Source organism: Strongylocentrotus purpuratus, unplaced genomic scaffold, assembly GCF_000002235.5.
Source record: "Strongylocentrotus purpuratus isolate Spur 01 unplaced genomic scaffold, Spur_5.0 spur5_contig_855, whole genome shotgun sequence".
NCBI classification, from domain to species: domain Eukaryota; kingdom Metazoa; phylum Echinodermata; class Echinoidea; order Camarodonta; family Strongylocentrotidae; genus Strongylocentrotus; species Strongylocentrotus purpuratus.
Window position 1 is genome coordinate 47,917 of NW_022145563.1, and position 144,179 is coordinate 192,095.

The 144,179-nt window shown below is 37.4% G+C and overlaps 7 protein-coding genes, 1 long non-coding RNA gene and 1 other non-coding gene across 13 annotated transcripts; 4 read left to right on the top strand and 5 right to left on the bottom strand.

Annotated features, from left to right (window-relative positions):
• Positions 1–4,258: 4,258 nt before the first annotated feature.
• Positions 4,259–34,062, bottom strand: LOC583323 (nardilysin). Its single transcript, XM_030996221.1, has 27 exons — positions 33,943–34,062; positions 33,189–33,513; positions 32,409–32,490; positions 31,628–31,728; positions 31,190–31,316; positions 28,200–28,295; positions 25,630–25,752; positions 24,928–24,985; positions 24,434–24,507; positions 22,710–22,779; positions 21,669–21,746; positions 21,027–21,147; positions 20,126–20,184; positions 19,548–19,602; positions 18,942–19,046; positions 17,674–17,830; positions 16,631–16,681; positions 15,913–16,032; positions 15,261–15,463; positions 13,888–14,015; positions 13,343–13,502; positions 11,680–11,898; positions 10,939–10,991; positions 10,465–10,548; positions 9,040–9,247; positions 7,734–7,829; positions 4,259–7,295 (listed from the first exon to the last, which is right to left on the bottom strand). Exons 1-27 carry the CDS (start codon positions 34,014–34,016, stop codon positions 7,026–7,028), a joined length of 3,297 nt encoding a protein of 1,098 aa, XP_030852081.1. The 5' UTR covers positions 34,017–34,062; the 3' UTR covers positions 4,259–7,025.
• Positions 34,063–39,519: 5,457 nt separating this feature from the next.
• On the top strand, positions 39,520–44,088 carry LOC115928644 (recQ-mediated genome instability protein 2-like). 2 transcript variants are annotated; one of them, XM_030996232.1, is made up of 4 exons: positions 39,520–39,642; positions 40,180–40,341; positions 41,649–41,789; positions 43,720–44,088. In XM_030996232.1, the coding sequence occupies exons 2-4, from the start codon at positions 40,242–40,244 to the stop codon at positions 43,935–43,937; spliced, it is 459 nt and encodes a 152-aa protein (XP_030852092.1). In that variant the 5' UTR covers positions 39,520–39,642; positions 40,180–40,241; the 3' UTR covers positions 43,938–44,088. The 2 variants fall into 2 exon arrangements, with proteins under 2 accessions (XP_030852092.1, XP_030852101.1); XM_030996241.1 differs by having other exon boundaries at positions 39,542–39,642; positions 40,184–40,341.
• Positions 44,089–49,146: 5,058 nt separating this feature from the next.
• On the top strand, positions 49,147–64,133 carry LOC583271 (L-threonine ammonia-lyase). 3 transcript variants are annotated; one of them, XM_030996260.1, is made up of 14 exons: positions 49,147–49,551; positions 50,408–50,707; positions 54,706–54,776; positions 55,294–55,339; positions 55,711–55,896; positions 56,653–56,708; positions 58,050–58,212; positions 59,188–59,278; positions 59,915–59,990; positions 61,169–61,208; positions 61,333–61,418; positions 62,003–62,170; positions 63,242–63,299; positions 64,000–64,133. In XM_030996260.1, exons 2-14 carry the CDS (start codon positions 50,435–50,437, stop codon positions 64,102–64,104), a joined length of 1,419 nt encoding a protein of 472 aa, XP_030852120.1. In that variant the 5' UTR covers positions 49,147–49,551; positions 50,408–50,434; the 3' UTR covers positions 64,105–64,133. The 3 variants fall into 3 exon arrangements, with proteins under 3 accessions (XP_030852120.1, XP_030852127.1, XP_030852111.1); XM_030996267.1 differs by lacking the exon at positions 61,169–61,208 and having other exon boundaries at positions 50,422–50,707; positions 61,293–61,418; XM_030996251.1 differs by lacking the exon at positions 61,169–61,208 and having other exon boundaries at positions 49,148–49,551; positions 61,293–61,418.
• A 5,568-nt stretch (positions 64,134–69,701) lies between these two features.
• LOC105437346 (ATP synthase mitochondrial F1 complex assembly factor 1-like) lies at positions 69,702–83,574 on the bottom strand. Its single transcript, XM_030996282.1, has 10 exons — positions 83,348–83,574; positions 75,593–75,683; positions 75,086–75,139; positions 74,497–74,559; positions 74,048–74,098; positions 73,752–73,799; positions 72,584–72,679; positions 72,244–72,310; positions 72,036–72,076; positions 69,702–71,366 (listed from the first exon to the last, which is right to left on the bottom strand). Exons 1-10 carry the CDS (start codon positions 83,548–83,550, stop codon positions 71,202–71,204), a joined length of 879 nt encoding a protein of 292 aa, XP_030852142.1. The 5' UTR covers positions 83,551–83,574; the 3' UTR covers positions 69,702–71,201.
• Positions 83,575–83,815: 241 nt separating this feature from the next.
• Positions 83,816–100,634, top strand: LOC585592 (UDP-N-acetylglucosamine transporter). Of its 2 annotated transcripts, none has more exons than XM_030996277.1 (8): positions 83,816–83,924; positions 93,139–93,334; positions 94,960–95,117; positions 96,720–96,842; positions 97,306–97,477; positions 98,274–98,392; positions 99,156–99,289; positions 99,870–100,634. In XM_030996277.1, the coding sequence occupies exons 2-8, from the start codon at positions 93,139–93,141 to the stop codon at positions 99,967–99,969; spliced, it is 1,002 nt and encodes a 333-aa protein (XP_030852137.1). In that variant the 5' UTR covers positions 83,816–83,924; the 3' UTR covers positions 99,970–100,634. The 2 variants fall into 2 exon arrangements, with proteins under 2 accessions (XP_030852137.1, XP_030852132.1); XM_030996272.1 differs by lacking the exon at positions 83,816–83,924 and adding an exon at positions 89,205–89,237.
• A 19,770-nt stretch (positions 100,635–120,404) lies between these two features.
• LOC115928652 lies at positions 120,405–121,591 on the bottom strand. Its single transcript, XR_004066143.1, has 2 exons — positions 121,156–121,591; positions 120,405–120,513 (listed from the first exon to the last, which is right to left on the bottom strand). It is a non-coding gene; the product is annotated as an uncharacterized LOC115928652 (long non-coding RNA).
• Positions 121,592–122,061: 470 nt separating this feature from the next.
• On the bottom strand, positions 122,062–127,731 carry LOC115928730. Its single transcript, XM_030996575.1, has one exon. The coding sequence runs from the start codon at positions 127,729–127,731 to the stop codon at positions 122,062–122,064; it is 5,670 nt and encodes a 1,889-aa protein (XP_030852435.1).
• Positions 127,732–129,989: 2,258 nt separating this feature from the next.
• Positions 129,990–131,114, top strand: LOC115928625 (beta-1,3-galactosyltransferase 5-like). Its single transcript, XM_030996126.1, has one exon. It carries the CDS (start codon positions 129,990–129,992, stop codon positions 131,112–131,114), a length of 1,125 nt encoding a protein of 374 aa, XP_030851986.1.
• Positions 131,115–142,096: 10,982 nt separating this feature from the next.
• TRNAI-AAU lies at positions 142,097–142,169 on the bottom strand. Its single transcript has one exon. It is a non-coding gene; the product is annotated as a tRNA-Ile (tRNA).
• Positions 142,170–144,179: the final 2,010 nt, after the last annotated feature.

A 144,179-nucleotide genomic window follows, 5' to 3' on the forward strand; every position in this document is an offset into this window, starting at 1 on the left:
ACCAATCATTATTTTTAGACAACCCTTTTGGGGGTCAGAAATAAAACTGGCAGGGCCTACATTTTTGGTTGAGTTTATTCCCCTTTAGGAATAGCTGTTTATGTGATCATTCGGAAGGAAATGGTTGAATTAAAAAGACAGCAGGTTTGCCCCATTTTAAAAAAGATAAACTCCGCCGCTGTATATCCGGAGTGCCCGAAATTTGTTAAAGGTTTGCTGGGTTAATTCCCCGTGAATATTTTCAAACAATATGATTTGGGGGAAGTGGTTGAGAAACTGAGTCATTATAGGGCCAACCTCTTTTCCATAAGTAATCAAAACCACAGCTTCTAGCTGTCATAACATAAAACAATCTGCACATGATTGTTCGGAGCTGAGCATCATAATATTGTTCAACGGAAACTAGTTTTATGGTGGGAGACCTTGATCTCGAGATATACTATAGATCGACCGGTCACGTGTAATTGAACCATGCTGTTAATGTTTGAATGCACAAACTACATTGTCAGTCGTAGCATGACAGTCTTGACAGAGGGCCTGAGCAAGGACACAATATCGAGACCGCATTCCTCAGGGGGCGGCGAGTTCTTTTCATGACAGGAGGAGCTAGGGGGGGGGGGGGGAAACAAAAATGAGAGGGAAAACATGCACTCCGTTGGTATCACGGTGATACCAACGGAGTGCAGATTTTCTACAATATTTACTTGTATATTTTGAAGGGTATTATGCAAGGGAGAGTAGCGACCGAGCAAGAAGATTTTGCATTTTTATTAGTCCAAACGCTGCACTCTTGGGCCCTCCAGAGCCTAAAAGACAATGTGTTGCAGTCTTTAGTCAGTGTTTGCTATACATTTTTGTTGTCGCACTTTTTCAAATTATCCGGGGGTGAGGGGCGATTCCGCTCTAAAAAATGAGGGGGAGGGGGACGTGTCCCCCTGTCCCCTCGCGGGTACGCCTCCCCTGCATATATAGGCCCCGTCCCGTACTTTCGTGACACAGATAACTTAATCCAACTGACCCCTAACCTTTTAATATCAGCCCACATCTTACAAGACATGTAATAAGGCGATGACTTGGTGATGCACAGCTAGTGAGCCTCCACGGGCTCCAATTGACCAGTCACGTAGGCTACATGATCTGACCTACTATGTCCATGCACGATGTGATGGTGATGCTCTTGGAGTTCCCTCGACCTTTCTAATAATAGTCCCTGACATCATGTGTGGCCAATGATTCAATAGAGATATAATAATATTACAGTCACTCGGCCTGTGCATGCATGAATGTTATGCTCTCAATTTTCTCATTGCTATTTACTTTTACTTTATGAATACTGTTGCCCATAAATTTAGGATATTTTTTCTTCATATTTACCTCTTTTCATGAAGTGATTGATATCTTCTCAGAACTTCTATATTCTAAGAAGATGTATTACATTATGATCTAACAAGAATAAACATATTCTCACAATGGCTTCATGAAAATAGAGGTAAGAAAACAAATATTATTCCAACTTTATGGGCAAATGGATGCATGCAAATCATTAAAAAGTAAGATATCAATATACATTAATGTACACTGACACTCAACTTGGTCTGTCACGTGTTATGTTCTTGATGCTTCCCGACTTGACCTAGTTTTGTTGTTGTTGTTGATATCATTCAGCAGAGATAACTTGACCCAAACTGACCCCAAACTTGGCTTCTCACTTGTTATATCATCCTATATGTATATGGATGACGATGGATGACGACAATGTAAGCATTCAATGTTTGGATGATACGGTACTCCAATGAAACTAATAAACATGTACCGCCAAAATAAGGTGAACTTCATCCCATGCACCCCCCCCCCATCTGTCAGATCAGACTTATTAATTACGTGTATATCTATTGAATTGAATTGAATTGGTTTGGTTTATCGCAAAAACACATCACAAGCAGCTCGCAGGCTGAAAATGTTCAATTTACAAACAAATTTAAAATATAGAGAGATATAAACATATACAAAAAACTAAAATACATATTGTAAGTCGATAGCTTTTGCAGAAATTATTTAGCATTGGTAAGATGAAATCGAAATTGCAAAAAAAGTTATAAGTAATCCACTTTTATGTTAAAAGACCAAGACGGTGAAAAGGAGAGAATGTAGAATAAAAATGTATACCGTACTCAAATAGAACACAAAGAAAACTTACAAAAGTGATTATTTCAAGAATATTTATTACTTTACACAGATCATATTGCAATATAATATGCTCCCAAAATTCATGGTTTGGAGATTATCAGTTAATCCTTGTTTGAGCTCAGACAGCAACAGTTCAGTTCAAGGAATTACGTTATATCCTGCTAAGTACCTGATATAACACCCGGGTGAGGTGAGAGAGAAAGAGAGAGAGAGAGAGAGAGAGAGAGAGAGAGAAAGAGAGAGAGAAAGAGAGAGAGAGAGAGGAAGAGAGAGAGAGAGAGAGAGAGAGAGAGGGGAGGGAGAGAGAGAGAGAGAGAGAGAGAGATAAAGAGAGAGAGAGAGAGAGAGAGAGAGGGAGAGAGAGAGAGAGAGAGAAGAGAGAGAGAGAGAGAGAGAGAGGGAGAGAGAGAGAGAGAGGCCTTGTTTGAGGACATAACTAGTTTGGATAGAGGTTCGAACCTTTTACTCTTGATGGAGAATCAAGTGAAGTACGAACGACTATTTCACAGTGTATTTCTCTCTCTATAAATACCAAGGAGATAAGACATAATACAATACCATCTGACCATCATCCCACTTGTGACAACCCAAATCTAGACCCCTAAATAGGACAGATCATGCCTGATGAACTTTAAATTACAGCGGTAGTTACCATGGTTACCAAGCAGTTCTTTCCAGTTGTGACAATGACCTTTATCCTAATCACACTTCTCCAAACACACCCACATGTCAGATCATGCTTCATCAAGTTCATGGTGACATTCCTGAATGTTTAGTTCACTCATAAATCAAATATAATTAGTAATTTTCAATCCCCCAAATGAGATCTTGACCAATTTCTAGTCCCTTCATGTGCTACACAATGCTCTTGATACCTCTGATGTACTTTGATCAATGCGGCATTCAAAGACAAAACACTCCGATTTCTCTTCAGATGTTTATATGGGAGAAGGGAGGGGGAGGAATGAAAGAGCTTGAGCTTACATGTACATGTACCTAAATACAGGCCTCAATCAGATTAACTATAATATTCGCTTTCCTTATCTTTTGTTGTTGATTTTGTTATCAAACATTCAGAATTCTTATCATTGGTCTGATTGATCTATTTTGAACTTTCTGTTTTCTGTTTCTTCAATTTTTCTTCATTAATACAAGTGAACTTTTTACAGGGGTTAATGTGAAAAGCAGTTCTCTCCAGTTGCATGTGAATGAACTTTATCATATTCATACCCCCATCCCCCCCCCCCCCCCTCCCGAACAAGCCCACATGTCAGATCATGCGTCATGGTAACATTCCTGAATGTTTGATTTACTCATCGATCAAATAGAATTTGTTATCTTTAATCCCCCAAATAAGACCCTTGACCCTACTTGACGTGTAACAATCCTCTCACATGTCATGCAATGCTCTCTATAATCTCTGATGTTAGATCAATGCAGCTCTCAGAGAAAAAAAAGTTGATTCTCTTCAGATATGACTATTGGGGGGGGGGGGGGGTGGAGAGAAGGGTAATGAAACAGCTTGAGCTTACATGCACATGTATCTATAGGTATGCCTCAACTTTGTACAATTTTCTTTTGTTTTTCTTTACCAGGCCTCTCACATGATGTATAAATCCTGTTCTTAATGTTTCCCAATATATTTATGTTTATTTTATTGATGAAAAGAAACGAGTTAATTCTTTTGGTAGGCCTCATTTTCCCATTTGCTAGGTCTCTCACACCCCTATTTCACGTTTCCAAATGTTTGATCAATGGTCAGATGCAACAGACTATTTTTTAATAGGGGGGGGGGGGGGTCGAGGGGACGGGGCATGTGAACAACATATCATTTTATTGCAATGCCACTGTGAAATGTCTTTCAACAAATCGTGTGTGTGTGTGGGGGGGGGGGGGGGGCTTCAGTTCTATGATGCCTGTATGCTGCACTCAGACACAAAAGGTTGATATGCAGATATGATTAAGATTTCTCTCTTAAAATAATACGACAATGAGACAATGCTCAAAAAGTAGGAGTGAACGGTACATGGACATAACTATCATCTACAATCATGATAAAAGACACCCAATATTTGCGTAAAATTTGTGACAAAATATGCCTTTAATTAATTAAATAACGAATCTTTAACAATGTCTTTCCGCACACATGATGTTGTCAAAGTGTCATTTATATCTACCATTACATGAACAAAAAATCTTGACCAATTCAGGACACAAAGCATTTGATCTATCGGTTAATAAAAATATTATCAACAAATCTAACCCCAACAAAAAAGCAAAGAAACGTAAAAACTTGAATTCAATCATTTTAACCCTGTTCCAACAAATCATAATGTAAACAAAAAATCTGTAGGATCGGATAATTACTTAAACCTCATCCGACAAATATTTTTTAAAAAAATTAAAAATGTTCCTTAATAATGATTTTAAAAATGTATTGCAGTTGTGATTCATAGGAATAACAATATCTTTAAAATATAATGATTGAATTCATCTTTTGACAGAAAGAACATATAATTAGAGTGAGTCCTTTGTGGGGTACATAACATTAGGGATAATGATATTCAAAACATGAATTTATTTCCATTAATATCCTGATTTCAATTTTTTTTTAAAGAAGAAAAAAGAAAATGAATTAAATAAATAAAATTTAAGTTGAAAAGATTGCCCTTTAATTTAAAACAAAATATTGACATGATTTAAAATACAAGATAATATGACATTTACATATGGACACAGCAAAATCAAAGTGTTTCGAAGGAGTTTCCACTATGATCATCTTTTTTTGTATAAATTGTACATTATCCTTTTTATTGAAGATCAACGCATTACAGAGTGGTGGCCATGCAGTCAGTATGGCACAAACCGACTTCATGTGCAGATTATATCATTTGCAATATATTATAAACGGTACATAAAATGATGAATGACCATTAAGTGGTCTCAAAATGTAGCATATGTTCCTACTCCAACAAGTTATTGTCTACTCTGAATTTCATCACAGCGAAATAATTGAAGTCAACATAAGCTAATAGTATTGTATCTTTTCATTTGTGTTTTTGCTGACGTTTTCCATGTTAAGCAGTGAATATGCCTCCATCTACGCAGTTATTAACCAATAATGCATCATAACTTTGATCTGTTGTTAAGAATTAAAACATGCCTAAAGACATTGTACATGATATACATGAGTTTCACAGAAATAATTTACTCATAATTTTATCTGTTTTTAGGATAGAACATGTGTATAATAATTCTGAATGTCAAGGAAAATTAGAATGGAAAAAAAAAGCTGACATTAAGGGAAAAACCCTACAAATTTTTCTCTTTACAATCATAGATACATTGGTAGAGATTTTCCAATTTGGACAATTTATCTTGGGTAATAATTTGAGAAAAAAAACTTCTAGAAATGGGTTTGAGGCAAGCATATAGAGCTAAACCCAACCATCATTATAGAACAACACTATACAATTCAATACTTTATAATAGACAAGACCTTATTTAAACATATCTGTGGTTTACACCCAGTAAATAAGATCGATTGATCGATCTGTATTGAAAAACAAGTCAGAAAAAAATCTTGGAACCAGGGGGGCTTGAACCTTGTATGTAAAGACAAGACCTGTTTAATAACATATTCAAATTGTATGCATCCTTTTAAACAAAAGGTCATTCAACCTGAAAGGTTGCCTGAGGCTTTCCCGACATAGGAACAAGTAACATAAGCAGACTGGATTCTGAGTATTGAAGTTCATTCATTAATGACAGGTTAGTGGAACAACTTGTCACTAGGTGCCCAGGAAAGAAACATCCATAAATTTAAATATGTTAGTAAACAGGTCTATTGCTACATGCAAATCAGAAAGGTATGCTATAGATCGAGGGTACTATATTATTTCATTCCTTCCAGTGTTACACTAGAAATATGAAAGGAAGTGGAAGACAGAGAAAGCTATCACTGGAATATTGAACAGAGGAAAGTGAGACAGAGACGAACAGAGACAGACAGATAGACAAAGAGACAGAGAGAAGAGACTTACAAGGGGTTTCAAAGACACATAGTAGTGTGCTTTCATGGGGAATTAGACACCATTCTGGTGTTTACCCAATAACAGGTGTTGTCAGTCACCTAGACTTCACTTTTACCATCGACAAGTCTTGTTTAGCACACGGTGCCTAGTAGTCTATCGCCATATAGAATTCTCATAATATCAAATTTTCTTCACCCTTGAGATATGAAGGCAAGTTGGAGTAGTTTCCGGTGGGACCACAAGTTCAATGCTTCAGAGATCTTTGCACACACAGACGCATTAATTGGTAATTCAACCCAATCTGGTGTCAGCGAATTACGAACCAATACACATGGACACAGAATACTATGTAGCTTTAACATGTAACGGCAGGGGGTTTGAAATTTTACAATAACTGGTTTGGAAATCAAATACAGACTAAAATTTTAATGGAAACATGATTTTTTTTTTTTTTAATCAAAAAGTCAAAGCCATTCTCAACAATTACTAGGAAGAAATATGAGTTATTTGGTTGAAAATAATTCAAAATAATGTCCAGATTGTACTGGAGAGCATCTAAAAACTTCAAAGTTGCACCTGGGCCGCAAGGGAATCTGCACTTCATGCATTAGTTCATACCGGTACTCCTCTAAATTGTAATTATGTTTGTTTGTTGACCACCCTGGATTGATAAAAAGAGGAAGGATTTCTGCATTCCCATCATAAATATGTTGCAAAAATTCTCCAATTTGACCAAATATATATCCACATATCTCCTCATCTAAATAAGTAAACTACCTTACTAGTCTAAATCATAGGCCTTCATCAACGATCTATCTTACTGATTGGAAGAACCGATAAATCTTGTTTAAATGTCCTAATGTCTGCTATACACGCCCCTGACACGCCCTCATCCTGTGGTAGAACTCTCGACTCTGATTGGTCCAATTTTGAATGGACTGATCCCTGATTGGCTGCATCTATCTCATCTGCAATCTGATTGGCTGATGTGATTGCGATGTCATCTACTTCTGTATCTCCATTGGTGGAAGCGTTTATGGGGTTGCTTTTCTCGTGCTCACCATAACCAATGACCTAAAACAAAATTGAAAAGGAGAGAAACAGTGCAAGTGCTGTATATTTGGTAGTGTTTGAAATTCAACAATGAAGCAAAAATACCAAAGTTGTGAATTTCAAGAGAAAAGCTGATGCTTGCAGACCTTTGATAGATACTTTTGCTTTATCAGCTTTAAATATGTTTCTCATTATAATCACTATTACAGCCGAGCTAAATCCCTAAATGGTTTTTAGGGGGGGGGGGGGGCGAAGTCAAATCACAAGAGGCATATCTTTAGTACTAAAGTCCAAAAAAAGCGCCCCCTTTTTTCTCTGCTAAACAGAAATTTTTATTTAGTAAATGGGTATTGAAAAATCGTCATGATATTCATTTTGGTGTGTCAGCGAATTTTAGTAATATTGTGCCCCCTCCTTTGATAAAACCCCGGATCTACCCCTATAAAGGTGTGTGTATACCTGAACACTCAGTTTGCGGAAGTTAGTCCCGCCCTGGATGTGCTCCCTGAAGCATGTCTTAATATCAGCTAATGTCAAACATCGCAGAACCTCAACCTAAAAAAGAAAAACAAACAAAAAGTATATCACAATTTTCAACCAGTTGGGAAAGTTAACAAATTAAATGCAAACCATGTAACATCCTACTTACCTGCAAGAATATTAAGGTCATTATACCGGTACTTACTTTGAGGTTAGATTCAAATAAGTTTACATAGGAAATTAATATGTTTTGTGCTCATAAGTAGAAATCTTTCCAATGTAAATTAGTTTTCCACTTAACCAGAGCCGCAGCCAGTGTTTGGGGGGGGGGGGGGGGGGGGGGGGGGCACATACATGTAATCGATCGACGTCCTGGAGAGGGGTCTAAAAAAGTTCAACCGATCTTGGATCAACCCCACCCCCCCCCCCTTCCCCCCATGGCTACATGCCTGCACTTAACTGAAAACAGTCTCAGGAAAATTTTCAAATGAAAGATATGCCTAATCATTATCATCATCATTATCAAAAAAAAAAATCACAATCATCACCATCCTCCTTCTCCTCCTCCTCCTCCTCCTCCTCACCTTCGTCATCATCATCATCCTTATTAACATCAACATAGTTATCATCCTCATCTCCATCATCATCATCATCATCCTCATCTCCATCATCATCATCACCATCATCATCATCATCATCATCACCATCATCACTATCATCATCATCATCATCATCATCATCACTATCATCATCATCATCATCATCATCATCATCATCATCATCATCACTACCACCACCATCATCATCACCCACCATCATCATCATCATCATCATTATCATCACTATCATCATCATCATCATCACCATCATCATCATCATCATCATCATCATCACTATCATCATCATCATCATCATCATCATCATCACCACCACAACCACCACCACCACCACCACCACCACCACCACCACCACCACCACCACCACCACCACCATCATCATCAGTCTCATCATCATCATCATCATCATCATCATCATCATCATCATCATCATCACTATCATCATCATCATCATCATCATCATCATCACTATCATCACTATCATCATCACCATCATCATTATCATCATCATTATCATCATCATCATCATCATCATCATCATCATCACCATCATCATCATCATCATCATCATCACCATCATCATCATCTCCATCATCATCATCATCATCATCATCATCATCACCATCATTACCACCCTCCTCCTCCTCCTCATCACAATCAATACTCACCTTCTTGTGTATCCTGTCAAAGGTATACTCCTGGTTGAGAACGTAGCTCCAGTTCCTGTCCGATTCTTCCAGGAGGGACGAGTCCTCGCACTGAAGGATGTTGATCAAACCTTCCACCTGGGTCCTGAAGTCCTCTTTGCTCATCTGATCCAGCTGATCACTGAACGTCGCTAGGAAGGCATCCATGCAACCGTCAACATAGCTGGCACTGTATAGAATACAGTAACATGACATGCCATCAAATAACGAGTTTTTTTTTCCTTCTTGTTTGGGTTAATTTTACTACAATCTTCTCAGGCACGCCAGCTATTCTCCACTCCTGATGACGAAAAGTCATCCTGTTTGAAACGTCGAGCTACTCATCCTCTCCAAGCGCTATAGTTCTCCTTAAAACTATAAGCTAAGAAAGATAACAAACAGTCCTTTTCAGGACTACACACCCCCAAAAAAGATTACCGAGTCAGAATCCTTTTCAGGACTTCTCAACCCTCTCTCTCCCTCTCACATGGTGCACCCGCAAGCCTACTGTATATCTACATCACCATGAAAGCCGACACTTACAAGCAGCATCTAATCTTCTGTAACCATTACAAAACTTTGAACTATACTGCTGTATCAAACATGCCTCAATGAATGCATCAATGATGGTGGTGATGGTGTTAAACATTCAGTACCTAAATTTTACATGATCAATGACAATTTTCGAAAATTATTTATTTACCTGAATTTATTTGCCTGTGGTGCTAAATAGAATGGTAGACCACAAAATTGGAGAAAACAAAATTATTATCTTAATGACAGATCAAACACCTGAAAATAACATTCAAGAATAGTTTGTTGATCATTTTGAATCTGGCAATTGTTTTAATATCTTGTTTAACCTAAATCTGTTTGCCTGTGTGCTTAAAGGTAAAGACCAGTATTGGAAACGCCCCAATTTCAAAAAATGAAATGGAAGCTCTTATTACCAATCATGTGAAAGAATATGTTTTGACTAATACATGATGATACAAATTTTGCCGGGAAACCGCCTACTAATTGATATATTTGGTAAATTAGTTATCTATTGGTGTGTGAGAGATAAACGCATGTGTCGCGCACGTGTGCGTAGTCCCATATACATCTTTCTGTGTACGTGCTTGTAACTTTACCAAGACTGGGCTAAATTTCTTATCATTTTGATGATTCCAGAACCTTACAGTACACACCAATACTCATATGCTAGATGATCAACCTTTTCTGATCGATTTCACAATGTTTCTTTCACAATGCAATCGCACGACCATAACTGGTCTTTATCTTTAAGCTAAAAGGACACAGCAAAAATGCAGTGGGAACAAATTATTGACAGAATCAATACCATACATTAAAGCACAGTTTGATGATCACCTTGAAATTGGCAACTTCAGGGTGCTAAATACTTACCTGAATTTGTTTGCTTGTGTGTTGACTGAAATGGCAAAGCCCAGAATTCCAAAGGTGTTCCTCATTGATGCATTAACTGTGTACCTATAGAGACAATAACATACAAAATATAGCAATGTAAACAGTGTAACACACATTTTCTTATTTAAATAGAAAGCATTGAATAACTCATAAAATGATTAATTAATCATACTTTCCTAATTTTTTTACCGAATTGAAATAAAGGGCCTCAGGATTTCAAATTTGCCAAAAAGGGTACAAAAAGGTTATCAGATTTTAGAATTTGCTAAAACATGTAAAATAAGATACAAAACAAAAACAGAGAGAGAGAGATAGATTATAATTATCATAAGTGGCTAACAGGCTATCATACAATCCTTCAATGGCCAAGGGGGGGGGGGGGGGGGGGGGGTGATACCCTGGGGATGCCCCTATACAAACCCTTAACATATAGCATACATCAACCTTGCTTACCCTAATTGTTCCTGTGTTCTCAGAATGTTGAAGCAGGGCTCTTCCATGACAGTCTATACCAAAAAAGAAGAAAAATGAAAAGAAGTGAAGTGACATTGAAGAATCGAAACATAAAAATAGAAAGAGACAAAAAAAGAAAGATGAGCAAAGGGAAAAGCAAATTTGGAGGATAGCAGAAAGAATATTGAGCAGAGAAAAGTGTAAGACAGAAGATCAGAGAACAATATCACTTCTAGTAATTTCATTTTGATTTAAATGATGATTGAAAACGGAGAGAAGACTTTCTGATTGCAAATGAAAGAACTATGAAGATGACACAAAGGAGTCTGTTCAACACATGCTTGGGCAACAATTGTTCTGCAGCCACATTCCTATGCCAGCCAAATTTTAACTCCAATCCAGGACCAAACAGTAACGCTTAACCTACCGTAACTGCAACCAAACAAATGTGTTTGAAGTGGAATATTGATGAAAGAATACAAAATTTAGGTTTTCTGCGTACAACAATATTGGTCTTAAAACACTTTATTTGTGGAAAAACATTTACAGAAGTGTCTTAAATCACATTATGATAAAAATTTAAGTGAAATTTTGCCATAAAATTTTTGGCAAATTTGGGACTCCAAACGGCTTTAACTGAATTAATATATTTTTGACAAAATAGAGCCCAGAGCAAATAATTGGTTAACCCACAAAAATGGATTTTTAGAATATATTTCATCCATTTTTTTTCTTGCTCACCATGAGCGCATCAAGAACACTGAGACTCCTGACGGTCCCAGGACCAGCCTGGAAGTAGTTTGTGATGACGGTGTTAGCATCGGACTGGTTGTATGCTTTCCATCTCAGGGTGTGGCACCCCCCTGGCACGCCCATCACTCTGGTGACAGGTCTCTCCGATTCAGGGATGGGTGCAAAGCTGAGCTTCTCCCGTAGGTACTGCTCTAGGCTGATGAACTCCTACAAAGGACAATAAAAACATTAATTGGAAGTTTTACCATTTGTAATCAAGGGCGGTACCCCCCCCCTCTTGGTATACCCAATACTATGGTAGCATTACAAAATCTCTCCAGAAATTGTTTTAAATTTTCATCATTTTACTTTGAATTTGTATCTTTTTGAATGCAGAAATAAAACCAAACAAAAAACAACAAAGAAAGTATAGTTACAGGGTTAATAGTCGGCAGTTATTGCGGAAATTTCAATGATTTAAAGGTAATACAAAGTTTTGGTATGGGGTCATGAATTTGGTTGAAATGAACATATTGGAAGCATATGCGATCTTACAATATTCAGTGATCGTTGTCGCGGTTGAAATCGAATCCAAAGTTATGAAATTGTAAATAATACACTCTTTTTGTTGTATAGCTCCCTCTTAAGGTCAAGATATCAATTAAGCTATAAAACAATGTTTCTTGACTAAAACCGACCAATTTGCTATTCTAGTTTGGAAGTTATATATCACATCTACATATTCTGAGATTGTCATGGTCATGTGCAGCTACCATTGTACGGCCGTAGGCGCTATTTGAAATTTATCAAAATTTACCGGGAGCACCAGTAAATTTTTATATTAAATTTTTCTCGAAAGCAGAAGTGTTTTAGAGGCTAAATATTCTAGTGCTTAAAATACATCCACAGAGGCGTCCAAATATATCCAAATTGTAAAGAATAACTATCCACCCAATTTTCAAAATTTCCCAAAACTTTGTATTACCTTTAAGAGAGAGTGCATCTTAGACATCATAATGGTACATGTACTATGTCTATGTTTTGGTTGTACACCAGTCACAATGAAAAGATAGACCCCTAGGTCCTGTGACACAAAGCATAGCTCAATTTATTTACCTTGTCATCAATTGTGATTATTTGAAAAATTAGCAATCAATCACTAATTTACAGGCCAAGACGAAAGACACTAAACAGTCTGGACAAAAAAAAACACATGACCTTGTATGGCCAAGAATTGGGCAAAGTACAGACATTTTGACGAGATGAGGGTTAAAGATAAAGACCGGTTCTGGGATTGCATTGTTGTGTAATTGATCAGAAAAGGTTGATCACCTAGCATATAAGTATTGTTGTGTACTTCAAGGTTCTGGAATCATTAAAATGAAAAGAAATTTTGCCCAGTCTTGTTAAAGTTACAAGCACTGTACACAGAAAGATGTATATGGGACTATGCGACACATGCGTGACACATGCGCGATATCTATCTGGTCCAAATATATATAATATATATATATATCAATTAGTAGGCGGTTTCTCTGCAAAATTTGTGTCATCACATATTAGTCAAAAGATATTCTTTCACATGATTGGTAATAAGAGCTTCCATTTCATTTTTTGAGAGGGGGGGGGGGAGCGTTTCCAAAACTGGTCTTTACCTTTAAGAATAAATTACCTTTGAGGAGAAATTGCCCTGCACCATTGCCTCAAAGAAAAACCTGGAACGGAAGTCTTTGGCCGTGTTCATAACGTCCGTCGAGCTGACCGCTTGGACAACCCTGTCCTTGTCCATCGCTGTCCACTTGACCTTCTGAAGGATGGACAGTCTCAAGTCCCTGGAAGGCAACAAACAAATAAACTATTAAAATGGAACAGTTTTAAGAGTTCGGTTAGTGTAGGAAATTGAGATGTAGCAAATGTCACAGGAGGAAATATTGTACAACCCTTGCAACTCTCGTTAAAGGTCACAACAAACAAATAAACTACAAAGAACCAGACAGAACGCATATGGGGCGTTGCAAGAAAGTTGCAATCAATTGAAAATCCCCCAAATCAAGCACAAGTCTTGCGATTAACGCAACTCAAATTTCTTGCAAAGCCCCCATCAGCTCAAAGAGGGAGAATTAAAAAAAAAAAAAAAGATTTCCGACCGACCGACCCATGTTTTAGCACCTAAAGGGCAATACAACATCTTTTTGTTAAGGCCTAATGTAGATTTACCTGCAGACTTTGGCTGGCTTGAGGATGTAGTTATGGTAAGAATTCTTCAGGTTTTCCTTCACAGCCACAAACATTTCTTGAGAGAAGGTAAAATTTGCGATAACATCCACGATAGTCTCAAACAGAAGCTACAAGAAGAGAGAAGAATGAGTGAATATTTTGGTTTTACAAGACAAAATATATATATGTAATACAATTTTGAGGCAAAAATGTTCAATGGATATAATTGGAATGAATGGGAGAAGGTTCTGTTCACTTGATGGGAGAAACTAAATGCTCCTAATATATAATTTGCTAGCTTAGTATGGGTATCTCGTTCTTCTATCGAGCTAAAGATGGTGGTCTCCTGCATTTTTCAATTTTGAAATGATTTGTCAACCATGTGTTTATTGAAAGATATAAATAATTAACTGATATATTTTATGATATGATTATATATATATATATATATTTATATATATATATTGACTTTTGTTAATAATACATATGTTCCTAGTTTATATATTCCTTTTTATTATGTTGAAAAAATACAGAAAAGAAAAGAAATCGGGAAAGATAACTCTTTTTCAAAGAGACACGTTATTACACATGACTGGAGGTCAAGCACAACTTTGACCTCTAACTTTGACCTCTAAACCTAATAAATGACGGATGTGCAGTTTATGGATTTCTTTGTTGTTATTAGGGAAAGGCAAAACTCAACAGAAATGCAGGCAGCACAGAGAATATGTGGCAAAGTGGATTTCCTTACATTCATAACACACAAAATGAATGTATATTTTTTTCTTTTTTTCTTGAGCAACTACAATTGGACTTTTGTTATCTAAATTAAAAATAAAGTTGAGTTCTGGTTATGCGATTGCATTCTGAAAGAAAAGGTGTGAAATGGATCAGAAAAAGTTGATCATGTAGCATGTAAGCATTGGTGTGTACTACAAGGTTCTGGGGTCATCAAAATCATAATAAATTTGGCCCAGTCTCGGTAAAGTAACAAGCACTGTACACAGAAAGATGTATATATGGGACTACACAAATGGTGTCGGGGCCCGACACCATGATTTCCTTATCTTTCTATGCTCATTACTCAGCCATTATACATTTCTACCAAAAATGTTTGTGAAATGACATATATATTGTAATTTTGAACATACAGTGTAAGTTTTGTTTGATTCTGTGAGAATTTATTTTCTTTTTTTACCAGAACTTAAGTTCATCTTTAACATTTATTTAAAAAAATTATCAACCAAATATGTTCATGTTTAATTTTGCCAAACAAATTTTTTGTTGTTCTTCTCATCTGCTTAATAATGATAGCACAAGTGCAGAGACATAATTATATTCAGAATTCTTTCTTAGAGTACAATGTCGCTTACTGGAAGCTTGTGATTAAAACCGTAGAGTTTGATTTCAAGCCCACTCTCCAAGGCCTTCAGTGTGTAGCTCAGCTCGGCCGCCTCAGCCTCGTACGCCGTCTCCGTCAACTGATGCTCCAACAGGCACACAAACAGGTCAAAGGTCACGGCGTGTTTGGGAGAGAGGTTGACCAGAGGGGTCATGAAGTGAAAGTACATGGATGCTGTCAAAGGAATGAATAAACAGGTGTTTTTAAACAACGTTCATCCCTGCAAATTTCACATCAGTAAATTATATATGGAAGTACATGAATGCTGGCACACATAGAAAAAAGGGTAAAAAATAAAGCAGTACTCACTACATTTATCTCTTCAAATTTTCATTCCAATTGATTACAAGTGAATGGATCAAAGAAAAAAAAGTACATTTAGTGAAGAGACACAGTTCGACCGATTAAAAAAAATCAATAACAATGAAAGAGAGATAAAGAGAGAGAGAGAGGGAGAGAGAGAGAGAGAGGAAAACAGAAACTGAAAAAGAGGGAAAGAAAAAGAAAGAGAGAGAGTTGTAAAAGATAAAGGAGAGCTAAGGGGTTAATACCTCCAATTTTATTGCAGAAAATGTATTCGTTTGGAGAGATAATATTTTTTTTAATATAAAAATTGTACATACCTCTGGGCATGCTGAACTTGGTATCTCGTCTATACCATAGCTTGCTGTGCTCTGTATCCAAGATGCATGTTGGGTAATCTGTGTCTGGTACATCAGGCTTGTTCAGGTCAAATTCAGTTGCTGCAGAGATTTAAAAATTGAAGAAAAATTGCTACTTTTCTGTTAAAACATTTCTAATGAGCCATTTATGTGCTTTTCATGATCCTCCCACGAGCTATCTTATATCTTTGTTTGTATTTTGAATATATCTTAAATATATCTTCAATAGATTCTGAATATACCTTGTTTTTATTTTGATGCAGAAATAACTAAATGAAAATGAAATATGTAGGACTAGTGGATATTAAGCCGTAAGATGATCTAAGTCCAATCAATTTATTTTTTGACAACAAGATTTAAAAAAATCTAAGTCATTTCAATCAATTCAATTCAATTCAAATTTATTTCTTCTCAAACAGTAAAAATATAACAAAGGTCAACATATAGATCAATATTTTCAAGCACTAAAAGAGTTTTGTGTCTAAAAAAAACAGTTGACAATACACAACGTAAATATGGTCTAAAACACTATACAATATGTGAACTTTCACAGAATTTCATGAAGAGCAATTCTAGATGGTTTCCAAAATTATGACCAACAATTGCAAGTACAGCATAAGCCCTAAGCATGCATTACTACTGATAAAATGAACAGGTTATATAAAAGACAAAAACTCACCAATGAATTTATTGGGTGTCGGCAGGTACAGATCAGGGTTCAAACCAGCATCTTAAAGAAAAATCAAAGAACAACCATTATTCTGCGACTTACTTTAGGTGTTATGTGTTTTAATATCTACTTCAGCCATGCCCCTTATGGCTATTGTATACAGTGTCTTGGCTTTTGTACCCTTTCAAGGTTCCCCAAAAGATAAGCTGCAGCTGTAGGAAAACAGAATAATAATAATAATAATAACCTTTTAAGGTCCACTCCAAATTTTATTAAGTTAAACCGAAAATGGAAATTCTTTTTGCCCAATTGATTGTGAGCCCGGCAGCCACTGAGTAGCGTCAGATCGACGTTGCTCTATCCCTTATTGTTGAACGCCAAACAAGGTAGCAGCAACTCCCGTCTTTTAACGTCTTTTGGTATGACCCGGCCGGGGTGCAAACCCACGACCTCCCGGTTGTGAGGCGGACGCTCTGCTGACTGAGCCAACTTTACTATGGTGCACTTCTGCATTTTTATAACACTTAAATACAAGAGTATGCTTAAGGGACATTGTTACATGCAAATACTGTTTTCTCATCCTCTCTTGTCCTTCCCTTACGCATACAAAAGTTGTTATTCTGCCACATCAGTTTACCACCGTGTCATGTCACATATGGACAATAAGCCAGTTCATAGTTGCAGTCTGAGCATGAGCAGATAAAGGTCATTGCAGACCAAATTGTGAAATACACGGAGACAAAATACTGAATATGCGCTCATGAAAGTTATTTGATCATTATTCATGTATGCACAAGCAGTGCACTCCATGATACACAGATTGTAGTATTTTTGAAAAGGGGGAAGAAAGGCTATTTATAATTTATGTAGCACCTCCATCGCTGTAGGAATGATTATTTAAAAATCTACAAAGTGGGACCTCTTCATGTTTTGAAGATCTGTGGATATACAGGGTCATTTGGGACTTGTGCTAACCATGAACTGGTCTGTTCTAAAAAGGAAAAAAAGTTGCCTGCCTCTACGTCTGAAGAAATTAAAAGCCTGCTACTTACTCTTCATCTTTGCCTTCCACTCTGTTGGGACGTCTTGGACGATGAACTCGGTTCCGAACCACTCCTCCTTCTGATCCGTCTTACCAACAAACTCTTTGGACGAGATGATGATGTTGGCTGTCTCTGGAGACAGGTGATTGGTGCATTCCCTGATCAGCTGATCACGTATGGTGGTGTATGAGAGGAAAGTAAAAAAGAAATTGAGGAAAAAACATTTAGTATGACTCACATCAGGGGGGTGCTTCACAAAACTTGTCATCAGTGACAAATGTCAGTTTTTGTTATAAGCTACTGAAATCCTTCCTTCTGATTGGTTATCGGCAGATTTGTCACTGATTTTTGTAATTTGTCATTGAAAAAAAGGCTTTGTGAAACGGGGCCCAGAAGTGCACAAAGAAGGGAACACTATCAATACCTAGATCGTCGCTGTTTTCACGAAGTGACGGTAGTGAAAAAAAATTGCATTCACTTTGCGTTACGATTTACTTCACTACCGTCACTTCGTGAAAACAAGGACGAGATGTATATTTTTGAGCCCCTCATTCAAAATAAAAAGAGCAATTATATTTCAAAGTACCAGAATGATTCAAGTGCAGAATGTGAGTGAAAATGGACAAGGGAAAAGTGATTGCCTGATCGCTACATATCCATCACATAACAACAAAAGTCCTAAACCACCGGTCAGCCTTGTGCAATGATTATTAAATAAGACATCGCTATCCTCATGCAAAGAGGAACATTTCGTGATAAAGTCAAGAGGCTTTAAACAAGCCTGCAAGACTTTTTGAACCCAATCTTACCTTAGTTTGTTGACTGGTGCAGTCAGGTTTTTAAGATACTATAAATATATTAGACAAAAATAGATTTCTACATATATACAGGGAACTTGTATCTAGACTTGTCAGTTTTCAGGCATATGTCTGAATATAGATGTGTCATTATAACTCTGGAGTAGAGACATTTTGCATTACTTAAAGGTAAAGACTGATAGTGGTAAAATTGCGGTTCAAGGGTTTGGGGTGCAAAATATCCATTCAATATTGTTTAAATATTGCCTTCAGAGGTTTAAATGGCAATACTCAATGTTCAATGTTGAAATGCATTTGCGATATCTATCCAGGCCGGACCGATATGATAATTTACCAAATATATCAATTAGTAGGCGATTTCCCGGCAAAATTTGTATCCTCACCTATTAGTAAAAACATATTCTTTCACATGATTGGTAATAAGAGCTTCCATTTCATTTTTAGTAGCAAAGGAGATACCTGTTCATTGTATTCTGTCTGTATTAGAGGGCCTGTAATGTATTCCTCTGTGGGGTACAGGTGCATCCTCTCTGACATGTCCTCTACGTTGTCTATAGGGTCCATCTAGGAGAGATAAGAAAATATACTCTTCAGCTACATTCTACACAGGGCATTTAAATTAGTTGCTTCTGAACCCCACAAGTAAGTGCCAGATCTTCACTTAAAGATACCCTATAGATCATTACTCACCATAAGAAATTACTAAAGAAATATGCCCAAGCTGTCATGAACTTACCACTTTGACACCAGGATAGTACAAACCTGTACAAAAAAGTGCTTGATTTGTACAAGTACAGTTTTATGTGTAAAGCCCCCCCCCCCCCCTCCCAACAACAAAAACAAATCAAATACATGAATCAAATCAAAAAAAAATATTTGTATGTTTTATTGATTACCAGTAATAGCAAATAGGGTCATTGCAAAGTAAGTTCCCTCTTTGGTATGGTCACATTAAACCTTTATTTCTTTCTTCACAAATGACTGTCACTTGAATCAGCATGTTTTCTTTATGTAGGTATATAAACTACTGTCAAAACTAAAATCATTTTAGTTTCATGGACTAACCTCTGAGAAGAACCTGAAGACATTGTCATCCACTATCTTGATTTCATCAAATATTCTGGGGCAAAAAAATGAAAAAATAGAAAGAAAAAGAAAATTTCACTAAATATTGCATATCGTAAATTAATATTTGTTCCATTGTGCAAACATGATCTTTTAAATCTTCAGATCATGAAAGTAATGTGCTAATCATGTGAAATTTAGAATGTGCTAATCATGTCTAAATTGTTCTAGCAGTGTGGCCCTCTGTAATTTTTTTCTCCATGAGATTACATCTGACTACATTATGAATGTAGTTTCAATCAATAGCTTTGATGGTTGTCAATATAGAAGAGCACCACTTTAATGTTATATTCATTACATGAACTACATCACGCCTCAAATCTCAACTTCAAAGTTTCTTCTTCCAATATTTCAGATTTGTTATAAAGATAAATGATATTACAAGAATACACAAAACTTAAGTCACCCAAATAAAAAGAGAGGAGATTCCAAACACATACATCAAAGAATGACAAGTGACAAAGGAGGCAAAATTGATTTTGACGAAAATATGCAAAGTTAAAAATGCTGGAAAGTACCTCTTCTGTGGGCCTTCCTTGAGCAGCATGTTGATATATTGAAAGATAATCACCAACACCTACGACAAGAATAATAAGAAATGAGAGTGAGAACAGATGAAAAAATCATAACGTGTTGATTTGTTCCACGTCTCAACAGAAGAAAAATGAGGAAGGAAAGGGAGAAGAATAAGATGATGGTAGACAGAGTGAATAAGAAAACAGAAAAGGAGAAGAAGAAGCGAGAGAAGAGGTAGAAACAAGGAGAAAGGGAAGGAGGAGGAGAAGGAGAAAGAGGAGGAGGAGGAGGAGGAGGAGGAGGAGGAGAAAGAGGAGGAGGAGGAGAAGAAGGAGGAGGAGAAGGAGAAGAAGGAGGAGAAGGAGGAGGAGAAGGAGGAGAAGGAGGAGAAGGAGGAGGAGAAGGAGGAGGAGGAGGAGGAGGGGAAGGAGGAGAAGGAGGAGGAGGAGGAGAAGGAGAAAGAGGAGGAGGAGGAGAAGGAGGAGAAGGAGGAGAAGGAGAAGGAGGAGGAGGAGGAGGAGGAGGAGGGGGAGGAGAAAGAGGAGGAGGAGGAGAAGGAGAAAGAGGAGGAGGAGGAGGAGGAGGAGAAGGAGAAGAAGAAGAAGAAGAAGAAGAAGAAGAAGAAGAAGAAAGATAAGCAAGTGGACAAAGGAGGAATATAGATTCAAAGAGGCAATGACAATGAAAAGAAGAAACAAGAATATACCAGAACTTCAAGAGGATTAAGACAATTTAACAACTTCATGTGCTTGACCAAATCTTCTCTGAACTAGCACCAACAACTGCAAAATTCTATTTAACTGGGTCATCAACAAATCAAACATCCACTCACTTAGACACATCATGAAATTTGTACTACTTGAAAGAAGAAAAGAGAAACTAAATAAAGTCCCAATTATTTACCTCGTCCACTCTCTTCAGGCCTTCGTCGGAGAGTACGATGTTGAAGCTGAACGCAGCGTACGTCTCGTTGTGTTCGGTACTGCTCTCTGAGTTACCACAGTACAACCTCAATGCCAGAGCTCTACAACATAATGAAAATACACATATTTTGGATGTTTAATAAAACCAAGGAGTATTGTACTTTCATGCCTAACTCTCTTCTTCTAAGATCTGTCAAATATTTTATCAAATATGTTTTGTTTACAGTTACTTGTAACTTACAGGTAGGAAAAAGAAGTCTTACCAATTGTATTGCTACATTATCAGTAATAGCACAATATAAATGCCCCTCTATGCTATGTCATTCACCATCATTTGTACTGATTATTTCAGTTTCTAGTTAAGGACAAATGTACATATTATATCAGGAAGATAAGGGTAATAGCAGAACGGTCCAGAGTTTGAATGAAATCCGTAGTAAATAGAATTGGATATTAGAAATGAAAGCAGCTATTGTCCTTATAGCGCCCTTCTCCTTATCCCATCATAAGGCAGGAGGGGGGGGGGGGGTAAATTCATTCTTTTTGTTTCCTGAGGATTGGTTGAGGGGGGGGGGGGGGTTAGGCGGTAGGATGATCATCCTGAATGATTAAACATTCCTACCGTTTCTTGAGAAGAGCCATAATGCTTCCTTTTCCTTCATGGCCAAGCAACCAGCCAAGATAGTGAAGAGGTTTGCATCTGCGGAGTAAGATAATGATAGTGAAAGCCATTTCAAAGGAAGCAGTCTTTCTCCAATATAAGTATACATTTCCTTACTATCACCTTGCGCGTTCCACAAATTTATCACATTACATGTATTATAAAAGTTTATTCACATTATTAATAGATGGGTGATATATGACATCATCTGAGCAGCAGCAACCCAATTAGATTGGCCTATTTCAGTGGGACTCTCTTTTATACAGGGACTGCTGGAATGACCAGCTGTCTGTTGCTACCTGAACTGGCTATTGTTCCTAATTGCATAATATATTGATAGCAATTAAAGTGAAGCAATTACACACACAAGAACAAGAATCATCAATAATATCTTCAGCATTGAAACCATATTAGACAATCAAATTGAAAGTGTATAAAAAGCTCAGTGGGAACATACATTCTGCATCAAGAGAGAATCATGTTTCATAATTTAGAAAAAAATATTATAAACATGCTGCAACAGAAATTGATTCAAATATCTTATTCATTTATGATCTTTCTCCTTTATCATTCATTAATTATTCATTATTGGCATTTCAGATCAAAAGATAATGTAATAATGTCAAGAATATGACACTTAAAGATAAAGTCGAGTTCTGGTCGTGCGATTGCAATATGAAAGAAACATTGTGGAATCGATCAGAAAAAGATGATCATGTGGCATCTAAGTTTTGGTGCGTACTGCAAGGTTCTGGAATCATCAAAATGAAAAGAAATTTGGCCCAGTAACAAGCACTGCACACAGAAAGATGTATATGGGACTACACAAACATGTGGCATACAAATGTGATCTTCGTTTTTAAGCTGTTACATGTCATATTTAGAATATGAAGGCATTTGAAGAGCCATGCTTTTCAAGGAACATTTGTTCTCTCATGTTTTTCAAATGTTTTGTCACCTCTCCACAGAACTCAACCTTTATAAACCACGTTGGGTAACTACCTGTAGTGTTTCTGTTGAGAGGGCATGGACCATGTCAGGTCCAGGGTATGCTGATCTTGGACTGGTACAACTGTAGGATGAAATAGAAGAAGATATAAACTGAACAATTTACAAGAACCAGCGGTAAAGCATGAGACCAGTCATGGGGGGGGGGGGGGGGGATGCACTGGTCTTACAAGGTTGTCAAATTAATCAATATGTAAATGAATTATAGGCTTATATGTAAGTTTATTTATTGTGTCATCTTCTTCTCAAAGTCCTGTTTCCAATATCTTCTCTTTCTTTTCTCATTCACTTGCCAATCAATCATGGCCAGGAATAGTGAATCCCCTCTCATATAGCTAATACATGTATGTCATTGAATTAGGGGACAAAACTTTTCTAGAACATCTCCAGATACTTTAAAAAAAATATGGTAATCCAGTATATCTTATTAAAAACTAGATGGAATTTTGACTGCGCGCAGTCGAAAATGATGCCTCCGCCATAGAGCAATTTAAACAAGTTTGGATTTTAAATCTCCAGTGGTTCTTGAGATATCATGATAACAATCTCAATGTATGGAATTTCATAAGTTGACCTCTGTGACCCTTGACCTTTGACCTACGTGCTCCAAAATCTAATAACATTGTCTTCCTATGGTGATACACACTATCATTAAGTTTGAAGTTTAAATCTCCAGTGGTTCTTGAGATATTATGATATGGTGATACATACTATCATTAAGTTTGAAGTGAAAATTCTCCAGTGGTTCTTGAGATATCGCGATAACGATCTCAATGTATGGAATTTCATAAGTTGACCTCTGTGACCCTTGACCTTTGACCTACGTGCTCCAAAATCTAATCAGATTGTCTTCCTATGGTGATACACACTATCATTAAGTTTGAAGTTTAAATCTCCAGTGGTTCTTGAGATATTATGATAACAATCTCAATGTATGGAATTTCATAAGTTGACCTCTGTGACCCTTGACCTTTGACCTACGTGCTCCAAAATCTAATCAGATCATCTTCCTATGGTGATACATACTATCCTTAAGTTTGAAGTTTTTACATCTCCAGTGGTTCTTGAGATATCATGATAACAATCTTAATGTATGGAATTTCATAAGTTGACCTCTATGACCCTTGACCTTTGACCTACGTGCTCCAAAATGTAATCAGATTGTTTTCCTATAGTGATACACACTATCACTAAGTTTGAAGTTTAAATCTCCAGTGGTTCTTGAGATATCATGATAACAATCTCAATGTATGGAATTTCATAAGTTGACCTCTGTGACCCTTGACCTTTGACATACGTGCTCCAAAATCTAATCAGATCATCTTCCTATGGTGATACATACTATCCTTAAGTTTGAAATTTAAATCTCAAATGGTTCTTGAGATATCGCGCTAACAAACTCAATACAAGGAATTTCATAAGTTGACCTCTGTGACCTGTGACCTTTGACCTACGTACTCCAAAATCTAATCAGATCGTCTTCCTATGGTGATAAATACTATTCCCGAGTCTTAAGTTTAAATCTTAAATGGTTCTTGAGATATTGTGATAACGGTCAAACGGGACGGACGTATGGACGTACGGACGGACAACCCGAAAACATGATGCCTCCGGCACCACCTTCGGTGGCGGAGGCATAAAAATATTAGTTAAATACGATTCATTTAGAAATAACAGAGGAAAGGGAAAGCAAGACAAAGAAAAGAAATCAAGCTCACCTTTGTAAAGCTTGTGGAATTTCTCATGTTGGAACGGCTGACCACAGGATGTGAAGGAGGGCCTCTCCAAAGAACTAAGTTGGAAAGAAATAAAAACCATGAATAATATTCTCCAAACTATTTAGTTCATACAGTATGGCTAGATTTGAAGAATTGATCAAACAATGGAATTTATATTCCTTCCATTTTTTGTATTACTCTAAGGTTTCAAAGAACTGAGTTTCTATGGCAAATAGAGAAAGGTGAAGATGTTTGAAGCAGAAACAAACAAAATCCAGGTTCTGAATTTTCTTACACTTTTTATTTGAGGAAATTTAACAGTTATCAATAACAAAAATGTTTATCTTTTATAGATATGTATGGGAGTGTTGTTTGTTTCTCTTAATCCTTTGAATACTATCTATTATCTTTAGTAAGAGATATCATGAGAAAAACAAATTGGACTGATTGGATTAATCAAATAAGTTAAGTAACCTATTTAATTTTCTACTTACTTGTTCTGGACATTGCTAAATGCCTCCCTCACCCAAAGCTCCAAATCATCCAGAGAATCTACCAAATACAATCATTCAATCAATTCAGGGTACGAAAAAATTTGTTGCAACCATTTACCTAAGCAGTGATGTAAATCCTAAAATTACAGGCCTGTATACACAATCCACTTGCTTCACCTTTTTATCAGAAGTATTTTCTTTTTATTCAAACTAATGATTTCACCAAGAAATAAGATAGGTGATCAGTACCGATTAACCAACACTATTTTGGTTGAAGGGTTATCTTTAAGTGTAATTATAGTTGCTTTGTAATATCCGTACAACTAGCCAATCAGGCAAAGTTATATCTTAAATTTAGTTGCCCATCAGTACAGATTGACAAACACTGTTTTTTATCTAGCAATTGAATCCAATGACCGGAGTAAAAATTATTACAATATTAAGATCATAGTACAGTTAAACCTGTTATAGTGACCACCTGTAAAGAAAGACCACCTGTCTATAAAGACCACATTTTTGTTTCCAAGGAATATGGTTTTTCATTCAAACCTGTACTGAAGGAGCCTGTACATTAAGACCACCTACCTGTACAGACCACTTTTCATCTTTCCCTTGAGCAGTCTTTATATACAGGTTTCACTCTATTCAGTGCTATTTAAATGTGACTATCATTATAATTATTATAATACTTATCATACATACCTCTTGACTGGACCACCAGTGTCATGTAATGAGCCGAGTACATCCGTTTCCTGAACTCCTTAAGTCTCTCATGAACATTGATGCTCTTAGAAGCAGGGTCGAGCTTCAGGGATTTAGAGTTACCTATCAAGTACATAATAATCATAACATTGATACAGGTAGTGTATGCTTTTGGCAAAGTTTGACAAACATCATGTAATTTTATCTAAACATATTTGTGGCTTACACCCAGTAAATCAGATCGATTGATCAATCTGTATTGAAAAACAAGTTGATCAATCGATTAAGCTACAAATATGTTTAAATAATTGAAATTTCTTCCAGGAAGCATTACATTAATAAAAGTTATTGTCCTATGGCGGACTAATGAATATTAATAAGTCAGAATGAATCAGGAGAGCTTGGGTATTTGTTTCTAGTCCATCGTGACTGTGCCATGGACCAGTGATGGCCTAGTGGTACAGTCGCTGCCCGGCAAGCAGTAGATGCAGGTTCAAGTCCCGCTGGTTCCAAGATTTTTTCGGACTTGTTTTTTAATACAGATCGATCAATCGATCTTATTTACTGGGTGTAAGCCACAAATATGTTTAAATAATTGAGATTTCTCCCAGGAAGCATTACATTTATTTTAAAAAAATCATGTAATTTGGCATGAATTGGCATTTATACCATAATAATTTTGCTCATGAAATCCTAGAAATGGGTTATAAAGATTTCTTTATATTATTAAAACATGAAACACTCTTGATAACAATTATAGGGCCCTATGTGTAACACTTGTGATTCTATACAGTAGGCTTGCGGGTGCACCATGTGAGAGAGAGAGAGAGAGAGAGAGAGAGAGAGGATTGAGGAGTCCTGAAAAAAACTCTCGGTAATCTTCTTGAGGGTGTGTATACAAGCAGCATCTAACTTGTGATTCTGTGTCAAAATCAATAGTTTTGTTACAAAATCAATCTGTCCTATTACTTTTGAGAATAAATTAGTCCTAAGATTAATTTTCATGAAAAATTGAATCAGGAAGATCGATTCTGTTACCGGTATCTGCTTTAGCACAATGATTGAATTATCCTGCACGTGGCTGCCTATAGCAAATAATATCTGGCAACCTGCCTAAAACTCAATTTGATATCATGATTATTCATAATACCTCTTTGCCCATGGCACCAAACAGCCACCCCACAATTCTTGCCTATGACAAAAACAGAATATACATGTATGTTCATCAGACTGTAAAGTGTGTGTTGGTGTGTATAGGAGAGAGTGTACCGGTATGTGTGAATGCAAATTATTTTCTTTTTTCTTCCTTTTATAACAAATAAAAAATTTAAATAATGTACTTAGTTTTTTCAAAGCAGATATTCATTGATTTTAAAAACTAGCTTTATTTTCATTATTGCAAAGTTGAAATTTTGATTCGACAAGGTTATCAAAATTCAATGCTTGGAAACATTCAAAGTAATGATTATTATAAATTAAAAAACGCTTAAATACAGCCGCGGCATAGCACCTGAAGAGCTCTCCGAACGCTGCTGAGATGTGTGAGATCACAGTATGGACATGACTTGCACAAGCAGACGATGTCCCATGACATCTCATACAGTTTCAGTGCCTGTGTTTTCATCTTCTCTTGAGTTCTTTCTCTTACTTCACTACCGTCAGGCTAATATATAATTTATTGCCTTACTCTAAACCCTGCGCATGGTTTTATTTTGATGACAAATGCAGCGATACAAAAATAATGGAATCTGTAGCTTGTAAACAAATAAGACGCCATTGTATATTCAGCTGCACACACCGGGGTGTGTTCGGCGTTTCAAGAGGGAACAAATGCCGTCCTTAATATCATTACGGGGCTTTTCAATTTGAAAGTCTGGTTTCTTTGATCGTTAATTAACCCCTATCCTGTGCATTTACAAGCAAAAGATTTTAGTTATCAGAATCGGTCATATCCCCTTTTGAATGGTTTGACATGCCATTACATTTATATACACCAAACTCATTATAATTTGACAAATAATAGCTTTGCAATTATGTTCATTTATTATGGGATGTCGTCTGCTTGGGCAGTGTTGGTCCATATAGTGACGTCATTAAAACATCGTTACTTTTCCGGTGAATCTCTCGTATATCCCAGCTGCTATGGAGGTGGTTGTATTTGTATTTTTATAAATCATCCGATATGTAGTTGACCTAAAACTTGTCCGATGGCCATCTGTTAGCTTACCAGTTACTAGTGATACATTAGTTGACATATTTGTGAATTTCTTTGAATTTCACCTTTAATACATTTACTGGAGACAGACTTTTACATAAGGCCTGGCCTTCCTGTCTAGTCTCCAAATACTTTCATTAATGTACCTGTACATGTTTAGAATGTTTCCCCCTTGTTCATCATGTCTTCTCCACTTGTGTTATCCTCATGTTGTATATTGATACATGAATTATATTTCAGCTTTTATATGTTTGTTTTCCTTTGTATATTTTTAATGAAAGTATTGAATAAAGTGAACTTGAACTTGAACTTGCATCAATAAAACATAGTTTCTCCATGTTACATAAGAGCTTACCCCAAGTGAACTTTCCCATAGGATGCCCCTCCCTGCAGAACACACTCATCATCTGCTGCTTACGATGGAAGTCGTTCTGTACACTCATCTGAAACTCTGCAAAACAAAATATAAGTCCAAGAAGAAAAATCTCTTTAAAGGGATCCGGTAACTTTGTCTTAGATCCTTTAGAAAAAATCCTTGATTTAGCTCATGCTGCAATGATAATTATAAACATTTAGGTCAGTCAGGAACTCCATGACTTTTACAAGCCGATCGATCGCCTGTCTGATTATCAAGATATTAATGATTGGAATTACAAATTTTGAAAACCGTTCGCTGAACGGTTTTCATAACACTACAGTCTATTGGGGAAAACAAGTATGGTAAAACCGGTCACTCAAAGATTTTTACTTTGTTGAGGCACTTCTTGATCATTTTGAAGCGCGAATTTTTTAGGGCTTCAATATTACACCATATCACAGACACTGGTAACATGTAGGACCGTGTATCTCAGATTTATCATTGTTAAACGATCCCTTTAATACATCATTGACCAGGTACTTCATTTCTTATCGTTTTTTGTGTTCCTTTTTGATGTGTTTTTATGTTACATATTATATCTTACTTTCTTAACGGGTTGGCCTCTTACAAGGTTTATTTCTCTCTTTTTGGCCACTGCCTTCCTCAATTTTTATAATTCATCTTATGTATTGTATTGTCATACATTTGTCTGTTTGTATATGTATTTTTATCTGTTGATCTCTTGAGGAGAAATAAATGAAACTTGAAACTTGAAACTAATGATTATTTTTGAAGTCACTACTATTATGGAATGAGGGGTTTAAATGATCTAACGGATCATGCACATAATTATATTGACCACTCACACACAAAACTTAGGTAATTCTAAATTACCAAAAAAAAATACCTGCAGTGCTGCACTTATAAAAAATTCCCCTTCACCAAATCTGACTCTACCTCAACACACATTTAGATGTTCATGAATATGCATATATGTATTCCCAACAATACCATTAGTCAACATTAATCATATCAAGAGATTACTGTTCTCAAATTTTGAGGAATTGAATGTATAAAAGACTAATGGGATATGAGACTCATTTTATAAAATCACCCTCCAGCAGGTTTATCTTCATATGGCATGCTACACTTTATTGCCTATTACATCTACTATAGAATGCCTTGAGAGACTCTTATCAAATCTATACGGTGACTCAACGTGACTCAAAATTTGACCTCCACAGGCAAAAAGGGGGAACATAGGGTGCGTTCAATCAACAATTTTTCACCCTAGAATCATGATTTTTAAAGACGTTTACTGGTAGTTTAAAACAGGTTTTGTTCAAGCGATTTTTTCGTCGGTCGTAAAAATAAACGTGTTTAAAAACACAAACATGAAATGCTGAAATAGATGCGTTTTGTATCATGATTCTGCAGAATCGCGGTCGCTAAAATTCGATCGAACGAATGGAGATCTCAATCATGATTCTATAGCGTCATTATCGTGGCCTGTTCCGGTTCGGGCAAAAACCGCGCGCCTGCTTTTCATGCAATTTGCGTTCACTAACCATGCTCTTTATCGTGGCCTGTTCCCTTATGTTATTCCTTGTTTTCCTTCTATAATTTTCTCTTTCTGTCTTTCCTTATGTTATCCTTTGTTTCTTCCTTCAATTCTTATGTTATTCTTTGTTTTTTCCTTCTATCACCTTCTCTTATGTTATTCTTTATTTTTATAATTCTATCACTTTCTCTTTTGTTATTCTTTGTTTCTTCCTTCTATTCTTATGTTATTCTTTGTTTTTTCCTTCTATCACCTTCTCTTATGTTATTCTTTATTTTTATAATTCTATCACTTTCTCTTTTGTTATTCTTTGTTTCTTCCTTCTATTCTTATGTTATTCTTTGTTTTTTCCTTCTATCACCTTTTCTTATGCAATTCTTTGTTTTAAGCATTCTATCACTTTCCCTTTCTGTCTTTCCTTATGTTATTCTTTGTTTCTTCCTTCTATCACCTTCTCTTATGTTATTCTTTGTTTTTATAATTCTATCACTTTCTCTTATGTTAGTCTTTGTTTTATTCATTCTATCACTTTTTCTTATGTTATTCTTTGTTTTAATCATTCCATCAATTTCTCTTTCTGTCTTTCCTTATGTGATTCTTTGATTCTTCCTTCTATCACCTTTTCTTATGTTATTCTTTGTTTTAATAATTCTATCACTTTCTCTTGTTGTCTTTCCTTATGTTATTCTTTGTTTCTTCCTTTTAGCACCTTCTATTATGTTACTCTTTGTTTTCATCATTCTATCGACTTTCTCTTTCTGTTTTTCCTTATGTTATTCTTTGTTTCTTCCTTCTATCACCTTTTCATTCTTTGTTTTATTATTGCGATCTATGCTCAAAACAGCAGTCGACAGTCGGCCGTAAACAATTTCAGAAAGTGCGCGCCAAAGTTGACCTATACTTCATGGGTCAAACTGTGCAGTGTGATGCGCAGTGGCTGGGCTTGAAATGAGCTAGAATCAGCGTTAACACAAAATCGCTTGAACGCTTTCCCGCAGTGACCTTGTTTTGTAACAGCGTTTTGATTTGTGATTCTAGCTTCAAAAAATCGCTTGAACGCACCCATAGTTAAAACTAGTGATGTCAAAGCTATAAGAAATAGTAAATGGGATGCTCTATTCTAAATACTTAATAATAATCTTAACAGTATTTGATGTACATGTATATTACCGTATAGTAACAGACATTAATTTTAGTTACACATTCATTTATAAATTATGTTGACCTTATCTTTATATTTTGTTTTATGTATGCACCAGCCAATGTGGAGAGCCTCTAGACAGAATTTTTAAATTCTTTTAGGTGATCCTCAGGCATTGGCTGGTGCTAAATATCATTATGTTTTAATACGTTATATCATTTTGTCAACCTTGTGATGTTTTGTATGTTATCATCTTGCCTGGAAATAAAATTTAAAAATATTTACCGCTATCCACTGCTTCTAGCTCTCTGTCTGTCGAATCTTCCTTGAGAAGAGGCTCGGTGAAGAACTGAGCGAACCTGTCTAGACCTTCTTGAAAGTGCTTCCTCTGAACCTCAAACTGAAATACGGTCTGGAAAGGGGGGGGGGGGGGAGGGGCAAAGCATGATTTTATATAACTAAGTACAGATTTGAAGATTGTGAATGGAATTACTAGAATTGCTGGATAAGATAATTTCCAATATCTTTCAAAAAAGTTAGCACTCAATCGCACATGAGTTACCATTTATTTTGCTGACGTAAAACTAAATCAGCCGTCTGCTTGGTCTCATGTACCAGATTAGAGTGGTATACACAACTTGGGAATATGCTCAAGCCATACAGGTTAAAAAAGTGAAATATTCTCTATCCTTCTGCAACAAAGAACTTCCTGATAATACATACTTTGTCAAATCCTGTTGAGGCATTGTCGCTACCGCCATGTTTTGTGATGAAGGCATCAAAAGCATTCTCATCGGGATATTTAGCACTCCCCATAAACACCACTGAAAAATAACGTAAAGATGGATTTAAATTTGAGATTGTTGATAAAGGTACTATATTATTTTGTAAAAACAATAAGCAAACTCTAAAAAATACATAACACATATCAGACAAAAAGATTCAGAGTACATGATTTTCCTCATTCACCTGTAAATGAAATTTACACATAAATTAGGCATATATATATATATATATATCGTCCTTGTTTTCACGAAGTGACGGTAGTGAGGAATATCGTAACGCAAAGTGAATGCAATTTTTTTTCGCTACCGTCACTTCGTGAAAACAGCGACGATATATATATATAAAATATGCAACATGTCAACAAAATAAACAAAACAAAACAACAACAACAAAGAAGTAAGGCATTGACTTTTGCTTGACAATTAAACTGACCTTCCATCACTTTGGAATACATTAATGTAATGTTCAACTAAAGTATAACATTTCAAAAATGCTACATAGCATAAGTAATATCACATTAACTGTAACATTTTATTTATGCCTCAACATTCTATAGTGACCAAATACAAAAATCCGAAAAAAGCGTGCAAAAGAAATCAAGAAACACCGTTAACAAAAGTTACATGTGACGGTGTGACACAGTTAGATTGGTTAGGATTTAGGACACTCAAAGGGATATTGTTAATTGATATTTCTAAGGAGGAAAGTATTGACTTACTGTGTTCTAGAAAGTGAGCAAACCCCGGGATATCGTCTGGATCACTAAAGCTACCAATACCAACACAGAGAGCTGCTGCTGCCTGTATATTGAATAGAATCATGGAATGAAAAAAAACATTCAATAACAATATATATCTTCCTTTATTTAAGGTTTTACAATTAAAAATGGGTGCTGATTAAATCAATTCCTGTGATGGAAAGCAAGATATCAACTTTTAGGAGCCAGAAAGGTATTATCTCTATGGAAAACTCTCTGCTAGCTCTGAACAGACAACACATTTATATATATATATATATATATATATATATATATATATATATATATATATACAACCTCATGGAATTCCTTAGGATCTACTCCTTTAGGGATGATAATATCTCACGACTCTACAGGTATTTAATATTTATACCATGGAAAGTATTATCAAAATTACACACAAGACCAAATAACAACAATAATGTGTTTCTCGTCCAGACTTTGTTTTTCAAAGAGGAGGCAGGGCATTACAATTTACTATTTTTTGCTATTTTTTCCCAAGATGGCTGCCATGCTAATTATAGCTGACCAAGCCTATTTATTCACAGATATTGTGCTATGTGAGTATACTGATGCAATGTATGACAAAACAAATGATTTGTGTCACTTCAAAAGCTATTTAAACAAAATGAATATCACTAGTTTTTTTGTTTTCTTCTTCTTCTGAATAGTAAATAGTTTTTAAAAAAAGAGGCGGTGGTCAAAATGAGACTTTGATAAGTGGTTTTTCAAACTCCTCACCATCTTTGATTGTTTCTTGGGTTTCTTTCGTTGGGATGACTCTTCTCCCTCCTCCTCTTCCTCATCTCCTCCTTCTAGTTCCTCCTCCTCTTCCTCTTCCTGCTCTTCTTCCATCTCTCCATCATCGGTACCGCTGGATTCCTGCTTCCTCCTCTTCACAGATAAGTTCCCATCTCCTCCTTCGAGCCCAGCTCCATCACCTCCTTCCGTCTCCTCCTCCTCCATCTCTTGTTCTTCATCATCATGCTCATCATCTTCCTTGCTGTTAGTGTTGTCAACATCCTTTATCAGCAGTGCAGTTATGCCGTTGTCTAGCTTCACAACCCTATACATAAAAGATGCAAATGTTAATCATATGGAACAGAATAAAGTGTATTTTATTCTTTTTTTGTGGTAATTTATCTGAGATAGAAATTCTGATTTATTCGTCTGATGATCATTTTAAACAGAGAAATAATAACAATCAGTACTGACTAAGCTTAGTTCTGACCAGACAACATTAAATGATAACAATGGACAAAATAAATAATCATGACTTAGGTCATAAAAATTAAAATGTAATTGTAAATGGAGCTGGAGGGCAGCCAGGAGCTACTCAATTTAAGCAGTAAATTTACACACGCGAAATACATCAGGTGGGGCATACTCGATGACTTGTAAAAAATGAATTAGATCTAGGTGTAATGAATAAAAACAAGACTAAAATGTTAAAACTACGAAACTCCTAAGAAACAGTTCATCGAAAAAATATTACCTGTAATCTTTCTTATCATTTGGGCTTTTATTAACAGAAGGCTGACCACTTTCAACGCCGGAATGTTTGTCCATATTTTTTCCTGATGCAGCATGCAATGTATATGGAACGCTCTTTGTGTCACACCAAATTGCGCAAGAATCATGGACCTCGATAGTCGAAAGAAGTAGCAATCCATCCGATGTGGGAGTGGGGAAGGGGAAGGGGGAAGGGGGAGGGGTACGTGCTCTTCTTCAAGGCATGTGATTACCATTTAACCAACCATTTCACCCAGTGTTTTAATTTTCTTCTTCTTATTTATTATATTTTATTTTTTATCATCAGGGCCCACTGGCGTACTGATTGGAGGGGGGGGGGGGGGGGGAATCAGTTGTCCCCAAAATAAAATTTCAAACGTGGTTTATTTATTTACAAACATTGCTGAAATGGTATAAAACTCGAGATGGGTTACGGTACATGTATTTCGTCAGAGCCCTAAAACTAAAGTTAAATTCGGAGTATATATTTTAACACTGGCGTATACGGCTGAAGGTAGATAGATCATATCAGTGGCGGATCCAGCCCCCCCCCCCCCCGGGCCAAAAAAAAAGAAGTTAAAATCAGCCCTAAATTCGCCCAAAATGAACTGAAAAACAGGGGCGAGCCCCCCCCCCCCCCCCCCCCCCCCGGCCCAACAAAAAAAAATTATTAAAAAATTGTATTTAAAAAAAAAAGTGTCCTCTTAACCCCCCCCCCCCGCTTATGTTCTCTTTCCCACCGTGTGCCCCCCCCCCCGTATGCCCCCCCCCCCCCGGCAAGAAATTCCTGGATCCGCCCCTGCATATATAAAGCGAGAGCTTGGTCCGTGAAGAGAGAGAGAGTGAGAGAGAGAGAGAGAGAGATAGAGAGAGAGAGAGAGAAAGAGAGAGAGAGAGAGAGAGAGAGATAGAGAGAGAGAGAGAGAAAGAAAGAGAGAGAGAGAGAGAGAAAGAGAGAGAGAGAGAGAGAGAGAGAGAGAGAGAGAGAGAGAGTGTGTGTGTCTGGAGAAAGGAGGGAGATGAGAGGGGATGAGAGAGACGGAGAGCGGGACGGAGAGGGAGTGAAATAGCTAGAAAGGGGGAAGAAGGAGAAAGATTAAAAAATGAAGAGGATGGGAGATTATTTCGGTGGTGATGGGGGATGAAGAAAAGAGACTCTCTATTCTTCACCCCCTACAAAATAATGAACTGATTTCAACCCATAGAGATATATACTACTAAACACTATATCTCTATGTTTCAACCATATCACATTTTAGTTTTGAAACTTGCTATATAGGGTCAATTTAAAGAGGACGATCCTAATTTAGTGCTTGTTGTATTCTTATTCCTACCTGTTTTAGTTTTTAGGCCTAGTCATTTTTCATTAAAAAAATCAAGTTGAACTATACGGTCTGCCCACGGGAATAGACTGGAGCTATAATTAATGCCGGTGGTTGATTTAATCGTTTATCATGTGCAAGAAAATAACGCCTCCCGGCTGGGTCAATAATTAGGGAGCCTTAAGTATAGTCTATTCTTCATCCCTACAATTATAATTGAACCTAGGGTAAATATAATAAAAGAAAAACTCAAAATTTCAATTTTGTATAATAATATGTTGAGAAATATAACTCATTATTTGTTTAAATATTTTTCTTATAAGTATTCAGTCTTTTTCTGAAAAAAACATTGTTTTGTTCTAGCTTTTGGTTGAAATAACTATTTCTATTATGTAAGTGCGATATATTTTCGTCATGAATATACATTGTGTAATATTGAACAATGAATTATGTTGTATAATTATGTTTGTTTATCAAATGATAAAAAAGCCGTGTTATAATTGCAGTTTTGTATAAACTATGTTATATACGAAAAAGAATTGGAGCTTTGAGAAATAAAATCAATGAATACACAAAAACATAAATATATATATATATATATATCTATAATATATACAACTGTATATATTATTAGTTTGAAACTTGCTTTAGCATTTAGGGTCCGACGGGTGGGATCCTAATTTTGTGCTTAATTGTTGTATTCTTTCCTAGGTTAAAGGTAATACAACGTTTTGGTATGGGGTCATGAAAATGGTTCAAATGAACATATTGGAAGCATATACGATCCTACAATATTCAGTGTTCGTTGTCGCGGTCGAAATCGACTCTAAAGTTATGAAATTGTAAAAAATAAAAAATTTATGTTGAATAGCTCCCTCTCAAGGTCAAGATATTAATTAAGCTATATACTAGGCGTTGTGGCGTGCGCCTGTAATCCAGCTAAAAAGTGGAAGTTACAAACTGATTCAGCCGAGGACGCAGGTTCGAAACTGAGTCACGTCTTTCGGATGGTGACGTTTAAAGGTCGGTCCCAGACGTAAATAATCATATCTGATTGATACACGTCTGTAAAAACCCAATACACACACACACACACAATATATAGTGAGATTGGAGACGGACATACATATATCCTTGAAAAGTAAAAAATATACCGTAGCGATCTTTCTTGATTTAGAAAAAGCATATGATTCGCTATGGAAAACAGGTCTACTAAGAAAATTATCTATCTTAGGCATTGGTGGAAAAATGTTACTTTTTATAAAAGCATTTCTATTGAGTAGGATTTCTAATGTGAGGATAAATAACTAAATGTCTCGCCACTACACGTTAGAAAATGGAATCCCGCAAGAAAGTTCATTAAGTCCTTTATTATTTACTTTAACGTTAAATGATCTCAAGATAAATGTAAGTTATGCTATGCTGATGACATTGCAATCTGGTGTTCAAATAAGGATTTAGAGCTGGCCCGCAGGAAATTACAAGAGGCCCTGCATGAGCTTGAGATATGGTGTTGGACGTGGAAGTTAAACGTTTCCCCTACCAAATCTGCAGTATATAGTCTTTACCAACAAACAAAAGAAAGATATTCTTCTACAAATAAAAGGACATAATCTGCCTATATGCGAGCAGTATAAGTTCCTTGGTGTGAGGTTTGACTCCAATTTAACTTGGTCTGTCCATATAGATTCTATCATTGATAAATGTAAGAAAAGAATAAACTTGCTACGTTGTGTCTCCGGCACCCCCTGGGGAAGTAAGTATGAGATTTTGATGATGATTTATAAAGGACTTATCCTATCCATTTTGGACTATGGGAGTGAAATGTATGATTCTGCTTGTATATCTTTAACAAAAAAAACTTGACTCTATCCAATACAGAGCCTTAAAAATTATTACAGGCACAATACACAATGTGTCCTTGGAGGCTTTACAAGTTTTGACCGGGGAGCTGCCTCTGAGATATCGTAGAAGGTTGTTAAATGATAACTTTCGAGTTTATTTACTGTCTAGTACTTTAAACCACCCAACAAAAGAAGTATTGGGTGATGACTATGATTTAAATAACTTAGAATGGAAGATAGGAGAAGGACCTTTTAAACTGCGATCCTTTAGAGACGAAGTAGTGGTGGAAGGGCAAACCAACTTATTGCCGAAAATCCCAGAATGGCGGTTAGCACGACCACAAGTGTCTTTCGAACACCATGGCAAAGTGCAAAAAAAGGAAATGCCTCCATTTGAAATAAAATCGATTGTTCTAGATAGCATTGGAAATTCATGGAATGGGTTTTTACATATATATACAGATGGTTCTAAACTCGAGGATGGGAAGACAGGAGCCGCATTTTATGTGTCTCATTATAATGTGGTGAAATTTTTTAGATTATCCCATGTCTGTATTATGAGAGCAGAACTAGTGGCCATACTAATGGCACTAGAGTGGATTAATACATTTATTGAATCCTCTTCGGTGGCAATTTTTAGCGACGCTTTGTCAGCTTTACAAATGATCGATTCATACTTTATTAGATGTGCTATTGTAAATGAAATTTTATCCATAATTAATATTTTGCAGTTTAAGGATGTTTGTGTTGCTTTTGAATGGATTCCGTCACATTGCGATATTAGGGGCAATGAGATCGTAGATCGGGCTGCCAAAAAAGGAGCCATGAAAAGGTGTATAGACATAGTTATACCAAATACAAGAAGTGAATTGGCAGCCTCTCGTTTGATCCATTATAACAAATTATGGCAAGCAGAATGGGACAATGCAGAACACGGTAGATTTTTATATGCTTTGCATAGCGACGTTTCAAAGCCCATACATAGACAAGGCCTATCTCGCAGAGAAGAATGCTTGATACAACAACTAAGAGTAGGTAACTGTAGTTTAAATTATTACCTTTTTCAAATTAACCAACACGATACTGGTCTTTGTGAAGTTTGTCAAGAAGATGAAACAATTAAACATTTTATTTTCTATTGTACAAAATACGACAAAGATAGACGTCTCTTAAAAGAAAGGATTAAATTGAACAACCCCAATCTGAAACAATTATTGATGTCTAACCCAATTTTTACTCGTGAATTATTGGGTTACATATACGATACTAATCGTTTTAGATAGCTTTTAAAGCTATCAGGGATCCCCTTAACTTATGTCGATCCTGTAATAATATATAAAATGAAGTATTTGCGGTTTTTCCATGAACAATTGCAACTAACTCCCATCTCGCCTTTTATGTGCATTTTATGCAATTTTAATATTGCAGCCTTTTTTTTTTTTTTTTTTTTTTTTTTTTTTTAATTTTTTTTTTTAATAAAACCATATCACTATTAATTTCATTTCACCAAGGAAAGTCGCTCGTGGGCTTGATTTCCGAAGCCCACGCCAAAGCTATACACGAAATTGACTGGCGCAAATAATCTTTGAGATTGAAGAGCGCCATCTAAACGGAGAACCAACCAACCAACCTATAAAACAATGTTTATTGACTAAAATCGACTGATTAGCTATTCTCGTTCGGAAATTATATACCACAACTACATACTCTGAGATTGTCATGGTCGCAGCTACCATTATACGGCCGTAGGAGCTATTTTAAATTTATCAAAATTTACCGGGAGCACCGGTAAATCTTTATATTCAATTTTTCTCGAAAGCAGAAGTGTTTTAGGGGCTAAAATTTCTGATGTTTTTAATACATCCACAGGGGCATCCAAATATATCAAAATTGTAAAGAATCACTATCCACCCATTTTTCAAAATTTCCCAAAACTTTGTAATACCTTTAATCTATTCCTACGTACCGGTTTTAGTCATTAGGCCTATAGTCATCATTTTTTTTTTTTATAAAGAGTTGAATACCGTCTGTGATCGTAGACTGGAGCTATAATGACGGTGGTTGTTTTAATCGTTTATGTGGAAGAAAGAAACTGTTTATTGTTTAGGCCCTCATTAGCAAGTCTCAGAGTATAGTCTATTCTTCATTCCTACAAATGAACCGATTGTAAAAATCATATATATTTATAGTTGAGAAACATGCTTTAAAGTCAATTTCAACGGATAAGATACTCAATTTTTGTTTGTTTTATTATTTCCTAGTTAAATATTTTCCTATCAGTCTAAGTCTTCAAAAGGCCTAGTCATTTTTCAAAAAAAAAAAAAAAAAAAAAAGAGAAAAAAAGAAAGAAAGTTGAATAAGGTCTGTGATCGTAGACTGGAGCTTTAGTTATGGAAAGCGACGTGTGCAATCATTACGAAGAAGGTGCAATGCATTTAGAAAACTCTTCGAGTGCACTGACTGAGCTGAGCTGAGCTAAGCTGTCGAAGTGATCATCCATTGATACAGCAGAATTTGGTAAGCTAATTGCACCTTAAGTTCTTAATATTTGTGAATTTTATTCGGAAATCTGTAGCCCGTAGACGATTTTGCATTAACTTAATGAAACAGCTGACTGTACGCGCCACGCAGCCTTTCCAACGTACAGACCATGCAGCCGAGGCGAGCCCGAGCTCACGGGCCAAGCCAAGGTAGCGGCGGGGGTGGCTACGCGACGCAGGTGGTGATGAAGATCTGCCAAGAAATGACATCGGTTGAGTAACTCTCACACACAGCTAGATCTAGACACAAATAACCGTCTCTGATCTGTATGGGAATTTCTTTGATAAGACTGATGATGTTTGTCAACCTTCCCCTTACACAGACAGTGCGACGGTGCGGTGACCCTTGCCGCACACACACAAGCCGACAAGGGCCCGAGTAGGCCTAGCTGATTTTCTTTCACTGGAATCTTGTGAAAAGTTAGCTCTCAGTTTTTCTTATTTAGACTTAACAATTTGATTTATTAACAAGGATGTGAGTTGTGACAGTTTAGCTTTTCCCCCCTCACTTCAGGTAGCATTCATTCAGTCTAAGATCATCTTCGAAGATCAGGAAAGTTTCTCTGGAGTACCAAGATGGCTACCCAGAGCTCGAGCAGACTCAATAAACCCGCTGTGAGGGTGTTCATCGAGATGCTGGCAGAAGAAGACATCTTAGCTACACTCGATCCTCAAGGTCAGTGAATGTTTGGTATTCAAGTTTGCTGTCTTATTGAATGCTGAAACTTTTAATTATTGAGTGGGGTCATAGGGGTGAGGACTAATAATAAATAATAAAATTCAAATTTTTAAGCACTTTACATTGTAATTATTATTATTTTACTTTTTCTAACATAATTGTGCACACACTCCACACCCTGTGGAGTTTTTCAGCTAGGCACCATTTTACAAGCTCACACGTGCCAATCCAACCACATTAACGTTTGCATCCGGGTACCTATTTAACACCTGGGTGCAGAGAAGTAATTTAAATAAAATGCCATGCCAGGGATTGAACCTGTGACCTTTGCATCTCTAATCAAGTGTGATATAGCTGGGTTGATGAATAGCTTTGAGCATCAGTTACTTTTCATTATTGGTGATGATGTGTTTCCGGACTGCTTGTAATTCAGATATCATTTAATACACCTAAGTCTTTCAATCCCATTTGAAGACCTCTGTAATTACAAGTCGTTGTCTTACCACAGACCAGTAGTGCATCTGCTTGCCGCATGGTTTGAACCCATGACCTTCTGTTTTCAAGACCAATGCTCTTTTTACTGAGCCATGGTGTTAAGAGGAGGTCCAGACTTGTTTCAAGGCAGTCAACCCTACTTAAGCAACTACCTGTATAGGAGGACCACCTGTCTATTATGAAGACCAAATTTTGTGGTTTCCCTTGAAAGTGGTTACTCATTGAAACATGCTAAAGGAACCTGTTCTTAGAGACCGCCTGCCTATGAAAATCACAGACCTTGTCTCCCTTGATTTGTCTTCATATACAGGTTTCACTGTAATTTTAATGGAAAGTAAATAAGATATCATCCTGACAGACAGGCCACATCAGTATTTTGCTGTAAAGTCTGAAACCATACATAAACCACTATGAAACTTGCTTTCCTGGGGGTGTTTCACAAAGATCCCACGTTGAACTTATCTCTAAGTTGGACTTAACAATTATGGACAGCCGTGATTAGCATGTTTGAAAATATTTTGTAAAAATTGTTTTTAAAAATGTTGATTGAAATCATTCACATTTTCTGTTATCAAGGAGATTTCATGTTCTTGATGTGGAATTTATGAAAAGTCTAAAATATTGAATTTTGCTTTTGAATATATATATTTGAAGGATACAAATTGCTCTCTATAATGTTTAAGTTCAACTTAGAGTTAAGTTTGACTTAAAATCTTTGTGAAACACCCCCCAGTACACTGACTCATCAATTGAAATATCACTGACACAATGGATAAATGACTATGATGTCTGTTTGTGTTTCTCTGCAGGGCTGGTTTGGATGGAGGGGAGACTAGTAAGTGTTGACGAGCCTGAGAATATCGCTGTACTTTACGATTCAACGGGTAGAGCCAGAATAGACTACAGCAGTGTCAGGAGGCTTCGCTCACACAATGATAACGTCATCGCAGGTGAGAAATTTATACTCAAAAGTGTAATACAGTATAACTTATGAACTAGAGATTGAATGTGAATGTGAATTCATGTTCATATTCATATTCATATTTATTTCATTTCCAACAGAAAGGTAAACAAAGATATTACTTTTTTTTTCCATACATAATTCATTTTCCCTGGAAACTATACAAATACACTTTGCACAAATATAATAAAATTATTACAAGAAATTCTTAATTTCTGAGGAAATGGGGGGGGGGGGGGGATCCACTAAAATGCAGTGCTTGTAGTTTGTGGATCCCCCAGAAAAAAATATAATTGTTTCAAATTTTGCCTTCGAAGACTTAGAAAACACAAGACAATATTACAAAACCATGAAACGAACAAAGAGAAGTAAAACAGATAAGAAGGACAAGGGAAAAGGGGGAAGAAGGAAGAAATTGGTCTGTCAAGAAAGTGTATGGTCCTCAATGATTGATGCTAATAAGCTTCAGCACCGATTTGCTCAGATCCGATACATCTACGTTGACCGAATTGATTAGTATTGATAATATAAAGACCAGCCCTTGAGGGATTCATAGTTAGAAGGACACTCTCATCGGCAGAAAAGGCATGTTGGGCAAGCATCTTAATAAAGTTATGCTAAGGAGAATATTCCTTGATGTTTGGTTTAAAGCATGTCTGCACTAGTTTGGCCAGGAACGATTAGACCTCCTTCATGGTCACTGACAGGGGGTATCTCATCAAATCAGCTCTCTGTTAACATAAGAAAAAGGGGACCATGGAGGACCAACGGGTACCGCTTAGGCATTGTTTGCTATATAGAGGGCGCAAGTAGATACAAGTAGTACAGTCCTACTTTAACCAAGATGTGATCCCTTCTTATTAATGTTCTTGTTAAAATTTAGATATGTCAATAATGACATTATTTTGGGACAATGTGACTTGCACAAAGCACAGTACAGCATAGACCTTATAGCTGACACTGGTTGGTAAAGTTATAATTTCTTGCTGTAAGGCTAGTCTGCAGCAACAGACGCATTAAACATAATTCCATAAAGTCTTAAAGGTCGGATGAAATCCAAATATAAGTGGATTCATGGTGATGTGCAGGGCTGCATATAACTCATATTTTGTTACTCATACATCTAAATATATTTCAAAGATTTTTAAATATTGTTTAAAATAATTTACTCAGACCTGCTAAGCTCCACCCTAAAAACCCTGCAAACTACTGTAAGGCATTAAGTTAGGACAAGTACCCAGACACCTCCCTAAACCGCTCCCTAATTTAAAGTGGGACTGTACTACTTGTTGCTACTTGCGCCCTCTATATAGCAAACAATGCTTAAGCGGTACCCGTTGGTCCCCCATGATCCCCTTTTTCTGATGTTAATTGGAAGCTGATTTGATGAGATAACCAACTGTCAGTGACCAGCAGGGAGGTCTAATCCCTCCTGGCCAAACTAGTGTAGGCAGGCTTTTAAGAAAACTACCACAAGCAGTTAAATTGATTTCAAAAATTTCTCCTACTTAAATTGAAGTTAGTTTTTTAGCATTATAATGAATGATGTGAAATCAATATTCTAAGCTCTATGGTAGGGAAGACAAGCTCTGCACAAACCTGTCGCTCAAATTTTAATATTTATGATAATTAAATGCAATAGCAAGTTTCGTGTCTTGTTCTGTATGTATCCATGTTTATTTCCAAATTTAACCCATTAGCTACTGGTAGTGGGTGTTTCATGTGTTAACTCTAGGAGAATGAGAGAAATCGGATGTCAACATGAAGAAATTGTTTTGTTAAAAAAAAGTTAGGAGTCTATGGGTTAAAATTTGGTTTGTTTTCCTCAAAATTGATCACAGGTGTTAACAAAATGTTTTGACTAGCCCCTCATAGGCGTCATTCCATCTAACCTCACCATTCTCTGTGTGTTGTTTCAGTTGATTCTATCGTGATGGTGGTTGGGAAGGTGGTGTCGTACCCTCCGGATCCTCTCATCAAGGCGATCAAGATCTCGCGGGTCAGCAGCTGCGAGTCAGGTGAGGTCATATGGGACCTGGAGGTCCGGGAACAACACAGGGCGGTCTTCAGGCAGAGGTACGAGGACCGGATCGCGGAACATGGAGACCCTTTTGCACACTACCCAATGGGCTATTAGGACTAAAAGTGGAGACCAGTCCTATGGACCATTTGCACAAAAAAGAGAAACAGTTTTACTATACCATGGGGTAATAGGACTTAAAGGCCCACTGCACTACTTGTAGCTACTTGCGCCCTCTATATAACAAACAGTGCCTAATCGGTGACCATTTGTCCCCCATGATCCTCTTTTTCTTATGTTAACTGAGAGCCGAGTTGATGAGATAACCACCTGTCCAGTGACCTTGCAGGGCGGTCTAATCCCTCCTGTAAACTACGGCAGATATATGCTTTAAGGAAAAGACCAGTTCTATGACAGAAAGTGCCATTTTACTCTGAAATTTACTATGTAGACTTGAGTTTGGATGGGTTTGACACAGGAGAGTAACCTGTTCAACTATTCCTTGGACCAGATGAAAAAGTCCTGAAGAGGTACCAGGAATGGATCAAGAATACAGAAAACCCTAGTGCGTACTATCCCATGGATAGTAAGGACTTGGCATGGTGATAAAAGAGCTAGGCTTTTAACTATTCCAGAAGGACAGAACAGACTGACTTTTTACTATCCTAGACAAGAATAGGTACCAGAACTCAAATGGGCGATGAGGTCCTTTGGCAAGGACCAGACCTACAAATGAGAGTGACATGATGTTCCTTTGTCCAGAAATACTAGAGATGAATGAGTACCAGGAACGCATCAATAAATATAGAGACCACAGGGCACTCTCTATCCACTGGGCTATTAGGACTTGAGGCGGGAACTAATCGCAGTCACCTCCAAGAGAGAGAGTGACAATGTTACTGTTCCTGTCCTATAAGCTATGACGGGAGGTATTGAATGTTCTTACAAGAGAGAGAGACTTTTACTAACCTATGGGCTTTTCCTCAAGGCAGGAACCAGTCTTATTTAAGAATGTAGAAACAAGAAAGACAAGTTATAGACACGAGGACAGCTGTCCAATAGTAGGAGTAGGAGAAGGGGGAGAAAATATTTTGTTTTGTTATGTTTTTTAGTATTTAGTATTTTAGTAGTTGTATAACATGTAGAATAGTAACAGTATGATTTGTTTATGCAATATTTATGCAGAAGTTTTTCACAGTTTTCTGTTTAACTCCTAACAATGAGATATTGCCCTCACCATCCATCTACAGTGAAACTTGTGAAACCTGTACATAAAGACCGCTCAAGGGATACAAGAAAGGTGGTATTTATAGGCAGGTAGGTGGTCTCTACAGGTTCCTTTAGTATATGTTTCAATGAGAAACCACTTTAAAGGAGGGGGGGGGGGGGGGGGGGCGAAATGTGGTCTGTATAGACGGGTTGTCTTCCTATATAACTTACAAGTGGGCGCTAAAGCAGGATTGACTGTATTATGTTCAGTTTTGCTGTGATTTTTGCTATTGATAACTGTGTCATGTCTGAATGGGCCTTAAGATGTATAGACATGGAAACATTTTAACAACAGAGGGCAGGCTTCATAAACTCGATAGATCTATGTCGGGTGGTTATCGCTACATGGTTATTGGTACGGTGGTGCTAAGAGGAAGGTCAGATAGTCATTCAACCGATCTGGGGGTGTTTCACAAAGATCCTAAGTAGAACTTAACACTAAGTTGGACTTAAAAATTATGGACAGCCATTGGAGCCTTAAAATGAAATATATTCAAAAGCAGAAATTCGAGTATTTTAGACTTTTTATAAATTCCACATCAAGCACATGAATTCTCCTTGATAATAGAAAATTAAGAATGATTTGAATCAACATTTTATGCCTCTTAAAATATTTTTTACAAAATAATTTCAAAGATGCTAATGGCTTTCCATAATTTTTAAGTCCAACTTAGAGATAAGTTCAACTTAGGACCTTTGTGAAACACCCCCCTGATGTGTTTATATTGTCAGTACCCTGAAGCAAACCAAAGAACCCCCTTTTCACCAATGTGATGGTCAATTACATTTATCATATACACTCTTTGTACTATTTACCAATATTCAGTTATTGTGAATCTTTCCATACATCATGTTTCATACATTATAGTTTATTTTAGTATTATGTACTAGTACCATTGATCTGCAAGTACTAGAAACTGAAGATTATGAAGAACAGGAATGAAAAAGATAAAAACTTTAACAATACATTTTTACTTGTGATAAGAATGATCAGCATGTGACAGAAAAAGTAAGAAAAAAATCATTCTCTTATTTTGACACCATGCCTTGAAGATTGATGTAATGCCAAATGAATCAATTACTTTAATACTCCAATTTAGTTGTATTCTCTTTTATGGATATTTTGGATTCACTCAGGAATTGAAAATTAGACAAATACATTCCAATCTTTGATAATATGTTGTAATTTATGTTTTTTAGTGCATTTTAAATGTTTATGAGGATCAATAACATACTCAATTGGAAATTTTAGAACTGACAGAGCTGTCATAACAAGGCTTGTCTCCTGTAACATGATGTGCAAGCAGCTTGTTTATAACTATGAAATGATGGGTTTAAAAGCCATATAGGGCCTTTGATGATGCATGTGTTGATTTGTAATATCATGTTGAGTTTGGTACACCATCAGTAGCACAAGCGATTCATAAAAATTACAAACTCAATGATTTTATTTTGAAAGCAATCCTCCACTAAATCAATTTGTTCTGGTTCAGATAACTTTGAAACAGAATTATCAGGATTTGTTTTAAAAACTGAGACAAGTATACACAGAGTGCACCATAGTTGGCAGCAATGGTCCGTCATTTTCCATTGAAAGTTACAGAATCTTTGACTTGAATTTTGAAGTAATAGTTGTGCTATTTTGCTGATTCACAGTAAAATTCATGATGATATTTGTAGAGTTTTGGCAAGGGAATACACACATTTGAACAGTTGTTAGTATGGACAATAACATTGTTCTTTTCACACATGTCAACCTCATAAATTAGGATAAATCTAAGCTTTGTATTTCATTAGAATTCTTTTTGCCAAAAAATCTTATACATGTAAATGGGTATATGTACATGCACAGTCTTCCTAACTTGAAACCGACGGTACTTTTTTACAGAAAAAAGTATCATTCTTGCCAAAGTATGACTAAATGATTTATTTTATATGATCCAAGTTAGAGTTTGCATGTTTGTAGAGCAAATAAATGTTTTCTCACATTTTTAAACCTTTACTTTGTATTGTCTCATTATGTCTCAATGCTTGTCTCTGGTTGTATCCTGCAGATTTTTAAATTCTTCTTAGTGTCTTCTCTTGTATTCTATTGTCTTTTACTCCTGTCTGTGTCTATATCTTTCCTCTTCTTTTTCTTCAACTTTTTTCCCTTCCCTTCCCTTTTTTTAATTTTTATTTTTTATTTTTTTTTACTGTTTCCTAGTATCTGTCTTTGCCATCAAAATTTTGTCACAATTTTGATTTATTTTACATCATCGTCATCACTCATGATATTCATATTCATTGTCAATTTCTTCTTCGTCCTCCTCTTTCACTCTTCTATGTTATTTCCTTTATTTCATCAGTTTCATGTTATTTCAATTAACTCTTTTCAAGTGAACAGTATCTTATATTAATTTTTATAGTGGAAATTATTTGAATTTAAAGCTACTATGTCCCATGTTTGCAGCCAACATCAAATTCAGTAGAACTTTGCAGGAATTATGAATATGTCACGTATGTCCTATCTGTGAAATGTAACTGTTAGCAGTGTCCTTATATTCAAATTAAGCAAGGAAACATGTTTATTTTCTAGACTTCACTGTCAGACACTATTGAGTGAGAGAGAGTGACTTCTTTTTCTTCTTTGGTTATAACATACATAAAATGAGCTGTAAAGGGTACAGGAGCATAATTTTGTCTACATCAATATCAACAAACCAATTCTTGTAATGGCCAAAATCGAACTGATTGAATCTTTGCGCAGCACAAAACGTTCAACCATTCGGTACAGGGGTCTGAAAATCAGACTATTACTTTAGTAATTGCAATCAAGTAAGTCGATTTGACAACTAATGGTTGTTATTTTCTCACATTAATTTCAAGCCCTTTTGTTTTGAGGAAAGTTTCATATTAGTATTATCTTTCAAATGCTGTTGGAATTCAACATTTTCTTTTTTTGGCCTGTAAATGGGACAGAGTACCTTTAAAAGAACATCAGATATTTGTTCAAGGATCCTTTCTCTTTAGCATGTTAATCTTTGTTAACATGTGTGTTTGTTGATGCAGTGACAATGATAAGATAAAAGTGTATGCTATGTAGCCAGAAATTAAGATATAATGATGTAATAGTCTTGACAATTATCCTTCTCTCTATAAAATGTATGCTGTTTTATGGGGCAAATGATTAATGATTAATGCTATCAGGATTTACTTGAAAAGAGATAATGAACTTTGATATTCCTTTGTCATCATCATCTTCTAGTTCTTAGATTGTTTGAGTTTATTTCCTTTGTTCTTTCCACCTTATTTGATTTACTCCTGCTTTTTTTCTTTCTACTACTTCTCTTTTATTCATTTACTACTGGTTTATACCTTCCACCTTTCACCCCTCTCTTTCATTTTCCACACTGTCTCACATTCCTACATTTCTCTCTCCATCACATTGAGTTACCCACTGACAACATGACTGGCTCCCCTTCTCTTATACCCCTCTCTTATATTCCCCTATTCTAGCACACTTTAGATTTTGTAGATAGTTCTCCGCTAATGCCCTTTTATGCCACGATTCACTCAAGAATCTTCGGAAATGAATTAACAAAAAAATCACGGATATAAGCATGACTCTGCCCAACATAAAACATCACATTCCAAGTAAACGTAAACATTGCCACGTGCTTTTTGAAAGGGCGTTGTCCCAGTGAACCAATCAGAAAGAGGAGATTTGCATATTAGGAGGCTTCACCTCTTTATCCGATGACGTAGAAATAAAAGGAAAGCCGGAATTAAGTGTAGTCTTATATTTCAAACCATGATTTCTAAATACTTCTAGAAAATGCTATAGTTTGAAGGAAATTACCAAACTGAAAATGATTAAGTATAAGGATTTATTTTTATTTGGCATTGAATTGCAAAAGTAGTGAGAATTTCATATTTTTCGCATGAAAATGGGATTTTACTATCGGAGTAATACTGTGAAGTCTGCGATGATTTTGTACAGAGTGCTAATGTTTTGGCTAGCTCCGGTCCAAACTGGTTTACAACCACAACGATCGCGATGTACACACACGTACACACCTTTGTACGCATCTATCGTCACGCTCGGTGCACGCTTTTATTATCACTTATGATAAGTAATTAGACAATTTCGGTGACTTCGGTATCCTCTACATTTTAGAGATCGTCCTGCCAGTCCAACGCTCATGTCGCATTTTATTTTAGCGTTATTTATATTTTCATAGATAGAGAAAGTGACGGAGGATAACGGCCGTCGTTAAACTTCGTCATCACGAAATTACGCCGTCTTGTTGCAGTGTTGGATTTCGTCGGAGCAGCTCAGCTTAGATTTTGTCTTGACTCATAAAACTGAACGTGAGAATACCCGTACCGGTACAAGTTACAGGGTCAGGAATCATATCTCACAGACCGATACGGATACCGTGATACTGATAGAGAAAGACAAGTGGTCCGAAAAGTACAGGTAAGAAGATGAAGCAATTAGAATGCAGACTAGATCTAGAATTAGACATCTAGAGGTCTAGAGGAATCTAACGTTAGATCTAGATCTATAGACCTAGTAAAGTAGATTTAGTAGTACCGGTAATATTTTTGTCATAAAATTAAAAGAATAGATCTATTTCTGTTAAACTTTCTTGACTAGACTACCGCAGTTAATGAGTTATAAAGTTGATGCCTAAATTTGTTTTCCTTTTTAAGAAATAAATGAATTGAATTTGAAACTTTGAGAAAGAGTGTAAACATCATGATTGTGGAGATTTTTTAAATTTGTTATGGTTATGGGAGAGTCGAGTCGAATCCTGGTAGTAGTTCATGTGACTGACTATAACTCCAGGAAGCTCCGACGCCGAAGGAGCTTCCTGGAGTTAGTGACTGCCTGGTGTTTAACTGTTTTCTTAGTGTCCTGCATTTATAAGTTAATAATAATAACCCTTTACAAACAGACAAAGGCAATGTCCAAAGCCAAATATTGTAACTTGAGATATGGATCTAGAACTTTGATGGACACGAGAATGGAGATGCTCATTTTTCCATTGAAATTATTTAAAACAGGTTCACAAATTGTACATTTTGATACTTGTTGGGCACTGGTCGGGTTATGATGGATAAAGAAAAACCATGAATAAACTACAGGACAAGCTCCTCTCAGAAATTTAGTTGTACATTGTAGATCTCGACCTAATGTTGCATGTTTGTAAGGTTGATGACTTTAAATCATTGTGGGGGTTCAAGTATAAATGTATATGATAATGATAGTCATCCATGAATGTTTCACTTTAAACTATAAGATCTTTACTTACCCTTTGATCTCGTTTCAGGTTCAACGAAAAAGCCACAAAATCTTGATGATGCCCTCAGAGCTTCCTAAGGATCAGGGACAGATTTCTGAAGACGAGGGTGTAGCCATGGAAGCTCACAAGCAGACCTTGATCAACGGACACGACCAGTGCGATAGCCCCACCTTGGAAGAGGATGCTGACATCAACATCGATGAGATCGGAGAGGAGTACCAACACGACCCCCATTGCGACCCCGACAACCCCATCCAGGTCAAATTCCAGGATGTCAGCGCGGCGGCTTACAAGATCAAAAGCGGTGTGTTGCGATCGCCATGTTCGGTAAGCATTCACGTCGCAACTCTCTGTTTGTAGGTGGTGGAATTTCATATTTTGTCATTAGTTCATATTAGACTGTATGATAGGGTTAAACATTGTTAAAGAGAAAGACCAGTTATGGTCATGCAATTGCATTGTGAAAGAAACATTGTGGAATCGATCAGAAAAGGTTGATCATCTAGCATATAAGTATTGGTGTGTACAGCAAGGTTCTGGAATCATCAAAATGATAAGAAATTTGGTCCAGACGCCCATTCTTTGTAAAGCTACAAGCACTGTACACAGAAAGATGTATATGGGACTATATGCACACGTGCGCGACACATGCGTTTATCTCTCACATACCAATAGATAAACTAATTTACCAAATATATCGATTATAGTAGGCGGTTTCCCGGCAAAATTTTTATCATCATGTATTAGTCAAAACATATTCTTTCACATGATTCGTAATAAGAGCTTCCATTTCATTTTTTGAAATTGGGGTGTTTCGAATACTGGTCTTTACCTTTAAAGGGTAATGGAGGATTTTGGTTACCTGGGCTCTGTTATATAAACAGGCAACTTATTTGCAATTGTTATCAATCGCAACTATGTACATGTACATATTAAGATAGGAGACTGCATACTTGCGATTTGATAAGAGGATTTGCAATTGATTCAGATTCTGAAGTGCATCATTGGATTAATCTCCTTTTAAAGGCCCACTGCACAGCTTGTAGCTACTTGCGCCCTCTATATAACAAAAAAAGCCTAATGGGTGACCATTGATCCTCTTTTTCTTATGTTAATTGAGAGCTGAGTTGATGAGATAACCTCCTGTCCAGTGACCTTGCAGTGTGGTCTAATCCCTCCTGTAAACTAGTACAGATAAGCTTTAAAGTTTTGAGTTCTCAAGCTCTCATCCTGCCAACCTTGATCCGTCTGTCTGTCTGAGTGTCTGTCTCTCTCTTTGTCTCTTTGTCTCCCCCTCTCTCTCTCTCCCCCCTCTCTCTCTCTCTCTCTCTCTCTCTCCCCCCCCCCCCCCCCCCCTCTCTCTCTCTCTCATGGTCATTTGCTTTAGTAAAGCTCAAGATAAGTCTCTTACTCAAAAAGGTACTGACGATGGGCACACCCTCATAGAGTAGATGAATAGAAAGTTTGATAGTTGAATACGTAATATAAGCCCCGGCCTGGAGCTTGATGGCATTGCTTCATCATCACAACAAACTAGAGTAGTATGTGACCTTGAGCACAGAGTGACCTTGAGCACAGAGTGCTTGTGTATGGGTTGCCATAGACCACTACCAGACACGTAACAAGTTGTTTTGACGGCCATTGGTAGACATAAAAAACAACAACAAACAATTTATTAAAAAAGACCCAATTAACACAAGCTCCAATCAAGCAACCTTGCAGGTGTAGGCACATCCGCTGTATTTATCTACAGTATGAACTGGTACTATGTAAATGCACACATCTGTTCAGAATATCAGAAATGTATGATTGAAATTAAATTATGATACATGATACTCAGCTGTACAGGTAATCAAGCATTTTAAATGCATGGGGTAATTTCTTTTTCTCTTCACAAAACCAAAACCTTTATATATATGGTAGTGGTTGTACAATCAAGGATGCTAAATAATGCCTGAATCCCGGTAGACACTTTGGTTGTGCATACCGGAGCTGGCGAGTCTGGCTAAGCTAGTTTATGCTGAGAAATGAATACATCCTTTTCCTAAAAGTGTATCTTTATTCTTGGGCCTTTGCAATATAGTATAAATATAATGGAAAGTTGACAGAAAGGTGAAGTTTTTGGATTTCTTGGCATGAGTCCCTTAATTTGAGCGCATAACTTAGGAAAGCAGACTTGTTGGTCTGGTTTATTCAAATGAGAAAATCACACTGTGTTTGTTCATCATTTGACATCACCAATCGATTCTCAAAGTTATTGTTCAGCACAAGAAAAAAATTACTCGTGCTTGTCCCTGGTTCCCTATAAGTGTCTAGAGCAGCATGTATTATGTTTACATTTGTAAGGTAAACCTTTCTCTCTGTTCAGTCAGCTGAGTCAGCTATCACTATGTAAATATTTGCCTTTGTACTGATTAGTTGACAATGATGATGATAACCATAACTGCTGTATAATCTCCCATAATTGCCTTGACTTTGTAGAGTACCGCATCGATGCATGTACACAGATTAGAATCTCCCATTCCAAAAGCCATTCCCATTTTCAGGTAGCATGTTACAAACATGCTTGCTTGCTATTATTAACTACCAATCTGAGATATGACTGCATGATGCACTTTGCCAACGTTACAATTTTACCTACTTGGAAGTTGTGAACTAAAGTCAATCAAATAAAGTTGTTTATAGATGTTATGTTTTATATCAACCAATGTACTTTTGGAGAAAACAGTGAATTAAATACTTATGACTGAAGTCATCCTTATAGATCATTTATTTAGAATGTATTTGATGGGGGTAGTTGTGTTGGTTGGTTTGACTAGGGTCGTGTTGGGGTCGGTGTATTTGATATTGGCAGTAGGAGAGGTACATAAATACATAAATATGAAGCAGTAATTAAGGAGAGACTTGTAATTCCGGAGTCATATGAGAGTATTAATTATCTCCAAACTTTGGAGAATCAAATCGGTCACATCATTATGAACTTACACATATATGTAAAACACAAGATGAAGAGAGATCCAGCTACCGGTATATGTAGAAAGAGAAAACTCAACTCCCTTTAGAAAGCCAGAACATGTAATATTTATACAGAAGGATACAAGTAATAATGAGCTAGGGTAGGTTACATTGTGTCAAATGGACAAATTAGACATGAATGAGGCCGCCAAAACAATGGACAATTAGTTTTATGTACATGTATGAGGCTTAAACATAATAGAGGTGGTCTTTCCTGGGAAGGGGATTATGAATGTTGGCTTTTAAGTGCATCTCAAACTGGGCATCTTGTTAGGGTATAACATGAGGGTACTTTATAATTAACTGAGTTTTGGGACAATACTACACAACACTGGAGGTCAAGCCCTGATGTCCGCTCTTGACCCTGCTTTCATGTTTCAACCCACTCCTGACACAGGTGTACATCATGTGGGTACTTGGTTGGATTTATCAAAATATTATCTTTTGAACAAGTTACATAATTACTGGGAAGAGGTCAACTATCAGGTGGCATGTGGTTTCAAATATCTTCCTCAAAAGTGCAGGGCGCCCATGCAAACCAAACACAGAGCTATAGGATTGTCTTTTCAATTTCAAGGGTTTTGTACTTTGATTGAATATCACCGGATGATCGGATCCTGACTCTGTTTTAACTATTTGAGTGTTTTGAACATCAATATATCATATTGTAAAGATCGACCTCCCACACTTTTACACCATCATATGTTTTTGTTTGTACATGTAGGTCATATGCTTGTTATTCTGTCTTTTCATCACTTGAAATATAAAGAAAAAACATAAAAATATATTTCACTTAATATTCTTTTGTTCTTTACTTGCGTTAGATACTTTTTCATAGATTAAAGTTTTGTATTTCATAATTTTCCGGAGTAAATTACATTCACCCATTTGTGCATTCTATCTCTCTCTCTCTCTTCCTCTCTCTCTCTCTCTCTCTCTCTCTCTCTCTCTGTGTCTCTCTCCTTTTGTCAGTCAATTAAGGTATATTGTTTTTAATTGTAAAGCACATGATGCATGCAGAGTACATGTACTTATACGTGGACTAGTACATGGAAACCCTTTCCACATTATTTACATTATTAATCATCAGGCAATTCTATTCATTGATTTTTTTCTTTTTTTCTAGAGTTTTAAGATGCATATTTTTCTCCTTTTCTTCCTACTCCTAGAAATCTAACCTGTCAGGATTGGTGGGAATGGATTTGTACTTGAAGAAAGTTTAAATATATAAGCAATCATCAGGCAATTCTGTTCATTGATTTTTTGTCTCTAGAGTTTTAAGATGCATATTTTTCTCCTTTTCTTCTTAGAAATCTAACCTGTCAGGATTGGTAGGAATGGATTTATACTTGAAGAAAGATTACTTACAGACTACAGGAAGGTACGTTTGAAGCAGATACATTGTCAGTTTATTTACAGGCATTAACCCTGATCAGTATAGTTCAGATTGTCAAAAGTATATTCATATTTAGAATGAATTATATACGTTTGTCTGTGTTTTGCCCTTTCCAATGAATAATATCATTGTTTTTGTATGGCTTCAGCACATGAACGATCTGAAACTACCTGTATATTTTCTCTTGCTTATTATGTGCTGCAAAAGTATCCAGTTTTGTGAAATGATACTTGTGTCTTCAATAACCCCTCAATTAATTGTATTTTACAATAAATTGGAGGGCTGTATATCTGTGCAAACTATGCAAATTATTAAGAAAATAATTTCTTCTCATGAGTAGATATCTATAGTGCACAAAATCCATACATTACATGGAAGGTGTACGACTGTAGGTGTATACAGGTAGGTATAAAACCCAAAACATTACCTAATGATCTATCATTTGTATCATATTTGAGAAAACATCCAGAATGACTTTTATAATTCCTTTCTTTTCATGCAGTTTCAAAGAGAGAGGAGCTCGTAACACACTTCTAATGCTACCAGAGGTAAGACTGTCTAAATTTGTCCCCAAAACTTTCTTTCATTTATGCCAGGGTGACTCATATGTACACAAAGCTTTGCTGCTTCCCTAAATCATCTAAGACGATTTTAATTAATTCATTATGTACATGTACACATAGTAAAGGTATCGATTGATTGGGGGACTTTATTTAATAAAATTTCATTATTGCATTCTGAGACTGAACTGGGAATGTTACAATATAATGTGCTCATACATGAGCATGATAAAGAGCAATATTCACAATGTTCAAACAGACAATATTGTATAATCATCAATCATGGACAGATATTGTTATGAGAAAAAGTTCTATAATTCATAATCTCAATTGCGTCCTTGTTTGATGTGATCCCACAGGAGTACAAGCAGAGAGGGGTGATAGCAGCATCGGCAGGTAACCACGCCCTAGCGATGGCCTACCACGGGAGACAGCTGGGTATCCCTATCTTTGTGGTGATGCCTAAGATTGCTCCTATCATGAAAGTGAATCGATGCAAGCAGCACGGAGCTACCATCCTCATCAAGGGAGAGGACATCGGAGAGGTGAGTTCATATATATGTAAGCATGATACAAAGAGAAGAGGGAGGGAGAGAGAGAGACAGAGAAACAGACAGACAGACAGAGAAACAGAGAGAGACAGACATAGAGAGAGACAGACAGAGAGAAAGAGAGAGAGAGACAGAAACAGACAGACAGAGAAAGAAAGAGGGAGAGAAAAAAAAAGGTCAAGATGAGGAGAGAGAGAAAGAGAGAGAGAGATAGAGAGACAGACAGACAGACAGAGAAACAGACAGACAGACAAAGAGAGAGAGAGAGAGAAAGAAAAGCTCAAGATAAGGAGAGGGAGACACAGAGAGAAAGAGAGAGAGAAAGAGAGAGAGAGAGAGAAAGAGAGAAAGAGGGAGAAAGAGAAAAAAAGCTCAAGATGAGGAGAGAGACAGAGAGAGAGAGAGAGAGAGAGAGAGAGGGAAGGTGTGTGGGTAGGGGGCAGGGAGATCCAAGGAGAGAAAAAAACACGAGCAAGGTGGTGAAAGGGTGTGAGAAGAGGGGCAGAAAAGACAAAGGAAATTGAAGAGGAGAGGGCACTATGAGAGAGCTCTAAAGGAAGAAAGGAAGAACAGAAAAAGAGAGATGGAAAGTTTGGAGAGAAGAAGATAGACAGAGAGAGTAGGAGATGTAAGGAGAAAAAAATGAAAACAGGTGCAGTGTGAAGAGGAAAGATAAAAAGTAAACAGAAATGGAACAAACTTAATGTTTTCTAATTCTATCCTTCTCCTCTCTCTCTCTTGCATTTACAGTCTAAGAAGCTGGCTATGTACTTGGCAAAGAAGCGGGGGTACTTCTACGTCAATGGGTAAGGAAATGAAATGTTTTTGCTCATTATGAATTTTAATTATCCTTTCATTAGATTGAATCCAAAGATACAAATTTGTTGTCATCACAACATGCTTTAAATGCCTTTGCTTTTGGAAATGCTTTTAATTGTTTGATACCGGGTACTCGTAATAGTGTCACAAATCCAGTGGTCTACATACAAAAGAACTGATTGGACCCCATTATCACTCAGAATAATAACAAGTATGACATCTTCAAAGGTTATTGGTGAATTGAATGGGAATAAACAAATGCATGGGGTTTTAAATCTCTTTTGATATTTGTAATCACTTTGTTAACTGATCCTTACTCTCCTTACACTATGAACATGACTGACAAAGAAAGCGGACAAAATATACAGTCCCTCAGGTAGACAAAGGAACATCCCTTCACTGCTATTATGTAAAAATGTGTAGAACAGGTGTCACATGCATATTCACCTGTTTACATAATAACAGTGAAGGGATGTTCCTTTGTCTACGTGAGGAACTGTATATTTTGTCCGCTTTCTTTGTCGGTCTTGTTCATAGTGTTAATTGGGTCAGTGATTTTATACAATCGAGGGTTTTATGAATTACTGTATAGGAAACTCCAAAAGTGACCTCAAGGTTTGTTTTGGAATGAAAAGATAAATGCCTCATCTATTGTGATGTCATACACTGTACTTGTATGGCTCTTTTTTTCAGTATTATTTTGCATCAGGTGAATATTGCAGTCCTATTCATACTGCCTTCTCTGATTACCCTTTGACCTTGACACTAATTCATTTTATTTTTTCCATGTAGATCTCAATGACAAATGAATCAATGGCAGTAAAAAAAATTTTCTTCCAATTTTTGGTAGGATCATGCTTTAAAAAACAAGCAGTGTTACTTGTCTGTCCATGATGTGAGTGTTCATACATTTGTGTGCTCTATAAATTTGTTTGTTTTTATGTGTTTGAGATGCTTAGTTAGTTGTGATTTTGAATAGATTAGCATATAATGTCATCTCAGCAGCAACAAATGAATTTGATTAGCATATTTTAAGACTTTCCTTACAGGGACTGTTGGTATGACCAGCTTTCAACAATCATGTTGATACTGGAGTGCATTTGCACATTATACATTTAACAAAAAACACACTGTTGCAATAAAATGGCAAACGTGAGAATGAGCCTTTACAGTTGCAAATCTAAAAAAAAAGAAAAGAGCTCACTGTGAAATAAAGGGTGTTTACACTGTTGTATCTTTGTTGCCATAGATATGATCATCCCCATATCATCAAGTTCACTGTGAAAAAAGGTTGTTTAAATACACTGTTGTATCTTTTGTTGCCATAGATACGACCATCCCCACATCATCTCTGGCCAAGGCACTATGGGACTAGAGATCCTTGAACAGGTACCCGATGTGGATGCAGTTGTCTGTCCTGTTGGAGGTGCAGGGCTTATTGCCGGCCTAGCGCTCGCTATCAAGAGTCTTAACCCTTCTGTTCAAATCATTGTAAGTGATTAATCAATTAATCAACTCTTTCTCTTCTGTTTCTAATTATTTTTTCTCATCCTCTGTTTCCTTTTCTCTTTTTGTTATTGGTTTTACATTTCATACGCAGATTCAATACAGATAACAAAATATACATAAAAGACATATTGTTTCATATAGTAATTGAAAAATTAATCAGACTACAAAATTATATGTCACCAAATATGTTTGACAACTATTATCATGTTACAGGAAACCCAGACAAAAAAAGTACAAAACTGTAAAATGTGCAGAAACCTATAGAACAGCATAGCTTGTAAAGAATAGGTTCCTGGGAGCCGTGGAAAAATTACCAGGACGGAATATGTTCCATTTAGAGAAATGTACATTGTGTACATAATGTAACCAAATGTAAGAGGGCAGTAATTTTGTTGTTGTGCACTTTCTGGCAGTTTGTGTATTTCTCTCTTCTTGTGATAACTTGGATACAAGATGTCTAGTATTGTTCCATCTTTGGAATGACTGTCGATTTAGGCCATTTTAATTTACCCTTTACCTTTCATTCAAGAATATGCACAAGATCCTTTATAGAGAGTGGCAGAATCCAAGTATATTCCCAGTCAGACCATGTGCTAATGAATATCACCCTGGTCCAGTCAAGATGCAGAATCTCTTCTCTGTAGAGGTGTTGTGGTCTTGTGGATAAGTCGTTGGACTGTGGATCCAGGGGCCACGGTTCGAGTCCCGCCACGGGCACTAATGTCCTTTGGCAAGATATTAATCTACATTTGCCACTCTCCATCCAGGTGTTAAATGGGTACCGGTAGGGTGGATTTCACTAAATGCTGTGAGCGCGGAAATCGGCTGCCTAGCAGAGCCGGGATAAAAGTTGGAGCGCCTTGAGCACCATGCATGGTGGATATGTGCGCTATATAAATATCCAATATTATTATATAATTATCATTACTGTTCATTTTCTCATCATTCTGCTTCCAGGGCGTAGAGACGGACCAGACACAGAGCTTTACAGCTGCCCTCGAGGCAGGCAGACCAACCTATTTCAAAGTAGGACCAACACTGGCTGACGGTAAGTGCTCTCTTTTCTAGAGATTCAAAAACAACATTTAGAATTTACATCAGTATTGTATAACTTATTTTCAAAGGGTGAGGGGTTATCTATTGAAAATGTATGTATAACTATAAAATGTTAATATTCTTTTTTGGCATAAAAAAAAAGAAAATAAATGTCTATTGCCCATCATCTGTAAAACTATTTTTTTGTTGTAAAAAGAACAGCTTGTACATGTGTAGTTTGTAGTATCAATTGACATCCTTATTAATGAAATGGGCCTTTTAAAATTGTTTGTTGTTGTTGTATATCTTAATGTTAAAAAAGAAAGATGGAATGGTATACCGGTATATGTAAAGTTAGGAAGTCTTCAGCCAGAATGACAAGTCTTATACAATTTGTAATAATGATGAGTTGAGACAGGGGTGTTTCATAAAGCCTTTTTTCAATGACAAATGACAAAAATCAGTGAAAAATCTGCTTATAACCAATCAGAAGCAAGGATTTTAGTAGCTTATAACAAAAACTGTCATTTGTCACTGATGACAAGTTTTTGTGAAACACCCCCTTTTCTTCTTTTGTACTCTCATCCCATTAGAGAGTCAGTACATCTTATCTTACATGTTAACAATCTATGATCTTTTTGATTTGCAGGCTTGGCAGTACCGGTTGTTGGAGTCAACTCATTTGCCACATGCCACAAACTCATTGACAGAATGGTCACAGTCACGTAAGTAATGTTACAAGCTTTGCTTTCAAGTCGATAGTTGTTTAATTTCAGTGTGTTGTCCAAACTTGATATGCCTATTACTGCTCACTCATCCCCATCCTGTTATCATAAGATCTAAAGTACATCAACTTTAGACATGTCTTCAGAAGATTTTCTGTTAGGGCTTTCAGGGAATCACCTTTTACTTGCAAATTGGCAACACTAGTATATTCAATGTTACTTGTTACAGCAAAATGTTATGTATTTTATAATAAAATGTACAACTACCGGTAATTAGAATGTGTTGACATCATTCGGACAGCCTTTTGCCAATTCTAATATGGTTTTGTCATCATTTCATTTCAGTCAATGAACTAGTCTGTACTGCAACAAACTAAATTGATTGAATATGAACGATATATTTAATGAATTGGAATACATCTCTACCAGATTCAAACCATATATATGGTATTGGGAGACCACAATATGGCAGAAAATTGCAAATACAATTGTCCCAACCCCCTCCCCTAAAAATGGCACCTCATCTGTGATCTTGACGTTTGATATTTACAGGGAAGACACGATTGCCTTAGCCATCCTTAGATATAGATTGAGGTAGAGAAAGCTGTGGATGTTCATTGAGATTTTATGTCATTGTTTCTCTCAAAGACTTCAGCTACATGTATAGGTCTACCACTTGTTCTACTTGAGAAGAATAAAGTTGTACCTTGTGTTTGACGATTATACCATGTTTACAGGTTAAGACCAGTTTTGGAAACGCCCCCCTCTCAAAAAATGAAACGGAAACTCTTATTACCAATCATGTGAAAGAATATGTTTTGACTAACACGTGATGATACAAATTTTGCCAGGACCGCCTACTAATTGACATATTTGGTAAATTATTATATCTATTTGGACCAGATAGATATCGCGCATGTGTCACGCACGTGTCGCGTAGTCCCAGATATATCTGTCTGTGTACAGTGCTTGTAACTTTACCAAGACTGGGCCAAATTTCTTATCATTTTGTGATTCAAGAACCTTGCAGTACACACCAATACTTATATGCTAGATGATCAACCTTTTCTGATCGATTCCACAACGTTTCTTTCACAATGCAATCGCATGACCAAAACTGATCTTTACCTTTAAACACATTTGATGATTATACAATGTTTAATGTCTCTGTTTTACAGGGAGGACAGCATTGCCTTAGCCATCCTTAGATTGATTGAGGTGGAGAAGGCTGTAGTGGAAGGAGCAGGGGGCTACAGGTTTATATTTGATGATTATACAATGTTTAATGTCTCTGTTTTACAGGGAGGACAGCATTGCCTTAGCCATCCTTAGATTGATTGAGATAGAGAAGGCTGTAGTAGAAGGAGCGGGGGCTACAGGTTTAGCAGCCATCCTCAGCGGGCATCTCCCTGAGCTAGCAGGCAAAAGGTTGGTAGCTAGGCCCTACATGTATGTCAAAAGGATTTCCATCCAACATGTTATAATGCAGTGTTTGGTTTGCTTTGATTATGGCAACCTAAAATAGGTTCGATCATAAATTCAGTTTACTTCATCGTGATTACTATTTGGTTAATGTTCTTCCTATTTTTTCTTTCTAATTTAGCCCTTGTTTTATAAACGTAATCTTCAAATTGGGAAACATTGATTCCATTTACTGTATGTTTTGTTATATAAAGTGCAAAACATTGAAGAACATTGTTTAGAATCAGGAACACTTACATTGGATACTCTATTTAAAATGTCAAAGATCAAAGTGTAAATGTACATTTTTAAAATTATTTATAAGCACATGCATATTCATGAGTATCTGATTTCATGATGGGACTATCTTGAGAAGATCGTTTTGGTCTTTTATAGTATCCTCAATTCCATGTACATGTATAATTATGTGCATCTGCTCGGTTCTTCTGATCTTTGAGGGGGAATTAAACAAAATTAAACTTGTCCTTGATTTCAACGATGGTAATAGCAAATGTCAATATATTGTTCAATCTTGATTTCTTTTATTACAGAGTTGTGGTGCCGATGTGCGGGGGTAACATTGATACCACCGTTCTAGGGCGTGTCTTGGAGAGGGGTCTGGCTGTGGACAATCGTATGATCCGGTTCATCGTGACGGTCAGTGACCGGCCGGGAGGCATCGCAGAGCTCACCCAGAAACTTCTTAGGTTGGGAGTCAGGTACGGAGAACATTGATGTGTTTTTATAATATGAAATAGAATTGACCCTCTGTGCTCATCATTGGGGGAGGGGGGCAGGAGGGGGGATGCCCATTCTCCCTCTTAAGCCTGGGGCACTTTTTATGGACTGGTCAATGAATCATGGATGTTGTATTATACAACTCTAAAAAACAAAAATCCTCAAATTGTGGATGCCCCCCATTCCCTGCCCCCCATTCCCTGCCCCCATTCACAGAAATGGAAATTATGGAAGTTATGGAATAAAAGTTTTATTGAAGTTTTGCTGTGTATGGTTCAGAATAATGATACAATTATTTGAGGTCCAGCCCCTACACCCGAAACAAATATGTTAAGTCTTGGCTGTTGAAGTTATGATTAAGAAGGACATGACTGAATGCGCCTAGCAGGCAGCCGTCTCTGTTTTTGCTCTGAATTTTACCGTGTTTAACTGATAATCTGAGTGTATGCTGTTTTATTGTTGATCAATTGTCAATGTATTTTTTATGACATGAAGAATGCGATGCATATCTATATTTATATCTTAATATCTCTAATGTTCACCTTATAATATTCATATTTGTCTTGCAATGTATCTTTGTATTTTATCAACATGTACATAATTGTTTTCCCTCTCTGTCCATCTGTCTCCTTTCTCCCCTCTCTCTCTCTCTCTCTCTCTCTCTGTGTCTCTTTCTCTTTCTCTCTTTCTCTCTTTCTTTCTCTCTCTCCTGCTTTCCCATCTCTCTTTCTTTTTATCTCAAATTTTTAAATTGAAATATTGTATAAGATTAATGGTATATAGTATATACACGCTCTTCATAATTATGTAGATTGTAGTGTGACATCTTGAAATGTATACTTGCTTTTTTCCAGCAATTTACTCATGTGCAATTCAGTTACTTTTTACTGTGATATCACTTGAAATGTATAATTGTCTTCACCATCAATGTTTTATTCATGCACAATTCAGTTACTTGTAACTGCGATACATGGAAATGAATCAATAAATACCATTTATCTATCTATCTATCTTTCTTATTCATGCATGTGTTTATCTATTATTTTTTGCAGTATCAAGGACATTTTCCACGAGAGAGCTTTCCTGAAAAGTGCAATATTTCAAGTTCAGGTAGGTCTATCAGATGTCCTTATTCCCCTCCATTCCTGTTACCTACATGACTGAAGTAGATCATTTGAATTTGAAGTATAGATTGATACATGTATAGACAGAAAGATTGGTAGATAGACAGATATAGAAATAGAAAGAAAGAGATAAAGTGAGAGAGAGAGAGGGGTCTATATTGAGAGGTCGATAGAAAGAGGCAGAGAGAGAGAGAGAGAGAGAGAAAGAGAGAGGCAGAGAGAGGGAGAGAGAGAGAAAGAGAGAGAGGGAAAGAGGTCAGAGGACAGATATAGAAATAGAAAGAAAGAGATAAAGTGAGAGAGAGAGAGGGGTCTATATTGAGAGGTCGATAGAAAGAGGCAGAGAGAGAGAGAGAGAGAGAAAGAGAGAGAGGGAGAGAGGGAGAGAGGTCTATATTGAGAGGTCGATAGAGAGAGGCAGAGAGAGAGAGAAAGAGAGATTAGTTAGAGAGAGAAAGCAACCAAAAATTGAGATATAGAGGGAGAAAGATAACACAGATAGAGGGTGTGACCCGGTGTGTATAAGTGGGTATGTGTGTGTAAGAGAGAGAGAGAGTGGGGGGGGGGGGGGGGGGAGTGGGGGGAATAGTAGAAAACAATCCATTATTAGAGCAATCAGCAAGTGAAATAGACCTCTTCAAACGTCACCTACAATTGACTCTCCAATTATTTTCTTCCAACTACAGGTCAAGTGTATTGTTGAGACGACGGGCGAGGTCCACGCTGAACGACTTCACAAGATGTTACAGGAGAACTACTCCACCCTCATCTGGGGCCCAGAGGACATGTAACCCCCCCCCCCTCCCCCCCCCCCCCCCCCCCCCCCTCCACCTTCCCCTCCCCCTCCACCTTCCCCTCCCCCTAAACCATCCAACGACTGAGTGGTCCGTTTGGAGCCTGAGGGGCGTTAACACATATACTTTTAGCACAAAGTTAACGTCGTTCTGGCACCAAACAGGTGAAATGAGATACAGGTGTATAAAGAAATCTATTTTGTATTAGTCAGTGTGTGAACACTTTAAACATTTGTACGTATCTTGATAGAGAGTGTGTGTGTGGTAAAGGTGGTATTCGTTCCCACTCTATTTGTTTGAGCTAGCTGGCCTTTTTAATAATGATATGCTTCAACTGTAATTGAAAGGGGTCCAGACAACTCGACTCAAAGCCAGCTCGCCCCTGGACAACTTGCCACAATTAAAAAGTTTTCTGAGACTCACAATTTCCATGTTTCCTGTCATGACTGTGTTTATAAAAGCATAATGAATACATAAAATGACAATTTCATCTCAGATGAGGGATTTTAGATCTAGAAATCATGAGGGGTAAAAAGTGGGGCAAGTAGTCCGAAAAGGCACCCCACCCTGGACAACTCTACCATGGCGAGTTGTCCAGGGTATTGTGTCGAGTTGTCCAGGGTTGAGCTGTCTTTGGGTCGAGTTGTCTGGGATTCAATTGAAATAATGACAAATTTGACACTACAGATTTCTGTCCTGTGTGTTCAAAGGTCTTATTTATATTATTGCATATTGAACTATCGTATTGTTTTGTTTTGGTTGTTGAGAGCCAGAAGGGTATTAACTTGCTTGATTTTACAGAGTTAAGACCCTTCTGGTCCTCACCAGGCAATATCTTTTCACTTTATTCTTGCTTTTAAAGGCAATGTGGAGTTCATATTTCAAGTTGAAATAATGACTGGAAATGTAATTTTCTTTGATATATCAAAGGGACTGAAATAACTATGTATAGAATTTGTTTTGGTGACAAATCTTTGCTACATTTAATGCGGCTAGAAAGGTGACATGAAAGAGCCCGATGTTTATAATTGATTCAAAGAAATATTCAAATTTCTGGCAATGAAAGAATACAAGTCGATATGTCAATAATCTAGAATTTAATTTTTTTTCCTTCTTTCTTTGCAGTCACACTATAAAGATATGTAGACTTTATTTTTCCTTTGCGACAGAGATAATCTTTTAGCTGAAGGTAGTCATCCATTTATTTCATGTTTACTACATGTTATGTATTATCAAACGCTACTATTGAATGAAGCGCACTGTAATATAGGGCGGAGTTATTTTGATTAATCTGAAATATATATCGAAAGATAAATTTAAAATGTTTGGAGATTTAAGAAAGTAATCTATATTATAATGATATATCAAATAAGCATTAACCAAAGTCCGTAGGCATTTGAGATGTTTTTAAATCGTATGCCTCTTTTACTGAAATGGAAAATGTGTGAAGAATTCATTTTTGAAGTACTGTCATACAAATCAGTTTTTTAAATTTCTACATGACTATATTATTTCAATTCTGTTTTTTTTTATACTTCAAACATTATAATTATTAAATTAATATGTCGTATGTAAATTGAAGCTCATAAGCAATACATGTAAACAAAATGCCAAAAATATAAATCTGTTTGAGAGTTGCAAATAATTGTTTTGTTTTGTTTTGTCAAGCTTTATGATTTGTTTTAAATCTAGCAAGTAAGGATTTAATGAAAGAAAGCTTGAAATTTTTTATTTTTTGTAATCACATTGAAGCTAGGATTGGAAATGATTGAAGATTGAAATAGAATTGAAGTACTCTGGTTATGGTATTCAACATTTACTGATTTTTTTTTTAGACATCCACAATATTAATTAATATTTTTAATCTATATTGCCTGAATTTAGTGGTAATCTTCCTTTATTTAATTGCCAGACTCTTCCTTTAATGTCCTTTTCTACAAAAGTAAATCTGAATTTAGCTTGTTTGCATTTTGTATCTATGTTGTTAGTAATCCCTCATCTGTCAATGTAAGTAAAAAGTTGTAAATACTAGAGTTATATCAAATATATATATTTCCCTTTACCATCATGTGTATGTAAGGGCTATTATTAACCGTATCAGACATCTGAGCAGGGCAAATTTTAAATGTTATTGCCCTCAAGGTTTGATGGATAAGTCAACAAAATTACAATAAGTTAGTCCGCTCAGAAAAGTCAATGGGATTTTGTGTGTAATTTGGCGTGCAATATAGGTTATACAGTAAACCAATGCGCAAATATTTTAGCCCGCTCAGAACAGTCAATGGGATTTGTGTGTAATTTGGCGGGCAATATAGGTTATACAGTAAGTCAATGGACAAATATTTTAGCCCGCTCTGAAAAGTCAATGGCAAAATGCGTGTTAAACTAGTGAGCAATAATATAGTGCCAGTTGTAATTTACATCGCGCATCAGCTATTGTAATTTACATCGCGCATCGTGTATAAGAAAATGCGCACTTTGCGCGAACTCATTGTGACGTAACAATCACACCCTAGGCAAACTGTTTGCAGTGTATCGAAAATCTGTCAAACACTGGATGAACAGTGCTGGTTTGAAAATGTTTTTGCAACTTCTAATGCTAGGAAACCCTGTGAAGCCTACATAATTTAAGAGTATAAGATAGTAAGAGTATCTTGTTTGCTCTAGATGTCTGATGTGGTTAAAAATAGTAATATTGACTGCCTAATTCGGGGCAATACGACTTGTCATATATCACCCTCACCTTCGGTTCGGACGATATATGTCGTATTGCCCAGAAGGCAGTCAATATTACTTAATTATTCAAACTGAAATGGGAAAGATCAGTAATAGGTTATCAAGGTTATTAAGTTGTCTTAAGTTGGTACTCACCACCTCATTTTGATGTTCTTTCGAGCTTACACAAGAACTTATTATAAATAAAATTGTCAACCTATAATTGTTAATCTTTCTTAATTATGAATTTGATATTCATGAGTGTTATGTTTCAACAGTACAAGTTGAACTATAGGAAAATTCACATCTAGTTGTCAAGTGTGTGTCTCTCTCTTTCTACCTCTTGTCCTAACATATCACCTAGTCCCAGGTGTAGTATTTTGTGCAGTGGTGCATTTTTATCTGCTCATTTAACATGTTGCTTCATGCATGAATTTATATGCCATAGACATGTTGTCTGTTTGGAGCCAGAAGAGTATTACAGAGCTGCCAACCATTCCGTTTTTGCCGGAATCACTCCCTTTTTTTCTTCACCAAATTACGGTAGTACATTTTTTCTTTATAAAATACGTTATTAAATTTTTTTTTTTTACACACCGCACATCAAACAACTGCCCTAGAATGTTGATTTGAACACAAATTCAATAGAAAACTAACTTAGGTTAAAACATACTTGAAGAGAAAAATATTCTCAAAAAGAATAAAATGCAGATAATACCAAAATAACAGAAGGAAAAAATTCTTGCTTGTATGGAAAAAACAGCACGAGGAATGGACATTTCTGCATTGGAAGTGTGACGCGCATGGTTATAAGTTGTTTTTTTGCCATCATGGTTCCTTTTTTGATCGTACAAGGTTGGCAACTCTGGTGTTAGTTCATATACTATGATCTTCTGGTTCTACACAGACGATGTATTTCAGTTATTGCATTATACAAGATGTTTTGCATCAAATGTATACTGTGTATACATTTATACATGTAGTCTACTGAAGTAACAAACTGATTGATTCCATATCATATGGATGTAGGAGGATCAAATAGTGGTGTTATTGGCATTGATGCATTTGTATATATGATATACATGTATTTATGAATTTAATTCAACCATACTTGAGTCTTGAACTGTGTGTGAATCGAGTGTACAAAGCGAGTTAAAATTTTTCACCATTCTGTCCTGCTATTCAACCTACTTTTAATAGTGACCACCTGTCTATAAAGACCACATTTGTTGTCCCCCTTTCATAAGGATTTCTGCTGAAACGTGTACTAAAGGAACCTTATATGTGAAGACCACCTGCCTATAAAGCCCACTTTTCTTGTCTCCCTTGAGCGGTCTTTATATACAGGTTTTACTGTATTTTTAACCAGTCACCATACAGGGTATGCACAAGTTGTAAGCATTTTAAAGGTCGTCTTCTTGCATGCATTATTGTATTTATTACGTTGTGGCTGATGCTATGTATGCTAACATGCAAATGCAATTCATTACTGGTACCTTGCATGTACATTCAGTTATGAAAGACACTGTACTTTAAAAAAAAAAGATCTACATTTCTTAATCAACTCGTGCATGATGCATGTATCTGTACATGAATATTTGTGTCTTTTTACAGTGCATATTATAATGCATCAACCTTAATTTGTCATCATGAATATATAATTTTCTTCTGCAGCAATTACACATTTGATAATGTCTGGTTTCTGGTTTGTTTATTGATCGTTTATCATGTATCAATTTCCTGACTTAGTCAAGATGCTTTAGGTTTATTAATTTTTAGAGAAAATGATATTAAATAAGATATGAATGACATACTCATGCTGTGGATGGCTGGTGTATATTTTGTTTTGTGTGCCTTGGTAGTTGTTAGTCTTACTTAAGAGTAAATTTGCAACTTAACTTATTTGCACAATTATGTTATTTGACAATCTCTTTCCACATGATGGGGCATGTATTATGAATTTATACTTTCAGTGACTTATATACCAAATGCATGCCAAGAAACATAGCAAAGAAATAGTCAATTTACTTTCAATGAGATCATAAACCTTGGCTTTATATAAATTCATGTTTACCAATGCTACACATGTTTGCGGTTTAATCAATCAACTTTTGATTTGTTATGTTTTATATTCATAGGCCTGTCTTCACCAGCTCGAGATTGCCAAATAACCTGCTTTTTTTCTGATGCATCTTTACCAGCCCGAAGACTCGCACTGCGCGAACTCTGAGCAAAATATCTCAAGCTTCGAGGTCCAGTCTCGAGCTGATGAAGACGCGATTTGTAACTTTAGGCTATTTCTCAAATCAGAAATACCGGGCTATTTGGCAATCTCGAGCTGATGAAGACATACCTCCCACATGTGTTCTGTACAAGATGGTGTACCTAAGGTCTTAGTTCGATTGTGTAACTATGATCTTCATTATCTCATCAAATAAGCTCTCAAGTAACATAAAAAAAAAGGGGGGATCATCATGGGGGACCATTGGTCACCGATTAGGCATTGTTTGCTACATGGAGGGCGCAAGTAGCTTTGGGTAGTGCAGTGGGGCTTTAATTGATGTGGAGGTACATTGGCATGATAAAGTACACTTTACATTAGATGTGTGTGAAGCATTTCATTTTAAGTATTTTATTGAAGAGCACAACATTGTAACATGATATGAATAAATTATTTACATGATGTGCTAAAAATATCACTCTGTGAAATTCAGTAACAATGAATGATAGGACTTGTTTATGAGGTAAAGAGCCAGAGAGAGGGGGAAAGAGAGCGAGGGGGAGGGGGAAAGAGCGAGGGGGAGGGGAAAGAGCGAGGGGGAGGGGAAAAAAGCGAGGGGGAGGGGGGAAAGAGAGTGAGGGGGAGGGGGAGGGGGACAGGGAATGAGGGGGAGGGGACAGAGAGTAAGGGGAGGGGGACAGAGAGTGAGGCTGAGGGAAATGGAGAGAGAAAGGGGATGAAAAAACCCTGCTTCACATGCATAGTTGGCTGCACTCCTGTTCATGGGGCCTCCATTTAACATCCTATCTGAGGGACAGTCTTGTTCAAAACACATCTTGAGGAGGTGTCACGGTAGAGTGGTATATTCTCTTGACCTTTAATCAAAGGGTTGATTAGAGCTTTGGCAAGACATTAATCCATATTTGCCACTCTGCATCCAAGTGTACATGGGCACCAGATATGCAAGAGCGCAACTTATCTGGCTGCTCGGCTATGAATTGGGTAATGACGATGGATCACTAGGAGCATCACAGAGTGTAAGACATGAGTGTTTGAACAAAACCAGCATCATAAACACTGATCATCCAGTGTCGACCAGCTCAGTAAAACTTACTGTTCAAGTCGAACATCTGCCATCCTCTCAACATACCTTCCTTTTTCTGTCCTGAGGCCATTTCAATGCAGCAAAGCATCCCATCATTGTCAGACAAGTCTGGATAACCCAGATTGACCACTGTTTTGGAAAGCTAACCCATCATATTCACATGCTTCTACTTGTCTGGGTCCCGTTTCACAAAACTTGTCATCCGAGTGACAAATGACAGTCTTTACTTTACCTTTACGTTACCGCAAATACTGGAAGAATGCTGAGACAGCAGTCAAGCTTCCAGGTCTATCTTCTTGTACTCGTTCTCTTTAATGATAATTCTCACTACCGGTATATACAAGGGAGGCAGAGGGGCAAGAGGTTGCATCTTGTCCCAGGAGGAAAGAAAATTAAGAAATTAAAGAAATCAGTTCGAGTATTGAGAGATATGACACTGTTCCTTCCAGCAATGATCAAGCCTGGTTTTGAAGGCATCTATGGTGGGAGCCTGAACTGCTACTTCAGGCAGAGAGTTCCAGTCGTCAATCACTCTGTGACTAAATGTGTTCTTCCTTACATTTGTCCTACACCTCGGCTTTGCAAGCTTGAGACTATGCCCTCTTGTTGGTGTAAGCTACTGAAATCCTTGCTTCTGAGTGGTTATCTGTCATTTGTCATTGAAAAAAGGCTTTGTGAAACGGGTCCCTGGTCTCTGGTTGAAATCTTTTGTTTTGGACATCCATTATACATCACATCTCACAATGAAGGTCATCTTCTTCTGTCTTAAAACCTTGTCGGTGCAACAGAACATCTCTTTGTTGTTCAACGAGTCTGGCAAACTCAGGTCGACTCACGTTTTGGAGAGCTGATCTATCAGGATCATATGTTTGAAATCAGTTAATTTCTCTTTCTGTACAATGTAGTTCCTTAGAAAACACATTCCATCTGCATCAAACTAAAAATATGTCATCGTTGAAATACTTGAAGATTGTTATCACCATTACAAGTTGCCTTTTTGTCTTTGGAATACTTTTCATCCAAAAATCTCTCAATTGTCTTGATTAAAGTTGGTTAGCTCAAGTTGACGGTTGTGTTTGATAGCTGATCTATCAGGTCCGCATGCTTAAAATCGGCTGGTCTCTTGTTGAAATCCCTTAGCAACCGCAATCTGTCTGCGTCATCTGAAGCATAGTAGAGCTGGACTTCATTGGCAAAGAACTGGGCTTGCTGAACGGTCTAAAAACAACACAAACAAAAATAGAAAAGTGACATGTAGGATGACAATGGAAGATATCGCGGGTTCATTGACACAAAGACGAAACTCCATATTTTGCCAAAATGATATCAAAATGTTCAGAAAAATGTGGGCTTTCCAGGAAACACAAAGACTTAACTCCACCGAAACACCCCATTGAAATCAATGGCTAGTGAAACATGAATTAACTCCTTATTAAGGCCCAAGTGCTCGGTAACACATAAACCACTTTTTCTCAAAATGGCCAAAATGGAGTTACGTCTTTGTGCCACTGACCCCTCGATATACAAATGAAAGAGTTTGATACATAGTGTTTTTTTTTGTTTTCTGTCTTTTTTCATCCTTTTTGCCGTCTTATTTTGGGGTTGTCATGGAGGAAACTAATATTCCTGTTTGCATATAAATCTTTTTCCTACTTTAAATGCTGTACCCCTAAATCGAATAACTTTATTTTTCTGAGGTGATCTTCGGTGGTGCCAAGGTCAAAGTTCACCTCTGTATTAAGTGGTGCTTGAGATATGCAGAGTGATGTACAAGCAGCTACCGGTAAACAGAACACTACATCAACATAAAATGGTTCTAGGACCAGCTTAGCTGCCAGTGGGGGCGTGCAGTACAAAAATGTCACTCTTTTTTTACAACAAACTTACCAAATATTTTGTGTCCAACTCTCCCCTCATCAGTACAATTCCTGTGGATAAAATAAAAACATTCAGTAAAATAAATACACGTAATTATATTCAAAATCAGATTATTCTTTCATTACAAAACTTTTTAAAAGTCCACTTGCACCCCATCACAAATGAGTATAGCCAATGCTACATTGCTGAATTTCTGAATTGATGAAAGGAACAGTACCTTTTTCTTCTTGTAGCTCGGTGTAGTGAGTGAGAGTCAGAAGTGCTGGAGCATTTTCTTGGTACGCCTGAAATAAATCAAAAAGTTGTTCTGAATTAATGTTAGCTTGAATAAGACCTACCACTCTCTTAGTAATATTCTTGTAATGAACATGTTCCAAAGGGCACTTAATTAGGTGATTATTAAAACAAAAATTTGAGTTCCATATCTATATTTGTGTAGAATTACTCTTTTTAATTGCCGAGTTTAAGTTATTAATTTTGTCAATCCATGGCCGAGATCTCCAGACACAAGTGACGCCAAATATTTAATAATATTAATAATAATAATAAGAACTTACCTGATAATTAATGACCGAGGTGAAGTAACAGCTGTCAATGAAGAATTGGGCAAAGAAGAACTCGTACCCTTCATCCCTAGGTAGTGGATACAGGAACTGGTTCACAAAATCAAGAAAAGTAATACCATTTAATCATTTAGATTGTAAATATCTGGGACTATGATAAATAAAACTTAATTTTTTGTGTATGTTTTGAGGTTATCTGATGAAAAACAACACAATAAGGATGATCAAATGAGCCAATTGTTCAGACACCAACCTAGCCATTATTTCAATTTATAACACTCATACCACAAAAATGAAATACATGTAGAGAATTTACTCCCTCCCTCCCCCCCCCCTCTCTCTCTCTCTCTCTCTCTCTCTCTTTCTCTCTCTCACTCACTCTATATCAGAAGATGTTTGAAGGTTTGCATGGTGGTATGAATAATCGCAGTAGAGGTTTACGGTACACCATGTGTAAAGTCCTAGAAGGACTAAGGAAAGTGGATAGAAAATAGAGTAGACTCGACGTTTCGGACAGGTTGACTGTCCGTCTTCAGGAGTGAGTGAAGACGGACAGTCAACACTCCTGAAGACGGACAGTCAACCTGTCCGAAACGTCGAGTCTACTCTCCTGCTCCTGCTCTGCAACTCTACTCAACTCTCCAACTCAATCCAGTCTTCTACTCAAACTTCTCATCCTGTCTACAACTTTCTGGTTTACAGTCCTTTTCAGGACTATACTCACTTCCGAAAGATACTCTTCCTTCCAACCTCCACTTTCTCGCCTTTCCATTTCACTTCTATTTTCTATCCACTTTCCTTAGTCCTTCTAGGACTTTACACATGGTGTACCGTAAACCTCTACCGCGATCACTCTATATCGTTGTATTGTTGTATTGCACTATTAAACATGTCAGCTGCGTAAACAAGCTGCACATTTGTTCTCAATTGATATTTTACAGAATGTGGGGGTAACACAGCTACCGGTAGTTCTTTTCATATTCAGCGGGTAGATGGATTTGTTGAACGTGCTCCCTCATTTCTCTCTCTTTCACCATTTCTATCTATCTATTACTCTCTTTTATCTCTCTCTCTCTCTCTTGCTCGCTCTCTTTCTCTCTCTCTCTCTCTCTCTCTCTCTCTCTCTCTCTCTCTCTCTGTCCAGCTTGTCCCTCTGTCTTACCATAGGAAACTCTTTTGCCTTCTGCTGTATTTTAGCATAGGTTTCTTTCTGTAATACAAAAGGGATGAAGAGAAAGAAAAAGATATTTTTAAAAGTCACATCATGTTAGCAATACAAACTTGCAGTCAGCTAAAGGTTAAGATACACAACAATAATACACCTGCACTAGGAAAATGCATCATTTGTCATAGAAAATTAAAGGGCAATTTACATTCTGAGCCAATGACTTACACATCTCAGGAACTTTTTATCTAATTTAAAGTAAATCAAGTTAGAAATGAATCATGTATACTTACAGGTATGACTGCGCAAATGAAATCCTTTTCACGGTGGAAGCCTTTCCATATCTGAAAAAGAAAGGTTTTCAACATAAAATACAGATGATTATTACATGATTTCACACTGAATAAGCCAATTCAAATATTTTTTTTCAATCACATTTTTAATATTTATGTTAAGGATTAACAGAGTTGGTAATAATAAGAACTGAGCATTTCAAAACTAGATTTTGCTTGGAGCATGTAGAGTGTATTTAAGGTTAAGAAATGTATCATTGTAGAAAAGTAGATTACTTTCAATATAAATGTTATCAACAATGGTACGTAATTATAGTCCAATGCAAGCAAACAACCCAGGTTGCCCTGTTGTGCATGTGTATTTTAAGAAATTCTATTTTGACATTCCATCATTACCCTTTCATTTTCATCCTGTAACATTTGACCAACAAAAAGTGTGTTCTTCTCACCTCTGTTATTTCTTCTGCAGAATGTTTTCTTAGTAGATCTACCTTGACCACAGAGTCCAATCCCTGAATATAGTGTGATGGATAGAGAGAAGGATGGATAAAACAAAGGATGGATAGAAAGAAAGAAGGGAAGATGAGTACAAGAGAAGAGGGACATGGAATACAATAGATAAGGGCCAGGGGGAGGGGGTGAGAGAGAGAGAGGGGGGGGGGTTACAGTGAGAGGGAAGCAATACATTGAAGAAAGTGAGTCATGTATTAAACTTCTCTTTTCACTTTTTATTTTCAAAATCCATAGATCTACAATTTAAAATTAGCCTAAGATATATATATTTATAATACTTAGCTTTTATATAGCGCTTAATACAATGTCTCTAAGCCCTTTACAAATATACTATTACCCCAGTCGTTGGATTCAGTGCTTGCCCACACACACTGTGTGCACAATCTCCACTCCCTGATATAATGACATGATGATCTTGACTTTCAAGAGATTACTGGTTGACAATAGTATACTTCAAGATTTTATAGCAAACTACTTTTTTTACTATTCAAATCACTAACAATCTTCTTAAATTTTTGTTTTTACCTTCTCTTCTCCACTGGTTCCAGACATTAACTTCGGCCTTGGCTGATCTGATAGCTGTAAAAATACAACAACAAAAAACAGCATGGAATTGAAAGTGAAAGACATGAAGAAAAAAAATAACAGCACGGTTTTGAAAACTTCACAGAGGGTAGCTACATGTAGGTGTGCATGCCGGAAACATTTTTTAATCTAGTTTAATTCACAAAGCAGGGTCTGAAGACTCTGAAGTTTGAAGTTTATCATCCAAACAAAAAGTACATCAATATAACAATAAAATGTGAATGTTTAACATAGAAAGGGTAAACTTTGTATATTGGTTGTAGACTAAATAGAAAAGAAGGAGGATGAGGAGGAGGAGGAGGAGGAGGAGGAGGAGGAGGAGGAGGGGGAGGAGGGGAGGGAGGAGGAGGGGAGGGAGGAGGAGGGGAGGGAGGAGGAGGGGGAGGAGGAGGAGGAGAAGGAGGAGAATGGGATAGAAGATGTGTGATCTACCCATGAAATACTCACTGTGGGAGTTTGCTCTTGAGTGACATCTTCCTTTTTCTTTACAGATTCTCTCATCAAATGAAGACGTCTTTGGTATTCCTCAGGGTTAGAACTGCAGAACAAGAAGGGTCCAATTCACAAATTTATTTACATCAAATTAAATCAATGTATTTTCAAGAGCTAACTAACTTAAGTCCAGGTTAAATCCCTGCTAAGACCTAATTCAAGCATCAAGACATCCCAACTGATTAATGAATAGGCACTGCACATCGTTACTTGATAATTGATGAGTGTAGCAGCTCACACAGGTGAGCTGAGCTGAGGAAGCCTTATTGAGATGGGGTGAGGGGGGGGGGGGCGTGGGGTGAGGCGAGTATCGGTAGTTGCAAGCAGGGGATCAAGTGCCATGAAGTGCATGTGAAGTGTGTAGTTCATGGTTCATCGTTGGATTAATTTTAAAGCAAAATACGTAAACATGCATAACATCATAAGTAAATACCATGCCAACGACCTAATTTATATAAATAAAAGGTCTAGAGTAGACATGATAATAATAATAATTTATAAATAAATAACAACAATAATACTAGATCTAGATCTAGACTAGACCGAAAGCTTCAGTCTCTATAATCGTCGGTTGTTCCACTGAGACTACGTCTGGCTCCACTAGACCTCCGGTTATAGAGACTGAACGACTGCCTATGCCAGCCTGTGTTGAACTTATTCCGCTAGATTTTAGCCGCTAGGCCCCTCCCACAAACTTGCCACGGCCGTATTGTTATGCCCCCAAAATCCCCCAAAATGTCATTTTACCTCGTTCATTTCCAATTTTAAATTAGGCCTAGGCTATAATACATCGGTTCCACTTACTAACTTGATTGGTATTATCCGTTTAATGGTCCCTTTTAAGGAAATTATCGGTCAAAATCGACATTCATGTTGAAAATCTTGCAAGCCGTGTTAAACTTTCGCTGCCGTCTTCTTCTTCTTCTTGATTTGTTTTTGTTTGGCAATCAGTCACAGTTGACTATTTTTGCCACACACTATTTTATGAATTATTTATATATATACATATATGTACAATTTCATGTCATAAATGACTATTTTTAGGATTCTTTCTCCTTCCATCCTCTTTTCTTCCTCTTTTTTTCCTTTTAGACTCTATAACTTTTTTTAGAGAGAAAATTCAATAAATTAATAATTTTGGAAAGAGACGACGGCCTAGCAAGTTGTGAATAAAAAACGCCTATAAACTAAAACTAAACGTACGTACTTGTGTTTACGCGCACGTGCGCGTTCAAATATCACCTCACGTATGCACATGTGTACTTCGCACTTACCCCCACCCTTTTCAAAATGCCATCTTACCAGTCTTTGAGGTATATTTCGCAGACTTTCGGTTTTAACCTAGGTCACTCCGGCATAGGTGAGGGGGTGCCAGCTAGCATGTGATGTTGGAGGTGATCACCGAATTGTTAGAAAAGTAAATGGTCAAATTAGTTACAAGTATTGTGGGCTTTATTGGTGCAAGAAAAAGGAAAAGAGAAGATAAGAAGAAGAAAGAAAAAAAAAAAAAAAAAAAAAAAAAAAAAAAAAAACTCAACAACAATTTAATTGTTTGGATACAGCCGCTTTGTTCTTAAAACGAAGCGAACTATTGCTTTTTGTTTAACTATTTCTGAAAGTTTAAGTAGTGTCATGATTTCCTGTGGATGTGATAAATCAGTTTCTACGAGTAACATAGCTCTTTCTATTATGTACTTTGGGCATTCAGTGAGAAAGTGGTTTACAGTTTCAGTACGTCCTATGCAGTTATTGCAATGGCCTGTCGAGTGTATATTCAATCTGAAGAGATCTAAGTTCAAACCTATCACTCCTATTCTTAATCTATGGAGAATACTTTCTTCAAATCTGTTCAACTTACATTCATATGGTTGATTTACTGTAGGCAGTATATGTCTAAGAGATCTATCAGAATTATTCCATCTGTCTTGCCAGAGTTTTATATACTTGCTGGTAATAATACTCTTTATTTCAGAAAAGGATAATTTATTACAAATTTCAATGTTATTTTGTAAAGCAGATTTTGCATAAAAATCTGCCATTTCATTTCCGTGTACACCACAATGGCTAGGAATCCATTCTAAGTGTATGTGTTTTCCTTGATACGATAATTTTGTACTTAATGTAATAATTTCAGTTACAAATGTAATATCTTTTTCATCCTTTATGGCGAGCAGGGCGCTTACGGAATCACAAAAAATAACAATGCCAACATACACATTAATGTTCTCTAGCCAATTAAGCGCAAGGACAATTGCAGCCAATTCGGCTCTGAAAGATGAGGTGTGATCCGCCAATCGTTTGGCTTGTTGAAAGGAGAATGCTGGTACATAAAAAGAAGCAGAACTTATTCCAAAACTTGGAACCTTTGACCCATCTGTATAGATGTGTAGTTGTATTGGCCATTTGGTACTGATCAATTCTAAACTGCGTTGACGTAAATAAGATGGGTTTTCATGTTTGTTCACTATTTCGCTTAATTCTATCGACACTTTTGGAGCATTAATTTTCCAAGGGGGGAAACTAGGTATAGTGTAAGGTTCGATAGTACAATGTTTCATTAGTTCTGTTCTGCATCCAAATGGCTTGTTATTCTTTTGGAGCTTCAAAAGTTCCATTTGCCAGCTGGGCTTAACGTTTAATATGACAGGGTGATCTCGATGCATTTCAATCTTTTGTCTGAATCTGTCCGCCAGCATCTGTCTTCTTAAGTCTAAGGGCATTTCACCTAGTTCAACTTGTAGTGAATCTAATGATGTAAGAGGAAGAGCTCCCGCACAAATTCTCAAGGCTTGATATTGAATGGAGTCAAGTGATTTCTTTATACTTTGAGCCGCACTGTCATAGGCTTCACAACCAAAATCTAATAACGATCTTATCAATGCTCTATATACCATTAGCAGGGATTTCGAGGAGCTTCCCCATGTAGTCCCAGTAAGGCACCTAAGAATGTTCAGTTTCTTTTTACATCTAAGGACTACGGCATCTATGTGCGTCTTCCATGAAAGTCTTTTGTCAAATATAAGTCCTAGGAAATGCTTCTTTGATTGGAATAAAAGTGCGTCGTTGTTTAATTTCAGTTCTGGGTATTTTGCTTTATTGTTTTTAGTAAATAACACTGGAAAGGATTTACTCTGTGAAAGGCGAAAGCCCCATTTAGTAAACCATTCACTCAATGTGTTCAGATAGCACTGTATTCTGTTTGAAATACTTTCTATGTTATTACCTGACATCCAGATGACACAGTCATCAGCATAAATAGATGTGGTGATTAATTCATCTGTTGGAATATCACTCATCATGATATTATACAATATAGGACTTAAGACACTCCCCTGGGGGAGGCTGTTGTACATTTCATATAATTTTGATTCTTCTTTACCAATCTTTACTTGGAAAGTCCGCTCTTTCAGATAGTTATAGAGAAACTCGAGCATATTACCTGTAATACCATGTACTGATAGTTTGTAAATAAGGCCTTTGATACAAAGTCTGTCATATGCCTTTTCAATATCGAGAAAGATTGCTAAAGTATATTCACCAACATTAATGCTTCTTTGGATAGCATTCTCTAAAAGTACAATGTTATCCGTGACCCCACGTTTACTACGAAAGCCAGTCATGAGGGGAGGAAGTATATTGTTCTTTTCTACATACCATTGGAGTCTATTCTTCACAATCCGTTCTAGTATCTTGGCAAAACATGAGGAAAGTGCTATGGGTCGGTACGACGATACCTTTCGGGGGTCTTTATTCTGTTTTAACACAGGTATTAGGATAGAGTGTTTCAGACTGGGAGGTATGCTACCCGTATCCCATATCAAGTTCATGACCTTTAGCATATATTGTTTTGCTTTCTGAGGAAGTTTTTGGTAAACCTGATAAGGGATCTTGTCTTTTCCAGGAGCTGATTGTTTACATGTGTTTAGAGTTTTTTGCAATTCAAAAAGAGTGAATGGTTCATTCAAGATATGCTCCATTCCCCGCTTCAGTGATTTCGTGACTTGTTGCTCAACATTTTTGTTTTCTTTTATTTCTGGACATTCTTTAACATTACTAATTGATTGGAAGAACTTAGAGAAAGCCTCAGTCTTTTCACTGTTACATGTGATTTCTTTTTCATTTTCTATCAGGACTGACATGTTTTTTGTTTTTTTGACAGATACCCCCTTTAACCGTTTAATGGTAAACCATACCGCTGATTCTGGTACAAAGCGGTTGAGTCTTGAGCAAAATTCTTGCCAGTAATTTCGTTCTGCTTGGCGTAGAGTTTTTTGTACCTCTGATTTTTTCTTCAAATATGTATTTAGATTTTCTATTGAAATGTGTCTTTTTAATCTATTATTAGCCCTGTTTCTTTCTTTGATACTTTGTGTACAGTCTTTTGTCCACCAAGGTACAGGGTCATGTTTTTTCTTTCCCCTCTGGGGCATTATTTCTTTAATAGTCTCTGACAAACTTTTCATAAAACATTTATACATTTTCGTAGGGTCGGAATAGTTGCCACTATGTTCAATTTTATGTTCACATTTTTCGGCAAAAGTGTTCCAATCAAAATTTTTAAAAGACCAAGTTGTTTCCTCGTTTATCTTCTCGCTGTTGCTGTTTACTTTCCCTGCTCGGTCCAATAATATCTGGGTGGAGATGGGAAAATGGTCACTACCAAGGGTGTGCCGCAAAACTTCCCACGAGCATAGGCAAGATAGTTTGGGGGAGGTGATGCTAAGATCCAAACATGACATTTTCCCAGTGCGTGGATCTATTCTGGTTCCTCTTCCGTCGTTTAAAATTATAAAGTTATTGTCATGTGTGAAATTTTCAATTGTGTGCCCATTTTGGTCTATCTTTGCACTACCCCACACAGGATTATGTGAGTTGAAATCCCCAACTATAAGGAATAGATTGTATTCTAGTTTGTTAATCATCCTGTTCAAAACAATCTCGTTTAATTTTTTGCAAGGGTTATAGAAATTGATTATGGAGATTTTTGATCCAGCAACATGAACTTTAATATGTTGTATTTCGAATTCTTCGTCATTGACAGGATATTCATAGTTGATGGAACCATGTACATAAATGGCACACCCTCCTTTAGATTGATTTTCCCTGTTTCTAATAAAACATGTATATTCAGGGATTTGCAATATTCTATCATCATTGAACCATGTTTCCTGAACACAAATTAAATGGTACTTTACATCTTTATATGAATCTAAGTATTTTATAAGTTCAGGACCGTGATTAAGAAGTCCCTGCGCGTTCCATTGTAATATGGTTAGCGCTGTCATCATCATTACTATGCTATACCAGTACATCTTTAGCGTCATGTTTTACTCTTTGTTTGAGCAGTCTCTCAGCTGCCACTTTCACTAAGGATGAAATCTCCTTCTCGGATTTTCCATCCGTAAAAATGAGAACAAGTTGCGTAATGAAAGAGATTATTTGCTCATCACTCATTAATGTTACTAGGTTACCTCGAGGGAGGGCTTCTAGTTTTACTTCAGTTTTTCCATCCTTATCTATTAATTTACTGCTCTGTGCGTTTTTTTTGCAGCGGGGTGTTCCAGGGCTGGGGATCAAGTTGCGGGGTGGCGTTTTCAGGGCGGATTGCTGTGGATGACCTCACTGGTCGGGGAGGAAGAGGGAGGTTATCTGAGTTGACATCGAGGGAGGGATGTGATTCAGGGAGGTTGGCTTGTGGTTTCTGCTGTGCTTTTTCTTGCTCCGACTGTATTTTTGCAGCTTGTGCGTATGAAAGATTGTTTTTGACTTTTACTATTTGTATCTTTTTGGCTTTCTTAGCTTCAAGACAGCCGTCAAAGGCTGCTGAATGGTTCCCACCACAATTTATACATATCGGTCTTTCTTTTCGGTTACATTCCTCAAATTTGTGGTCTTCCCCGCATCTGACGCATCTCATCTTTGCTTTGCATTGAGCTATGCCGTGGCCGTAGCGTTGGCATTGAAAGCACCTCAAAACGGGGGGAATGTATAGTTTAACCTCAAAATGTTGATAGCACATTGTTATGTTGCTGGGGAGGTTTGTACGGTTGAATGCTATAATAACACTCCTCATTGGGATAAAATTGGGTCTGCTTTCTTCAATTTCAATTGATTTTACATTTGATTTGGACCTTTTCATGATTCTTTTTACATCAATTACTCCTTGGTGTTTCAATTCATTGAGAATTTCGTCATCAGTCATTTCTGTAGGTACTCCATATATGACCCCTCTCACAACTTGCTGCTTTTCTGCAACTTTTACTGGGGTGGTTCCTATGTTACTAATTTGAGATAGTGCTTTTACTTGTTTCTGGTTTTTGCATTTGATAAGGAGACCTTGGGCTGTGGGTTTGATAAATTCCACAGGGTTTGGACAAGCTTCACGGATATTTCTAGCTATAGTAATGGGATTCACATTCTTTAGCGATTTTGATTTATCTATGGGGGTAATTAAGACTTTGAGTTCCGATTGGCGGTTCTGGGTTGTATTTTGGTCTTCTGAGGAAGAGGATTCTGTTCTCATTGAAAGATTTTCAATTGCAATGCTTCCTTCGCGCCTGCGTTTATTTCTCGGTTTTTGCTCCCTACGAGAGTAATTTACAGTTCGAAATTCATCTTCTTCATTGGGTTGTAAAAGAGGTGGCTCTTCGCCCTGGCCGGTGTTTGTCACTCCGGCCATGACCTGGTTGGTTGCCTGAAAAGGGCGGGAAATTCAATTGTGTGCAGTCTACCGTGTAATTAAGGGTGCGGTATGTGTTAGTAGCCCACAAGACTTGCTTACCTTTTGACTCTGATCCTAAGTATAGGCTTGTATGAATCCACTATAGTTTCAATCCAAAGTTCAACAGTATAAAGAAGCAAAACAGTCCCAACTATATCCGGTATTGAGGCAATTTTTAACAATATTGGCAAAATTCTACAAGAAATCTACAAGAAATCTACAAGCTCCTAGAGAGCTTCTGAAAAGCACGTCCGATCGTCCGCTCGGACTTACTGTGATAACGCCATTACGAACGTGTAGATGGCGCACAGTTTTTCCTTCATAATCATTTTGCCTTCGGCGTAGACTACAAGGGATGAGATTGACGGCAGCGAGAGTTTAACACGGCTTGCAAGATTTTCAACATGGATGTCGATTTTGACCGATAATTTCCTTAAAAGGGACCATTAAACGGATAATACCAATCAAGTTAGTAAGTGGAACCGATGTATTATAGCCTAGGCCTAATTTAAAATTGGAAATGAACGAGGTAAAATGACATTTTGGGGGATTTTGGGGGCATAACAATACGGCCGTGGCAAGTTTGTGGGAGGGGCCTAGCGGCTAAAATCTAGCGGAATAAGTTCAACACAGGCTGGCATAGGCAGTCGTTCAGTCTCTATAACCGGAGGTCTAGTGGAGCCAGACGTAGTCTCAGTGGAACAACCGACGATTATAGAGACTGAAGCTTTCGGTCTAGATCTAGACCTATTATCAAAAATAGTCTAGACCTAATTAATAATAATAGGATCTAGACTATTCATTATCATTAACAAAAGTCTGTAATCGAATGACAATGATGAATTAAATCTTTGAAATAAACTCATTAATTGCTTATAAATATAGACAGTCAAAGAAAACAATTCAAACAAAAGGTGAAAACACATTTTATTTACTGATACTGCCCACTGGGGCTACAATTTCCAAAATGTTTTTTATAATTTACTTACCTCTGCAATTTCTTTAACTTGTCTGCGTATTTCTCGTAGAAGGGATTTTTGTCGATAGACGAATCTTCATCTGCCTTGCTACTGTGGGCATAAGATACATTCAGTGTCCTTGCAACTGGTCTCCATGATGCGGGAGTAAGCAAAAACTTGTTGATATTGTGCTGAAACATGACTCGCATGGAGGCTGCCATTTTTATTATCATGCAATCACCGATAGAGGGCCTAAAAGTGCTCACAGTTCCGTAGAGCTCGGTACTGTGCTACCGTACCGTTATGCTATGCCGCTACGCTGGCCGACTTACGTTGCGAATTCCTGTACACATCACCAGACCAGCCAGCCAGCCGAGCAGCTAGTTTGCATTGTTGTTGAATTGCCTCCATAATCTAGTTAAACATCATCTTGTATTAATTCGTTGAATACTCCAAGGGGAAATTCTGAGATACTATTTTACCATTTGCCTGTTGTGATCAAGATTGGATCCAATCCAACTTCCAAGCCAATACAGAATAACTGATGGGCATGACTCTGGAGATAAAACAAATTTGAAATTGAAGACAAAAAGTGAAAGAGAAAAAGGTTCGTATTGACGATTGTTTAATTGGCTCCTACGGTCCTTCCTGCATGTATTTTGAAGTTTGACTAAAACACGATATTGTTTAACTAAATTCTGTAGTCATTACAGTCTAATTGGATGTAGAGTCTGGACTAATTTCTAATTTGTTTGAAGAATAGACAATAGATCCAGTCATCCAGATCCAGACCATCAACAGATTCAACTAGTCTAGACAACCTAGATTCTAGTAGACTATCGGCACCCAACTATCTTGGTCAGTTATTGTCTGATTTATTTTGAGCCCCACAATTTCAAAAACTGTCAATAAAGTGGATCTAAAAAGATTATAAATTGTGTTGTCAGCGGGTCAGCCATAATTTGTGTTGTCAACGTCAGCGGGTCACCTATTTTGTGTTATCTTTGTCCGTGACCTACAGAATTGTTAGGAAGTTTCACAAAACCATGATGATAACAGAGAAATTCATGGTTTTGAATTTTGATAATATCGCTGAAAAATATACATTTATTTGTCAGATCACTATAAGGCCAAAGACAGTATGCAGGTCCGCAGCACTGTTGGACACTTCCTTCGATGCCCCCGCCCCCCTAAATTACAAAAGAGATTATGAGGCTTAAATCTTTGATTTCTATCAAACTGTTTGAAAAAAATGTAAGGGAATTTGTAGCATCATTAGCATGAATGATACTAACATCAAATTTGGATGAAAACCTGTGTCACTTACGCCGCTACGCGTCTAAGAATTAATAAAATTGAGGAAACTCAAGGTTCCTTTTACAACAAGCGAATCAAAAGTTACAAGTAAGAGGATACAATATTTTTACAGTCAAACCTGTCTATAGTGACCGCCCAAGGGAAACACAAAAAGTGGCCGTGTAGACAGGTGGTCTTTGTAGACAGGCTCCTTTAGTACATGATTCAATGAGAAACCATTTTCAAGGGAAAAAACAAATGTGGCCTTTGTAGACAGGTGGTCTTTGTAGACAGGTGGTCACTAAAGCAGGTTTGACTGTATATATATATATATCCAATCAAAAGAAGAGTTAGAAGACCCTGATTTTATTTCTATTTAACTTTTTAAAGAAACCCTGGATGAAACACTCGCCTACCTGACCATTAAGGGGATAGTTGAGTTCTGTTTTCAGACCGCAAATGCCTTCAAAGTGCATGGTTATTGCTCTTATTCTTATTAATGACTTTTTAGTGCCCTGTGAGGACCTAAAATTGCTATGAAGGTAATTTTAGACCCCAAAATGTGTGAAATTTAGCCAATACGATCATACCAACTTGGCTCTAATTTCAAAAAAATATGGTGACCGTTAATTAATTGATTAATTAATAATAATGGGCCGGCTGGTTGGGCATAAAAGAACCATAACAAAAAAGCCAACATCGGCATTGGCTGAAATACAACGTAAAAAGCGTTATTTCGTTTTTTCAACATTTTTTTTCAAATTATCAAATATTTTTGTTGAGTACCGGTACACAAATATTAGAAATCGTTATATGGATATTTCAGCCTTTTTTGAACCGATTTTGATCAAACAAAGATGATTTTCAAATTTGACCCTCAGATTTTCATTATCTCACAAAAAATTACTTTGTGTAGCACCCTCTGCAACAGAACTCAACTATCCCTTTAATCCTAACTCTAGACCTAACCCGCACCCCATTTGCAATCTAACCCTGTATCTTGGATGAAATAAAGCCCCGAGCAGTTGTCACTGGAGGCTTCTGTCAGGGTACCGAATGTACATGTGGCATATTACTCTCAGTCACTGTATGACACGTAGGTTGATAGCTAGAGCAGTGATAATTGCTTTAAACAGTTCTGATTGATGGCTTGGTGTTTGTTTTACCACAAAAGGAGGGAGCCAGCAAAAGAGATAAACTAGTGCAGAGCTGCCAACCAGTACGATTTTATTGTATTTCATACAATTTTTCCTCAATAAAATATGATTTTCCAACAATTTTTTTTTTTAATTGCCCATTCTTTCCTGTAGAGTATCCTACAACAAGCATCTCACATCAGCAATTTGGAAATGTTTGTCGGTTCATCAAACACACCAGTCATGACAAAATCATGCATATTATATTCAACTATAATGGTCCATAAAAATACATTGGTTCATTGGTTCATTGGTTCATTGAACAATCATTCATGACAAACTCTTACTTGCATATATTCAACAAAATGTTTGTAAAATGTACTTGTGCATAATTCTTCAAGATATCAACGAACACAGTCTAACAACAAGAAAGTACTTAACGATCAAAAATAGGATTTTTGTTCAGATGGGGTTGGCAGCTCTGCAAGTGATTTTCACAGAGAGTTGCAATTAAACACACAAGTAAATAAATCAAATATAGGTTTTTTTAATCTTTTGATTGAGTTGAGTAAATCCCAATTGATTTTTTATCATTTCAGTGTGCACTGCAAGAGCCCCCAAGGGCATGTGCATGGCTTAAAGTCACACTGAAAGGATTCATCTTGATACCAATAATCAATGCATGTTAAAGAGAAAATTAAAGGTAAAGACCAGTATTGGAAATGCCCCAATTTCAAAAAATGAAATGGAAGCTCTCATTACCAATCATGTGAAAGAATATGTTTTGACTAATACATGATGATAAAAAATTTGCCGGGAAACCGCCTACTAATTCATATATTTGGTAAATTTGTTTCTCTCATGGTCCGTGAGAGATATAGGGTAGTCCCATATACATCGTTCTGTGTATAGTGCTTGTAACTTTACGAAGAATGGGCCAAATTTCTTATCATTTTGATGATTCCAGAACCTTGCAGATGCTAGATGCTAGATGATCAACCTTTTCTGATCGATTCCACAACGTTTCTTTCACAATGCAATCGCATGACCATAACTGGTCTTTACCTTTAATACAAATAAAATAATAGCATTGAAAACATGGATAGATTAATTATTGAAGAGTTAAGAGAAGTAAAAAAAAAAAAAAATTATAATAGAATAAAAGTTAAGAATCCCTGAAAGATATCAATTTATAATAATTGATTTTGACCGGTGTGTTGGCTCAGTAAGTAGAGCATCTGCCTCACAACCGGGAGGTCGTGGGTTCGAACCCCGGCCGCGTCATACCAAAAGACATAAAAAGACGGGAGTTGCTGCTACCTTGTTTGGCGTTCAACAAAATAAGGGATAGAGCAACATCGATCTGGCGCTGCTCAGTGGCTGCCGAGCTCATGATCAATTAGGCAAAAAGAATTTCCTTTTCGGTTTAATATAATAAAATTTGGAGTGGACTTTAAAAGATTATTATTATTATTATGTATTAGATTTGTATAAAATTCAACACAAGATGATGCCTTGTTAGTAATGAGATTCTAGTATGAATGTACGATAGTAATTAGTAACAGAAAATGAAAAATTGAACAGATTGCACATGTATACATCAGGGTTGGCATATTTCCTGCTTCGGGAACTAGAGGGCGATATTCAATTTGATGACATCATTTGTGGACAACTCTCCATGCCTTTTGTACATCAAATTTCACAATTCTTTCGTTTTTTTCCTATTTATTTGTGTTCTTGATCGGATTTCATAACATGTGAAGTAGAATATCATTTTGCATTCTATTATCTCAATCACAAGAAAGAAGGAAAAACATGAAATTTGATGTACAAAAGGCATGGAGAGTTGTCCACAAATGATGTCATCAAATTGAATATCGCCCTCTAGTGACTAGTCATTTCAAAAAGCTTTAACTTCCTTATTCCTTGCCCGATTTTGTTCAAATTTTCACTGATTTTATTCAAATATCTTAAACTTTACAATAAAAGTAACTTGTATGAAGGTTTTGGTTCCCAGTTACTAATTACCATATTCATGAATACCTATTAATTAGCATATGAACAAAATGCCATTTGTTTGGGTGTGTACAATTTTGTATGCAGTTAGGATTTTATAAATCTGTTTGTGTGTTCCTACTATGAGTTTTGTGCTGCTAAGTATTTCAGAACAATATTTTCAGTTATGAGGCTAAAAACAAGTAAAATTATTAATAAATAGAGAATTAAAATCATATTTCTCGTTTTTTACATATTTACCGGACGCGCATCTTATTTACCGGACGGTATTTACCGCCGGTAATTACCGCCACCGGTATTTACCGCCCAACCCTGGTATACATGTGATTGTGTTCATTACATGTGTAGGACTATTTGCACATCTGTTCCACAAATCTGTTTTCCTACCAATATTTGAACAAGTTGATTTTGTATGCGTTCAAAATTTACAGTACATACTGCAAAAACACCTACATGTAGGTCTGTACCCTGCTAATTCTTGTTGATCTTCGAATAACAAACTTTGATCCTAATTGAACAGATTCGAACCGGTTCTCCCTTCCTGTCCTCTGATGTATTAATTTATTACATATCATAACATTTCCTCTTAAACCACCTTTAAAGGTACGTATGTCCCTTTTGCAGCCAACCTCAAATTCTGTAGAACTTTGCAGGAATTATGAATATGTCATGTATGTCCTATCTGTGAAATTTAAACGTTAGCAGTGTCCTCATATTCAAATTATACAAGGAAACCTGTTTACTTGCTAGACTTCACTGTCAGACACTATTGAGTGACTGACTGGCTTTTTTTCTTCTTTGGTAATAACATACATGAAAAGAGTTGTAAAGGGCACATGAGCATTTGTCTACATCAATAACCCACTTCTTGTGATGGCCAAGATTAAACTGATTGAATCTTTGCGCAGCATAAAACGTATGACCATTCGGTGCAATTGTCTGAAAATCAAGACTATTACTTTTGGGCTCTATAGCCCTAAAGTCGATTTGACAACTAATAGTCGTTATTTTCCCACTTGAAGACATTTTCAAGTCCCACCTCTTTTAGGGAAGTTCTAAATTAGTATTATCTTTCAAATGCAGTTGGAATTTAACTTTTTCATTTTTTTGTCCTGCAAAGGGGACATAGTACCTTTAAACCCTAACATTGAGTCATGTTTACCTTTTGCGAAACTCAAGGCTCAGTCTACTATCATGAGCACACAACCATTTTAGATCAACTTTGTGTTGCACAGCTGCTTTTGTGCTATATTTAAATGCATGAGTTACTGTGTAGGCCATTACCTCTTTTACAGTTTCACTATAAATGAATTGCAATTTTGCAAAAGTTTACGAATTACAGATACACATTTTCTTCTTGTGTGAAAGGCTTCTGGCTTTGGTCTGGATTACAGTTTGCAGACACCGTTAAAAGGAAACATTAGTTTGATAGGAAAGTTTGGTTCTTCAAAATCATGATTAAGGATCCTCAGGTGAGTTTAAATACATATTTTGGGATTTCTAAGCTTTCTTCTCGGGATCTTATCAGGCTCACATGAGGGACTGTAAACCTTACAGGAAAACTAATCTAAAAAAAAAAAGAAGATTATTCAGAGAACAAGACTGGTGAAAGTGTACTTGCGCCCTCTATATAGCAAACAATTGCTTAATCGGTGCCTGTTGTTCCCCCATGATCCTCTTTTGATTGAGAGCTGATTTGATGAGAAACCCATCACTCAGGTACCTTGCAGGAGGTCTAATTCCCCTGGCCAAACTAGTGCAGACTGGCTTTAAATGTTTCTGTCTAATCGCTTTATGTGGTGGAAGGTGAAGGAAACATCTCATTGCCCCATCGGAGACAAACATTTCAAACTAGCATGTGTTTGCTTGAAATCTGTGTAATTATGCTTGCCTTTCATTGTTGTCTTTGAATCATCAAAGTTTTTCTGTATTTTTTACATACCAGAGCACCCTTAACTTTTTAGGTTAGACCCCGTTCTCACTCACTTTGAAAGTGGTCTTAGTTAGACCGCTCCAGACCGCTCCAGAGGAACGGGTCTTGAGGAACGGTTTGCGAGCGTTCACACTCCGAGCAGTTTTTATGGCTCAAACCGCTCCACGAGTCAAAGTGGTCTTGTTGCTATGGCAGCTCAGGTAGGCGGGTCAATTTTTTCGCGCGCGGAATCCAAACCCTATGTCACCTGATGTCCCGTTCGCGACGCGTCCTGTATACATGTATATGTGTAGTGCCTGCCCGATCGCTCATCGCGCGGAACGTCACTTCCGTTCAAAGTACACTTTCCGTTCACATTGCACGTTAGAGCGCTCTGGAGCGCTCTTAATAAGACCCGCTCCTCAAGACCACCTCGGAAGGTGGACTTCTGGAGCGGTCCAGAAGTCCGCTTCCTGGACCACTTTGAGCGTTCTCACTCACCTAAGAACCGCTCCTGAGGAGCGGGTCTTAGTTAGAGCGCTCCAGAGCGCTCCAACGAAGTGAGTGAGAACGGGGTCTTAGTTTTAACTCTTGAATGTTATGGTCAGACTTTATACTGGCTTAGTCCCAAGCCTGCGACACGGTATCTTTGTCAAATAGATTTGTCACTGGGGGGGGGGGGGGGGGGGCTCTGCAATACAATACAATGCTTTGGCAACATTTGCTTGCCTTCTGCTTTGTCTTGTCAAAGATATAGAGTACGGACAGTAATCAAGACTGGTTCTAGGATGGGGGGGGGGGGGGGGCCTGGGGTTTTGCGTTCATTTTGACATGTGCCTCGCTTAAATTAATTCAACATCAAGAAAATGCTAATTCCAACATGAGCTAATCCTAATCCTCCCCCTTTCTCCCCCTCCCATCCTCCCCCTTTCTCCCCCTCCCCTCCCCCTCTCCCTTCCCCCTCCCCCTCTCCTCTCCCCCTCTCCCCCCCTCCCCCTCTCCCCTCCCCTCTCCCCTCCCTTCTCCCCTCCTCCCCACCCCCTCTCCCCTCCTCCACTCCCCTCCTCCACTCCCCTCTCCTCTCCTTCCCCTCTTCTCTCCTCTTCCCTTCCCCTCTCTGCTCTCCCCCTCCACTTCACTTTCTGTGATTTGACTTGTTCTCATCTATGACTCTTTGAAAAAGCTAATCATGCAAATGAAAATGAAAATATATTAACATTGGTACCCGCTGTATCATGATGCACGATGCTTCATTGTTAACATATACATGTATTCACACAATATTTAGATATGCAAATGCCGTTCAGGATGATCCGGGATTTTTAGAGGGACTTTTGGAGGGTGTGTCTGTTTCGACTGTTTGTCTATTTGTATTTATATTCCTTACCTCTTCTGTTTTCTTTCAAACAGTCAATTCTACTAGAGTACAATCTCATGTACTTTTTTGGTAAAGTGCCAAGTAGACACAAGTGATTTCATCTAAACTCTGATAGTTCTGCCTGCATGTCACAAATGGAATGATTGAGGGATGCTATATCTATGAAACATAGAAGTAGTGGACTATATTCTTGGTTGAAGATTATTTCATGACAATAAAACGGGCAATTTCCCGTCAGTAAAACTGCAGGATTACAAAATTGTGCACCAGCATGCAGGTAGTATACTGGTAGTATTAGTACTTTTGCTTGTACCTGTAGTTTGTTGGTTATTTAATACTAATTTGAAAGATGGTAAATTCGCTAACTGGTGTGAAGTTATGAACTCTGTATCATATTACCTGGAGTTTTGTATTATTGAGTCTTGCTTTTCCATGATTTTCTTTGTCAATCTGCATTTTTGATTTTTCATAATTTTATTTTTTTAAACCTTAAATTGAATTTGCCTTATATATGCTGTTCTGAAATTGTACCATGGATATACAGTTAACAACTAAATTATTCATACCCTTACCAACTTTGTCAATTTGTAAGTATGTGAAAAATCAAGTTTTCCCCATTTATGTTTCTTGAGAATGTAATACCGGTATATATCAAAGCTTACATCTAAAAATATTCAACAAAGGCCCTAATTCAACCGGTCCTGTTTTTCTTATTGAGTTAGGAAACACGGACCAAAAAACAGAATTTACAAGGGGTATTAATAATTCAGTCGTTAACTGTATGTTTTATCGCTCTAGTTTAATTCCTAAAACATTCACATTTGTATGCGGTCCCATCTGCTCAAATGTCATTCATCATTCCAATTACTGTTTCTTTTGATGTGATTTATTATTTAAGAGTACAGTCAAACCTGCTTTAGTGACCACCTGTCTACAAAGACCACCTGCCTACAAAGGCCACATTTGTTGTTTCCCTTGAAAATGGTTTCTCATTGAATCATGTACTAAAGGAACCTGTCTACAAAGACCACCTGTCTACAAAGGCCACTTTTAGTGTTTCCCTTGGGCGGTCGCTATAGACAGGTTTGACTGTAGTTACTTTTTATGATAGAAATTGTAGAGGGTATGTAATATGTATAGACTTGTATTTGGTGCGGACTGCGGAACATTTGTTTCATTCTTAACATTAAACCTAATGAACACCAAACCTAATCTTAATGCTTAAACCTAAAACCTATAACCTTAATGTTATACTTTTGAGGTAATAAAGCCCAGAGCATTTTGTCTCAGGAGCTATAATGTCAGATCTTTAGATCAAGGCTAGGATGGTAATATTGAAAGCATACTGGTATAGAGATGTTAAAGATAAAGTTGAGTTAATTCTGGTCATGCGATTGCATTAATTGTAAAAGAAACGTTGTGGAATCAATCAGAAAAGGTTGATCATGTAGCATGGTGTTCATCATGAATCATCAAAATGATAAGAAATTTGGCCCAGTCTTGGCAAAGTTACAAGCACTGTACATAGAAAGATGCATATGGGGCTACAAGAACATGTGGCATAAAATCTGTCCTGATTTTTATCATGTTACATGCCATATTTAGAATATTAAGGCATTTGAAGAGCCTTGCTTTTCAGGGACCATTTTTTCTCTGATGTTCTTCCACACTTGCATAATACAATGATAACGCTCACGAATTATATTTCACCTCTTCCCACTACTCAATTAATTCAATGTGTAGTACATGCTATACACCGATTCGGTTTGGGGGTTTTATGTACCTGCCCGCCGGTGGCGGCGCTATAACTGGGGGGCTTCTCCGATCCAGCTGACAGTACAGAGAGCTCGAGAGCGGTTACTAGCTAGCGGAGCAGCGACCCTGGCCGGCCTGGGCGAGGTTCGGTATAGGTATAGCATACCCGTCTGCTGCAATGCAATGTAAGCTAGCTAGCTGCAGTCAGATGCCCCCCAGTTATGGCGTCACCTTATGAGGGCGCACTTCCACCAGAAGTCGCCCGAATCGGTGTATAGATTAACAAATTGAGTCTTATTGATTTCATTCATTCCTATCCCTCTTTCAGATGAACACTGTAAAGTACAACCTCAAGTACCTGTCGCTGGGCATCCTGATCGTCCAGACGACGACCCTCGTCTTGACCATGAGGTACTCCAGGACCGTCGAGTCGGAGGGACCACGCTACCTCAGCTCCACGGCCGTTGTCATGGCCGAGTGCATGAAGATAGTGGCCTGTATATTGCTTGTATACTTCCAAGAGGGTGAGTTGAGTGGTAGTTGTGGTAGGGGTGGTGATAGTGGTAGAAGTAGTAGTTGTAGTAGTGGCAGGGGTGGTGATAATGGTAGAAGTAGTAGTTGTAGTAATGGTAGTGGCAGTGGTGGTGGTAGTGGTAGGAGTGGTGGTGATATTGGTAGAATTAGTGGTAGTAATAATGTAGAGGTGGTGGTGGTAGTCTGAATGGTAGTGGTATAGGTGGTAGTAGTGGTGGTTGTAGAGACGTTAGTGATAGTGATGGTTATCATATAGTTGTTTTATAAGATAAGTAGATGGTACATCCAGGTTTCTTCTGGATAGTACTTATATTTGTGGTAGTGGTACCGGTAGAGCTTGTGGTAGTAGAAGTAGTGGTTGTGGTATCGGTCGTGGTAGTGATAGTGGTAGAAGTAGTGGTAGAAGTAGTGGTAGTAATAATGGTAGAGGTGATGGTGGTAGTCCACATGGTAGTGGTATAGGTGATAGTGCTGGTTGTAGAGATGTTAGTGATAGTGATGATGATCATTATAGTCGTTTTATAAGATAAGTAGATGGTACAGTGTTCATGCAGGTATTCTTCTTGATAGTACTTATATTTGTGGTATTGGTAGAGCTTGTGGTAGTAGAAGTAGTTTTCCATGTTGTTGCAATTACCATCAGTATGACTGCTATCGATACAAGGGACACTACTCACACCAGTCTTTCAGGCTGCTGGTTTATTTTCTATCCTTTGAAGTTCCATATTAAACAGGGGGTGTTTCACAAAGACTAAGATCAACTTTACGTTGGACTTAACTTAGCAGGCAATTCATGCCACTGGTTGCTCTCACCATTATGATCTTTAGATAATATTTTTTCCTTCAATAGTGAATTATTTAAAAATTTCAATTCTGTAGATTTGAGACCATGAATTGTACCTCCCATGAGAGACCAATGCCAGTAAATGATGAGAGCAAACAGTGGTATGCCATAGTTAAGTCCAACTTGAAGTCAATCTCAATAGTCTTTGTGAAACATTCCCCAGAACCTACATGTATGAATTGTATTTAAGAGTCATTAATTTAACCAATCAGTGTTCTTGAAATATTAATAATAATAATATTAATTTAAGATTTGTATAGCGCACATATCTGCCTATAATGGCACTCAAGGCGCACAAAAAAGATTCACTATTAACATTTCAAATACAAGCAATAAACAAATTGAAATTAACAAACTAATAATAAATCAACAAATAAAAAACCAAATGCAAATTACAGATTCAGTAAGACATTGAAATGTTCATGTGAGTTAATCATATTTTTCCTTCATAAGGTACATGTAGGTCTTTAGATGCTTGTGGAATAGTTCAATTGTTTTACTTTGTTTAATGTATGAAGGGAGTGCATTCCACAAACGCGGGGCTGCTACAGAGAAGGACCTGTCGCCCCAAGACCGCCTTGTTCGAGCTTCCTGAAACTGGTGGACATTTTCTGAACGTAGACCAAGTCTAGAGGATCTCTTCTCCTCCAGTAGATCTGACAAGTATAATGGTGTCTGGTTGGTTTTGGTTTTAAAAACCAGGGACCTTCATATTCATGTATTACTACAAACCAATATTTGGAATTAAAACGTCTCTACTTTATTTTGCAGGAGGCAGAACGATCGAAGGCTTTTCAAAAGTGATCAGAGAAGAAATCATCAACAGCCCTATGGACTGTCTCAAATTGGCAATCCCAGCCGGTCTCTACACACTCCAGAACAATCTGCTCTTCCTTGCGCTCTCCCATCTGGACGCAGCCACATACCAGGTACTCATAACATCAATCACATCTGTCGTAGAGTCGTTTATCATTTTTTCCCACTCAGAAACAGCGTTTCTATATCGTACTCCACTGTACTAATGTGTTTTGCGGGATGTCACTTTTATCAACTCATCACGATTCGTCATGCTATTTCTCCAAACTGGAAATTAGCCTGGGAAGGTCCAATATGTATGTGCATTTCTTAAAAATGTTTGCGTTTATCGCCATGCAAATTTGCCTGAAACACGTTAGAAACGCTGATTTTTAGCAAAAATAGGGATGATAAGCGCACCCATTAACAAGTGATTGGTTCATTCATCGCCATTGTACATCATATGACAAGAAAGAGGTTATTATGATATCACACCTAATTGCTTCAAAAATCTTCAAAATCAAACACATGTATACTCAAAATTTACAAAATCAGTATGATGATAATGATTCACATCATTTATGAGAGGATTTATTTTTGTTTGAAGTAATTCGAATGCGCAGGCTCCTCCAGTGAATCAATAGCATTGACTGAAATCAGTATTTCACATTTGCTGATATACATGTAGGTAAGTTTTGATGCGTGATTTGAAGTGTTTTAGACTGTCAATCTCACGAAATGAGGAAGGAAGTGAGTTCCAGAATGGGCCATTTTTGTAATGTAATCAAACCTAATACATAAATCTTTGTCAAGTGCCTCTTTACAAATCATTTCATTCACCTGTTACAAATAAATGTATGTCAATAGTCAGAATGAGAATTGGATGTATTACATGTTGCTAGGTAGGGCAAGCCATAATGTTTGTTCTACCTATCAACAATGTATGCAATTTTGGATTCTGACTATTGAATACAATTATTCATAGCAGGTGAATGAAATGATTTGTAACATGGCACTTAACAACAACAAAATTGCATTAAATTTGATTACGAGCACTGTATGGAAGCATGGTCTATATATCCCTTGGGATGTGTTATATGTACCTTGAGAATGAGACCAGATGAATGCAAGCCATGTTTGTTGTTTTTTAATTAGGAGCCGACTATAATACTTGGAACAGGTGCATGACCTTTCACCCCTGTCTATTATTGATCAATCATTTTCATTGATTGAGACTCTGAGTATTAATGTACATGTGGCAGGTATACTGTATGTTTACATCCTAGGCAGCCAGCCCCATAGTGGATGAGGGTATTGTTGTTTTTCATTTTTAATTCAAATAAAGCATGGTGAAAGAAGAGGGATCCAGCTTTCGCTTTTTGTATACTTTCATAAGGGGAATGGAAATACTGGTGAACTATTTGTGGGCCAGAATGTGTATTGCAGAACTCATCTCTCTCTCTCTCTATATATATTTTTTTTTTCCTCTCTCTCTCCATCTCTTTCTCTCTCTCTCTCTCTCTCTCTCTCTCTCATTTTCTTTATCTCTTTCTTTACTGACTTTGTTTTTTGTGTTTAATTATAAGTTTCAAATCTCCTAATTGTAATCCATTTGGATTAATTTATTTTTGATTGCGTAATTTGTGGTCATGGATTCTTTACTGCATCCTGATGTGTATTACAATTAATCTATTCTTAATTTTCATCTTTTCTTAATTGTGAATCTCCCCAAACAGGTGACCTACCAGTTAAAGATCCTTACAACGGCCATGTTTTCAGTGTTCATGCTGGGGAAGCAATTGAATGCATCAAAGTGGATATCCCTGATCCTATTAATGGCTGGAGTAGCCCTGGTTCAAGTAAGTAATCAGTCTCAAGTATCATCTATAGAATGGATTACAGTTTGAAATTGTAAGGACAAAGTTATTACAATGATAGATATTTCACTTTATGTTTGGGGAACATTGTGGGAACGATTGTTTCTTATTTATAGCATAATGAACCATGCAGAATAACCTCTAGACATTGCCTGTCCAACGTGTAACATTGTCTTTAACGTTTTTTATAACACTACAGTCTATTGGGGAAAATAAGTATGGTATAACCAGTCACTCAAAGATTTTTACTTATTTGAGGCACTTCATGATCATTTTGAAGCGCAATTTTTTTAGAGCTTCAATATTACACCATATCACTGACACTGATATTAACACGTAGGGCCATGCTTGTCAGATTTAACATTATTAAACGATGCCTTTAAGACAATGGCCTCTGATTCATCTAGTATGTATTAAAGTCCTTTTCAATCTTGTGATTTCACAGATGCCCTCAGAAAGCAAACCAAAAGAAGAAGAGGAGCATTCCATGTCGTCCGAGCTGATCGGTTTAATAGCGGTCCTATGTGCGTGTTTCTCCAGTGGGTTTGCAGGTGTCTACTTTGAGAAGATCCTGAAAGGCACGAAGCAATCATTATGGCTCAGGAATATACAACTAGGTCAGTGTGAAGGATTTCCACCTCACAAGATGGGTTTGGGAACTGTTTGATTCTTCTTGATTCAGAAAGAGTCTTTAAAAAAAAAATTAATTATAATAATAATAATGATATACGTTTATTTGTATAGTTTACATATCCACCAAGCAAGGTGCTCAAGGCATTCCAATATTACCCTGGCTCTGCTAGGCCACCAACCAGTGCCCATTTAACACCTGGGTGGAGAGTGGCAAATGTAGATTAATGTCTTGCCAAAGGACACTAGCGCTGCGCCAGGTTTAGAACCCGTGACCTTCGATCTCCAGTCCAAGTGTTAAAAACACTCGACCATGACACCTCTACGTAGGGCATACTCTCAATACTAGATGATTGATTGATTTGTTGCCCTTGATGAGGGTAGGAATAGATGCATGGACAACAGATTTACATTTCAAGAAAAGTGTATTCAAAAGCTTTGACCTCTCTTTAGCTACATCTACCTACACATTTTAATCTGTATGTTTTCAGAATTGCTAATTGCTATTAATTAAACAGTGATATTTTCAAATCGTAAAACAAAGCTAAACAAATCAAAACTAACTTTTATTGTGCCGTCCTGGCAGGCTCATCACTAGTAATTGCAAGATATGGAGGTTCACTAGGTTGTAATAAGAATTCAGCTATTGTTATCATATATTTTGAAGAGTTACGATTGAAGAAAAAAAATGAAAGATTAATTCATGAGACCAGTCAGATATACTGAGAAAGTAATTCATGTACATTTTGTTTCTCTTTGTTCTTCCATTGTCATATTCTGTAGCATTCTTTGGAGTAATCTTCGGTCTAGGGGGTGTTATAGGAAAAGACGGTTCCAAGGTCGCGGAGAACGGTTTTCTTCAAGGCTACTGTATGATTACATGGAGTGTAGTTATTTTACAGGTCAGTATCGTCTGTCTGTCTGTTTATCTGTCTGTAAGGGTGTGTGTGTTTGCTTGTGTGTGTATTACATGAAAAGTAATTTACAAAGTGACAAAGTTGGCTTTCTTCATGGATTATGCACAATAATCATGTGAAGTTTAGTACTCTTAAATCCAGGTCAGTATTGTTCAACTGTCTGTCTGTGTGTGTGTGTGTGTGTGTGTGTGTCTGTCTGTCTGTAAGACTGTGTGTATGTTTCAGTACGAGTATTATATTGTGAAAGATTGCAAAGGTTGACCTTTTTCAAAGCTACGCAATGATCACATGGAGTATAGTTTTATAAAAGACAGGTTAGTATCTGTCTGCGTGTCTGTCTGTTTGTTGTGTCTGTCTGTATGTGTGTCCCTCTCTCTATCTATTGTGTGCTACAGGAAGACATATGATTTTTGTTCCAGGAAAATAGATAACATAATCTTCTTTCTGGGATCAAGATACACTTGGCCTTAATTTCATTCTGTCTCAAAAGGCTTTATATTTTATTCAATGTGCAAAATTGTATGGTTCAAAAACAATAATATTTCCTTTACAGTTGTGAGAACTTTTCATAAGGAACAGCAGCCATGCTCTCAATTGCCTTGTTATGTTTGATAATAATATTCTGGGATATATGTAGCGCTTATTACATCAAGCCAAATGAATGAACCACTAAACCACGACACCTTAACATTTGTGCATCTGGCTCACTTTTTTAATTGATCACTCTCTCTTATGTTTATCATACCAGGCACTTGGTGGCCTCATCATAGCAGCTGTTATCAAGTATGCAGACAATATATTGAAAGGATTCGCCACATCATTATCGATCATCTTATCCACCGTAATCTCCTATTATCTGCTGAATGATTTTACACCGACGAGGTAAGGAAAGGGGTTTAGAATCTATTTTTGATGAAATTATTTATATCATCGGATGGAAAAATAATGTTGGAAAATATTTTACTATAAGCAATGCCAATTAATTAGGCTTTTTTAGAGTAGGTAATATTTAAATTTCCTTGTAGTTATTTAAAAGAATGATATCCTTCCCATAATTCTGTGACCAGTTGTTAATTTACTTCAATATACAAATGATGCAAACCAATGATTTTTGTTTGCAAAAGGTTTAAGATAGTTTAGTAACATTATTTTCATTTACAGGCTGAGTTTATTTTTGTCCCATCTGAATGTGCTAAGAAATGTATTAAATACAATAATATATGAGGCTGTTCTGACCATAAAAGAATCTTAAAGTGAGTCAATTCTGAAGTTTCTTACTTCAATTTTTTGCTGTTAACAGGGAACATATTATTCAGTCCATCTTTGTAATGGCACTTTCCTTTTTACAATTGATTTGAACCTAGCATTTCCCCAAATGTACTTTGAATTGACCAGATTCTATGTTCTATGTTATGGCTTTTTTGTCTAATATTCCCCTTTTTATGTTTCTTTCTTTGTTCAGCTATTTTTTCATTGGGGCTGCATTCGTCATTTCAGCAACGTTTCTCTACGGCTACGTCCCCAAGGTAACAACGGATCCCACGGTATCGAGCGTTGTTTAGTTGTGAGCATCGCCTTCAAAACGTTAAATCAAAGAGTAAAAAGTCGTAATCACCAGCTGGAAGACGTTTTTGAAACATCATTGTGCAGCTGTTATCATTTTACCATGACTGTTTCAGTCTATTTAAAAGTGTTCAATCCAGCCTTGTGCAAATATATATATTGTAAATGTCAAATATGTTTGGAACGTTAAAGTGTGGAAGCGTTCAATCAAACATTCAGGATAGTCTGAACAGTTTGTGGGTGATCTGCACATATTTTTATCTACTTCAAAAGCCTTTTGTACATATTATATTCAGAGTTAACTATACTTTTACATTCATGTATTTAGAATCAAAAAGACTTGTGGTATTGTAATGCAAGGTCTGGAAGTTCCAGAATATAGACTACTAGTATGCAGTAACTCTTCTTTTTTGAATGCCCATCATTTATGTTGAAAAATCAAACAGAGTCTGTTCTTCTAGACTAGCATTTAAGTGTAGTCAAGTTGTTAATTTAAGATATTCTAGACCCCTACATCAGTGTCTTTGATACATACTATTATATTTCTTTACTAGTATAATTGGGTAGATTAAGTCCTCTGGCTTATGAAATGCCAAGTGTCGACCTCCCTCATGCAGTAAAGATTACTAAAACTGTGTAATTAAATTAACAAATGTATATCATATCATCATGAAATCAATGTCCAATTTCTTTTCATGGCTGAATTAATTATCTATTTTTTGTTGTTATAGAATTACACTGATATTTAAAAAAGCAAAGAGATTTACACTTTGTGCCCCATTAGAATAGATTTACAGTAATTTCTATAAAACACAGAATTTGACACTCCATACTCCATATGTGAGTGGACCAAGTTAAACCTGGTCTAATTTGCCCACTATTCTTCTGAATATGAGCTTTTGGTGTTTGTACTGTTTTGAAATCTAACCAAGGTACCGTTTCACAAAGTGACAAATGAGGAGGCACGATAGCTCAGTTGGTAGAGCAGTGGTCTCGTAATTCGAAAACAAAGTCTATGCGCTATAGTGCCCTTTGGTATTGGCATTAATCCTTATTACCAGGTCCCTCGGAGAGGACCTGAAGCAGTTGGTCCTCTGGTTGCTTATTAACAACATTTATACTTTCTAAGCAGTCAGGTAAAATAACCTCCACTACTATGTCTACTATAACCAATCGGAAGCAAGGATTTTACTGGCTTATAACAAAAACTGCCATTTGTCACTGATGACAAGTTTTGTGAAATGGGGTCCAGTAGTTCTGGTTATGGAATGACAAGAGACATTTTTACAGAATGAAGAAAAAAGCCATTGCAGAAGCATGCTACCCTAAACAACTGTAGAAGTTGGTATTTTGGATGACGGAGACACCTGACATTACATGTGCACCTTACAAACGCATGACTTCATGTGTCAACCCCGGCCCCCCCACTCCGTGAACGGAGGGATACCATGCATGTTCCCAAAATGTCTGGTAAAGGGGTACTTTTCAAGTACAAGGGGTACAAGTCCCGCTCGTAGTACACAAAAATCTGGGCTGTATTGACTTTACACACCGGACTTGGGGGGGGGGGGTGTTTTCAAAAGGAGGGAACATGCATATGCGTATCCTAAATAACACTGAGGGGGGGGGGGGGCCGGGGTGTCAACACATCCGATTATCATGCGAAAACTCTTTGCTCCATCAAACATGACTATAGTTGCAAAAGTATCATGTTTTAAAAAACGATGTTGCCTGACAGAAATAGCCTTAGAAACAAAATTCTTTTGATGATCTTGGTGTCATTTTGATCAGAAAACAAGAAAATAAAACAGATGAGAGTGTATGAATGCTGTCCTTGAACTTATAGATGTCAGAAGTTGTGTTCTGTATCGGCCACCCCATTTTGTTTATTGTTCACCTTGTGTGCCTTGAGCATTTGTTTCTACTTGAAATCACTATTAATATGACGGACAAAGAAAGCGGACAAAATATACAGTTCCTCATTCTACCCTCAACAATTGCTATGGTAGACAAAGGAACAACCCTTCTCTGCTATTACGGTATGTAAAAATCTGTAGAAACAGGTGTCACATGCATATTCACACATTTTTACATAATAGCAGTGAAGGGATGTTCCTTTGTCTACCACAGCAATTGTTGAGGGTAGAATGAGGAACTGTATATTTTGTCCGCTTTCTTTGTCCATCATGTTCATAGTGTTTGGTGCCTTACAAATCTCATATATCATCACTATTATCATTATGGTACCTTCATGTCCGGTGGCTCAGTCCAATGTCTGAACTATGAACTATGACCTTTAAATTGACTTCAGTTTTGATGTGCATTCTCATGATTAAGTCTGCTTTTTTTAATGCCTAGAAGACAGTGACATAAGTTTTATCCTCAACTTGGAGGTGAGTTTTTAAAAAAGTTTTGTTTGCATTTGCTATCCAGCTTTTAATATCTAACCCCAAGTGTCGTCATTGTAATTTTTTTGGCTTTTTGTTAGTTTTTTATAAATTTATCACTGAGTAGCTTGTTTCTCAGGATGACTTGTTTCTTTTGTCATGCAAAGCAAAATTAATTTAAAGTCCCACTGCACTACTTATAGCCATGTGCGCCCTCTATATAGCAAACAATTCCTAATCATTGACCATTGGTCCCCCATGTTCCCCTTTTTCTTATGTTAACAGTTCATTGAGAGCTGATTTGATAATATAACCACCTGTCAGTGACCATGCAGGGAGGTCTAATCCCTCCTGGCCAAACTAGTGCAGATGGGCTTTAAACTGAGTCTGGAGTTTAAAGACTCTCACTGCCTTCCCAGCTTAACTAAATAAACACAGAAATATATTTGCCACTGCTGTGTTACCTGTGTACAATTAAAGCACTTGAAAGTAATGCAATTGCATAGTATTGATTGAGAATACTTTTCATTAATTTTCAACATTTTGGATACACCTACAAGTATGAGGTTTGCACACAAGAGTTGTACCATCTGTTCTAATTGCTTCAAGTTTAATTAAATCTTGCATGAAATGGACACCATCTGCTACATGTCCTTGTGATGTATGTAGCATAGAGCTACCGGTATGCCTGAAAAGCTGTTTGATTGGTGGAAATACCATTACGGGTGTACAAGTCTCGCACACAGCAATTGTAATGTCCCACCAAGAAATACAACCCCCCCCCCCCCCTCCAATCTCACCAAGAAGTCTTTGGGTAATAGAACTTTTTCTTACGGAGCGGTTGGTGGAAAGTAGATTTTTTTTTGGGGGGGGGGGACAAGTCCATTGTGCCCACTCAAACAAACTGACTGAACTAAGCAATTAAAAAACCATTGATGCATTTTTGAATGGTAAATACTTCAGGAGAGTTTTAGGTTTTCTTTCCCAGCAGCATATCTTGATGGGTAACATCAGATATAGTGTCTTTATAGGAAGACGGTAAAACATACCGGTATTTCATTGTTTTTGTTTTTTAAGATATGTCCCTAGCTCTTTGTTGCTTCTGTATGATCCCAGTTCAATGTTTGATTAATCTGTGATTAACATTTGTTTCAAAGTGGAATGTGTCTGCCCTAAAATGCTTTTAAAACCTGTGATAATCTAATCTAACAAATGTGTGCTCATTAAATATAAGGAAAACTAACAAAGAAGAGAAGAATACAAAGAAAACTATGAGAAGAAAAAAAAATTTAATACACTACATGTATTTTCAGATTGACGATAACCAGAATGTGTGTTCATATTAGAAGATGGAAAGATTAAGATTAACATGTAGGTAAATAATAACAGTCCAGTGGCAATATATATTACGTTACAAAGGTTCAGAGACCTACTGGTGGATTTGAATTAGGATGGGGGGGGGGGGGGGGGAGGGCACAACCAGCAAGTCCCCCTTGTATGCCCAGTCTACCATTCTAGTTCACAAACAGAACTTATGTTGCTCAATTATATATTTTTCCAAAATGTTGCACCTCCCCCTTTTTTAGAATCCTGAAACCAACATTACAGTGACCAAAAGAGACATAAGGAAAAGTGTAATGAATGGGTTAAAACACTTAAAGATAAACTCCAGTACTGGTAAAAAAAAAAAAAAAATTCTCACAGAATCAAACGAAACTTACACTGAATGTTCAAGATTACAAATAAATGACATGTGCCAAACAATTTTGGAAGAAAATGTATACTGGCTGAGTAATGAGCATAGAAAGACAAGGAAATCAAGGTAGTACTAGCCCCGACACCATGTGTGTTGTCCCATATATAGCTTTCTATGTGAGTGCTTGTTACTTTACCAAGACTCGGTCAAATTTATTATGATTATGATGACTCCAGAACCTTGCAGTGCACACCAATACTTTCATGCTACATGATCAACTGTTTCTGATCCTTTCCACACCTTTTCTTTCACAATGCAATCGCATTACCAGTACTAAAGTTTATCTTTAATATGAGTACATGTATGCTGTAAAGAACATTGATAGATAAGTGAAAGTATGGCTGTCATGGTTTCAAACCATTTTATCTCTCTTCCTGTGCATTTTTTTCTGGAATAATTCTTCTTTCATTTTCCTCTCTTCCCACTCTTCACCATGCAGATGAAGAACCTGAATAGCGCCCCCTATTCAGCATAGCTACCAATCATTCCTATGAAGGAGGAATCCTCCCTATTTTTGTCCTCTCCTTCAAAGTAGTGTTATGAATCATAGATTCATCTCTTTCTCTTAAAACTTCGGTGTAAAGGCATCCAAAATACAATCTATTCATATTTTTGCTTTTGGAGATTTCTGATATTTTGCTCTGGAAGGTTGGCCAGTATGGAGTTCTAATGGAATGGCTATTGGCAGAGTATAAGACCAAATAATTAAAAAAAAAACGTGTTTAGCGTCCTGTTTTTTTGAAAAATAGGAAGGAGGAGGCGCTTTTTTCTTCTTTTTTTTCTTTCAAAATGGCCGCTCGGTACATTTTCCCTGACAGTCAGGCTAGTGGCCACCAACATTTTATTTTTTTATTTTTTTAAAATCAGAAATAGATCCATTTTAGCAGTGTTTTTCATGTTTTTTTTTCTTTAAAAAAAAAAAAAAAAAAAAAATTAAAAAAAAAAAAAAAAAAGGAAGCGGGCGGGGACGCTAAACATGTATATATTTTTAATGGCCTAATAGTGAACCTTTAGTAGGGGTCAGGCCTGGTCCTATTCAAGCTGGGCAAATTTGAAACTAGACCAGGGATATGTTCCGCTGAGACTCTTGGAGGAGAGCATCAAAAGACAAAATACATTTTTTTAAACTCCTCTGAGCTGACTTTTTTTTTTTCTTTCTTATTCGAAACTTTCCATTGATCTTGGGCCATTTTGAGCTGTGGAGCTAAGTGTGGTAAAAGTGGAGATACTTATGCCTATTAATGATTAAGCCATGCTTCTTCTGTGTATCTGTATGCCCCGCTGAATTAGTTTGTATTGAGTGGTCATATCAACAAGATTAATGGCAACTTGAATCAAAATGCTTATATTCAGTTGCTGTCCCATATGAATTATTATGAACATCGAAACAATCTATTATGTTATACAGAGCTAGTAGCATACCAGTAGGTCTGGTCTGTTGGGTAGAATCAAGGGTAGAATAATCATTACCCATAGAATTGATTAAAAAAATTATGATAAAAATTATCAAGATGACCATGAGAACAGGAGTGTGGAAATGTTTTTTAAAAGAAGGAGCAAATGCATTAATTGCAATTGAATATTTCATGTTTTATATAGGAAACATTTTTTTTTCTAAAATAATACACCAGTTTACAGTTGTGTGCGCCATTTCAAACAAGGCCAATGACCTAGAGGTCATGTATTTATGCGTAAATTAAGATTGCGCCCATGCAAATTTTGATGATATCACTGCCTACGAGCTGCGTTGTGCGCGCAAATCATCATTTGCATGGGCGCAATCTTAATTTACGCATAAATACCACTTGTCAAAGGTTATTGGCCCCGCTTCCGGGGCCAATGACCCGAGGTCAACTGTCTGCGCATGCGCACTGATACAACTGTAAACTGGTGTATTGGAGGGTAGTTACCTGATGCCTTAGTCCTGTCCAGAGAATGTGTACAGTAGTGTTTTGGTTGTTTTTAAAATTTCATCTCGAATTGTCATTCATTTTTGTATGCTGTAAAAGTGTAAATATGATTTTTGTTAATTCCAAACTGTGTCATTGGAATACATGAGGGCCCTGTTTCATAAAACTTGTTATCAATAACAAGTTACAAGCTACTGTTATAAGCTACTGAAATCATGGCATCTGATTGGCTGAGAGCAAATTTGTCATAGAAATTTTGCATTTGTTATCGATAACAAGTTTTAGTGAAACAGGGGCCAGAGGATAAAGGGTCCAACATCATCAAAACAGTTTTTGAAACAATATTTTGATGAGGTTTATTAAAGGACAAAGTGTTTTCATCTTTCATAGTGCATCTACGTTCTAGAGGTGTTGTAGTCTAGGATTGGAGAATGAGTCTCTGGACTGTAAACCACAAGGTACAGGGTTCAAATCCCTTCCAGCTCCTTTGGCAAGACATCAATCTCTATTTGCCACACTGGACCCAGGTGTATGCAGTTGGTGCCTGGTAGAACTTATTCCTTGAATGCACTGAGCACTGTCATAGCTTCAGCTAAGATAATAATTTGCAAAGTCCTTAAGAAGCATCTAGATACATTATATTATAGTGTCATATGTGCAATAGACAATATCAGATTAATATTATTAATATTATTTTTTATTTTTATCATTATGATTATTATCAATAATATTAATAGTAGTAATAGAAGTGGCGGTATTAGTGGTAGTGGAAGTAGTAGTAAGTAGTAGAAGTAGTAGTAGTAGTAGTAGTAGTAGTATTAGTAGTACAAGTAGTAGTAGTAGTAGTTGTAGTAGTAGTAGTAGTAGTAGTAGTAGTAGTTGTGGCAGTAGCAGTAGTAGTAAACAGAGGACCTTTAAAACATAAAGATGAAAACATTCTGTCTTATAAATTTGTCAAAATATTCATGTTTCCCTAAAAATTAAAAAAATGATTGAGTATGGCCTTTTTTCTTCTCACGTATTCATTAATTGGAAATTAAAAGGAAAAGTGGTGGAGAAATATTTTTTCAAACAGATGTTACATCATGTGAGATGTAATCACTTTCAAGTCTTTCATTTTAGTCTGCTGCATTCCCAGTGGAATGTACTTGTATGCTTCCAATGTTTGTTGCAGCATAATTGTAAATAAGAGTGACGACACTATATATAGTGTTTATTATGTATTAGATATGTAATAGTATGTAAAGATAGATACATCGATGATGATATTAGAAATTATTACTTCATCAGGATGTGCCAACGAGGATGTTTATATTATGTAATGATCAGGCCTGTTTTCATCAGCTCAAGTTTGCCAAATAACCCACTATTTTCAGACTCTGGATATTATCCCGAAGCTCGAAATTACGTCTTCACCAGACCGATATGCTCATCACAAACTAGCTCAGACAGGCGCAAATTAGCCTGCTATTTCCCAAATAGGGGTATATTTTGGAAACAAGACCAATATTTCTAGGGATATTTTCTCGACCAAATATCCCGCTAATTGCAACTGCGGGCTGATGAGGACGCAAATTAATTGGCTAATTTGAGATCGGGATAGTTAAAATAGTTGGTTGTTTGGCAAACTCAAGCTGATGAAGACAGGCCTACAGTTGGAAGTTGGATTGGTGTTTAGAGTATATGTTGCAGTATTGATTTGACCATGATCAATTATTAGTACTGAAGTAATAGAAGTTTGTTGTTGGCCATGCATTGACCTATTTCGGAAGGGGAAAAATCTTTTATTTTTTCCTTTAAGAAATATTATTTCATGAGCTTTACCTATAAATCAAACTGTCAGACTTTGTCATTAATTTGATCGCAGATGTTGTGTTGGATGTGCCTCGTTTGATCCTTGTTCACGCATGACATTATAGTGCGGTTGAGTTGACATGGTAAACCGCCTATTAAACCACTAATGTATTCACTTTAATCTGTGCATTATTAGATACAGAAATGTAAAGGGCATGCACCACTCACATGTCAGTTTACAAGGCTCATACTGAGAATATGTTTAATCAAAAGGTATGATATCAATGGTTATGACTGTTCTTTTCCATTCCATCTCTGATTTGCATTGTTTTCCTTCTTCTTGCAACTACTTTATTGAAATAGACCTTGGGCAATTCAATAGCCTTGCACCTGATCAACCTGTTGAAATGTGCAAACATGACAATGACGCATTGCGTATTCCAAACATAATTTCTATGGGATATTCAAGAGGGTACTGAAGTTGCCCTTGAGTTGATTTTGCGAAAGGAATTGCAATAGACCATTTTCGTAATGTAACCAAATTTAATGCACAAGTCTTGGTGAAGTGCCTCAATACAAATTATTTCATTCTCCTGATAAGAATAATAGTATTTCAATAGTCAGAATGCAAACTGCATATATCAAGTGTTGCTAGGTAGGTTGAGCCATAATGTTTGTCCAACCTGGCAACAACTAATGTATGCATCTTGGATTCTGTCTATTGAAATACTATTATTCTTACCAGGTGAATGAAATAATTTGTATTGATGCACTTCACAAAGACTTATGCATTAAATTTGGTTACATTACGAAAATGGCCTATTATGTTAATTTGAGACTTATTTGTTTACTTGTTAGTTAGTGCCATAGTGGTCTATTCTCCTTTGTAGATTCATGTTTTAGTAGATCACATATTACCCAATTCAAATTGTGTATAAATCTAATAATGTGAAAGAAATGTTATCTATGAATATTGGTTCAATAAGTTTGGAACTATACTTTTTATCATATTTCTTGTAAAATAGGCAATTCACTGATTCCTTGATCAGGGATTATTTTCAATCAAACATTTATTTCTCCTTTGCTTAGTCGAAAAAGCTGAAATAGACACAGATATTTTTCTTGTGTAATATTCATCATCGTTTACATTGCTAGCGTGAAGGATGAAAAGTCTTGAATAATTTTGTAACTCCAAATGTTCATCAGCTGAGCATGAGGCCGGTATGTTTACATGGTCTGCTGTGAGCCACTCAGAAGAACATTTCCTCTGTGTGTGAACACCCTTCTGGCTTCCACTAGACGATATGAGATGTATCTCAATTGATTTATGTGATGAAGTTGAGTTTTCAGTTACATAATGTTGCATTTTTAGTTATTATAATATTTCTATATTCCTAAGTTATTTCATGAGTAGATTGTGTACAAGCATGAATACATTTGTGTCATTGACACATATAAAGATAAGCTTGAGTTCTGGTAATGATAGAAAATTAATTCTCAAAGAATCCTACAAAACTTACACTGAACGTTCAAGATTACAAATAAATGACATGTGCCAAACGATTTTGGTAGAATATAGGTGCGTCTTCATCATCTCGAGATTGCCAAATATCTCGAGATTGCCAAATAGCCCGCTATTTGGGAAATAATCCCGAAGTAACAAATCGCGTCTTCACTATCTCGAGATTCGACCTCGAAACTTGAAACTCGACCTTGAGAAATTAGCTCGAGATATTTTGCTCAGCGTTAGCGTGTATTGCGAATCTTCGGTCTAGTGAAGACGCACGGGACAAATAGCTGGATATTTTGCCAAATAGTAGGATATTTTGCAAACTATCCCAAGATATCTTGGGATATTATCCCGACCAACTATCCAGCTAATTTGCTACTTCGTTCTAATGAAGACGCAATTAGCTGGATAGTTTGCGATCGGGATAGTTCAAATAGCTGGATATTTGGCAATCTCGAGATAGTGAAGACGGGCCTTATGTATAGGGGCTGCGTAACGAGCATAGAAAGTAAAGGAAATTAGTCAAGTAGGCCCGACACCATGTGCTTAACACAGCTCACTTTGTGCAAATGATTAGAGTTGTGGAATTGATTGAAGATGATTTCCAGCAAGTTTTGTGAGGCTGTTTTTGTGACTGGTTTAATCTACTGCAGGATAAACAATTCAAAATATGATGCCCATGGCACTTTTATACCAGAGAACAAGATTAGCTTTGTAGTTCAATCACAATTCACTTCTCTACATCGAACTTATTTGAGGTTACATGTATATATATTTTTAATGTTATTAATTCCCATAGGTTATTGATATCATCTGATTGTGCGACAGTAAAAAATAATGATTATTACTGTATTTTGTAGATATATGTATATGAAATTATGGCTATTGGAATTTTATGTACTTTGTAAGATTTTGTAACATGTTAATTCTCTCTACCTTGTCATTTGGAAAAATGGAATAAACTATTTCAGGTAAAAGTGTACCCTGTTGTGTAAGACTTTTTTTGTTGTAATTACTGGTGTCTGTTTTTATCGTTTGTTGCAGCTCAATTATGATATATAGAAACACCTTATGAAATTGAGCAAACAATGTAATGAAAATTGTTTCTTTGATATGGCCATAACCCAGATGAATATGTAGGGCCGATAGGACAATGCTCTTGTTGGTGTGTAATTTTGTTATCCCAAAATACAATTGAACATTGACAAATATGTCCTTTGTATCTTGTAATGTTATGTTTTGTCGAGAATTATTCTGTAGGCTTTGACCTAAAAGGGTAAAAGAAGATGAGAGAAGAAAAAGAATGAAAGAATTAAGGAGAAGGAGATGAAGAAGTATAGAACTTGAACTGTTGAAGAAGAAGAAAAGCCTCTCAATTTGACATTTTGCAACAACTTTTGCCTAACAGAATCCTGTCTTAATTCTTATCCAGCTCCTTTTGTTTTCTCAATCTATTCACTAGGAATGTTTATGTGCCTAAAACACTACATCAGATAAATAAATATATATATAGGACTGACGCGTGCATCATACAATGCCGTACACGTTATAGCCTAACCATATACATGTATACAGGAATTCCCAGCTCTCTGTGCTGACGTCATCGTTGTTTACTTACGCACTGTCCGATGTCTGCTTCCGTAAAGGCGAGAAAGTTTGTCGACCTCTATCCACATCCACGGTGAAGGAAACACGCGTAGTCTCTTTGCTTCAGACCCACATTGTTTTCTTGTGACTACTCCGATCCTCATCCACGTACACGTACACAAGCTCACATACATTCAGTGTAAAGTTTGTCGACCTCGAGCCAGAGCCATTATACGCGTAGTCTCTGTGCTTCAGACCTAGATTGTTTTCTTGTGACTACTCCGATCCTCATCCACGTACACGTACACAAGCTCACATACATTCAGTGTAAAGTTTGTCGACCTCGAGTCAGAGCCATTATACGCGTAGTCTCTGTGCTTCAGACCTAGATTGTTATCTCATGAAGCGATCGCTGATTTCCTTGAATTTCAATCTCATATTGTACTTTATTTGAACATAGCACAGTAGCACTAATTTAAAAAGAAAATGAAATCTGAATAAAACGAGCAATTTTTCAGACAAAAATATAGACTTACTCCCTCAAGAATTGATGGTCTTGTATGATTAACTTTCAATATTCTCAGATTATTTTGTTCTTTCATCTTGCTGTTACACATAGACCTACTAATAAAGCAATAGGCCGTTCAAATCAAATGCAAGTTTTTTTCCTGTTGGTGTGTAGTCCTGCATACATTTCATATTTTGATATGTAAACTTCTGAATGTGTTTCATAGATTTTTAAATGGAATTCTGAGATATGGTGGTGGTGGTTATTTTACCCGGCTGCTAAGAAAGCATAAAAATGCTTGTAGTGAGCAGCCAGACGGCCGATGGCTTTACGTGCTCTCCGAGGGACATGGTAATGAGGATTAATTCCTTACCAAACACTCGTCTTGGTTTCGAACCCGGGTTTTTCTTCAAACTTGCATACCAGTTAATACATACCACTTTCTCAAGTTAGCTCATTTGATGACTGACAGATGATGTCATAAGGGGAGTGAGATCTAGAGGATTTTTAGGGTTTTAAAAATCTATGAAACACATTCAGAAGTTTACATAATTATCAAAATATGAGATGTATGCAGGACTATACACACCTACAGGAATAATGAATTGAATGGTGTCAGCTTACAAGCGTTTCAAATTTATACTTGAGCTGAAAATCTAGTCTCAATGAGAATCCGACAGATGTTCTGGTAAAACGCCCGGTTTAATGTTTCACAGTGAACAGTATATCTTTTCAAAATGAACGAATTTTTGTTCACTTTTCGTCAAAATGTCATCAAACTGATTCCTTGATTTTTCTTTCACATCTCCACACACTACCACCCACATTTCTAACTTATCCTCATTAAACTGTGTTAACGAAGATAAATTTATCTTCATTTAACAGCTAAACGAAGATAAATTATCTTCATTTAACAGTAAACGAAGATAAATTTATCTTCATTTAACAGCTAAACGAAGATAAATTTATCTTCATTTAACAGCTAAACGAAGATAAATTTATCTTCATTTAACAGCTAAACGAAGATAAATTTATCCTCATTTAACAGCTAAACGAAGATAAATTTATCTTCATTTAACAGCTAAACGAAGATAAATTTATCTTCATTTAACAGCTAAACGAAGATAAATTTATCTTCATTTAACAGCTAAACGAAGATAAATTTATCTTCATTTAACAGCTAAACGAAGATAAATTTATCCTCATTTAACAGCTAAACGAAGATAAATTTATCTTCATTTAACAGCTAAACGAAGATAAATTTATCTTCATTTAACAGCTAAACGAAGATAAATTTATCTTCATTTAACAGCTAAACGAAGATAAATTTATCCTCATTTAACAGCTAAACGAAGATAAATTTATCTTCATTTAACAGCTAAACGAAGATAAATTTATCTTCATTTAACAGCTAAACGAAGATAAATTTATCTTCATTTAACAGCTAAACGAAGATAAATTTATCCTCATTTAACAGCTAAACGAAGATAAATTTATCTTCATTTAACAGCTAAACGAAGATAAATTTATCTTCATTTAACAGCTAAACGAAGATAAATTTATCCTCATTTAACAGCTAAACGAAGATAAATTTATCCTCATTTAACAGCTAAACGAAGATAAATTTATCTTCATTTAACAGCTAAACGAAGATAAATTTATCCTCATTTAGCTGTTAAATGAAGATAAATTTAACCTCATTGAACTGTGTAAATGAAGCTACCGAAAAACGAAGGCGACCACGTACGGTGAACTCGTCTTCTTCTTCTTCGTCGTAGCCATTTCGAAGAAAATTCAAAACGCGTACGTTATAAAAGGAAAAATTAACAGATTATGGACAACGTAACCGCGAGTGACGATGTCGAATCGAAGAGTGATCTTAAATCTGGTGCTGGCCGCGCGTGTACCATAATATGTTGTTCGTGCCCAGACTTTGTATATACTATTAGACAGAGCTCTAGCTGTTTGCAAACAACGGACGCATTGCCCGCGCTTGGCTATTGTTCTCTTTGTTCTCTCTTTGGTTATAGCTAGTCTGCAGACACAGACCCTTGACAGCCATTATGAGTAAAAACAATGTCTAAATTTCAAACATGAAAGTACTGAGTTATGTCATGTAGCTGCTTCTGACACAGTGCAATACTGGAAAAGAAACATAACACATCAAGCAGAATCTGATTCTCCTGATTATTTCATGTGGTTTTATTCAAGAGTATAGTTGAGTCTGTGTTTACAGACTAGGTTTGAGATGGTGAATAGATAGAACTAATAATCCCCGTGCGACCGGCTAACGACGGTCTTGGGAGAATTTGGGTGTATCATCTCTCTGGTGTATCTGTACATGGAGGTAAATGGGTGTATCATATTCGTAAAATGCAGACCTTTTAACAATCTATCAGGGTGGTTACTTAATTTGCAAAAATTCACCTTTCAGAAAGAAAACGTGCATTTTTGCTAAAATTAGAAGACAAGACACAGGATGGGGCTGCATTGGGCTAAATAGGCCTATATAAATTATAATGTTTAATATTATCAGGGAACCAGCTGTGTGCCCGGCCGCAAAAAATATATGAGCAATATTATCTTTAAAAATGCAAATACATGTATTTCACTTTGACTATTAAGAGCATAAATCGGAGGGAAAGATGAAAACAAACGATATAAAGATGAAAACAAACGATATTAATTTTATGTGCTTGAAAACTTGACTTTTCTGACTTTCGCTGAATATCCGTGTTTAAAAATTGTAAACTTGGCAGAGTTCAGAATGGGCCATTGGATAGCATACGGTCTGGATATGTAATTTCTTTCTTGTTCAAAATCCTAATCGATGTTTTGTGGAGTTCATCGGCATGAGAAACTTTCTTTAGTTACAAACCAAAGCATGATAATTATGATCGATGCCCCATAAGAAGTGCAACTAAATCGTTCGGAAAACCATGCCTAAAGTATAAACCAACTGCAATTATGTACGAACATGTAAAGACATGGCACCTAACCGAAGATAGGCCTATATACTCCTCCTATAGAATGCATTCGATATTATGAACTTCACATGATTGTTGGTAAATAATATAGTAGGCCTATATCATTCATATATAGTAAAAAAAAAAATTAAACACCCATTTGGTTTCATTCAAAATCTATATAAGCCCATAATTGTTATGGGTCACAAGTCCCCTTGAAGTTGACGAGCATGTCATAGAACGTATACCGAGACACACAACTTTGCATGAGATTCCTTGCAAATTCTGATGGGTATAGGCCAATATAGTTTTCAAGTTTACTGTTCATACAGGATATGCCATTTCCGCTTATTTTGACGCTAAATTACTACACATTTTAAACAAATAATTATAAAAAACGCAAAAATGGCCGTATAATAATAGGTATGGGGTTTGGGGTTTGGCTACGTCAGCGGCCCCCGCCCGCCCCCGTCGTAGGCCTTAATACACATTTCATTTTGTTGTACCAAGGCTATCATGATTTTAGGATTTTTTTTTATTCATGCAGCAAAGGATGGGGGCACGAATGGCGGCCCAAGAAAGATTGACACATTTTCTATGAGCATTTTTCGTCGAGACAGGGGGGCCGGGGGGGGGGGGGGCACGGCGGGCTGGTCAATGTCCGGCCCCTGGATCCGCCAAACTTCTTCATGTTTCCACGAGTCCATGTGATCGCTGCCACCGCAACGCGCCCCTGGTTGACCTTTTTGTGAATTTGTATTCATCTCTGCTTCAGTGTGGGTTTATAATTAATATTTTCAGAGTTAAAGAGCCAAAGAGAGAGAGAGAGAGTTAAAGAGTCAGCGGTACATCCCCGTCTGTACCAAATCTGAGTCCCCCCCCCCCCCCGGCCCCTCCGGGTCCCCAGCACGGAACCTCATGAGTTACATCTCTTAGGTCAATGGGCTGTAAAGCCGCTGTATATAATAGTGGAGGTACTATGGGAATTGGAAAAGCACCAGACGGGGGCTGATCAAAGATTTCCCAACAATAATAATTATGAATAAGACGCCTTGAAATGTGAAAATCACGCAAATTCCAGGGATTCCCGATTATTATTATTATTGTTATTATTATTATAACCATTAGAAGGGGTCTAGTAGTAGTATTTTAATAGTAGTAGGAGTCCAAAGGGGCGGTGGTCGGGGGGGGGGCGTTCCCTCTCAATTTTCTTTTAGAGGCGGGGGGGGGGGTCGCTCCCGCCGGCAATTTTGAAAAAGTACACACAAGAAGCTCTGGAGGGCCCAAGAATGCAGCGTTTAGACTCAGAATTCAGCGTTTAGACTTATTTGCTATAATAGCAAATATTGAGTCTAAGCGCTGCATTCTTGGGCCCTCCAGAGCCTAAAAGTGTGTTGCAGTCTTTAGTCAGTATTTGCTATACATTTCATGTGTGCACTTTTTCAAAATTTCAGGCGGGAACGACCCCCCCCCCCCTCTAAAAGAAAATTGAGGGGGAACGTGCCCCCCCCCGGATCGCCGCCCCTCGGACAAGTACTACTAGACCCCTACTAACGATTATGATAATAATAAAAATAATAATAATCGGGGGCTGGAGGGGAGGGGGTGGCTCTGTAAATGGAAATAATAATTCGGGCTAACTCAAGCCCGACGACTCCTACTTGGGCATGCATGATGTATAAAGGTGAGCACATTTTGTTGGGGGACCCTCTAAAATTTGAAAATGTGCACCCCTCTTGAGCGACAGGGGGAGGGGGGGCATCTCCCAAAAAAGGTAAAATTAACGTGTTCCTACACGTTTTTTTTCCCCGGGGGGGGGGGGGGGGGACGGGGGAGGCGGGCCCCCGGATCCGCCACTGGCGATTTAGTAGATGTACACACCCTGATAGCTGGAGTATTACTGTTTATGATTATTGTCACTTAATTCTGCTTCGGAAGCGGCCGCTCGCGCAAATTGGAGGGAATTAATCCCTGGAATTTGCGTGACATTCAAATATCAGGGCGTCTTATTCATAATTATTATTGTTGGGAAATCTTTGATCAGCCCCCGTCGGGTGTTATTCCAATTTCCATAGTACCTCCACTATTATATATACAGCCTATTGACCTAAGAAATGCTCATGAGGTTCCGTGATGGGGACCCGGAGGGGGGGGGGGGGGAGGTATACTCAGATTTGGTTTATACTTTCTATTAAATATAGGCATGGTTGCCCGAACGATTTAGTTGCACTTCCTATTGGGCATCGATCAAATCATGCTTGGGTTTGTGACTAAAGAAAATGGCTCATCCCGATGAAATCCACAAAACATCGATTAGGATTTTGAACAAGAAAGAAATTACATATCCAGACCGTATGCCGGTGTGCCAAGTTTACAAATTTTAGACACGGATATTCAGCGAAAGTCAGAAAAGTCAAGTTTTCAAGCACTATAATATCGTTTGTTTTCAACTTCCCCTCCGATTCATGCTCTTAATAGTCAAAGTGAAATATATGTATTTGCATTTTTAAAGATATTATTGCTCATATATTTTGCGGCCGGGCACACAGCTGGTTCCCTAATAATAATTATTAAACATTATAATTTATATAGGCCTATTTAGCCCAGCAGCCCCGTCCTGTGTCTTGCCTTCTATTTTTAGCAAAAATGCACGTTTTCTTTCTGAAAGGTGAATTTTTGCAAATTAAGTAACCACCCTGATAGATTGTTAAAAGGTCTGCATGTTACGATTATGATACACCCATTTACCCCCATGTACAGATACACCAGAGAGATGATACACCCATATTCTCCCCAGACCGTCGTTAGCCAGTCGCACGGGGATTATCAGTTCTATCTATTCACCATCTCAAACCTAGTCTGTAAACACAGACTCAACTTTACTCTTGAATAAAACCACATGAAATAATCAGGACTATCAGATTCTGCTTAAGGTGTTATGTTTCTTTCCAGTATTGCACTGTGTCGGAAGCAGCTACATGACATAACTCAGTACTTTCATGTTTGAAATTTAGACATTGTTTTTACTCATAATGGCTGTCAAGGGTCTGTGTCTGCAGACTAGCTATAACCAAAGAGAGAACAAAGAGAACAATAGCCGAGCGCGGGCAATGCGTCCGTTGTTTGTAAACAGCTAGAGCTCTGTCTAATAGTATACAAAGTCTGGGCACGAACAACATATTATGGTACACGCGCGGCCAGCACCAGATTTAAGATCACTCTTCGATTCGACATCGTCACTCGCGGTTACGTTGTCCATAATCTGTTAATTTTTCCTTTTATAACGTACGCGTTTTGAATTTTCTTCGAAATGGCTACGACGAAGAAGAAGAAGACGAGTTCACCGTACGTGGTCGCCTTCGTTTTTCGGTAGCTTCATTTACACAGTTTAATGAGGTTAAATTTATCTTCATTTAACAGCTAAATGACGATAAATTTATCTTCGTTTAGCTGTTAAATGAGGATAAATTTATCTTCGTTTAGCTGTTAAATGAAGATAAATTTATCTTCGTTTAGCTGTTAAATGAAGATAAATTTATCTTCGTTTAGCTGTTAAATGAGGATAAATTTATCTTCGTTTAGCTGTTAAATGAAGATAAATTTATCTTCGTTTAGCTGTTAAATGAAGATAAATTTATCTTCGTTTAGCTGTTAAATGAAGATAAATTTATCTTCGTTTAGCTGTTAAATGAGGATAAATTTATCTTCGTTTAGCTGTTAAATGAAGATAAATTTATCTTCGTTTAGCTGTTAAATGAAGATAAATTTATCTTCGTTTAGCTGTTAAATGAAGATAAATTTATCTTCGTTTAGCTGTTAAATGAAGATAAATTTATCTTCGTTTAGCTGTTAAATGAGGATAAATTTATCTTCGTTTAGCTGTTAAATGAAGATAAATTTATCTTCGTTTAGCTGTTAAATGAAGATAAATTTATCTTCGTTTAGCTGTTAAATGAAGATAAATTTATCTTTGTTTAGCTGTTAAATGAAGATAAATTTATCTTCGTTTAGCTGTGAAATGAAGATAAATTTATCTTCGTTTAGCTGTTAAATGAGGATAAATTTATCTTCGTTTAGCTGTTAAATGAAGATAAATTTATCTTCGTTTAGCTGTTAAATGAAGATAAATTTATCTTCGTTTAGCTGTTAAATGAAGATAAATTTATCTTCGTTTAGCTGTTAAATGAAGATAAATTTATCTTCGTTAACACAGTTTAATGAGGATAAGTTAGAAATGTGGGTGGTAGTGTGTGGAGATGTGAACGAAAAATCAAGGAATCAGTTTGATGACATTTTGACGAAAAGTGAACAAAAATTCGTTCATTTTGAAAAGATATACTGTTAGTGGCTGATGTAGGCCTATGCATTTTTAATTCAGTAACCATTAATCTTGTCGGCAAATAGACTATAATCATATGCAAAGCCTACATGCCAATCTTCCTATGGAACATAGTCACCGTTTCAAAGTACAATAAATAAATTAGATTTTTTTTTTTTTTTTTTTGTTTTGTTGCCTAGTCTAGAGGCTAGACGACAATGATGCAAGAGGAATGATTGTTTTTATCGGTGTGCATGTGTCCGAACAGTTGATTTATAACGGTACTTAAAAAAAGGTAACACGCAATGTTCCATAAAGCTTTGAAGAATTATGATAGTCAATATAATAAGAATGAATATTTCTGATGGTTAGTGCTATTTGGTGCATCCATTTAGTTCAAACCAAAGGCAAAAGCGGTGGCTTTAATTGTCCGGAAACACTGCCCCATACATCATACATGGGGAATTAGAGAGCGTCATAATTTATGTGAGGATCGGAGTCAACAAACTTTCACATCCTTAGCGTACGGTTTCTTGATAGTCTAATTCCAAAACTGTATTTTCATAAATCACAAAATCACTCACTGATTTAGTATTCATTAATTAGAATTTATTTCTTGAATTGTATTGGTTTATTCCAAATCGAAAGAAAATATTAAGTATGATATCCATCAAAGGTACTTGTTTGTTTTCTTTCCCGTTATTCTTCAAATAAATTTGCAACAAATAAATCATGGTCTGCTTTTGTAAGCTACGTAATGAAAAGTTTGTTCACCTTGGATACCTTGTTCATGTTGTTGTTGTGTTTTGAGTTATTGGCGATTAGTCAGTGATTTGACTATTGTCGCCAAATTACTTTACGGCACGTGTTATATCTCTCAATTTTGGATTTTTTTAAAAATACATTTATTTTGTTTTATATTTATCTATCTTTTAAGATAGTATCGTAAAATAATATCGTAAGCAAAACATTCATGGGCTTTGTTAGTGTTTCTTAACAGTACGTGCAGATTATTTGTTATATCACATACACACCATACATAAATATGTATATAAGATAGCACCTACACAAGCTTCTATATTCAGTAATCTTATCATACCTTTTATCATTGTTGTTACTTTTTCTTATTTTATTTTCTTAATACATTATGTTATTATATTTTTAATGTACTGAGTGTAATTTAACATATTTATAATATCGTATTATGTTTTACTGTTCTTATTTTATTTTCTTATTACATTATGATTGTTATTATATTTTTAATGTACTGAGTGTTCATACTTGGAGTATGGTATCCTTGAAACGTCCAGCCTTTCGATTATCGTAATATTGGCACCCGCTGATACAGCATAAATTAGCAATATTTTAGGACAAGAATGTCATTCAGATTATACCCATTGAAAGCATGATGTTAAAATATACCATTGCATCCCCTTTTTCTTAGAATTAACGTTGGTTATTATGTTTTACATTGAATAATATGCTGAAAGCATAATCATATTACAGATAGGGTGTTTTATTGGAGTTTTTTAGAAAAATATCTTTCTTGACAATCAAATAATTGCGTTCTTTTTTTACATATTGTCACCTGTGGCTGCCTTCATAAATCTTTATATGAAGGAGTTTCGTCTAACAATAAATCCAACTGTTGTTATTCACAAGGCACACCGATGAAAAGTAACACTGGAAACAATTTGCTAAAGTCCAACCAACTTCTGTTTTATTCAGCAACTCGTAACTTCACTTTCATATCTTCGGTAAAACCTTCAGGTTAATTACTATCTCCGGTAAACCTTCAGATAACAATCTGTAATGATAATAAACAAACAAACAAATAATGAATAAATGTTTCAGCATGTAAGCATATAAAAACCCTATAGCTAAATTAAAGATACTGATTACAACACATTAATATATGACACAAGATTAAAGTTAAACTGGATTAAATATCTATGTGAACACACCCTGCATTGAAACTATGCAGTAAACTATTAAACAGTACACACAAGCAAAGGTACATGAGTGTGAACGGGGCCGCATTCAGACGCGGTTCGTCACTTAAGTTCCTATGCTAAATAACTAACAAAGAAAATTGTTTCTTTCCTATAAACACTTAGTTTTGCTCTAAATTCGACATGAACTATATATATAACAAACAATATATAACAAACAAGTTATCATCTACATAGTAGCAGAATATATGCTACTTTGAAACACTAAAATGTACTGTAACTTCTTCTGACAAAGACAAAGAACTCGGCTTTCTACACTATACATTATACACACTCATCTCTTTGTCTACTCCTAAAAGCTAGGTACAACATCTAACATCATCTTTACGAAACTCCTATAAAATTCTACCAAACTCAACTGAGATTATATTAAGATACATCCTAGCATTCTAGTATATATCAAATAACATATATAGAAATAGATATCGTATTCTTACCGAATTGGGCCTGTAGTTTGTTCCACAAAATAACTAAAAACTTTCTGCTGCAATGTTATGTAACTCAGACCTTACTGCATCACTTCGACATTCAGAATGACTGGGCTTTGCTTCTCCCAGAACATAGGTGGAGAAGAACAAAGAACTTCCTGTCTCTGTGACTAGTAGTATAATCTTAAAGTAAACAATAGCCCCCAAGATATGCTGGTAGGCATATTAAGACACTGGTAGTCTCATAATAAGACTCTTCAAACTATATAAGAAATACACATTTCTTCACTACATACTCATGTAGTGACATGGCTCCTTTAAATGTTAGTAACATTTACTAAAATAACTGTTAATATCCAAATTTAAGACTACGCTACAACATAGATAGACATACTGCACTACTATTACTACCAAGGAACATCATTAACCTCTAACGATCTTTCATGTAACAAGAGAAATCAACTTTACCCATCAATGCTCCAAATACTGCTTGATTGGTAAACAATCCCAATTAGTGTAATACACAAAGTTAAACTTAGATGTATATCAAGTATACTTAATCAACCCCTTCCGTTGATAACCACATGAATACATAATCATATGTATTGTAAATTAGTAAAAACATTAAATGAAGACACTCCTGACATCAGGAACATATTATACAACAATAAGATAAAGGCTCCTTGAGGGGAATCCCTACTGTCTTCTGCGTGATAATGACAAAACTTGTTTGCAAATATAAGATAAGACAACAAGAAACGTAAAAGTCATGAAACTCAGATAAAGGTAGAAATCTAGAAAGAGGGAATGAATGAGAAAGTGAGAAAGTGATTGAGAAAGAAAGAGAAATGGAAAGAAAAAGACAGGTCACGATTAGTTTTACATCTCTGTTATTAACAACAGAACTAATTATTCCTAAGACTCTACCGGCAGTAATAACACGAGTTTGTGGACGGGTCTATCAAGGTAACAAGGTTTCTTCAGACGTTTACCATTACTGTCCAGAGCTCCATCAGCCATGAGGAGCTTTACCTTTCTAACGCGTCCGTCTTGACTAGGAAAAACTTCTGCTACCCTTGCCAGAGGCCACTGGAGGCGAACATCTTCAGTCTCCTTCGCGATGACTACATCGCCGATGGCCAAGTCTCTCTGCGTTCGCGTCCACTTCTGGCGGGGCTGTAACTGCTGGAGGTACTCTCGGCGCCAGCGTAGCCAGAATTCATTGGCTAGATACTGCACACGTCGCCACCACTTTCTAGAGTACTTGTCTTCGCCCTGGAAGTTTCCAGGTGGTGGTAAGATTACTTTCGGCTTCATTGTCAGAAGATGGAGTGGGCACAGAGGTTCTGGTGCTTCGGCGTCACTCAGGTTATTGGTGGTGAGAGGTCGAGAGTTGACGATACATTCTGCCTCTGTCATAAAAGTTCGAAAAGATTCGTCGTCAAGCTGGCTGCCTGCCTTAGCAAGTAAGGTGTCCAAGGCCCTTCTCACCGTCTGAATCTGCCTCTCCCAGACACCGCCCATGTGCGAGGAATGTGGAACGTTGAATTTGAATGGTATCCACTCAACACCATTCTCTAGAAGGTATTCTTGCACATGCTTCTGGTCCATTTCTTGTAGAGCTTGTTTCAACTCGTTTCTGGCCCCAATGAATGTTGTGCCTTGATCTGAACGGAGCTGTCGAACAGTTCCTCTTCGATTCATGAACCTCCTCAAGGCATTGATGAAGGAAGAGCTGGAAAGGCTGTTCGCAGTCTCAAGATGGATGCTTCTGGAAGACATACATGTGAAAAGGACACCATACCTCTTCACCTCGCTTCTCTTTTCTTTTAAAAGGAATGGACCGAAGTAGTCGACTGCACAGTAGGTAAAGGGGGCAGAAGGTTCAACTCTCTCCCTCGGTAGCTCCGACATCTTCTGCTGCACGAGAGGCCCTCGTAGTTTTCTGCATGTTACACACTGTGAGATGAACTGTGAAACTGCAGAGGAACCTCCTATCACCCAGTAACCTCTTTGGCGAAGCTCGTTGTGGGTTAAGCCACGGCCCATGTGATTGACTCTACTGTGGCAATCATCGATCAGCAGTCTGGTGACATGGCATTTTCGGGGCAGGATGATTGGGTGTCTGATCTCTCTGGAAATATTTGCCCTGTCTATACGGCCACCAACTCTGATAATTCCATATTCGTCGAGAAAAGGATCAAGTCTATAGAGACAGCTCGTCTTCTTGAGTTCAGCATTCCTGGCCCTGGTCGCTTGTCTATCAGTGACCTCTCCTGTAGCTTCCAGATTCCTCAGAGCCTGCATTTCCTCCAGGAAATGTTCTGCTTGTACACTTTTAAGGATCACCCTTTCAGCACTCTGCAGTTCGCCTAGAGAAAGCGACTCCTTGAAGGACGGCCTTTCAGCATCTGGAGATGAGCTCGAGATTTTCACAGCCTTGCTCTGCAGCTTGCCTTTGAGTTGAATACATCTGGCTACTGCCTTCTTTGCCCTGTGCCAGTTGGAAAAGCTATCCAGACGGCTAGTTTCGAAGTGACTTTCCGTCTCATCTCTTGCTCCTGTTTTAAGGGCAGTAGCACGCTTTAACTCTGGATCGCTTTCTTCCAGCTGGACGGGCGGCCTTGTAGGGTTGACTTCAAATATACCATCCGTCCAGAGAAATTCTGGTCCTCTCAGCCAACGGCTGTCTTGGGTAAGCTGCTTAGCAGATAATCCTCTTGAAGCGTCGTCTGCTGGATTCTCGGATGTGTCTACGTAGCGCCACATATCAGGATCTGTCAGGTCTCGGATCATCTGAATCCTGTTGGCTACATAGACATGGAATCTTCTGGCTTCATTCTGTATGTAACCCAGGACTACTTTGCTGTCAGTCCAGAAGAATTCCTTGAAGCTGTCATACTTGAGCTCCTGGTTCAGAAATCCACTCATTCTGGCTGATACTGTAGCTGCAGTTAGCTCGAGCCTTGGTATGCTGACCTGCTTCAGCGGGGTTACTCGGGACTTCCCGATAACAAAGGAACAGTGGACCTTGTCTTGGGTGTTGACAAGTCGGATGTAGGAACACTGTCCATATCCCTCTTGGCTTGCATCCGAAAAGTGGTGAAGCTCCACTGCCTTGACTTCACCAAAAGCACGTGGCTTGTAACATCTGGGTATCTGGAGGTTCTCCAACTCAAGCACCTCCTGCAGCCATCTTTCCCAGCGTGGACGGAGATCTTCTGGTATTGGACTGTCCCAGTCCAATTTGCTTCGGCAGAGCTCTTGCAGGATTTGCTTTCCTCTCAACATAACGGGGCTAAGGAAGCCACAAGGATCGTAGAATGAACTCACTGTTGAGAGAACTCCTCGTCTGGTGAAAGGCCGTTCCTTGAGCTCTATCTTGAAGTTGAAGACGTCATTCTTGATGCACCAAACGACTCCGAGAACTCGTTCTAGAGTCGATGGACTTCGAGCTAACCCAAGCTCCTTTTTGTCCGTAAGCCCTTCCTTCTTGGTGAAACTCTCTTGCACTTCCCTTTCATTGGATACAATCTTATGCAGTGTTAGACCTGCTTTTGCACAGATCGCCTGACTGTTCTTGAGAAGCTGGATCGCCGATGCAACATCTGGCTCGGATCTCAAGCCGTCATCAACATAGAAATCTGTCCTGATGTAGTTAGCTGCTGGCGCTCCATATTCTTCTTCTCCGTCATCTGCAGCTCTTCTCAAACCGAACGTAGCTACTCCTGGTGAACTAGCTGCACCAAACAAGTGTACCTTCATGCGGTATTCCACAACAGCATTCTCGGGGTTTCCATCTTCCCACCACAGGAATCTCAACAGGTCTCTGTCTTCTGCTGCTGCGTAGAACTGATGGAACATACTTTTCACATCAGCGGCTACAGCTACTGCTTCCTTACGGAACCTGCAAAGCACTCCCAGGAGGCTGTTCATGGTGTTTGGACCTTGAAGTAGCATGTCATTAAGGGACACACCTTGATAAGTAGCAGAGCAATCAAAGACCACTCTGATCTTGTTGGGCTTTCTAGGGTGATACACGCCAGTATGAGGAATGTAATTAACCCGATCCTGTATCTGAAGACGGTCAGCTGGCACTCTCTCTGCATAATTCTGGATGACGTCATCCATGAATGCTCTGTAGTCTTCACAAAATTTGGGGTTCTTCCGCAACCTTCCAGACAGCTGCTTCCATCTCTTCATAGCAAGTGGCTTGTTAAAGGGAAGATTTGGCTTTGCAGACTTCAGAGGTAGCGGCATCTCATAGTGGCCGTCGTCACGTCTGCGGATACCACTCTCCAGGATCTCCATGAATCTCGTCTCCTCCACGGAGTAAGGCTCACCATTAGCACCCGAGTCCTTGAAGTCCTGTTCCAGAATCTGTATGATTTTCTCAGTGTCCAGGATCTCCTTGGCCTTACTCGCATAGGCAAACTTTGGATGCCTCTCAATTGCAGATATCCTATTGCAGATCAGGACTCCATCATCCTGTACTGACGTCTGGCATACCTTGCCAACTACTCCCCATCCAAGTGCTGTCTTCATGGCATACGGGTCATCTTCTCCTCCTGCTATCACCTCTCGAGGGCGGATGGCTCGGGAACAGTTATTTCCAATTAAGAGCGATACCTTGACGCTTCTGTTGTATGGCATCAACTCATGAGCAACTGGCTCAAGATGAGGCCACTCCTTCAGGACTTCAATCTTGGGGATCTGGGATCTGCTAGCAGGAACAGAATCTCTAGAGAAGCACGGGGGTAGGTCGATCTCATTCTCCCTATTGAAGTCGAGCACCTGCAAACCGTTCACCTTCATGCTCTTGACATTGGCCGTTGCGTGCATGGTGGTGAGTCGGAGGGTGGTACTAGTTCCCTGTACTCCTAACTGTTCACACAGTTCGTCCGAAACGAAGCCTACATTACTCTGATCATCTAGGATGGCGTAATGGAGGAACTCCCGGGAAGGCTCGTCCTTGCATCTCACCCAGACTGGCACGATCATGCAGTGCTCCTGGCCATCTTGATCTGGAAGAGAGCATACGTTGGTGCACTTGGATGAGCCTTCCTCGTGTGGCCTTCTCTGGTTATTCCTTGGTCTATGCAGACAGGCAAGGTGGCGCCCTTCACAAATCTTGCAAACCTTCCTCTGAGTGCAGTCCTTGACCTGGTGACTGTCAGCAACGCCGCAACCCATACACAAGTTCTTTTGAAAGAAGAAACCCTTCCTTTCATGTAACAATTTCTTTGTAAATTCGTGACAGTCATCCAAGTGATGCTCTCTCCCACAGTACGGACATGAGGAATACTCTCCCACGTTTGTCTTTGAAGATACATTTGTTGCAAAGGTCTTCCCTCTCGGCTGGTTGCGATTGCTGCGGTCCCCTTCGTACCGCCTTGGTCGTGCCTCACCACTTCGCAGACCCTCTAGCTCAGGGATGTTGGCCTTGTTGGCGGCTCTGCTGACAAACTCGGCAAAGACTTCAAATGGAGGGTAGTTCCCAAGACCCCTTGTCTGCCATTTATTTACCTCATCCCGCCATGACCTTTCTAGATGTAGGGGCAGTTTGTTCAACATCTTTATGTTTTCTTGAGGATAGTCCAATATCCCCAAGGATGACTCCGTTGACTTAGCCGATACCACCTGCTCTAGAAAGTCTGAGAATTGACGGAGTCCTCCAGGATCCTTGTCGAAGATACGTGGCCAGCTGCTCAGCTTCTTCGAAAATGCTGTACTGATAATACTGCCACTGCCGTATCTTTTTTGTAACAGTTCTGTGGCTTGGAAATATGCCTCGTCTGTGCCCAGCAGGATGTAGTGCTCTACGACCTTCCTTGGTTCTCCTGCTACGTAGCTATTCAAATAGCTCAGCTTGGTAGCTCCGTCGAGGGGTTTGGAGTCCACCAAGTTTGAGAAGGCATTTTTCCAAAGCCTGTACCGTAAAGGATCGCCACTGAATATAGGAATCTCTAACTTTGGAAGTTGACTAGCAACAGCAAGTCTCTGTGTCGTCATATTCTGTTGCATGATGGCCTTTGCCATATCAGTCATCGACTCTGCCATCTTTTCAAACCCTGTCTGGCTAGAGGTGCCGTCAAGAGGAGGAGTTGCTGTGCCAATTGTCACGTCTTGCTGAGATTTGAAGAATCTGTGGACGGAATCCCCTGGCTGTTCCTTTGGCAAGGTAATATGTTCGATGGCGGCTTCAGAGCCATCACTCTCTTCATCTCCTTCCAACTCCGCTATTCTAGCAGCCGTCTCCTTTCTCAGCTTCACTTTTCGTAACTTCCGTTCCTCCTTCTGGACTGCTCTCATATATATAGCATGCTCGCGCTCAGCCTTTAGAGCATCAAGCCTGTCCTCCTGGTCCATGACAGCTAGTTCTGCTTGAAAGGCTTCTGTCAACCTCACACTCTCACGAGACTTCCGTGAGCTTGCTACACTTGTAGCCTTCGTGATGACTGCATCACATTGTTCTGCTTCCACATCGCTCTTGATGAACTTAACACCTGCTAGACTCCTAGCCTTCGATCTGGAAGTCCTCTCTATTGTCGCTTCACGTCGCAATGCAGGCTCTGATAAAGGCATGACTTCAGGCCTTTATAAACCTTGGTCTGCTTACAAGTTCATTAAACGGCTGCAAAAAGTCTTATTGCTGTTTGATTGTTATTCGACTTCGAATAACAGCCTTCAATCGTTATTCAAACTTCATTTGTATGTGGAACTTCACTTGTTATTCGACTTCGAATAACAGACTTCGATTGTTATTGTGGCTGCCTTCATAAATCTTTATATGAAGGAGTTTCGTCTAACAATAAATCCAACTGTTGTTATTCACAAGGCACACCGATGAAAAGTAACACTGGAAACAATTTGCTAAAGTCCAACCAACTTCTGTTTTATTCAGCAACTCGTAACTTCACTTTCATATCTTCGGTAAAACCTTCAGGTTAATTACTATCTCCGGTAAACCTTCAGATAACAATCTGTAATGATAATAAACAAACAAACAAATAATGAATAAATGTTTCAGCATGTAAGCATATAAAAACCCTATAGCTAAATTAAAGATACTGATTACAACACATTAATATATGACACAAGATTAAAGTTAAACTGGATTAAATATCTATGTGAACACACCCTGCATTGAAACTATGCAGTAAACTATTAAACAGTACACACAAGCAAAGGTACATGAGTGTGAACGGGGCCGCATTCAGACGCGGTTCGTCACTTAAGTTCCTATGCTAAATAACTAACAAAGAAAATTGTTTCTTTCCTATAAACACTTAGTTTTGCTCTAAATTCGACATGAACTATATATATAACAAACAATATATAACAAACAAGTTATCATCTACATAGTAGCAGAATATATGCTACTTTGAAACACTAAAATGTACTGTAACTTCTTCTGACAAAGACAAAGAACTCGGCTTTCTACACTATACATTATACACACTCATCTCTTTGTCTACTCCTAAAAGCTAGGTACAACATCTAACATCATCTTTACGAAACTCCTATAAAATTCTACCAAACTCAACTGAGATTATATTAAGATACATCCTAGCATTCTAGTATATATCAAATAACATATATAGAAATAGATATCGTATTCTTACCGAATTGGGCCTGTAGTTTGTTCCACAAAATAACTAAAAACTTTCTGCTGCAATGTTATGTAACTCAGACCTTACTGCATCACTTCGACATTCAGAATGACTGGGCTTTGCTTCTCCCAGAACATAGGTGGAGAAGAACAAAGAACTTCCTGTCTCTGTGACTAGTAGTATAATCTTAAAGTAAACAATAGCCCCCAAGATATGCTGGTAGGCATATTAAGACACTGGTAGTCTCATAATAAGACTCTTCAAACTATATAAGAAATACACATTTCTTCACTACATACTCATGTAGTGACATCACCATTTTTTTCTTTATTTCAAGAAAGGCTTAGAAATCGTAGAAAGAATGGTATAAATCTTACGACCACGTTGCACTAGGGTTTACGACTTAGACTAGCAGCACATTTTTGCGGGAAAGTTTGTCGACCCAACATTGTCCCCTGCCAAGCCTCTCCGCATGGCCAATCAGGGAAAGCGAAGTTGTGTCGAATTTACATCATGAATACTACCGACCGCATTCTCCTCGCCAACTATATATGTTTTCACTCATTCATATAGAAGCTACGCATGTTTTGTTTTTCCTTTAGAACGTGACGGACTATTCTCCTCGTGATCTGTAAAGAGATTTTGTGGATAATATTTTTTTTTGCGTAGCGAAAAGGGATAAGGAGAGAACGAAATTCCCTGTTTCCCAGCCAACAACCAGTTCGCATTCTCCGTCTCAGACTCGGAGTCAGATATCGTGCTTATTTTGCTGGTCAAAAAGTAAACAAAGTGTAGGCCTAGTGAGTGGTAGATCTATGCATAGATGCACTGGCAGTTCCAGCCAATCGCCTGATGGTGCATCGTACAGGGGACAAGGCCAGGCATAGTGAGCCCGGCGAACTGGGGAATGATAGCACTGGGTAAATCGCAGAGGATTGATTCCCTGAAGAATGCTGAGTCCAGCATTAGTACATTTTTACTGCCACGTTACATGGAGCCGTTTTCAAGCTGATGCCCAGCAACTCTGACTGAATTTGTTGAAAACTTTTTTGAACTAAATGATTGGATCTAGAGTTCTCAGACTCAGTGCTGTTTGTTGGAACAATATTATTATTTAATTATCCATGTGGATCAAATCGCTTCTCAATATGATTCTTTAATGAAAGAATGGAACAACAGTGAGTGACTTGCCATTCACAAGATTTGGACAAAATGCCTATCCATTTGAACATGTCACCAATTCTCTTGCGAATCCTGAGAATATTATTCATGAAGCTTCTTGGGACAACTTCGGTTTTGGTCGCTACCGGCTTTAGCATATCCCTCCTGCTCCTACTTGCCGTCATAGACACTGAAATCTTCCAGGACGACCGGTTCCGGATGAGCATCGACCTCGACAACGGTCATGGGATCTCAAGAACGTTACCAACATTGGATGATAGAGTGGCGGTGATTGGTCGACACAAACTTCAGTGGGAACAAGGCACAGATGCAGCTGAGCAGTTTATGAAACCCGAATGGGATGTGAAACAATATGTGGATGTTTTTAGCCCAGGCCCAGATTGCTCGGTTAATCCTCTTCTCCTGTTAATCGTCACATCAGCACCTGAAAACATCAAAAGGAGAACAGCCATAAGAAACACATGGGCACGATACAGAGACCCTAAAGTCTTGAATACAACACATTTCAAGACTGTGTTTTTAATAGGCAAAACCTCTCCTATGTTGAATGAACAGATTGAAGCAGAAAGTGAAAAGCACAAGGATATCCTGATAGGAGATTATGTTGATAGTTATCGGAACCTCACTTATAAAGTCCAGCATGGGATTACGTGGGCAGCCGAGTCTTGCCAATCCCAGTTTGTTCTGAAGACAGATGACGATTGCTTTGTCAACACTAAAATTCTGGTGGAGTTTCTCATGAGGTATAATCATCAAACGACAAACTTGTACGTCGGCCACAAGATGAGGAGTCAGGAGGTGGTGCGAGATCCTGACAGCAAGTGGTACGTTTCCTGGAAGGACTACCCAAGAGATTCTTACCCACCGTATGCCAGCGGAATAGGGTACCTACTCTCCTCCGATGTGGTCCAACGGGTCGCCAGACGGACGTTGTTCCATCACCCATTTCCGGTCGAGGATGCCTACATGGGGGTCCTTGCGGAGGACTTGGGAGTCGGTCTTAGGGACACGCCTCGCTTTGCTCTCTTCAGTACCAAGTGGACCATGTGCAACTACCTCTATTTCTTTGTGGTCCATGACCTGACTCCAGAGCAGCAGTATGTTTGCCTGAGGTATGCTGATGAGAGCGAGAGCACCTGCCAGAAATCCAAAGACCTGGAGCTTTGGGAATGAATGAAAGATGGTATACCTCTTCAGTCTTCAAATTTGTTGTGTACTAGTCTGCTACTAGAGAGTGGGGACGTCAATTCTACAATTAAATACAACTTGATTGCAGAAAATTTCAATGGCTACATATTGATGAAATAGAATTGACATAGTATAGGAAGAACAAAATGTTTTGAATATTTTCTGGGTATCGACTTCAAGAATGACTTCAAAGAGATGATATCACATATTTGGAAGTGAAAATAATGTAGGCCTACATGTATTGAAATATATTGACTCTCTTGTTTTTCTTCCAAAAATGTTTATGGTTAGTTGTAAAGTGTGCATGTACAAATGTACAAAAGCATTGGGTTGTATCATAAAGAAAGTCTTCCAAATATGAAAGCAGCTATAAAACTTTTTCATGCACATAGAAATTTGTACAAGTAACTTATTACAAAAATCATTGGCAAGCAACATATGTGCTTTATATTGTGCAATAAATCTGTGTCTAAAACTCTATCCTGCTCTATGTCACAGGGTAAAACAGTTTTGTGGTAAACTTTTTAAATCTCTATAAAAAAAAGTATAAATGATTGGCAGGATGAACTTTATTCACCTTGTAAGAATGTTTACCCAATGCCAGCTATTTCATCACACCAGTGTGATAAAGTTGATTTATGCAGTGGGTACATCCCTGTAGTTGTGCTATACTACATGTAGTTTATGTGTCACATCCATAACATGATGCTGACTGTTCTTGTATTTTCATGCTGTTCCCCCACCCCCCCCCCCTCCTTAACCTCTGAAACAAAATATATCTCTGCATACTTGGCACATAGCCCCCAGCTGGCTGTCAGCTAGCGGACACAAACATCATTTTGACATTGGCTTTGGGTAAGGGGAGCATTCCCCTATAACTATGAAGTGCTATGAATCATTCTCACGTTTCCTTCAGTATCCACTGGCCTTCTGTAGGACTAATTCGATGAGGCACCCTGCTTCCACTTCTAAACTTTTCGAGTTGAGGGGTTCAACAGGGTAAAGAACGCTTACTTCCGGGCTTATGTTGTAGGCAGGGTCGCAGACAACATGTCGGTCGAATTTCACAGGTCAAATTCATGACGTAGTCATACGGTTACCTTGAACTTAAAAGTTTCATGAACGAGATGAGTCATTACTCTGTTTGTAAAGGGATGTTTATTTTACTGATCTTTTATAACTACATGGTGTATGAATCATTTTATTTCATATTATGGGGGATAATGGTGACAGAGTTTGAGTGCAATGTTTGCATTCTCCCTGAATCCCTATTGTAAGAAAGAAGAAGGCTCGTAAAGCTCACAAATGCTGTCAATACAATGTGCACTGGAGTTTCGTGTATGATTCATGAACAAAAGGAATGACTGCTAAAAATATACAATCCCGGCCGGGTGGCTGTGGGCGTGAAGGTTTCCTGCTGACTGCTTCCACCCTAACAAATCAAATTCTCAATCTGGTAGCTGACCTCCTACACACTAACTGAATGATGTAGGTTATTACTTGTGTAATGGATATTTAAATTCTCTCACACTTTGTTCCCATGTTTAAAAGTTTTAAACTTTTCCTATAGCTTTTGAGTAAAAATTGCCTACCATATTTGGTTTTTTAGTGGTTGAATGTTTTTGAAGTTCATAATTTTTCTGTTTTTTTGTTTTTTGTTTTTTGTTTTTGCTCGGTGTAAAAAAGTAATAACACTTGAGATACCAAGGCTCAAAATGCTATATGCATTGCTGTGAAATTACTGAAATACAACAATTTGTTGCCTGGATTGGTGAATATACATTTGTGCCCTGGAAATAATATTTGTAGTAGATATAGATTAAACATAACATTAAGATGTACATTTGTATCTATCATGAACTGGGTGATTTTTCAAAGCAGTGTGAGTGTACATGTATAATCCTAGATTGTGGATTTATCAAAACTAATTCATCCAAACATGCTACAACTATTGAACACGTGTCCATACTCCATAGATACAGGGCATGGACCTACTGTATATACATTTCCGGTTATTTGAACAGGAGACTGTAAACTCCAGGGAGCTTTATTACAGGCTTCCCTGCCCTGGTTGACCTACTTGACCTCAGCCCAAGAGGTCAGAAACCATGCTTTCCAAGCATGCTAGTCTGCCCTTGTATTTTCCTTACTTTTCTCCAGGCTTTTATAATACATCCACATGTGTAGACCTGGTACTTTATTGTACATGTATATCAATTTATACATGTTTCTCATTAGAGCTCATGGTTGCCAACTAATGAGTTCACCTGTTAATTATGATGTATGGTGCAAGTGAAATCCACTTTGCATGCATTGGCTGTTGCTATGTCTGGCAAGTTTTTAGTTGTCAAGAGAAAACATTAAATTGTTCAGAAAGTAAATAGCCAATGGGTCTAATTTTGAAATATAGGCCTCTGGCTCCTGTACATTTTCTCAACTTAATTACAACTCTTAAGTTCATTTCCACAGTTTCTTAAAATAAATAGGTTCACCAGTATTATATGCACATGTTAGAGCTGGGGTTAAAGGTCAGACAGTCGTACCATGTAAGCATGCAGTTCCTACTAAGCATTGTGTTACCTAGACTGTTTTGTAAGCTGTTTTGTCAGCTTCTTACAAACCTACAGTACTAGAGATTCATGCTATTATATTAGTCTTTAGCCCTTTAGACGAGTGACCCTAAAAAAAAAGCTGAACCTGGCTCATTGTCGTAGTATTACGATAGGAGTCTCAATGGGGCAGGTACCTTGATATCAAGCAAGGCTGAAGTGGAAGAAAGAGATTTAAAAAGATATCATGATAAATATATGTAATTGTGAAGTCCTTGAAAAGAAAGTGATCAAAGTAAGCTTTGGTCCTGAAAATTATACCAGGTTTTGTTTGTTCAGTCATACAATTTACAATAACAAGCAGGCGCGTACGCAGGGGGGGGGGGGTTTGGGGGGTTAAACCCCCCCCCCCCCCCCCTTTGGAAATTTTTTGTGTGTAAACCCCCCTAAAAAAACCTAAAACCCCCCCCCTTTTGGATTTTTTTTTTTTTTTTTTTTTTTTTTTTTTTTTTTTTATTATTAAAAAAAATTATTCCCATGGCCGACCTAAAAAAGGTGACCTTACCCCCCCCCCCAACGGAGCAAAATGTCAAATTTCCAAATTTCGAGACCAAAAAAAAAAAAAAAAGTGTCCTCTTACCACCCCCCCCCCCCCCCCCCCCCCCCCCCCCCCCCCCCCCCCCGCTTATTCAGCGGCTGGCTGAGTCGTTGCGAAATTTTCGGACCGATTTATAAATGTTAAAACCCCCCCCTTGAAAAAATCCTGCGTACGCGCCTGATAACAAGTGATAGTAAAATCCAATTGTGCTTTATGGGGAATAAGGGAAATTGCATGGCCTGTATTTTACAGTGTGGATAAACACTGGATTACCCTTGGTTCAATTCGTTCCATCTTTTTCTTCGCTAAAAGTGGAATTTCCACATTGCAATGCTATGTCCCTTTCCGTTTCCTTTTACCGATACCAGTCTAGAGCTCTTTTCAAAACTTTCCACTTCCAGAGTTAATTGGCAATTAAACCTCAAAAATGCATTTTTCAGATTGTGCAATTCTACAGGTACATGTATATTGTACATGCATGCCTTTGCCTTGTTGTTGGTTGATCATCAATTTCAATTCAATTCAATTTATTTATACTGGTATTATAAAAATCATGTCAAGTACGTCTATACATTAGGATGTATGGAAGATCTATTGCCCCCAAAGCCAGCGGATTGAGATTATAGGTCCATGCGTATATTCACTATTAAAAGCTACATGTACATTGTAGATGATTAGATTTGTATGCCTACTGCAGCTGTGATATGCCTTTAAATTTTGCCCCGTTGGCAAGTGACAGATTTCCTCCCAAGTGTCTAGTTCAGAAATGATTGCAGGAGATGATATGATGAGACCCAGTGGGTCGATTGATGGGTCACAGGTTCAAGGCTCACTTGCAAAATTTCATTCCCTCTATCCAGTATCCACCCACTCATATTTAGATCCATGCTAACTTTAATGCACTCTCTGGAATTACTGCCATCTTGCAAAAATGCCAGATTAGTTTCGATGATTCACACAGAAATTTTCCCACAAGCGTGCAGCATAAATGTACATGTACAATGCAAATATATATGCTCTTACAGAAGTTGCAGTATTTCTTTGCCGCCCTTGAAATTTAGTTTCAGGGAAGCATTCTCCTACCCATGTATGATGCATTACAAACAGCGCAGCCCTTTAATGTATGAATTCATGTATAAGGTTCCATGCATGTGATTCCTTTAATGTATGAATTCATGTATAAGGTTTCCATGCATGTGATTCCTTCAATGTTTGAATTCAAGTATAGGTTTCCATGCGTGTGATTCCTTTAATGTATGAACTATGAATTCATGTATAGGTTTCCATGCGTCTGATTCCTTTAATGTATGAATTCATGTATAAGGTTTCGATGCATGTGATTCTTTTGACCCCATAGGTCAAAATAACATTCATCAGAGATATCATTGAAAAGGCTCACAGTTGGGCTAAAATTCCTCCTCTTTCTGTACACCAGGGAGGCATAGAATTACAGAATTGAATATTCTGACTGGTTTCGAGAAAGATCCAGTATTTGTGAGTGCTTGTAATGCTGCAGAAAGCTGCTGACTGGACATTTTTTTTTTAAGTTCTGAAAATCCAAAGATACTTGTACTGGTATAGTGTTTTGTCAAGTGATGGTTCTTTCGCTGCATAATATGACATTGGAAAATATATATATGCAAATAGGACATTAAAAGCATCTTTTGTGGTTCTTTACAAAGATAATATTAACAAGTGTATTGTTATCAAATCTTTAATTGTACAATGTACTTGCTATTCATACTTGAAGGAAAAACAGGCGAAAAATAAGAAGGGGAACAAACGTCTGATGTAATTCACAGAGTGATAACGATTTTGTCATTATCAAATCGTGGCTAATGCTACAAGGTGTATGAACTCTCTTATGAGTTCATCTTAGAGTCGCACGATTCTAAAATTGTTAACTTTGTTCAAATATTTGCCTAGTGCTTTAACTACTTCAGATGAGATTAAATCTACATAACCGCAACTTGTTATAATCGAACCACCAGTTCCAGGGAGCATTTAAATGTCAGAATAAATATATGCTGTTATCAGGTCTTTTGAAGGTGGAGATAGAAGTAGAAATCCATGTGTCTGGCATCTGTTCCTCTTACAATGCCATTTGTCCCATTCTGATTTTCAAAGTATAAAATTGTAATTTTTCTCCTATATTAATGCCATTTCTGTCCCTAATCGTTTCTCGCTGCTGAATATTTGCTGCTATTATTGATTATGCAAGCATGTTATAGCATTCAAGTCAGTGCTGAGTGTTTTTTTTAATATGAAGTGGATTGCCATTGCAGCATATGCTCATCGATGAACTTCTAAGTGTTTGTGCTATTTATGAACTAGTTAGCATGCATACAGAACGTCCCGTGACACATGTGTTAAAGTCATTATCATTGTTAGTTGCAGGAATAGAATACACTTGGCATATCTCTAATCTTACATTTCAGATGTGGAGTTCATAACTTCATATGTTAAGATTGAGGCGTGTCTGTTTGTGCTGATATAATAATCATCAGTTCCGCCTCCATTTTCTTGCCACCAATATGAGAAAACCATACTGAATTTATAATATAAATGTGTTTTGTTCATGTTAAACTGGTAATATATTTCTGTTCTGGTACATGTAAAGTGATGATGTAAAACGTTAACCATCTGTCATAATGTTTCTGCATTAATAACTTTGTTGTTGTTGAGGAGACATGTTCACATATTGTACATGTAACTGACCCTTGCTGGCATCTTAGCTCATGCTTAACAAAACACAGCATGGTGGAAAACATATCTGTGATATTTAGTTATGAGACAGATACTTAGAATCATCACCATAGCGAAGATTGAAATGATATGATATGGGACAGTGGTAATATTTATGATATGCTGGGTAGTATGTAAAGGAAGTAAGGTACATTCCCTTGCACATGAGCATGTGCATGTATTGATATCAATCATGTCACCTGCTAATTGGTATGAGCTCCTTTCAAACTTCCTTAATTTTGTAAATGTGAAAGTTCTACATGTATTATGGGTTGAATTCTGTGAAAACGAGATTGAACACATTTCTTAGTTTGTTACATGTAGGTTCTTAGTTGGACATCACTATAGTGAGACCGTCTAGTAGTTTGTAAAGTTTTACTGCATTAACATTTTTTCCAGCAATTTTTCCACTTGAGATCTAGAGCGTGAAACTTTTGCAGGGACATGTAAAAAACACTTAACAATACATAATTTTGCCCATTGTTTGCTCGCCCAAGGTCTGGAACTTTTTACTCCCAAAGCTGAAAAAGAAAAGCAAATGTTGTTTAGGTCTGCAAAACTATTGATGCGGTGAATTGTTTGTTACAAGAAAGAGAGTCAATCAAAATTGTATTTCCCTCCTTATTCGCTCCCTGATGGTTAGCTTAACTGAACCGTGGACAGCATAGCGTGCAACTAGCCAACTTATATAACAAAAGAACAATCGTATTTTTAGTTTGGTGTCATTTGTCTTCACGCCCCACTAAGTTAGTTGTATAGTTTATCAGCATGTGGCGAGGAGAGGGGTTAGCTTTTTTTTGATTTGGTAACCTTTAACCATGGTCCTGCTTTAAACCCACATGCAAAGCTAAAGTAGCTGTTATACAATGTAAATATGCTGATCGCATTATTCCATTATTGCAAATTGAAAACAGGTTATTCAGACATTTCATGCGCATCCTGGTAACATTGCAAAAGACTGTTTGGAGGGCCGGGACAAACCCGTGTTGATTGTAATATGTACATGGAGCAAATAAGTGCAAACACTCAAATTTTAGGTAGACCAGGGATTCAGGGAGTCAATCATTAACACCATACAGGTTAATACCCCCAGCCATATACCTGAGAGCAACACAGGACCAACAACAGACCCCTGGAGCAAACAATGATGTTACCCCCACATGGCCCCCAAAATGGGTTGGTTTGGGGTGTGACCGTGGACCTGGGTGTGATTGAGGTACCAGTAGTGGGGTCCCCAGTAGTAAGGGGTGTACAATTTAGGGCTTACAGGGCCTTGTAGAGAAAACTCTAATTATGTCAGTGTTTAAGTGAGAATTAAACAATTTTCTTAACCCATTGCCTGCAGAAACAGGGTACATGTAGTACTGTTAAGATGTAGACAACAAAAGGTTGGATTTTATGATGTGTATTTGACAAATTTGCTAAATTGTAATGGAATGCTGAAATAAGCTGTGCTTGATGTATGTGTTTTATGGATTTATTTGAAACAAGGAACATTCTGCTGTAGTATGACCTTGACTTCCATATCAATTTCAAACTTTGAAACAAAAACAACTAAAAATTGTTTTATTCAACAAAGGCCTTTGTCTTGGAGCTTTAACTGTTATATCATTCACAGCATGCCTAAAAATCTGTTTTAGTTCACATAATTTTGTCTTGTTTTGGAAGATATGACTGTGCATGCTAAGATTATGTTTATTTTTTATTGAAAGTACTTTGTTATTCAACTCACTAAAGTGTAATACCGGTAATGATACAAGTTATTACCATTGTATGATGTATAATGTGTGTGTGTGTATGTATATATGATTTGTAAATACAGAGCTTTATTGAGTATATTCAACTATTGATTTATTTGCCTTTAGTACATACACTTACTAGGGGTGAATAATAATAATATTTTGTCTCATGCAGAGTAAAATGCTATGAGAAAGAAATGTAGAAGTGAAATCTGTGATTTTTCTTACGACTTTCTATCAATTTGAAAGAGAAGTTGGCCTACTGCCAAACAAACAAGGGTAGGTCTATGAGATAATACAACGTGCTGTTGCATCTCAAAGTATCTTTAAAATAAACCAAGTGAAATATAAATAAGTTGAAATTTGTGCATTTATTGCTCTCAGATATTTGTAACTATGCTGCTGCTGGTGGTGGTGGTGGTGCAACGATGGTGATGGTAGTGGTGGTGTTTTTGATGATGATGGTGGTGGTAGTGGTGAAGATGATGATATAATCATGATTATGGTGATAGTGGTGATGGTGATGATGGTGGTGGTAATGATGATGGTGATGGTTATGATCAATATTTATAATGATGATGATTGTGATGGGGTGGTAATGATGATGATCGTAATGATGATGATCGTAGTTATGATGATGATGATCAGATGATAACAATTGGGATGTTGAATATGATGATGAGGAGGGTGGTGGTGGTGATAATGATGATGCTACTAAAATGACAGGATTTAATTTCATGATTCAATTTTATTCTTGAATTTTAGGCACCCTAAAGTTAAAACATCAAGAAAATGGAGAATAGAATTACACACAAAAATTGACATGATACATTTTTACGTGTTACTAGCCTACTTATTCTATGACCTTGTGTTGTACTTTCACTTCTGTTAACATAAACAACAAAGGCCTCCATTTCAAGGCCAAACAAAATTCTTTCCTTTGAATATTCTGTGAAGGATGCCTGTACGAGGGAATGGTAAGGTCACTTCACCACACCCACCCACACGCACACACCCACCCTCACACATACTACGCCATTTTTAAGACGTTTACCACTACATCGATCTCACTGTTGATTGTACCATTGTAACAATGGTACAACAGAACAGTTCTGAATTCTGCTCTGCATCTATTGATTGTATTGATTTTATTTTGACGTTGTGCCAAGTTTGATGGGGGTGGGAGCTTGGAGAGAATTTTCTGAACGTGAATAGGAAGACAAAAATTGAAATAAACGTTTCATAAAGAATAGTCATATAGTATGCAATTATGCCGAAGCGCGGTAAATCAAAGAAAGAGAGAGAGATAGAGAGAGAGAGAGAGAGAGAGAGAAAGAGAGAGAGAGAGGCAGTGAGAGAGAAGGGAGGGGTGAGATGGTGAGAGATGTAGGCTTTATAACATGAATGTAGGGCCCTCAAGGAGAACGGTGTTCATACTGATGAGGTTATCCAGGGTAAACAGGACTAGCATCATTGCTATTATTACTATCATTGACATTATTAGTAGTACCATTGATATAATATTAGTAGAAGTAGCGTTATTGTTATTTTATCATTAATCATAAATTATCCATCTGGTAGTAAAGAGGGAGGTGAATCAGACGTAGAGTTATTTTGCCGAAAGATTGACATTTAAAAAGAGAGAGAGGATGGGAAGAGAAAGAGGGGTCGAAAGAAAGAGAGGAGGAGTGCAAATTATGAAAGAGAGATAGAGATATAGAGGGGGAAAAGAAGATGAAAAGAAAATCACTGTGCGTATAGGACTTCAAATTGTCAGAATCGGTAATGTCAATGTAATGTTTTTGTAAACAACTTTTCCTTTTGTTCCAACACACAAAAAGATTTAAAATTCATTTTTTTTTCCACAGATATATGACTCAGCAGGATCTATTCTCTTTAGAGGACCTATAATAATATATTTTGATAAGTGTCCCAAAGAACATGGCACTTGAGAGAAAAACATAAATTAATAATATTTGTGTACACGACAAAAACGGGAGAGTTATCCGCGACTACGTCACAATCCACTGATCAAACTGCCAATTTGAAATTTAGTGATCTCATATTTCAAACACACATAGCTTTCATATTTTGGCCCGATTTATTTCATACTGTTGTATTCTGCTTGTCTTATTTGTCTGATTAAAAATAAAATATGTATGGGTGGTAGTGATTCAGATATTTCTTTTGCCCCCCCCCCCCTCCCCCCAAAAAACGTATTTGCTCATTAAGCCATTGCCCCTGGAAGATGAGCCCCCTGGAATGGTTGCCCCCCTCCAATTCCCCAACTGCTCCCGGCGCGCCTGTATTATTACGTTTTGGAAATATAAATAAAAGAATGGGGTATGGTCCACGTGAGGATCGAACTCACGACCTTCGCGTTATTAGCACGACGCTCTGCCGATTAAGCTAGCGGACCCATGCTCGACAACTAAAATGCATCTTTACAATTCAACTCATTTTTGTAAGTTTGTAAGAAAATAATGGGCAGGGAGTTTTCAAGTATTAGGTAAATACCTTTGGGAAATATAAATAAAAGAATGGGGTATGGTCCACGTGAGGATCGAACTCACGACCTTCGCGTTATTAGCACGACGCTCTGCCGATTGAGCTAGCGGACCCATGCTCGACAACTAAAAAGCATCATTACAATTTAACTCATTTTTGTAAGTTTGTGAGAAAATAATGGGTCCAGACTTTTCAAGTATTATATCTTTTGGAAATAGCAATAAAAGGGTAGGGTATGGTCCACGTGAGGATCGAACTCACGACCTTCGCGTTATTAGCACGACGCTCTGCCGATTGAGCTAGCGGACCCATGCTTGACAACTAAAAAGCATCATTACAATTGAACTCATTTTTGAAAGTTTGTGAGAAAATAATAGGCCCAGACTTTTCAAGTATTATATCTTTTGGAAATATAAATAAAAGAATGGGGTATGGTCCACGTGAGGATCGAACTCACGACTTTCGCGTTATTAGCACGACGCTCTGCCGATTGAGCTAGCGGACCCATGCTCGACAACTAAAAAGCATCATTACAATTCAACTCATTTTTGTAAGTTTGTAAAAAATAATGGGCCCAGACTTTTCAAGTATTATATCTTTTGGAAATAGCAATAAAAGGATAGGGTATGGTCCACGTGAGGATCGAACTCACGACCTTCGCGTTATTAGCACGACGCTCTGCCGATTGAGCTAGCGGACCCATGCTAGCCTTGATAACTAAAAAGCATCATTACAATTGAACTCATTTTTGAAAGTTTGTGAGAAAATAATAGGCCCAGACTTTTCAAGTATTATATCTTTTGGAAATATAAATAAAAGAATGGGGTATGGTCCACGTGAGAATCGAACTCACGACCTTCGCGTTATTAGCACGACGCTCTGCCGATTGAGCTAGCGGACCCATGCTCGACAACTAAAAAGCATCATTACAATTAAACTCATTTTTGTAAGTTTGTAAAAAATAATGGGCCCAGACTTTTCAAGTATTATATCTTTTGGAAATAGCAATAAAAGGATAGGGTATGGTCCACGTGAGGATCGAACTCACGACCTTCGCGTTATTAGCACGACGCTCTGCCGATTGAGCTAGCGGACCCATGCTCGACAACTAAAAAGCATCATTACAATTAAACTTATTTTTGTAAGTTTGTAAAAAATAATGGGCCCAGACTTTTCAAGTATTATATCTTTTGGAAATAGCAATAAAAGGATAGGGTATGGTCCACGTGAGGATCGAACTCACGACCTTCGCGTTATTAGCACGACGCTCTGCCGATTGAGCTAGCGGACCCATGCTCGAAAACTAAAAAGCATCATTACAATTAAACTTATTTTTGTAAGTTTGTAAAAAATAATGGGCCCAGACTTTTCAAGTATTATATCTTTTGGAAATAGCAAAAAAGGGTAGGGTATGGTCCACGTGAGGATCGAACTCACGACCTTCGCGTTATTAGCACGACGCTCTGCCGATTGAGCTAGCGGACCCATGCTCGACAACTAAAAAGCATCATTACAATTAAACTTATTTTTGTAAGTTTGTAAAAAATAATAGGCCCAGACTTTTCCAGTATTATATCGTTTGGAAATAGCAATAAAAGGATAGGGTATGGTCCACGTGAGGATCAAACTCACGACCTTCGCGTTATTAGCACGACACTCTGCCGATTGAGCTAGCGGACCCATGCTTGAAAAAGCATCATTACAATTAAACTCATTTTTGAAAGTTTGTGAGAAAAAAATGGGCCCAGACTTTTCAAGTATTATACCTTTTAGAAATATATAAATAAAATCGTACCTTTTTATGTCTTTGTTGGAAAATCACAAATTCCCTAATGTACAGTCAGATGAAAAAATATGTTTATTTAGAAGCTTTCGTGTCAGGGCCTGTAAAACGTCGGGACTCTGGGGCTCCAGCGCCCCCGAACTTTTTTGAAAAAGGATGTTAAAGAGCAAAAGATAAATAGAGAGAAAAAAAATGAGCGACCTGCCAAAAACAAAAATGAGGTATCAAAATATGCTCATCTCGTAATTAAATGCCTAAAACCCCTGAGCGTACAGGGGCTACGCCCTCTAGACCACACCAAGGGGCCTAAAGAAGGACATTGGATGCTCATCTGACAGTAATTAAATATGTAAGAGTGGTGGTGATTCAGATATGTTTTTTTGCCCTCCCCCCCCCCCTCCCCCTAAAAAACGTATTTGCTCATAAAGTCATTGCCCCTGGATGGTGAGCCCCCTGGAATGGTTACCCCACCCCACCCCCCCCCCCCCCCCGAAAAAAAAAAAAAAAAAAAAAAAATCTCCAACTGCTTCAGGCGCGCCTGTATTATTACCTTTTGGAAATATAAATAAAAGGATAGGGTATGGTCCACGTGAGGATCGAACTCACGACCTTCGCGTTATTAGCACGACGCTCTGCCGATTGAGCTAGCGGACCCATGCTCGACAACTAAAAAGCATCATTACAATTCAACTCATTTTTGTAAGTTTGTGAGAAAATAATAGTTCCAGACTTTTCAAGTATTATATCTTTTGGAAATATAAATAAAAGAATGGGGTATGGTCCACGTGAGGATCGAACTCACGACCTTCGCGTTATTAGCACGACGCTCTGCCGATTGAGCTAGCGGACCCATGCTCGACAACTAAAAAGCATCATTACAATTAAACTTATTTTTGTAAGTTTGTAAAAAATAATGGGCCCAGACTTTTCAAGTATTATATCTTTTGGAAATAGCAATAAAAGGATAGGGTATGGTCCACGTGAGGATCGAACTCACGACCTTCGCGTTATTAGCACGACGCTCTGCCGATTGAGCTAGCGGACCCATGCTTGATAACTAAAAAGCATCATTACAATTGAACTCATTTTTGAAAGTTTGTGAGAAAATAATGGGCCCAGACTTTTCAA

What these genes read in the sequence shown, in the direction of transcription:
- LOC583323 (XM_030996221.1), bottom strand. Translation starts at nt 34,016, where the DNA reads ATGGACAAACATTCCGGCGTTGAAAGTGGTCAGCCTTCTGTTAATAAA. An exon ending in CCTCAACAGGATTTGACAAA is followed by an intron (nt 31,317 to 31,627) that starts GTATGTATTATC and finishes CCCCCTTTCCAG; the next exon opens with ACCGTATTTCAGTTTGAGGT. An exon ending in CAAGTTCAGCATGCCCAGAG is followed by an intron (nt 15,464 to 15,912) that starts GTATGTACAATT and finishes TTCCTTTGACAG; the next exon opens with CATCCATGTACTTTCACTTC.
- LOC115928644 (XM_030996232.1), top strand. Translation starts at nt 40,242, where the DNA reads ATGGCTACCCAGAGCTCGAGCAGACTCAATAAACCCGCTGTGAGGGTG. An exon ending in AGCTACACTCGATCCTCAAG is followed by an intron (nt 40,342 to 41,648) that starts GTCAGTGAATGT and finishes GTTTCTCTGCAG; the next exon opens with GGCTGGTTTGGATGGAGGGG. An exon ending in CAATGATAACGTCATCGCAG is followed by an intron (nt 41,790 to 43,719) that starts GTGAGAAATTTA and finishes GTGTTGTTTCAG; the next exon opens with TTGATTCTATCGTGATGGTG.
- LOC583271 (XM_030996260.1), top strand. Translation starts at nt 50,435, where the DNA reads ATGATGCCCTCAGAGCTTCCTAAGGATCAGGGACAGATTTCTGAAGAC. An exon ending in CCTGAGCTAGCAGGCAAAAG is followed by an intron (nt 61,419 to 62,002) that starts GTTGGTAGCTAG and finishes CTTTTATTACAG; the next exon opens with AGTTGTGGTGCCGATGTGCG. An exon ending in GTGCAATATTTCAAGTTCAG is followed by an intron (nt 63,300 to 63,999) that starts GTAGGTCTATCA and finishes TTCCAACTACAG; the next exon opens with GTCAAGTGTATTGTTGAGAC.
- LOC105437346 (XM_030996282.1), bottom strand. Translation starts at nt 83,550, where the DNA reads ATGATAATAAAAATGGCAGCCTCCATGCGAGTCATGTTTCAGCACAAT. An exon ending in CTGCAGAAGAAATAACAGAG is followed by an intron (nt 74,099 to 74,496) that starts GTGAGAAGAACA and finishes TTTCTTTTTCAG; the next exon opens with ATATGGAAAGGCTTCCACCG. An exon ending in AGTTGGACACAAAATATTTG is followed by an intron (nt 71,367 to 72,035) that starts GTAAGTTTGTTG and finishes TGTTGTTTTTAG; the next exon opens with ACCGTTCAGCAAGCCCAGTT.
- LOC585592 (XM_030996272.1), top strand. An exon ending in GCTTGTATACTTCCAAGAGG is followed by an intron (nt 93,335 to 94,959) that starts GTGAGTTGAGTG and finishes TTTATTTTGCAG; the next exon opens with GAGGCAGAACGATCGAAGGC. An exon ending in CTGGAGTAGCCCTGGTTCAA is followed by an intron (nt 96,843 to 97,305) that starts GTAAGTAATCAG and finishes GTGATTTCACAG; the next exon opens with ATGCCCTCAGAAAGCAAACC.
- LOC115928730 (XM_030996575.1), bottom strand. Translation starts at nt 127,731, where the DNA reads ATGCCTTTATCAGAGCCTGCATTGCGACGTGAAGCGACAATAGAGAGG.
- LOC115928625 (XM_030996126.1), top strand. Translation starts at nt 129,990, where the DNA reads ATGTCACCAATTCTCTTGCGAATCCTGAGAATATTATTCATGAAGCTT.